At 64.7% G+C, this 114,057-nt stretch overlaps 8 protein-coding genes across 12 annotated transcripts; 7 read left to right on the plus strand and 1 right to left on the minus strand.

Annotated features, from left to right (window-relative positions):
* Positions 1-718: 718 nt before the first annotated feature.
* ITPKC (inositol-trisphosphate 3-kinase C) lies at positions 719-15,765 on the plus strand. The gene is made up of 7 exons (XM_044989103.1): positions 719-895; positions 10,190-10,289; positions 10,435-10,648; positions 11,364-11,568; positions 12,241-12,342; positions 13,066-13,137; positions 13,321-15,765. The coding sequence occupies exons 1-7, from the start codon at positions 719-721 to the stop codon at positions 13,522-13,524; spliced, it is 1,074 nt and encodes a 357-aa protein (XP_044845038.1). The 3' UTR covers positions 13,525-15,765.
* A 176-nt stretch (positions 15,766-15,941) lies between these two features.
* Positions 15,942-21,339, minus strand: C15H19orf54 (chromosome 15 C19orf54 homolog). 3 transcript variants are annotated; one of them, XM_044988659.1, is made up of 6 exons: positions 21,218-21,339; positions 20,488-20,556; positions 19,278-19,402; positions 17,924-18,053; positions 17,335-17,405; positions 15,942-16,975 (listed from the first exon to the last, which is right to left on the minus strand). In XM_044988659.1, exons 3-6 carry the CDS (start codon positions 19,378-19,380, stop codon positions 16,608-16,610), a joined length of 672 nt encoding a protein of 223 aa, XP_044844594.1. In that variant the 5' UTR covers positions 19,381-19,402; positions 20,488-20,556; positions 21,218-21,339; the 3' UTR covers positions 15,942-16,607. The 3 variants fall into 3 exon arrangements, with proteins under 3 accessions (XP_044844594.1, XP_044844593.1, XP_044844592.1); XM_044988658.1 differs by having other exon boundaries at positions 15,942-16,832; positions 21,218-21,281; XM_044988657.1 differs by lacking the exons at positions 20,488-20,556; positions 21,218-21,339 and adding an exon at positions 19,995-20,313.
* A 781-nt stretch (positions 21,340-22,120) lies between these two features.
* On the plus strand, positions 22,121-25,555 carry SNRPA (small nuclear ribonucleoprotein polypeptide A). The gene is made up of 7 exons (XM_044988654.1): positions 22,121-22,216; positions 22,934-23,035; positions 23,336-23,508; positions 23,621-23,797; positions 24,097-24,270; positions 24,704-24,792; positions 24,952-25,555. The coding sequence occupies exons 2-7, from the start codon at positions 22,963-22,965 to the stop codon at positions 25,109-25,111; spliced, it is 846 nt and encodes a 281-aa protein (XP_044844589.1). The 5' UTR covers positions 22,121-22,216; positions 22,934-22,962; the 3' UTR covers positions 25,112-25,555.
* A 1,462-nt stretch (positions 25,556-27,017) lies between these two features.
* MIA (MIA SH3 domain containing) lies at positions 27,018-28,746 on the plus strand. Its single transcript, XM_044988656.1, has 4 exons — positions 27,018-27,193; positions 27,525-27,658; positions 28,017-28,127; positions 28,492-28,746. Exons 1-4 carry the CDS (start codon positions 27,070-27,072, stop codon positions 28,513-28,515), a joined length of 393 nt encoding a protein of 130 aa, XP_044844591.1. The 5' UTR covers positions 27,018-27,069; the 3' UTR covers positions 28,516-28,746.
* Positions 28,747-30,566: 1,820 nt separating this feature from the next.
* On the plus strand, positions 30,567-34,061 carry LOC123350301 (rho-related GTP-binding protein RhoU-like). The gene is made up of 3 exons (XM_044988806.1): positions 30,567-30,860; positions 31,679-31,737; positions 32,469-34,061. Exons 1-3 carry the CDS (start codon positions 30,638-30,640, stop codon positions 32,913-32,915), a joined length of 729 nt encoding a protein of 242 aa, XP_044844741.1. The 5' UTR covers positions 30,567-30,637; the 3' UTR covers positions 32,916-34,061.
* A 3,825-nt stretch (positions 34,062-37,886) lies between these two features.
* Positions 37,887-55,217, plus strand: RAB4B (RAB4B, member RAS oncogene family). Its single transcript, XM_044988778.1, has 8 exons — positions 37,887-37,995; positions 43,279-43,359; positions 44,865-44,979; positions 46,215-46,277; positions 46,633-46,787; positions 50,050-50,145; positions 50,683-50,827; positions 51,114-55,217. Exons 1-7 carry the CDS (start codon positions 37,980-37,982, stop codon positions 50,796-50,798), a joined length of 642 nt encoding a protein of 213 aa, XP_044844713.1. The 5' UTR covers positions 37,887-37,979; the 3' UTR covers positions 50,799-50,827; positions 51,114-55,217.
* A 19,362-nt stretch (positions 55,218-74,579) lies between these two features.
* On the plus strand, positions 74,580-92,743 carry LOC123350271 (cytochrome P450 2F3-like). The gene is made up of 9 exons (XM_044988764.1): positions 74,580-74,759; positions 76,960-77,122; positions 79,249-79,398; positions 82,074-82,234; positions 82,880-83,056; positions 84,845-84,986; positions 85,187-85,374; positions 91,346-91,487; positions 92,313-92,743. Exons 1-9 carry the CDS (start codon positions 74,580-74,582, stop codon positions 92,492-92,494), a joined length of 1,485 nt encoding a protein of 494 aa, XP_044844699.1. The 3' UTR covers positions 92,495-92,743.
* A 5,863-nt stretch (positions 92,744-98,606) lies between these two features.
* Positions 98,607-113,263, plus strand: LOC123350062 (cytochrome P450 2F3-like). 3 transcript variants are annotated; one of them, XM_044988407.1, is made up of 9 exons: positions 98,607-98,862; positions 102,719-102,881; positions 103,589-103,738; positions 105,546-105,706; positions 106,611-106,787; positions 108,403-108,544; positions 108,745-108,932; positions 111,143-111,284; positions 112,113-113,263. In XM_044988407.1, exons 1-9 carry the CDS (start codon positions 98,683-98,685, stop codon positions 112,457-112,459), a joined length of 1,650 nt encoding a protein of 549 aa, XP_044844342.1. In that variant the 5' UTR covers positions 98,607-98,682; the 3' UTR covers positions 112,460-113,263. The 3 variants fall into 3 exon arrangements, with proteins under 3 accessions (XP_044844342.1, XP_044844343.1, XP_044844345.1); XM_044988408.1 differs by having other exon boundaries at positions 112,146-113,263; XM_044988410.1 differs by having other exon boundaries at positions 112,042-112,366.
* Positions 113,264-114,057: the final 794 nt, after the last annotated feature.

The raw sequence follows: 114,057 nt of genomic DNA on the forward strand, positions 1-114,057 counted from the left end.
TGAGAGCAGGACTCCTGGGTTGCAGCCGGCTGTCTCACGGTGTCTCGCTGGTGCCCCGTGCCTTGTGTTGCTGCTGGTATTTACTGCCCTGGCCTTGGTTTGAGGACAAACAGGGCGTGTTTGTGTCCATGTCTCCCGGGCCGATGCAGGACAGGAACCCGGCCGGGGTAAATGCCCTGCGTTGGCTGGTTTGCTGTCTGCCCCGGGGCAGAGGGGAGCTCGCGGGGGGGCTGACTTGTGCCATGGGGGAACAGATGATGTAACCAGTCCCCGCCACACCCACTCCTACGTGAACCCACAGCCACTGGCACCCACGTGTGGGCTTTAAAAATACACTGCAGCAAAAATCCCCATGTGGGGGGGGGGGGTGAACCCTGCCCCCGCGCTGGGGCATTTAAATGGACCTCAGGGCGGTCGGGTCCCTGTGGGCTGGGGCCTGCACCGACCCCAGTGGAAACCAGCCCCCCTGCCCCCTCGACACAGCGAGACAGTCCCTGGCCCGAAGGGCCCCCGCTCTGGCCAGACACTAGATGGGGAAACTGAGTCTGGCTGCAGGGACCGGGGCCAGGGCCGAGCCAGGGCTTGAACCCAGGTGTCCTGTATCCCTGCCCTGCCCCCGCCCCCCCCACCCCATGGGTGGGCAGAGCACCCCCGGCGGCTGCCTCCTGCCTGCGCCAGGGCCTGTCTCCCGTCGCTGTCATGGAAAATTCTCTGCCAGATGGCCTGGCTGCTTGGCAACCGCCTGGCGTCGCCCCCCCCGGCCCCCCCGCCAGGCTTGGATGCCAGCCAGAGGGGAGGGCTCAGCCTGCGTCGGCAGAGGGAGCGGGCGCAGAGGGGAAGTGTGGGGCCGTGGGGCTGGCAGGCCATGAAGCAGCGGGACAGGAGCCCCCACCGGGTAAGTACCTGGGGCGCTGGGGGCAGGGGACTGGACAGCAGGTGTGACAACGCGGGACACTTTGCGGGGAGACAGAACCCAGGCGTCCGGGCTCTAACCTCTAACTCCCCCCACCCCTCCCCCCGGGGACAGAACCCAGGCGTCCGGGCTCTAACCTCTAACTCCCCCCACTCCTCCCCCCGGGGACAGAACCCAGGCGTCCGGGCTCTAACCTCTAACTCCCCCCACCCTCCCCCCGTGGACAGAACCCAGGCGTCCGGGCTCCCAGCTCTAACCTCTAACTCCCCCCACCCCTCCCCCCGGGGACAGAACCCAGGCGTCCGAGCTCTAACCTCTAACTCCACCCACCCCTCCCCCCAGGGGATAGAACCCAGGTGTCCAGGCTCCCAGCTCTAACCACTAACTCCCCCCATCCCTCCCCCCAGGGATAGAGCCCAGGTGTCCGGGCTCCCTGCTCTAACCACTAACGCCCCCCCCCCCGCCCCCCGGGGACAGAACCCAGGCATCCGGGCTCTAACCTCTAACTCCCCCCTCCCTCCCCCCGTGGACAGAACCCAGGCGTCCGGGCTCCCAGCTCTAACCTCTAACTCCCCCCACCCCTCCCCCCGGGGACAGAACCCAGGCGTCCGGGCTCTAACCTCTAACTCCTCCCACCCCTCCCCCAGGGGATAGAACCCAGGTGTCAGGGCTCTAACCTCTAACTCCCCCCACCCCTCCCCCCAGGGATGGAACCCAGGCATCTGGGCTCTAACCTCTAACTCCTCCCACCCCTCCCCCCGGGGACAGAACCCAGGCGTCCGGGCTCTAACCACTAACTCCCCCCACCCCTCCCCCCGGGGACAGAACCCAGGCGTCTGTGCTCTAACCTCTAACTCCCCCCACCCCTCCCCCCGGGGACAGAACCCAGGCGTCCGGGCTCCCAGCTCTAACCACTAACTCCCTCAACCCGCCCACCCCTCCCCCCAGGGGATAGAACCCAGGCGTCCGGGCTCCCTGCTCTAACCACTAACTCCCCCCATCCCTCCCCCCAGGGATAGAACCCCGGTGTCCGGGCTCCCTGCTCTAACCACTAACTCCCCCCACCCCTCCCCCCGGGGACAGAACCCAGGCGTCCGGGCTCCCAGCTCTAACCTCTAACTCCCCCCACCCCTCCCCCTGGGGACAGAACCCAGGCGTCCGGGCTCCCAGCTCTAACCTCTAACTCCCCCCACCACTCCCCCCAGGGATGGAACCCAGGCATCTGGGCTCTAACCTCTAACTCCTCCCACCCCTCCCCCAGGGGATAGAACCCAGGCGTCCGGGCTCCCAGCTCCCCCCCAGGCATCCTGCCCTTTTATCCAGAGGACAATGGCTCCCCTGCGCGTTGCCATAGTGATTCATCCCGGGCGCTGGCTTTGTCTGTCTGTGGGATGGGAGGGGGGGACTCCAGAGCCCCCCCCCGTTGGCTGCCTGCCCAGGGGCCAGGCCAGGGGGGGCTCTTTGCAGATGCCCCGGGTGGCTCAGCTCTGCCCCCCCAGATGGGAGGAGCAGAGGGGGGGTTACACAGCCAGGGACCCCCCCAGCAGCAACTGCCCCACTGCCCCTCCCTGGCAAGCTGGGGGGCTCTGCCCCATGAAGGCAGAGAGAGGGGTCGTGCCAGAGCCAGGGAGAGAACCCAGGAGTCCTGGCCCCAGACCCCCTGCTCTAACCACCAGACCCCACTCCCCTCCCAGAGCTGAGGAGAGAACCCAGGAGTTCTGGCCCCCAGCTCCCCTGCTCTAACCACTAGACCCCACTCCCCTCCCAGAGCTGAGGAGAGAACCCAGGCGTCCTGGCCCCCAGCCCCTGCTCTAACCACCAGACCCCACTCCCCTCCCAGAGCTGAGGAGAGAACCCAGGCGTCCTGGCCCCCAGCCCCTGCTCTAACCACCAGACCCCACTCCCCTCCCAGAGCTGAGGAGAGAACCCAGGCGTCCTGGCCCCCAGCCCCTGCTCTAACCACCAGACCCCACTCCCCTCCCAGAGCTGGGGAGAGAACCCAGGCGTCCTGGCCCCTGGGATGAGCGGAAGTTCTCGAGCGCTGTTACCCAATGGTGCCCTTTGCCCGGGTGTGACCCTTGGCCCCGGGCTGACCAGGGATTCACTTGCAGCCCTCAGGGGCCGTTTGAGCTGAAAGCTGCCAACTGGTCGCCCCGAGCCAGGCCCCCGAGCCCTGCCCAGCCCCCGGCCTGGCTCCCAGCCTTTGGGATGGGGGTGGCGGGAGCCCACGGGCCCCTCGTGGAGTGAATGCACCTGGCCTGGTTTCCCTGGGGAGGCTGGGAGCTGCAGGAGGGGGGGCCGCCGGGGAGCTGGGAGCCGATCGGGTCGGCCCCTCTAGCCCTCTGTGCTCCGCCAGCGTGGGACAAATCACCCCCCTGCCCCTGCGTCTGGCCACTGCCCCGGCTGGGCGCGCAGCGGCGGGCTCAGCGGGTGCCCCATGGCCTGTGTGCCGAGCCCCCAGGGCCCCGGCTGTTGGGAATGAGCCGCGGTTTTCCGAGCCTGAAAGGGGCTCTCGGAACCGCCTGAAAATGGGGCGTCTCAGGTCGGGTGAGAAGGGGGGAAGGAGCCTGGGGCCTTCAGAGCTGGACTCCTGGGTTCTATTCCCAGACCCTTCGGGGGCCTCGGTCGCCCACTCTGAGCCTCGCAGCCGTCTGGGCGTCCGCCCTGGTGCCGTCTCTCTGCGGCGGGGCGATGCCGGTGCCAGGGTGTTTGCAGCTAGCTAGTTAGCAGTGTTACCCCTGCCTCGCAGGGCGGCAGCGACTCAGGGCAGACCCAGGTCTCCTGGGTTCCAGCCTGGGGCCTCCACAAGGCCGGCCTCCCTGGCCCACGGGTTCTGTCTACGGCTGCTTGTGGAAGGTTGGCCCTGCTCCGTGCCTCAGTTCCCCCCCCCCGTAGCCCCCGGCTGATGCTCCCTGCGGCGCGGGTGGCGTTACGGTGCTTTGGAAGGGGAACAGGAAAGGGGCCGGGATGCTGAGCACCGATCACACCTGCCCCCCCCGCCCGTCACGTGCAGAGCAGACAAACCTGTCGGGATGGAAACCCTGACGTGCCCCAGCCTCTGCTTTCCCATGAGAAGGCTCTGACTCCCTGCCCTGCCCCCCGACGCCACCCAGGTACAGGCTGCCAGGGCTGGGGCTGTGGAATTACCGGATGGGGCAGCTTGGGACGGGGATTTGAGATCCAGCGAAAACTGGCTTCCCGAGAGGGGGGATCCTTTCCAAGCTGCTTTCCTGGGTAAGTGAGGCCCAGCCAGGTAGCTGTTAGCAGGGGAGCCTTGATGTCCTGACCAAGATGGGGCCCCATCGGGCCGGGCGCCGCCCAGACCCCGGCCGAGATCAGGGCCCCATCGGGCCGGGCGCCGCCCAGACCCCAGCCGAGATCGGGGCCCCGTCGGGCCGGGCGCCGCCCAGACCCCGGCCGAGATCAAGGCCCCGTCGGGCCGGGCGCCGCCCAGACCCCGGCCGAGATCAGGGCCCCGTCAGGCCGGGCGCCGCCCAGACCCCGGCCGAGATCAGGGCCCCGTCAGGCCGGGCGCCGCCCAGACCCCAGCCGAGATCAGGGCCCCGTCGGGCCGGGCGCTGCCCAGACCCCGACCGAGATCAGGGCCCCATCGGGCCGGGCGCCGCCCAGACCCCGGCCAAGATCAGGGCCCCGTCGGGCCGGGCGCCGCCCAGACCCCGACCGAGATCAGGGGCCCATCGGGCCGGGCGCCGCCCAGACCCCAGCCGAGATCGGGGCCCCGTCGGGCCGGGCGCTGCCCAGACCCCGACCGAGATCAGGGCCCCATCGGGCCGGGCGCCGCCCAGACCCCAGCCGAGATCAGGGCCCCATCGGGCCGGGCGCCGCCTGACCCGGGCTGGGTGCTCTGCCCAGCCAGCACAACAAAGGGCAGGTTGCTCTCCCCATGTCACTGCCGGGGGACTGAGGCCTGGGGAGATGCATGGAGGTGCCCAGGGCCGCCCCCTACATCAGTGGCAGAGCCAGGGGACCTCGTACAAACCCTTGGTTCTGCCCCCCACCCCGCCCGGGCCTTGCTGTGCTCGGCCCTGATCCCGCCAGCAGGGCTCTGCTCGGAGCTCCCAGCCGCCTCGCAGAGTCAGCAAGAAACCGCCAGGCGCTGGTCATGGAAAATGTGCGTCAGGCCGGGGCCGGGGGAAGTTCTCTGGGTGAGACGCTGAGCGGGGCAGGGGGAGTGTCACGGAGTGTGGGGGAGTCAGGTCCTGCACCCCCGGACTCCCTGCAGATTCATCAGGACTCTCAGCCAGCCAGTAAAGCAGAAGGTTTATTTAGACGACAGGAACACAGTCCAACACAGGTCTTGCAGGCACAGATAACCGGATCCCCCGGATAGGTCCATCTTGGGGGGCCCCACAGCCCCCCCCTGGGGATCAGAGCTCGGTCTCCCTGCCTCCCCTCTGTTCTCCAGCCAGCACTCATCTGCCCATTCCCTCCGGCCCCTCCTCTTTCCTCAGCTCCTTTCCTTTGTCTCCCCTGGCCAGAGGTGTCATCTCCCCTCCCCCAGGCCAAGCTCAGCTCACAGTTGAATTCCTGCATCTTCACCTAAACCTCTGGCTCTCCCCTCCCCCGCACAGACAGTCTGTGCTTCCTACTCCTTCACACCTCTCCCCCCTCCGAGACTGAACTGAGCGGGGTCACTCCAGCCAGTGACCCGGGGAAGTTCGGACCCACCTACAACCTTATGCCGCCCGCGCCCTCTCCCCACCCCAGTACCCCTGGGGTGCACACGGGGCTGGGGCCTTCCCCCCACGTTCCAGTCTGGGGGGCTGTGATTCAGGCTCTCTCGGTTCAGAGCCCCCCTCCTGACCCTGGCCCCCCTCCGGACAGGCTCCTCGGGGTGGGGCCCGGGCCTTACAGCCATCTCCCCCCTGTCCCGGGCCTTCCTCCCCCTCTGGCAGACGTCACAGGAGCGGCAGTGCTGCCGGACATGGGCAAAGACCCCAGGCCAGTAATAGTTCTGCAGCAGCCGCTGCTGGGTACGCCAGGCTCCCTGGTGCCCTGAGGGGGACATGTCATGGGCCTGGCACAGCAGCTGGTGGCGATACTCCTGGGGTACCACCAGCTGCCTCCTGATCCCTCCTGACTCCATCTTCCCTGGGGGAGCCCATTCTCGGTACAGGAGCCCCTTCTCCCACAGGAACCTTTTCCGGCCACCTCGTCCCATGGTCTGTCCCCCCCCGAGGTTGGCCAGGTCCCTTATCCTCCGCAAGGAGGGGTCTTCCCGCACCGCGGCCTGGTACTCAGCCGCTGGGGCAGGGGCGGGGATCTGCTCTCCCTCACCGGCTGGGTATGGGGCCACAGCCTCTCTGAGCCCCGTCCCTGGGCGTTCCCTCCCTACCGGGTCAGGGTCCGGTGTCTCGGCCAAAGTACTTTCCCCGGGGTCAGGGTGCAGAGCCCTGCGTCGACCCTGACTACGGTTCACGGACAGGGTACCCTGGGTGTTACTTGGCCAGTCCTCGAGGTCCCCCCCCATTAACACCTCCGTGGGCAAATGTGGGTGCACCCCCACGTCCTTGAGGCCCTCCTTGTCCCCCCACTTTAGGTGCACCCTCGCTACAGGCACCTTGAATGGGGTCCCGATCACACCCCTCAGGTTCAGGTAGGTGTTGGGCACCATCCGATCTGGGCCCACCACCTGCGGCCGGGCCAGCGTCACCTCTGCGCCCGTATCCCAGTACCCAGTGACCTCCTTCCCGTCTACCTCCAGGGGAACAAGGCACTCGCTCCGGAGGGGTAGTCCCGTGCCCACCCTGTAAACCCCAAACTCAGGGCTGGGAGCATCCAGCCCCTCGGAGGGGTCAACCCGGGGCCCCCCTCCCTCCTTCGCAGGGGGTACGCGGCCCACCCCCCTTTCGTGCGAACGCTGCCCCTCATCCGGCTGGGTCTCTACCAAGTTGATCCGGTGTGGGGTTGGTCTGCTCAGTTTGTCCCGGAGCTTGGGGCACTGGCCCCGTATGTGGCCCGGTTGGCCACATTGATAGCAGCCCATGTCTCGTGGGTCCCCTCGAGTGGGACGGCTGGACCTGACGCCAGATGCTTCCCTTTGGTGGGGGCTCTCCCTCGGCCCCTTCTGGGAGGTCCCATGGTGACTCTCTCTCTGCGTTGAGGCAGACCTGCTCCTTCGAGACGCCTCCCTGCCATCCCCCGCCCGACTGTCCATGTATTGGTCGGCCAGCCGGCCTGCATGCTGCGGGTTCTCCGGCTTCCGGTCCATCAGCCACTGCTTCAGGTCAGACGGGCACTGCGCATACAGGTGCTCCAGTACAACTAGGTCAAGCAGGTCCTCTCTAGTTTGGGCCCCGGCTGTCCACTTGCGGGCATACCCCTGCGCCCGGTTGACCAGTTGCAGGTATGTGACCTCCCGGGTCTTACGTTGACTCCGGAACCTCTTCCGGTACATCTCCGGGGTCAGCCCAAACTCGCGGAGCAAGGCCTCTTTGAACAGGTTGTAGTCCCCCGCCTCCTCCCCTCTCATTCGGCTGTACACCTCCACGGCGGTGGAGTCCAGTAAGGGGGTGAGGCGCCGGATCCTGTCTGCAGGGTCCACCTGGTGCAGCTCGCAGGCGTTCTCAAAGGCCGTCAGGAAGGTGTCTATGTCCTCCCCCTCCTTACGCGGGGCCAGGAAGCTCTTACCGAAGCTCTTTGTAGACTTGGGCCCCCCCTCACTCACCGCAGCCGGGGCCTCCCTGTTGTTCAGTTGGGCCATGGCCAGCTCATGTCTGCGCTGCTCCTCCTTCTCTCTCGCCTCGTATCCGCGTTGCTTCTCCTTCTCCTCCAGCTCACGCTGGCTTTGTCTTTCCTCATATGCCCTCAGCTCCTTACGCTCCTCCATCTCCATCTCCATCCGTTTGATCTCTCTCTCCAAGTCCAGCCGCCTGCGCTCTACGGAGGCCGAGCGTCGCCGGGACGATCCCCTGCTGGCCGGGGGGGTCACGGTGCCCTCCGTAGCTGGGCTCCTCCTCCCCCTCCCCCTAGGCCTAGGGGTGGGGGGTCTCGGGACGCCCTCAGCGGCCGGCTGACCACTCCCAGCGGGGACAGACACTGGTGCCTGCGCTGCATCTGCCCGGCTGCTTCCCTCAGAGACAGGGACCGGTTCATTCCTGCGATCTCTCTCCTCCAGCCGGGCAATCAGCTGGGCCTTGGTGAGCTTCCCACAGTGCAGCCCCCTCTGCTTGCACAGCTCCACCAGCTCACACTTGCGCTTCTGGGAATACATCTTCCTGCTGGCCACTCGCAGGCTGGGGTGCTCGCCGCTCCCCACGGGTTCCAGGGGGACCCCTAGTGTGCCAGTCCTTGAGCTCACCACCTCTCTGCCAGGGTCGAGCTGCAGACTCCTCCGCCCCTGGGATCGCTCGCTGTGATCCCCCGGGGGACCCTGTTACTGCAAAGTCCTGCTCTCTGGCCACACTCGCCCAGGGGGGACTCGCCCCTTCGTTTTACTGCTCCCCAGTCACTTACGGCAGGAAGCGCCGTCCACGGGGTGCCGCCGATCCCACCGCTGCCACCAGTTGTCACGGAGTGTGGGGGAGTCAGGTCCTGCACCCCCGGACTCCCTGCAGATTCATCAGGACTCTCAGCCAGCCAGTAAAGCAGAAGGTTTATTTAGACGACAGGAACACAGTCCAACACAGGTCTTGCAGGCACAGATAACCGGATCCCCCGGATAGGTCCATCTTGGGGGGCCCCACAGCCCCCCCCTGGGGATCAGAGCTCGGTCTCCCTGCCTCCCCTCTGTTCTCCAGCCAGCACTCATCTGCCCATTCCCTCCGGCCCCTCCTCTTTCCTCAGCTCCTTTCCTTTGTCTCCCCTGGCCAGAGGTGTCATCTCCCCTCCCCCAGGCCAAGCTCAGCTCACAGTTGAATTCCTGCATCTTCACCTAAACCTCTGGCTCTCCCCTCCCCCGCACAGACAGTCTGTGCTTCCTACTCCTTCACAGGGAGGGAGCGTCTGCTGGAAGGGTGAAGCTGGTGCAGCCGTGAGCTGGTTTGGTAACAATGGCTGAGGCTCCTGGCTGTGTTGTGCTCTTGAGAAACCCCTAGAACCCAGGAGTCCTGGCTCCCAGCCCCCTGCTCTAACTACTAGACCCCACTCCCCTCCGAGAACTGGAGAGCGAACCCCGGAGTCCTGGCTCCCAGCCCCCTGCTCTAACTACTAGACCCCACTCCCCTCCGAGAACTGGAGAGCAAACCCAGGAGTCCTGGCTCCCAGCCCCCCCTCGCTCTAACCACTAGACCCCCCTCCCCTCCCAGAGCCGGGAAGAGAACCCAGGAGTCCTGGCTCCCAGACACGAGGCCCACATGGGCTTGTCCCTCAGACAGACCCCCGGAGCTGCCGGTGGCTGAGTCCCCTCTGCAGGGGCCATATGGGGGTGGGGGTGGCCTTGACCTGGCCCTCCCGACTCCTGTCCCTGGTCAGAGGGGGCAGCGCGGGGGCCGTTCTCCGCGGCTCCATGACTAGCTGGTGCCAGCAGCCGTAGGGATCCCGCCCCCGCACCGTGTGGCAGCGACCTGTGCCCTGGGTGAAAGTCCAGGCGGGGGCGGGGATGGGGCTCTGATCCGCGCCAAGCGGAGGTGACAAGCCAGCGTCTCTCCGTGGGGCAGCGCCTGCACTGACCTGGGCCCCTCGGCCCCCCACCCGCGACCGGCTCCGGGCCCCCGGCGGGTAGCGGGGACCAGACACCAGCGGCACTGGGCCCATGCAGGAGGGGGCAGAGCCGCAGGTCGGAGGGGAGCTGCCCACGGGCTGGGGGAGGGCGCAGTGTCTGGGTGCCTGCAGGCGGGGGTCGAGGGCCTGGGTGGGCGACAGGCGCACCTGGGCGGGAACCCCCCCATAACCAATGGGTGGGCCCGGCCGAGCTTCCGAACTAGCCATGTACATGGGCTCAGATTGGCCCCACTTGTAGGACATGTGGGGGGCTGGGAGCCAGGACTCCTGGGTTCTATCCCCAGCTCTGGGAGAGGAGCAGGGTCTAGTGGTTAAAGCAGCGGTTGGGGGAGGAGTCCCTCCCTTTTTGTTCTTTTTCCAGCTCTGCCGCAGATATTCTGGGCCTCAGTTTCCCCACCTGTAACATGGGGAGAACAATCCTTCCCGTGAGCTGTGCGGGGCAGGGACGGGCTCTCACTCGGGGTCTGTGCAGCACCTGGCACACTGGGGCCGGGGGGGTGATCTCAGCTGGGACCCTCCTACAGTACGGGGGGCACTGCCAGGTCTCCCTGCTCGCAGCCCGGGCGCTGACCCCCTCCCTGCCTTTCTCTGTAGAACAAGCCGTGGAAGAAACTCAAGAGCATGGTCCACTGGTCGCCTTTCGTCGTGTCCTTCAAGAGGCGCTACCCATGGGTGCAGCTGGCCGGCCATGCGGGTGAGAGGGGCACGGCGAGCCAGTGCGGGAGGGGTGCAGCCAGCCCCGATGGGGGCTGGCGAAGGCAGCGCCGTGTGCCCAGCGGGCACGGGCCGGGGTGCGTCCGGGCTGCCCTGACACCAGCCGTCCCCTCTCTCCCCCGCAGGGAATTTCAAAGCCGGGGACTACGGGCGGATCCTGAAGAAGTTCTGCCCGCGGGAGCAGCAGTGCCTGGAGCGCCTCATGCGGGACTCGCTGCGCCCCCACGTGCCCGCCTACTTCGGGCTGGCGCAGCGGGACGGCGAGTGCTACAACCAGATGGAGGATCTGCTGGCCGCCTTCGAGACGCCCTCCATCATGGACTGTAAGATGGGGGTCAGGTGAGAGCCCGGCTGCGGGGCACAGGCGAGCCGACTCAGCGAGAACCCAGGAGTCCTGGCTCCCAGGCCCCCGCTCTAACCATCAGACCCCACTCCCCTCCCAGAGCCGGGACAGAACCCAGGAGTCCTGGCTCCCAGCCCCCCGCTCTAACCACTAGACCCCACTCCCCACCCAGAGCCGGGGAGAGAACCCAGGAGTCCTGGCTCCCAGCTCCCCGCTCTAACCACCAGACCCCACTCCCCTCCCAGAGCCGGGGAGAGAACCCAGGAGTCCTGGCTCCCAGCCCCCCGCTCTAACCACTAGACCCCACTCCCCTCCCAGAGCCGGGACAGAACCCAGGAGTCCTGGCTCCCAGCCCCCCCTGCTCTAACCACTAGACCCCACTCCCCTCCCAGAGCCGGGGAGAGAACCCAGGAGTCCTGGCTCCCAGCCCCCCGCTCTAACCACTAGACCCCACTCCCCTCCCAGAGCCGGGACAGAACCCAGGAGTCCTGGCTCCCAGCCCCCCGCTCTAACCACTAGACCCCACTCCCCTCCCAGAGCCAGGGAGAGAACCCAGGAGTCCTGGCTCCCTGCCCCCTGCTCTAACCACTAGACCCCACAGCCAGGGTAGAACCCAGGAGCCCTGCGCTGGGAGTACCAGACCCCAGGGCCGGCCGAGGCGCGGGCCGTGGGGTGAGCGCCCCCCGCTGATCCCCGCTCTGCCCCCCGCAGGACGTACCTGGAGGAGGAGCTGGAGCAGGCCCGGCTGAAGCCCCGGCTGCGCCGCGACATGTACGAGAAGATGGTGGCGGTGGAGCCGGGGGCGCCCACGCCCGAGGAGCGGGCCCAGCGCGCCGTGCTCAAGCCCCGCTACATGCAGTGGAGGGAGTCGCTGAGCTCCAGCGCCACGCTGGGCTTCCGCATCGAGGGCATCAAGGTGGGGGCCACGGGCTGGGGGGGGAGCAGGCCTGGCTGGGGGGGTCCCATCGGGCTGGGGCGGAGCAGGCCTGGCTGGGGGGGGTCCCATCGGGCTGGGGGGGAGCAGGCCTGGCTGGGGGGGGTCCCATCGGGCTGGGGCGGAGCAGGCCTGGCTGGGGGGGTCCCATCGGGCTGGGGGGGAGCAGGCCTGGCTGGGGGGGTCCCATCGGGCTGGGGGGGAGCAGGCCTGGCTTGGGGGGGTCCCATCGCGCTGGGGCGGAGCAGGCCTGGCGGGGGGGGGTCCCATCGGGCTGGGGCGGAGCAGGCCTGGCTGGGGGGGGTCCCATCGGGCTGGGGGGGAGCAGGCCTGGCTGGGGGGGGTCCCATCGGGCTGGGGCGGAGCAGGCCTGGCTGGGGGGGGTCCCAGCGGGCTGGGGGGGAGCAGGCCTGGCTGGGGGGGGTCCCATCGGGCTGGGGGGGAGCAGGCCTGGCTGGGGGGGGTCCCATCGGGCTGGGGGGGAGCAGGCCTGGCTGGGGAGGTCCCATCGCGCTGGGGTGGAGCAGGCCTGGCTGGAGCAGGGTATCTGGCTCTGGGGAGGGGAGCTCACGTCTGTGGGGAGCGGGTCTGACGGGGGCACGTGCGTCCCGCTCGGCCTCCCAGGCCCGGCCTGACGGGTCTCTGTGTCCCCAGAAAGCCGACGGCACCTGCAGCACCAACTTCAAGAAGACGCGGCTGCCCGAGCAGGTGGTGCAGGCGCTGGGCGACTTCGTGGACGGCGACAGAACCATCCTGGTGAGGGGCTGGGCTCCCCGGTGGTGCCGCTGGCCGTGGCCGGGGGGAATCGCCCAGGGCTTGGGCTTTTCGCTGCCGACATGCAGCCACCTCTGGGGCACGGCCCAGCGGCTGCTAGTATCTGTGAGACTTTCGTTTCAACTAGCGTGCGGCAGCACAGCGCCCCCTAGTGCTGTCCTAGCCCCGCCTCCTGCCCCACAGCGCCCCCCTGGGGCCAGCACCAACTTCCAGGGGAGAGCGCCCCCTACTGAGCGCCCGCCCCACAGCGCCCCCTAGCGCCAGCCCTGGGGCCAGCACCAACTGCCAGGGGAGAGCGCCCCCTGCTGAGCCCCGGCTCCCTGCCCCACAGCACCCCCTAGCACCAGCCCTGCTGGCCAGGGGAGAGCGCCCCTTGCTGAGCCCCGGCTCCCTGCCACCCAGCACCACCATGGGGCTAGCCCTGCCTGCCAGGGGAGCGCGCCCCCCCTGCTGCCCCCTGGCTCCCTGCCCCACAGCGCCCCCTAGCGCCAGCCCTGCCTGCCAGGGGAGGACGCCCCCTGTTGAATCGCTGGGGCCAGTACTTGCAGATCGGGGCAGCCGCGTTCCCCTCCCTGCCAGGGCCCAGACGGGCTGGGCCTGGCTAGTGCTCGGGGCAGCTGGGCGGGTCCCGCCGCGCCATCGCCCCCTGCTGGCCTCCCGCCGCGCCCTCGCCCTCACCTGCCCCCCTCCCCTCTTCCTCCCCAGACACACTACCTGGGCCGCTTGAAGGAGCTGCGGGCGGCGCTGGAGCAGTCCGAGTTCTTCACGACCCACGAGGTAGGTTCTGGGCGTGGGGCTGGGGGAGGCGCTCCCTGCCGAGTGCCCCTCACCCTGGGGATCTGGGCACACGCGCCCGGATGCAGGGTCTGTTCTCCTGCCCACTGGCAGCCCCAGGGAAGGAACCCAGGAGTCCTGGCTCCCAGCCCCGCCCCGCTCTGAGCTCCGTTTGCCCCCCAACAGGTGGTGGGGAGCTCTCTGCTTTTCGTCCATGACCGGACGGGGCTGGCCAAGGTCTGGATGATCGACTTCGGCAAGACGGTGCCGCTGGCCGGGGGGCAGACACTGACGCATCGGCTGCCGTGGGTGGAGGGGAACCGGGAGGACGGCTACCTCTGGGGGCTGGACAATCTCATCGCCCTCTTCAGCACCATGGCGCAGGACTGAGCCGGGACCCCCAGCCCCGGCTCTGGGCAATAGCCGGGCACTGCCGTGCGGTGCCCTCCCTGCCTCTTATTTATACAGCCAGATATGCTACAGCCCGTCCGCCCGGGCCGGCTTCCAGCGGCTCGCACGGCCCCGCGCCGGGGCCAGGATGGGGCAGCGCCTGGCCCGTCACACAGACGTCAGGGCACCCGGTTTACACCAGCTAACGGGAAGGGGCGAGAACTGGTCCCGTCTCGGAGCGGAGCCACTTCCCGCTCAGCTGTTCGTTCCCCGGCCCAGCCCGAGGGAGAGCGAGGCCGGGGGAACCCTGGGAAGGCCGAGATTGGCCCCCGGCGCTGGAGCTTCGGGGCGCTCGACGGGAGACCCCAGCGTTTCGGGGGGCACTGGCTCAGCGATCCTGCACTCCAGGCCCTGGCAGTGACGCCGGCTGGAACCGAACGGGGCCCGGATCCTCTGGGCCCCTCTCCTGTTCACGGCCCATTTTCCTTCAGCTGGGTCGGGGGGGGGGAGGCCTCCCAGCCCCACTTCCTGCCCCTGCTGGTATCAGAGCCAGCCCCACCAGCGGGCTGCTCCAGAGGACCTGGTCTGCAGGAAGCTGCCCGTGGGCGGAGCAGCAGCTCCACGTTACCGATTCATGGGATGGTAAATTCAAGACACTTGCAAAGACTTTTTGGCAATAGCGACTGGGCCCTGGTGTGGTGGGCGGCTGTGGGCTCTGGCGCGACCCTCCCGGGCGGCAGGTCGCCCCCCAGCTGCAGGGTTCTCGGCCCTTCCCCTGAAGCATCTGTGGCCCTGCTGGAGGGGCGGATGCGGCCGGCGATTTCCACCCCCTGCACTTTCTTCTGCTGTGGCAAGGAGCCTCCGCCGGCCCGTGGCCGGGAAATGAGAACCCCGAGTTACTGCGAAGCTTGCACCCGCCGCGGGGAGCTCAGGGGTTGCCTGTGGCTGAGTCTATCCTCACCCGGGGGTGGTTTTCCTGGCGGCTGGAGAGCTGGAAAGCTCGGCCCGTCTTTACAGGGGTCTCGGCCCTTTGAGAACCAACCGGGACGCCACCTCCCCTGCCAGCTTTGTGTGGTTCTCCTAGCCCAGCCTTGGGCTCGCCCCGGGCTCTCGCCAGCCGCGGGCCACCTCTGTGCCAGGCTCCCGGCCCAGGGCGCGGGACGCACGCGCCGCACCTGAGTGACAAGGGCCCGCGTGAGGGGCCTGGTTTCCCCTGGCTCTGCCGCGCTCTCAGTGCCTCGTCTGCGTGAGCATCTCACGGGCAGAACCAAGCCCCCAGGAGCCGCTTCCACCGGCGCCAGCTCCAAGCCTGGCCACTCTGGGGAGCGGTTTCCAAGGCAGGATTCAGGAGCCCCGGCTCCATTAGGCCCGACCCAGGGCACTGCCAGTAGCTGCCTGAGCCGCTCAGATCTGCCGCCCCTGCCGGGTTCAGCTCGGGCTGAGCACAGACTCCCTGCACGTAGGAGCTCATGGGGAGGGGGGCAGGCGGGTGCGGGTCAGGGGCCCATCCTGCTCCCCACTGGCTCGGGCCCAGGAGCGCAGCGGGTAGCCAGCCAGGCGTTCGCTCCAGGCCCTCGAGTGCTGCACAGGAACCAGGGGGGACGGGCCCTTCCAAATCCAGCCGCCTGGGGCTCTGGCTGCTCTCAATAGCGCTGGGTCACACGGGCAGGGCGCTGGAAATGCGGCTGCCCCGGCTGAGCCACCGGCTCCGAGCCTTTGGTTCCAAACTCGGAGAACAGCTGCCATGGGTGCTAGTCCCTGCCGGCTATTCCCGCAGCGGAACTGACAGCCGAGATCTGGGCCCTGTGGGGCCGGGCGCTGCACGCACCCCGGGAGAGACAGTCCCTGCACCAAAGAGCTCACAGTCCAAAGGGCGGGAGGGGAAACCGAGGCACAGAGCGGGGCAGAGGCTTGCCCGGGGTCAGTGGCAGAGCTGGGACTGGAACCCAGGAGGCAGCACCCAACCCACACGACCTTGCTGCCCGAGGCTGTGAGCGGGTCAGCTCCTGGGGGGAGGGGGGTTCTGAACAGGTCCCCCAGTGGCAGTGCAGCCCTTGCAGCCAGTGGAGCGAGGGATGCTCCTGCCCCCTGCACGCAGGCAGGGCGTTCTCGGGACCGAGCGTTGTCCCCGGCCCATTCCTCTGTGTGGGGCTCTGCCGCCCGTCTGGAGCTGGGCACACGGCCAGGCCTCTGGGGCCGGAACCGTCACAATAAACAGAACCTGCCGGTGTGGAAACCAAACAGCCTTTGTCTTTAATGCACGTTGCTGGCGTGGGGCAAAGTTCCCAAGCTCGCTGTATGACAGCAACTCGAGAGAGCCGAGACCATCGCGCCGGGCGCTGCCCAGACCCCAGCTGAGATCGGGGCCCTGTCGCGCCGGGCGCTGCCCAGACCCTGGCCGAGATTGGGGCCCCGTCGGGCCGGGCGCCGCCCAGACCCTGGCCGAGATCGGGGCCCCGTCGTGCCGGATGCTGCCCACTGACCCTGGCCAAGATCGGGGCCCCCTCGGGCTGGGCGCCACCCAGACCCCGACTGAGAGCCAGTCCCTGCTCTCAAGAGCTAACAGTGGCGGGTGGCAGACAGGAAGCGTGAAGTTATTTTCAGAGCCGGCCACAAGTACCTGCCGTTTCCTGGCACCGTGGCCTCAAAGCAGGAATCTGGGTCAGTCTGAAAAGCGTCAGTGGGTGGAAGAGCGGCAGCTCCTCTGGAGAGGCCTGGAATAGCTGCGTCTCCCCCCCGGCCGCAGCCCGGCGGGCATCAGGGCTTCCTGCGGCACAGGAGAAAGGGGCCGGGGCCGCACCTGGCACTTAAACCCCAGCGGCTCTCTCCTCAGTGGGTCTGAGTATGATGCACCCTGCCCCTCCCCGGGCACTGCTCCGCCTCCAAGCGCTCTGCAAACGAGGGCTGGATCATCGGCCCCATTTTGCAGCGGGGAAACTGAGGCACAGAGAGGGGAAGAGAGGCAGAGCCAGGCCCCCCGAGTCCCAGATCAGTGCTCTACCCACTAGGCCCCGCTGTCCCTCGTAGCATGGGTGGGCCCAAGGGCTGCAGGGCGTCTCCTCCGCCCGGTGCTCTAGTGGCTCCTAGCGCTCGGCAGCAGGGGGTGGCCCGGCTGGCTGGGGCAGGGCGCTCTGTGCGGTCCGTGGGCGCAGCAGCAGGGTCTTGCCGCAGAGCCCTGCCCTCACGCCTCCCGCGGGCACCACGTAGGCCTTGCCGTCGCCTGCCCGCTTGGGGCAGAAGTCGGTCAGCTGGGCGTTGCTCTCGTGCGCCTGCCGGTAGCTCCACAGCTGGGGGCGCCAGCTCTTGCCCTGCTTGGAGAGCAGGTAGATCTCCAGCACGTCCTCCGGGGCGGGCGGGGGGCAGGCCGGGCCGGGGCGGAAGAGGCCGGAGATCTCCCCGTCCTCCTGGCAGGCCGGGCTGAGGGCGCCGCCCCTGAGGCCCAGCAGGACTCCTGCAGGGGGAGAGGAGCCAGCCAGTCTCCATCCTGTCCCAGCAGCCCCGCCACGCCCCTGGGATCACGGCCCGTGCGGGGGGCAGCCCCCCGGATGGGTCTCCGTGCCTGGCCAGCTGCCGCCCCCTTGTGGCGAGCCTGGGAAATGCAGCCAGGCCAACGCCCTCCTGTGCCAAGGGGGGGCGCAGGAAGCCCGGCTCTGACCGGGGCACCCCAGCCTTAGGGTGCTGGGAGCCCCAAGCCCTTCCGTGGGGAAGTTTGGGGGTGGACCGGGGCAGGTCGCAGCGGCTGCAGGGAGCTGCCCGGGAACAGGGCAAACGGCCTGGGCAGGAGGGGGCCGAGCTGCTGCTGGGACGTACCTGAGACGACGGCCCAGTGGGCTTTGTAGCCGCGTCGCCTGCAGGGCTCATGGTTGGAGTCCTCGTCGTAGCTGGGACGCCCGTTAAGGTTTGCCAAGGGGGCTGGGGCGGGCCGGCTGGCGAGGAAGGGGCTCGGGGGGAGAGCAGGCTGCCCCGGCTCTGGGCACCCGGCTCCTGCCCCTGGAGAGGTGCCCTCCCCACCAGGCGCTGACTGGGCACACGGGGTCGCTAAACCTCTCCAACCAGAGAGGGGCTGGAGCACGAAATCTGCTGCTGCCCGAATCTGCGGGCTCTGGAAGCCACCGCAGCGGCTGCCTCAGACGGGCGGGACACAGGGGGGTAGACGTGCGTGGGGCATTTAAGCACTGGGAGGGAGAAGGCACCTGCCCCACATTCATCTCCCCCCACTGCAGCCAGGAAGAGGAGACATGAGAGATGTGGCCACGTCCCACCCCAGAAGTGGCCGCATCTGCCTCTAAAATGACACCCCCAGGCCCACTCTACAGGGGTGTCAGAACGGCCCCAGCCCCGCCCGAGCGTGTAGGCTGCGGCGCGGACCCCATGGGGTCGCCGCGCACGGGAAGGATACGGCAGTAGCAGGGGGCAGCCAGCGGTCAGATGGCGAAGGATCTTGCCCCGGTTCTCTCCCTCCAGACCTCCGGAGAGCAGCTCGGCCCGGCACTGGAACAGCTCCTCGGCCAGCCGGGCCATAGCAGCCGCTGGGATGGACAGGGACAGGAATTCAAGCTGCCCGAGGGCCACCCCCAGCAGCGCAGCCCGAGCTCGGGCCATGGCCCGGCTTCCTGCTCCCCACAGCAGCGCTCCGAAAACACCCTGCCGGGGGGACGTGAGCCGCATGGGGATAACCGAGGGCTCTGCAGCCTGGCAAGGGGCTGACGCGACCCAGCAGCTGGGAGGTGAAGCTGGACACATTCAGGCAGGTTTGTAACAGGGAGGGGAAGGAACCGTTGGGACGATTTCCCCAGGGCAGCGGCGGGTTCTCCAGCACTGGAGCTGGTCAGAGCAAGATGGGGGTTTTTCGCAAAGCTCCTGTTCACACGGGGGCGAATTCAGGGAAGGCCCATGTCCTACGGGAGGTCGGACCAGCTGCTCCCAACGGTCCCTGCCCGCCTGAGACTCGATGAATCAGAGAGAACACACAACGCTGGCCCCTGGCCCCATGGCATTTATACAGGCCGGGCTCACTGGGGCCTGCACTCAGGATTTTATCAGCAGCCCAACGATAGCTGGTGTTTTTCCTGACAAAGCTCCACCACCTGGAGTCCTGGGATTCCACAAAATCCTCAACTTTCATTGGAAATGCAAGTGTCCAGCCCTGCTGGCCGTGGAGAAAAGCTGGGAAGGCTCCAAAGGTGAATTCCCAGCCCCAAGTGCTCGGCACACGCTCATGATCTCTGACTACTCAGGGCCGGCATTAGCGAGGCTCCCGCTGCCAGACCCGGCTTCCAGAGGAATCTTCCGCCTCGGACAGAAACCTCCAAGCGCTCGCTCCTCGTGGCACATTAACAGCCCCGCTGCGGGGTTTTCCCCTAAATCAAGGAGCTTGCAAGTTTTCGAGCAAACTAATCCCGCTGGGGGCACAGAGGCGGGAGCTGCTGCCGTGCAGAGAGCAGGGTTCAGAGAATAAGGCTGGAAGGGACAATTAGACCATCTAGTCTGACCTCCTGTCCCGCCCGGGCTGTTCCACGGCACCCCGCTCCCCCTGCGTCGAGCCCTTCCGGGAAGGGGTCCGGTCCCCAGCAACTCTCTAGGGGCAAAGCCCTCGTGCCCTGCGCTATGTACCACCTCTGGGCGCTGCCTCACGCAGCCGCAACGCAGACCAGGGTCTGGAGGTTCCCCCTGGTGCCCAGCCCAGCGCCTGGGGCCTAGCGCGAGGAGGGAGTTTTTAACCCCCAACGTGCCACGGGCGACCAGCCACCAACCTGAGAACATTTCCCCTTGGGCGGTGTAGCCTCTCTCCAGCGCCACCTGCACGATCCTCTCCAGGGAGACGTCCTGGGACAGGCCGAGGAGGGAGCCCGCCATCCACAGCGCCACCAGCCCGCACCTAGCGGGGGAGAGAGAAGAGACATTGCAGGGAGCCTGGGTCCCCCGGGCTGAGCTCGGCCAGACCCCCTCCCAGGGCGCTGGGTTCGGAGACGGGTATTTCTCTGCAAGCCTGGGAACGCTTCCCTGGGTTCCCGTGTCCTTAGGCCTCTTCCCCCTGCAGCCGGGGGCGCGGGTCACCGGCTGGGCTCATCTGGGCATGTCTCACTGCGTCGATTCCCTGCCATCACAGGGGCCTGGGGCAGCGGTGGCACCTCAGTCTCAACCCCTGAGGACTGAAATGCTTTGCTCCAACGCAACTCGCTGGGCTCAGCACATCGGTAACCGGGTGAGACCGAAGGGCCTGGCCACCCAGGAGATCAGGCTAGCGAACGGGCCGTCTGGCCCCAGATGCTAGCTCCAGCAAGGCCTTCATTCCTCCAGGGGAGGGTGCGGCTCGCTGGGGTGCCCCCCCCAGCTGGGGTTCAGGGGAGCTCCCGCTTTGCCTGGGGGCACCCGTTTGAGATGGAAAAGGCCAAGTGTGGGGTTTTTAAAGGCAGATCGCGAGTTGGGTGCTAGGTTTAGACCAACCAACCCATCCGCCCTTGTGCTACCTGCTGACGATCCCTTTCCCGCTGCTTGGGCAGCGCTCTCCGTAAACATCCGCATGGCTCCCTCCTCGGCCTCCTGCCCCCGCCGGGAAACGCTCCAACAGACTTCCCAGTGGTTAGGCCCCCGGTGGGCGTGGTACGGCCTCCTTGATTCCCGTGCTCCCTGTCCATCTGCATTGGCCAGCTCTTCTCTTCGACCTAGACTGCGGGGCTGTGGGGCAGGGCCTGTCTTTTGGGAGGTTTATACAGGACCCGGCCCCACGGCAACTGGCTCCCTGCTCAGACCCAGGCTGGCCATGTCTACGCTCCCGAGGCCCAGGCACAGAAGAGCTCTTGGCAACTGCTTGGGAGGGACCAAGCAGGGGAGGCTGTAGATCCATGGGACTGAGACCTCTGCCCCTGCCCCTGCCCCTGCCCCTGGGTGGGTCCAGCCCCCGGGGAAAGCCGCCTCGGCCTGCGTTTGCCCTGATAGAGAGGAAGCGGTTGCAATACTCACTGAGGCCCCTCTTGGATTAAGGAAGGCACCGGCCTGTTGTAGAGGAGCCACTTGAACTGCCCGCTAAAGCTGGAAGACAGAACCAGGCAAACACTTACTGGCCATTTGCTGTCCAGCCCCCACTCACCAGCACTTCCTCCTCTGCGTAATTCATGAGACGCTCTCGTCTCCTCGCCGAGCGCTTTGGGAGAACGAAGCAGAGGGCTGACCTCAGCTGCCGCTGGGATTGCGGCTACCTCTGGGCTGTGTGATGGCCACACGGCACTGCCCCACTATGGGGCAGGAAGTGGCCCAAGGTCCTGTACCCAGTTGGCCCTGCATAGGGAATTTAGGGAGGCAAAACGGAATTAGCTCATTAGGGCCTGGCCGGGACACCAGGGTTCACCACACCTGGACTTTGAGGCAAAGAGCAGAGACTAGGAACTAAGTTTTATGTCTCTTTTGAATTATGGGCACCTCCAGCAACACAGAGACCTCCACTGCCACCCTGAGGATTAGGGTCAGGGCTGACTGCTGTGAGGGGAGAGAACCCCCTGCTGAGCCCCCAGCCCCATAGCACAGCACCCCCTAGTGCTGCCCTGGGGAGAGCGCCCCCTGCTGCCCCATCCCGCTCCCTGCAGCATGGGCCCCCTGGCACCTGGGTTCTGCCTGGTGGGTCGCCCACCCGGCCCCAGCACCAGCCCCGCTCAGCAGGCGAGACCAGCCCGGGGATCCCGGCCCGGGGCCCGACCTGGATTTCCTGCGGCTCAGCAGCTCCCGGACGTCGTCCCCGCTGCCGGGCGCTGGGGCTGCTCGCTCCAGGGCCGCCTTGAAGAACTTGGCCTTGTCCAGCCCGTAGGTGGGCAGCAGACTGGGAGGGGGAGGGGGAGGGGGAGGGGGAGGAGGTGGGGCAGGGCCCTGCTGGAGGTTGGGTGGGGGAGGGGCAGAGCCCTGCTGGAGGGCGGGTGGGGGCGGGGGAGGGGCAGAGCCCTGCTGGGGGACAGGTGGGGACAGGGGTGGGGGAGGGGCAGGGCCGTGCTGGGGGGTGGGTGGGGGTGGGGCCATCCCCACCCTGGCTTTGGGGGAGGGGCAGCAGGAGGTGAAAGGGCGCAGACTAGAACCAAGGTCACTGGGGTATGGGTCAGGGGTCAGGGGTCACCGAGGGGTCATGGGGCGGGGGCGTGGCCCGGCGGGGTCGGAGGTCATGGGGCCGGGGTCGCCGCTGGGGGCGCTCTCAGGGCCCCGCCCGCCTGGCGTCCCGCTCGTGCCCCTCCTAAAATGGCGGCCGCCGGCTGAGCAGGCAGCGGCGGGGTGAATCCGATCACGTGATTGGATACCAGCCACCAGCTACTCGCCTCTCAGCCGCCCCTTCCGGGTCGCGTGACAAATACCGCCAATCAAATGTGATAACAGCGGTTACTGACACCTCCAATCAGCCAATGGCCGGCTCTTGCGCGCAAGGCGGGATTGCCGAGCCGAACACCAAATCCCCGTCTTAGGGGGGCGGGATAACGATTGAGAACCGCCTTTTGATTGGTCATGTTACAGGCCGTGACACTGCTTTGATTGGCCTGCCACACGCGAGGCCTTAGACCTTTCATTGGCCGGGGCCGGCGAGACGCCCTTTTATAGGCTCATGAGGCCGCCGCTGCTTCCTCGTGATTGGCTCGCGCGGACCGTGGGCGGGGTCGTGTCTCTCGGCGGGCTCCTGTGGCGGCGGCGGGCGGCGCTGGGCCTGCGGACTCCATCGGTGAGCGGCCGCGGCGGGGCGGCGCCATCGGGCCGCGGGGCCGGGGGGGATCGGGCCGGGGGGCAGCGCCCGGCCCGTGTGACCCAGTATGGCCGGGCGGGGGGGGGCGGCGGGGCCGCAGCCACCGGAGCCTTTCTGGGGGCGGGGCTTGTCCGGGGCCCCGCCCCCGAGCGCCCACATCCGGGTCCTACGGGGGGGTTCACTGGGGGCGGGGCCTGGCCCTGGGGGCGGGGCCTGGCGCCCCTTGAGGGCTCCCCTGGGGGCGGGGCGGGGGCCGTTCTCTGCCCCCTGGGGGGGCGCCATGGCCAGGCTGGGAGCCCGTGGCAGGAGCTGGGGGGCCCGGCTGGGGGGCTCCCGGGGGCTGGGGGGGGTCTGTGCCCTAGAGCCCAGGCTGCTGCCCCCCCCCATAGGGTCATGGCCCCAGACCCTCCCCACAAGCTGCCGCCCCTGGACGTGGCGTCGCGTTGCTGGCTCCTGAGGCCCCGCGTGGGCCCGTCTGGAGGTGGGGTGGGGTTAACCCCCGCGCCTGGAGCAGCCCTGGGCCCGTGGGGTCGCTGCCTCCAGCTCCTCGTGCGGGTCTGGCCCCGGGGGAGCAGGCTGGGGATCGTCTGCGGCCGCGCCCCCGGGTCACCTGGCTGCTGTGGCATTGGGAGCCTGCAGCCGGTTTCCCCCTTGCGCGCTCGCCTCGATTGACCGTCTCCCGTCTCGGCTCCTCAGACCCCGCTGGTGCGTAAGTGCCGAGGACGATGGCCGTCCCGGAAACCCGCCCCAATCACACCATCTACATCAACAACCTCAACGAGAAGATCAAGAAGGATGGTGAGCGAGTTCCTGTCTGGCGCTGGCGATGTGGGGGGCTGGGCTAAGGGGCTTTGGGGGGAAGCCGGGGGGTGTCTGGAGGACTCGCTCTCCCAGCCCCGCTCCTGCTCCCCTGTTGCTGTCTGGCCAGGGAGGACTGGGGGCTTTGGAGGGATAAAAGCGACTCCCACTCTCTGGCGCGGGGGGTGAGTGTCTCTGTCCGAGGCCGCAGGAGTCGCCCGGTCTGCGTCCAGCTCCTCGTAGTGCAGAGCTCCGTGTCTGTCTGCTCCGTGTACCTAACGCTCCGACTCTCTCCCCTAGAGCTGAAGAAATCTCTCTACGCCATCTTCTCCCAGTTCGGCCAGATCCTGGATATCCTGGTGTCCCAGAGCCTGAAGATGAGGGGACAAGCCTTTGTCATCTTCAAGGAGATCAGCAGCGCCACCAACGCCTTGAGGTCCATGCAGGGGTTCCCCTTCTACGACAAGCCGATGGTGAGTGCTGGGTGCCGCCCCGGGCTGGCGGTGGCCGTCTGGCGGGTGCTGTTGGAACTGCCTGAGCTGCTGCTCGGCCGTGCTCCCCCTGACGCGCTCTCTCCGCCCCCAGAGGATCCAGTACGCCAAGTCGGACTCCGACATCATCTCGAAAATGAAAGGCACCTACGTGGAGCGGGACCGCAAGCGGGAGAAGAGGAAGCCTAAGGGCCCGGAGACGCCCGTCGTCAAGAAACAGATGCCTGGGGCAGCTGCTCCGGTGGGAGCCGCAGTGCAAGGAGCTGTCCCTGTGAGTAACGTGAGCAGCGTCTCTGCCTGGGCCGCTGCCCCAGAGCAGGGGCCGGTTGGCAGCCGGAGCTCGGGGCCTGAGGGAGCCTTTCCTAGCGCAGCCGGCATGGTCTGTCTCGGGAGTCGGCCTGAGTCTGCGGGCCCCAGCCGGCTGTGGTTAGCTTCTGCGGCCAGCGGCGGGCTCTGATGTGAGTGCCAGGCCTGGGCTCAGGCAGCCCCCGAGGGCTCCGGGGCAGGTCAGCGCCCAGGATCTTGCTGTGAAGCTGGGCTCTCTCTCGCTCTCCCCCCCCCCCCCCATAGGGAATGCCGCCAATGAACCAGGCCCCCCGCATGATGCACCACATGGCAGGCCAGCCTCCGTACATGCCCCCTCCGGGTATGATCCCCCCACCTGGCATGACGCCCGGAGGAATCGCACCAGGGGCCATGGCTCCTCAGCAGATGATGCCTGGCCAGATGCCGCCTACCCAGCCGGTGAGTATGACAGAGCTTGGCCTGGCTCCGGCTCCTTTCCGGCAGCAGGTAGCAGTGGCCGTGTCCGATTGGGGCAAACCTCCCTCTGGGGGTGGGGCTTGGGGAACGGGGCTTTTCCCCTCCAAGGTACTGGCTCCAGTGGGGAGCGGAAGAGAACTCGCGAGCTGCTGTGGGACGCCTCCCTGAGGGGTAAGTCCTCCCCCCCCCCCCCCCCGGGCTCGCTGCTCGCCTCAGCCGAGAAGCCAGAGATGCTGAGTCCCAGGGGACTCCTCTGCGTGCAGAGCAGGGGCACTCGCCCTGGCAGGGGAGGGAGGGAGGGTGGCCTCGCCTGGCGCTGCCTCCGCTGTGTGCGTCTGGCCGGAGCCGCCCTGCGGGGTTCTGAGCCCTCCCAGCCAGGCTCCAGCCTGACCCCTGCTCGCTCTCTCCCTCGCAGCTCTCTGAGAACCCTCCCAATCACATCCTCTTCCTCACCAACCTGCCCGAGGAGACCAACGAGCTGATGCTGTCCATGCTCTTCAATCAGTGAGTGCGGGTCCTGGGGGGGGTGGGGGGGGCCAAACCTTGGTGCAAGTGGGCGCTCTGGGAGAGCGGGGAGCATGGTGCTTGGGAGGCCAATGGAGGGGGGCGGGTGCCAGTGATCTGGGGGCCTGTCCCCTCTAACAGCCGGGTCCTGCCCCCCAGGTTCCCGGGGTTCAAGGAGGTGCGGCTGGTGCCCGGGCGGCATGACATCGCTTTTGTGGAGTTCGATAACGAGGTGCAGGCTGGAGCCGCCCGCGACGCCCTCCAGGGCTTCAAGATCACACAGAGCAACGCCATGAAGATTTCCTTCGCCAAGAAGTGAAGCCCCCCAAGCCAGGCCCAGAACTGCCCCTCCCCACTCCCCCCAGTCAGTCTGTTCTGAACCTGGTTCCCCCCTGTTTTTACCAGTTCCCTGGAAGGTAAGTCTGTCCTCAGGGCCACCGGATTTCCAGCCCCAAACTCCCCCCGTTCCCCACAGCCTTGTGAACTGCTGGGGGGGAAGCGTCCGACCTGCGTCCCCCCTGCACACCACGCTGCCTTGCTCAGAGTGGGTAGGTGACTCTGGAGCGCCGCCAGCTGGTGATCCCTGCGTCTGCGACGAGCCTGGAGCTGGTGCGTGGTGGGATGGTTGGTACAGGGGGTGGGGGCGGCTAGAGGCAGCTAAAACCCTTCTGAAGCATTGTACCCAGAGTCTGCTGCTCAGACATTGCACCTGGCGCTCTCTGTTCTGTAATAAAAGCTCCCTTTGTGACCTCCCTGTGCCGTGGCTGGCCCGTTCCTCACGGGGATCCCCGGTGGGGTGGGGTGAAATCGACTGGGCGGATTCTCCACGGGGGAGTCTCATTCCCTTAAACGTGTGTCCTGAGAGATGGCTCTGAGCCATGCCCCCGGCAGGGGCATTGGCGGAAGCTGAAGGGAATTATTCCCAGCCCAGTGATTGTGAAAGTGGTGAATTCTGGGCTTACTCCACCAATATCCCAGAAGCCTTGGGGGGGGGAGGGGCTGTCTGTCCCTGCCTCCTTTAACACACAGCCTAGAGCTCCCAGGATGCACTGCTGGATGGAGCATTGCATGCTGGGAGAGAACACCGTGAACCGGGTGCCTGGGAGGGGTTGTGCCCCCAGCCTGGCAGAAGAATCACCAGTGGCTGGGGGTTGACTACCACGGTGCCCCCTCTGCCCCCCAGAGGTGGCTGCCTACCTCCTCCATTGGCTTCAGAGCTAGTCTGTTCACCCCCTGGCTGGCTGAGAGGAGCCCTGCAGGTGCTGGGGGGGTCGGGTGCTTCCCAGCAGCCCCCCGTGGGTGGGACGCATCCCCGGCAGGGGTGGGCTAGTGTGTTGAGTCGCAGAGCATGAGCTCAGAGCCCAGGACGCTGGCGCTGGCAGGAGCTAGTACTTGTGCCCTGTAGTGACCTGGTGCCAGCTGGCTCAGTGGGATCCCACTGCTGCCACAAGGAGCTTCTGAACTGGGGGGGGCTTCAGGGGGCTCCCCTCTGACCCGGGGCTGGTGGGAGGGCTTTGCCAGTGCCCCTCTCTCAACCCCTTCTCTGGGGGGGTCCTGCCCCTTCTGTGGGCCTCCGCTGGAGAGAGACGTGGACAATGGGCCCAGTATGTTACCCGAGAGCCGGCCCCTGCGTCAGCAGCCGGCCCCCCTCGCCCTCGCTCCTGGCTTGTGTTTGTGGCGCTGGATTATTTAAAAAGCGGCGCGGAAGGGGTCAGAGAATTCAAAGCTGGTGACTTGGCCCTGCCCCACGGCCTGGGGATGGGATTCTGTCTCCTCTCGCTCTCTGTGTGGCCTGGCCTGAAGGCGCCTTGTCTGTTGTGGACATGCAGCCACCTCTGGGGTGGGCCGTGCAGCAGCAGCACTGCGCAGTCGGCAGCAACCAGCCCAATCCTGGGAGAGCCATAAGGCCAGAGCATGGCATTGCCCCGGCTGATGTCTGGGCTGGGGGCCGGGGACACGGGCGACGTTCTGTCCAGAACCTGGTACCTGCAGCAGCACCATCCCCCCGACAGGTGTCAGGGTCACCCAGCGGCAGCATGCCCCCCCCGCGCTGCCCGGGGGTCAGCCCCACTGGGGGAAGGGCGCCCCCTAGTGCCAGGCAAGGCCCAGCACTGCCGAAGGGCCCCCTGCCGAATGAATCGGCACCTGCTCTGCCCAGTGGGGTGGCTGCTCCGGGATCTCCGAAAATGGCTCAGGGCGGGGACTAGAAACACAGCTGGGCCAAGCTGCGCTCCCTGCGTGGGCAGCCGGAGCCCGGGGCGGCTGCATTTCCCCACCATGGCTAACGCCCGGCTCTGGGCCCGGGCCGCTCTGCTGGGCGCCCTGCTGGGGCTGCTGCAGGGGGGCCGGCCGCTGGGCGAGCTGGCGGAGAAGAAGCTGTGTGCGGACGCCGACTGCAGCCGTAAGTGTGCCGGGGGGTGGGGGGGAGGCTGGGGCAGTGCCAAGGCCGAGGGGCTGCATGGGGGGCAGGGCTGTACCCTGAGGGGTGGCACGGGGCAGGCGTGGGGGGTGGGGCTGCGGGGCAGGGCTGTGCCCTGAGGGGTGGCACGGGGCAGGCGTGGGGGGTGGGGCTGGGGGGCAGGGCTGTGCCCTGAGGGGTGGCACGGGGCAGGCGTGGGGGGTGGGGCTGGGGGGCAGGGCTGTGCCCTGAGGGGTGGCACGGGGCAGGGCAGGTCCCCTCTGGGGGCAGTGCCCGGGCCTAGGGAATGACCCTCTGTCTCCCCCCCCCCCAGATCCGATCTCCATCGCGGTGGCCCTGCAGGATTACGCCGCCCCCGACTGCCGCTTCATCCCCATCCAGCGCGGGCAGGTCGTCTACGTCTTCTCCAAGCTGAGGGGCCGGGGCCGGCTGTTCTGGGGCGGCAGCGTGAGTGGCTGGAGGCGGGCGCTGGAGCTCGGGAAGCGGCTCCCTCGGCTCTGCTGGGGCATCAGCCCCCGCCCTGGCAGCGTGCCCCCGGTGGAGCGGGAGCCAGGGCCACGCCGAGGGCTGGGCCTGACCCCCGCACCCCCCAATCACCAGTCCCAGCCCCGGGTCCCATCTCAGCCCGGGGCCCCTCTGCAGGCTGGTGGGTTGCTGGGTCTCAGGTCCTGGGGGGCTGGTCCCAGCAGGGCAGGGGGCTCCCTGGAGAGGGGGGTTTGCCCTGCCCAGGCTGCAGTTCTGTGGGGGAGGGCTGATGTCGGGGGTCTTGGCACCCCAGCTTAACCCCCCAATCTCCTCCCCGCAGGTGCAGGGGGATTATTACGGGGAGCAGCCCGCCCGCCTGGGCTTCTTTCCCCGCAGCGTGGTCCAGGAGAGCCAGAACCTCAGGCCGGGGAAGGTGCAGGTCAAAACCGATGTGAGTAGCCGAACTGCAGCAGGTGGGCAGCCGAGTGGGGTGGGGGGTGGGGGGAGGCTCCCCGCACCATGGGGGCTGCCACCACCCGGAGACCGCGGCCCGCGGAGCGACTGGCCCTGGGGTCGGCTGGCATCTTCGCTCCATGCCTGGGGCACTGAGCCCCTGAGATGGGGGAGAGACTGCAGGGGTGGCAGATCTGGGGATAGAACCCAAGAGTCCTGGCCCCCCAGCTCTACCCACTAGTCCCCACTCCCCTCCCAGAGCTGGGGAGAGAACCCAGGAGTCCTGGCTCCCAGCCCCACCTCAGCTTGTCTTCTCCCCCCCTTGCCCGTGTCTGATCCCTGTACTCTCTCTTCCCTTCCAGCAATGGGATTTCTCCTGCCAGTGAGTCCTGCCGCGGCCCCCGCTGCCAGCGCTCGCGCAGCTCCCGGCACCCCCACCTGGGCACCGTGGCTCCAGCGCTTGGCCCAGGCCCTGCTGCTGTTCCAGAGCCCTGGGGGCAGGCGTGAATTTCCCTTTGCTGTAGCAATAACACTCCCCCCCTCACCCTGGGGCAGCTCCTTGTAGCTTCACCTCACCACCCCCCGCCTGCAGCCACTCCTAAATAAAGCCCCCCTGCAGCAACCTTGCTGGCCCCCGTCTTTCCCTGGGGAGGAAGCAGGAGCAGCGGATCCGGGGGGGGGGGGCTGTTTGCAGCTGCACTGGGGTCTTGCGGGTGCAGGCCGGCTGTTCACCTGACTGGCTTGAAAAGTGAGTCCCTGCTGGCTGGGGCGGGGGGCAGCCCCCAGGGGCACCCTGGGGGTGAAGGGGAGGTTCCCTCCAGTGTCCGGCTTGGTGGGGGCACTTGGGAATGTTCCCATCCCCTGTTTTCCCCCCTCCCCCACTGCTGCTCCCCCGTGGATGTGGGGGGCTGCTGCTGAGGCAGCGTCGTCCCCCTGGAGCAGCGGGCTGGAAATAGAAATCTCCTTCGTACGCCCTGCTCCAGATCTCTGACGCCCTGCTCCAGATCTCTGCCGCCCTGCCCTGCCTGTGCCACGCACTGTGCCCACCCCCCGGCGCGGGGCTGGGGGTGGCTTGGGGGGTGGGAAACGGGGATTTCTGATCCCTGCTTCCCCCCCCCCCGGGCTGAGGGGTGGGGCTGCGGGCCACAGGGCAGCTAGTTTCTCACCTGCCTGCTCAACGTGAAAGAAGACAAGCGGGTGCTGCCCTGAGGAGGCCGGGTAGCCGGCAGGCTCAGAAGAGGCGCTGCCTGAAGGGGGCAGGTCCCTTCTAGCTCCGGGCAGGGGCCATGTGGGGGGCTGCCCGGGCACTGGGGCCAGAGGCTGTCAGCCCCTGCCCTGCTCATTCCCTGGGGTTAGCGCACAGCGGAGCCCAGGGGCTGCCCCTGGAGCCCAGGCTGGCTGGGACTTTTCAGGTCTGTGCTGCCTGCAGCCGCCAGGAGCTCCGGCCCTCGAGCGAAGCTGCAACCAGCAGCAAAGCCGGCAGCTCCCCACTTCGGGTCCTGGCCCGGAGGCTGAGAGCAGGCTGGAGACCTGGGGCGAAGGGGGGGGGGGCGAGCGCACCTTGCAAAATCTGGAAGGCAGCCAAGAAAACGGGGGGGAGGTTGTAGATTTATTGTGTGTATGACGGTAGCACCCAGCAACTCGACCAACAGCCGGGCCCCCCACCCCAAAATCAGCCCCCTGTCTTCCCCGCTGCCCTGACCGCGACCAGGGCCCCGTCGGGCTGGGTGCTGAGACCTCCCCCCACCCCCGTCCCCAGCTCTGGAGCTCGCTGGCTGCTAGGGCTGGTTGTGGGAACTGCAGAGCGGCTCAGCAGCTCGCTGAAGCCAGGGCCCTGCAATCGGCCTGGCACCGTGTCCTCTTTCCAATAACAGGTGCCGCTCTCTGCACACGCGCCCGGCTTCTTCCTGCGTGTGCTGCTGGTGCGCGGAGGCGGCGCGAAGGCCCATAGACCCGCCCTGCGGCGGTGTCCCAAACACACGGGCAGGGGGCTCAGGGCAGACCCCAGCAGAGAGGGACCGTTTTCTATTAGTGCGCGACAGGGTGGTGGGTGGCCCCGGGCCGGGCTGGGCCGCAGTGACAAATGGTCTCTCCCAGGGGAATCAGCCAGGTGGGGCAGGCCCCAGAGCCGGGGGGAGGGGGGAGTATGGGGGCTCATGCCCCAGAGCTGGGGGCGGAGTTTCAGGGCTCAGGCTGAGACAGGTACCCGGTGCCCAGGATGTGCCCGGCTCAGCCAGGGTCCCTGGAGTGCCTGGGCAGGGGGAGCTGGATTCCCACGGTCTGGGCAGGGACACCCCCACCCCCCGCGCCTTGTGCCCCTCCCCCCCCGGCGTGCAGGGCGTGTCCCCCCCGCTGGGGGCGGGGCTATGGAAATGAGCCGGGCTATAAAGGCCCGCGCGGGGCAGGGCGCAGCGGCTTGGAGCGCAGGGCGCACGGGGGCGCAGCCGGCTCTGGACACCCCCTGACTCCCGCCTCCACCCCCTTCCCGCAAGGGGCCCGGCCCGGACCATGGCCCCCCAGGCGCTGCTGGCCGGGTACCCGCCTGCGCCCCCGGTGCCCCCGCACCGGCCCGCGCCCGGCCTGGGGCAGGAGCTGGAGCTGGAGCGGGCGCTGGAGCTGCAGTGCGTCCTGCTGGGGGACGGCGCCGTGGGCAAGACGAGCCTGGCGCTGAGCTACAGCGCCAACGGGTACCCGGCCCGCTACGTGCCCACGGCGCTGGACCGCTTCTCGGGTAGGGCCCGCGGGCGGGCTCCAGCCGCGCCGCCACCCCCCGGCCCGGCCCCGGCACCTGCCAAGGGCTTTCCCGCTCCCTGGGGCGCACGGTCCTTCCCCTCGCATCCCCCCGGAGGTCCCGCTGCCGGGGGCGGGGTGCTGTGCCCGCCCCGCTGCCCTGAATGGGACCCCCCCTTATTCCCCCTGCAGCCCAGTGTCAGGGGCTGGGAGCCAGGACTCCTGGGTTCTCTCCCTGGCTTGGGGGGGGGAGGGGAGGCTAGTGGTTAGAGCAGGGGGGAGGGGAGCCAGGACTCCTGGGTCCTCTCCCCGGCTCGGGGGGGCTAGTAGTGGTTAGAGCGGGGGTGGGGAGGCTGGGAGCCAGGACTCCTGGGTTCTGTCCCTGGCTTGGGGGGGAGGGGAGGCTAGTGGTTAGAGCAGGGGGGATGGGAGCCAGGACTCCTGGGTTCTATCCCTGGCTTGGGGGGGGGGAGGGGAGGCTAGTGGTTAGAGCAGGGGGGATGGGAGCCAGGACTCCTGGGTTCTATCCCTGGCTTGGGGGGGGAGGGGAGGCTAGTGGTTAGAGCAGGGGGGATGGGAGCCAGGACTCCTGGGTTCTGTCCCTGGCTTGGGGGGGAGGGGAGGCTAGTGGTTAGAGCAGAGGGGATGGGAGCCAAGACTCCTGGGTTCTGTCCCAGCACTGGAAGCGGCGGTAGCGGTTGGGGGAGGGGGGAAGGGAGCTCTGCCACTGACCTGCTTTTGAGAAGCGTAATGTCCCTGGGGTCGCGGGGGGGGGGGGGAGCATCTGGCTACAGGGGTAACAGTCTCTCCCCCTTGCAGCCGTGGTGCAGGTGGACAGCGCCCCCGTGAGGCTGCACCTCTGTGACACAGCGGGGCAGGTAAGAGGCCAGCTGGGAGCTCCCTTTAACCCGTTCCCAGCAGCTGTTCAAACCCCGGGCACGTCGGAGCACGTCAGCCGGGAGGTGCTGGGCAGCTCTGCCCCTGCGGCCCCCTGCGCACTGGGGCTCTGCCCCGGCTCTGGGAGGGGAGTGGGGGCTAGTGGTTAGAGCGGGGGCTGGGAGCCAGGACTCCTGGGTTCTCTGGAGGGGAGTGGGGGCTAGTGGTTAGAGCAGGGGGCTGGGATCCAGGACTCCTGGGTTCTCTCCCCAGCTCTGGGAGGGGAGTGGGGGCTGGTGGGTTAGAGCAGGGGGGCTGGGATCCAGGACTCCTGGGTTCGCTCCCCAGCTTTGGGTGGGGAATGGGGGCTAGTGGTTAGAGCGGGGGCTGGGAGCCAGGACTCCTGGGTTCTCTCCCCAGCTCTGGGAGGGGAGTGGGGGCTAGTGGTTAGAGTGGGGGCTGGGATCCAGGACTCCTGGGTTCTCTGGAGGGGAGTGGGGGCTAGTGGTTAGAGCAGGGGGCTGGGAGCCAGGACTCCTGGGTTCTATTTCCAGATCCACCTCTGTCTCCAGGTGTGGCCCTGAGGAAGTTGGTTCTCTCCTTGGGCCCCAGCCCCCGTATCAGGGACACCGGGACAACCCCTCCCCCCAGGCTGGGGGCTGGGCGGGTCCGGGGGTCCCGCTGAGGGTGGCTGGAGGCACTCACTGGGGGCTCTCCCTCCCCTTCCCCCCAGGACGAGTTTGACACGCTGCGGCGGCTCTGCTACGCCAAGGCGGACGTCTTCCTCCTCTGCTTCAGCGTGGTGGCCCCCACCTCCTTCCAGAACGTGGGGGAGAAGTGGGTGCCGGAGCTGTGCCGGCTCTGCCCAGCTGCCCCCCTGCTGCTGGTGGGCACCCAGTGCGACCTGCGCCAGGACGTCCAGGTGCTCATCCAGCTGGCCCGGCGCCGGGAGAAGCCGGTGGCCGAGCCGGCGGCCCGGGCGCTGGCCCAGAAAGTGGGGGCCGTGGGCTACGTGGAGTGCTCGGCGCTGACCCAGCAGAACCTCAAGGAGGTGTTCGACACGGCCATCCTGGCGGGGCTGCGGCATGCCGAGGCCCGGAGCCGGCGGGCGCGGAGCACAGCCAGCCAGGTGCGGACGCTCTCCAAGGCCTGGTGGAAGAAGTACGTCTGTGTGCGGTAGCCGCCCTCCCCCCACCCCGTGTCCCTGGGGGCCACCCTCCAGCTGGGGGGTGAAGGGGGCTGGGCTGAGAACGGACAACTCAACCCAGGTGTGGATTCAAGAGCCTCCGGGCAGCTGCTGAACTGGGTGTTTGCCCGCGGGATGGAGACAGGCCCCGTGCCGTGCGGAGGGCTGTGCCGGGCTGCAGACTCCCCCACCCATGCCCATGTGGGCTGTGCTCCTGGGCTGCCGGTCTGCATGGCCCCCCCAATCCGGGGGGTCCGAATTCAAAGCAGGGGCTGGTTCCCTGCTGTGGAGAGAGCCAGAATCTCATCCCCTCAAGCTGCCTCCCTGCAGGACAGTCTGTCTTGGCCAGGGGTGGGGGAGGATCCCCCCCAGCACAGCCCCTTTGGCAGAGGATTTTGGTTTGCATGGGGCAGGGAGTGAACCGCTGCAGGAGGGTCGCCCCGCTGGACTGGGGAGGGGCAGAACCAGCCCCCCCAAACTGGCCCAGCCCCATGGCTGGGTTTAAATCCTCCCCCTCGCTGGGCACTTTGTGGAAGGGAATGGCCGGGGCACGGGGGGTGTCCGTACCGTGGGGGGCTCAGCCGGGCACTCCCTCCCCCAGCAGTCTCTAGGCGGGGTCAGAGCCAGCTGCAGCCACGGACTGGAGCTTCCCACGTGTGGGGCAGGCTGCGGGGGCTGGTCTCTGGAGGGCTGCATCCGCTCGTGGCCCTCCCCCACCCACTGCTATGTTTGCACTAGTATAAAAACATCCCTGGCCGAATGGGGGTTTGGCCAGGGGTTCCCTCTCACCCCGTGGAACGGGGACCCCATGACAAATCCCCCTTTCACCCCCTCCCAAGGCCTTAACCCCTTCCAAGCCAGCCGTGCTTGTCCTGTGCTGTCCCACTGGGAGCGGGGTGGGGGGGCTGCGGGCTCTGCAGGCCGCCGGCAAAGGGGGGGGGGTCAGGGGGTGTGCTGCTGAACTGCCCCGAGCTCTGCCCCAGGGGTGCTGGTTTCTGATCCCAGCGGCGGGTGTGTGTGGGGGGGTGGCGGTTTGTCAGCTGCTGTTGTGATAACCCTGGGCAAAGCCAGGGGTCCGTCCGTCCGTCCGTCCCTCTGACCTTTCTTTTTTTTAAATGTCTTGAATCAATAAAGTTTCTTTCCCTGGTGCAAACGTTGTGGGAGCTCCCCTGGGAGCTGCTTGGTGGGGGCGGGGGGGAAGCCGAGCACTGGGGGGTCGATCAGTGCTTTGAAGGGGGGATTACAGCCCCCTCCCCCGAGCCTAGTGCCCCATGTCGCTGGGCACAGCCTCAGCCCAGCTCAGTTCAGGGGCTCGGGACGGGTCTGGGGATCCACTGCTGCCCTAGGCCGTGCGGCGGCTGGCTCAGGCCCAAGGTTTGCAAAGAGTTGGGGGGGGCCGGGGCTCTCGGCGCCACCTCCTGCCCCGCCCCTGGGGAAGGCCCCCAGGGTGAGAGCCGGCAGGTCCCCGATAACCAGCTGCCCCTGTTTGCCCAGGGTGGGTGAGCGGTTCGAGCAGGAAGGGAGGGCAGTGCCCCAGGCTCTTGTGCGCCGGGGTGGGGGGGAGGGAGCCAGCGACGTCAGGGCCAGGAAGGGAGAGAACCCAGGAGTCCTGGCTCCGAGCCCCCCCGCGTCTCACCACTGCCAGATGCCTCTCTCAGTTCACTTCTGTTCCCAGGAGCCCGCAGCCAGGGGGGCCCGGGGCCCCGCGCCCGGCTGAGCGGGACCTGGTGGGGTTCCCTGATGAGGAGACACCGAGCTCTGTATCGGGCTCCAGGAGACCATGACAGTCAGTCCCCACCTACTGCCAGCAGCCCCTAGGGGAGGAGGGGCAGGTCTAGTGGTTAGAGCAGGGACTGGGCGCCAGGACTCCTGGGTTCTGGGGCTCGGGGAGGGGGGTGGGCAGGGCAGGGCAGAGGCTGCCCCCTGGGGAGGAGGGAGGGTTGGTCAGGTTCCTTTTACTGCCCTTCCCTTGCTGTGGTCCCTGCTCGAAGCTGTTCCTGGCTGGAGACTGCAGCTGGCTCTGGCCTTATCAGCGGCTCCTGCTGCCCTGCCATAAAACTCAGGAGGGGAGCAGAGCCGACGGGAGCCTGGGCAAAGGGCGCTGGGGCCTCTTCTGCCCCAAGGACGGGGGTGGGGGACTCTGCAAAGAGCTGCGCTTTGCCTGACATGCCCCACCCCAGAGCTGGCTGCTTCCCTCTGCCAGAGCCGCTTCAGACCCTGAAAGTGGGGGAGAGAGACACGGTGCGGGGGCTGGGGTCGCTGGGGGACATGCCCCACCCCAGAGCTGGCTGCATCTTGCTGCAGGTTTGGGCCATGGCCCTTGGCATGTAACAATCAGCCTCACAGCAGCGGGGCACCAGCCTGCCCCCCTGGGCTAGGGGGCTGGGGATTCCTGGCGGGGGGGAAGAATCGGGAACAGGGAATCCCTGGCAGAGAATTACCCTGTGTGGGGATTCCCCAGGGCTTTACACCCCCAGTGGTGCTCAGCACCCCCCACCCCCACCCCACGGCTGTCAGGCCCGGGCAGCCTTTCCTGGAACCTGGACGATCTGATTCCTCGGGGCAAACCCCACTTCCCTTGCGGAAATCAGGAATCTGGGACGCGACGCTGGAAAACCCCGCCTGGCGGGAACGCGGCCGCCTGCGGGGGCAGCGGGTTAGGGGTCGGGATCTCAGTGGAGCAGGGCCAGCGGCCACTAACCAGGGATCCGGCCCCAGACCCTTAACCAACAGCATCAACTGGGAAAAGCCTGGGGCCTGGCTCCCACCCTCCCTGCTTCTAGCCACCAGCCTCCACTGCCCTCCCAGAGCTGGGGAGAGAACTCAGGAGTCCTGGCTCCCGGCCCCCCTGCTCTGACCCACCAGCCTCCACTCCCCTGCCAGAGTTGAGGAGAGAACCCAGGAGTCCTGGCCCCCAGCCCCCTCTCTGCTCTAACTACCAGGCAACTCGGATGCCCCCTGGCTTTTATTTCCTGGGCTGGAGGGAGGCAATATGGGGGTTTGGCAGGGGGTTGGGAGCCTCCATTTCTTCAGCCCCATTAACCGCCCCCCCCACGATCTGAGCCCTGCCCCGCCCCCCAGCTGCTGTTCCCGGAACTGGCTGGCAGAGGTGGGGCTGCCCACAGGCACGGGCAGGGCGTGTTCGCCTGGCAGGTACAGGGAGTCCATGGTACAGTCGCCCGCTACCTGCCGCGCCCAGGCGGCCTGCGCCTCCCCCCGCCCCCCGCCCCGGGTCAGGGCTTGCTGGGGCCTGTGGATGAGAGCACAGGGCTCCGGGGTGTGTCTCAGCGTGGTGCCCACGCAGTGCTGGAGGGCAGAGGGGAAACAGGACGCCTGGGTCCCATTCCCGGCTCTGGGGGGAGTGGAGTCCAGTGGTTAGTGCGGGGGGGGGAGGGGGCTGGGAGCCAGGACTCCTGGGTTCTATCCCTGGCTCTGGGGGGGAGTGGAGTCCAGTGGTTAGAGCGGGGGGGGAGGGGGCTGGGAGCCAGGACTCCTGGGTTTTCTCCCAGCTTGGGGCTAAGCTGGTCTCTCTGAGGGGGGGGCCTGGGAGCCCCCACTCAACTCCCAGACTACAACATGGCCACTCACTTGGGGGCTGGGATCCCAAGGGGCTGCTGGTGAGGGGCACCGGCAGAGCTGGGGGGCAGTGGGGGGAGCCCAGGGCTGCTTAGATCCAGCTCCTGTCACCCTGGGGGAAGCCGCTCACACAGCAGCCTCCCTCCCCTCCCTGCTCCTGGGGCTCTTAGCTCCCCAAACCCCCCTTCCCTCAGCAGCAAATCCAGGGGTGGGGGCGGAGGGGGAAGCTCCTGGAGCAGAATCGCTGGGCGCAGGCCCTGGGTGCGGGGGGTCAATCCAGGGCAGGGGGCAGATTTCAGCCCTGGGCACATGCCCCCCACCATGGTGCCACCTGCCCCATGCCTCCCCCACGGTGCCACCCGGCCCTGCACCCGAGGGTGAGCCGCAGGCTGGGCTGAGCTCGGGCGAGGAAAGGAAGGAAGGAGCCGGTGGAGGGTGGGGCTGGAACACAGCTGTGAATAACAGGAGTGGTGTGGGGGGGGGGGCGAGCAGTGAGACCCCATCCCAGCCCAGGCTGTGGGGAGGCGTCTGGGATCTGAGCCAGGCCTGCCTGGGGGCCCCCCAGCTGCCTGGCGAGGGGGACACAGGCGGTGCCGGGGCTGAGATGAAAGAGCCGGGGGCAGCCGGCCCTGGGCTCCCTCTGCAGCTGGTGCCCCCGGAGCCCAGAACACAGGTGGGGGGGGGGCTATGGGGCCCTGCTGAGCCCCCGGGCTGGTTCCACCAGTCTGGAACCCCATCACTGGCCCTTTCCTACAGCGACCCCCCTGCCCGCTGCGGAGCTGCCTCTGCCCCGTGCCCCCTCCCCGCCTGGCCCTTCACGCCAAGGGCCCTGGGGTCCGGCCGAGGCAGCTGCTTCTCCCGGAGACGCTCCAGCCCCGCGTCCTTAGCCCTACGGCTCACAGACAAAGCTGGGCGAGAACCCAGGAGTCCGGGCTCCAGCCCCACCCCCGCTCTAACCACTAGACCCCACTCCCCTCACTGAGCCGGGCGAGAACCCAGGAGTCCGGGCTCCAGCCCCCCCCCCCGCTCTAACCAATAGACACCGGTCCCCTCACTGAGCCGGGCGAGAACCCAGGAGTCCGGGCTCCCAGCCCCCCCCGCTCTAACCACTAGACCCCACTCCCCTCACTGAGCCGGGCGAGAACCCAGGAGTCCGGGCTCCAGCCCCCCCCCCCGCTCTAACCACTAGACCCCACTCCCCTCACTGAGCCGGGAGAGAACCCAGGAGTCCGGGCTCCAGCCCCCCCCTGCTCTAACCACTAGACCCCCCTTCCCTCCCAGTGCCAGAGATAGAACCCAGGAGTCCGGGCTCCCAGCCCCGCCTTTCCCGCTAAGCCCCGCCCCTGTAACCCCCGTGACGTCAGACGCACGCCGGCGCGCGCGCAGACCCGGAAGTGCCTCCCCCGGCCGGGTCGCTGGGCGCCGCCATATCGCGCCCGCTCCGCTCGGCAGCTCCCGGCCCCGCCCCGCCCCGGCCCAGCCATGTCCGAGAGCTACGGTCAGCGGGGTGGGGGGGGGGGACTCTGTGCGGGGGGGTGCAGAGTGGGGGAGGGGCGAGCTCCGTGCGGGGGGGGGTGCAGTGGGGGAGGGGGGAGTTCTGTGCAGTGGGGGTGGGGGGGGGGCTGTGCGGGCGGGGGTGGAGGGGGGGAGGGGCGAGGGCTGGGGGGGGGGGGGTGCAGGGGGTGTGGGGCGAGCGGTGTGCGGGGGGGGGCGCAGAGTGGGGGAGGGAGGAGCTCCGTGCGGGGGGGGTGCAGTGGGGGGAGGGGGGAGCTCCGTGCGGGGGGGGTGCAGAGTGGGGGAGGGGCGAGCTCCGTGCGGGGGGGGGTGCAGTGGGGGGAGGGGCGAGCTCCTGCGGGGGGGTGCAGTGGGGGGAGGGGCGAGCTCTGTGCGGGGGGGGTGTGCAGTGGGGGAGGGGCGAGCTGAGTGCAGGGGCTGGGGCCGGAGGCGGGGGGGTTCTGTGCGGGGGGGGCGGTTGGCCCATCTGGGTGAGTGTGAAGCAGGGTGGGGGTGCGTGGCAGGCAGTGGGGGTGCACTGAGGGGGAGGTCAGGCGTTGGGGTGTGGCTGGGGGCAATGGGAGAGGGGGTGGCACTGGGAGGAGTCGGGGGTGCCAGGAGGGGTGGGCGAGACGGGTGCCGCTGGGCCAAAGGTGACCCCCTGCGACCCCCCACCCCCCCATTCTCCAGCAGGCTGTGGCAGGCGACAGCCGGGGGATTGGCTCAGGCCTGGCAACGCTGCCCTGGCCCCAGAAATCCTCCCGAAGTAGCGTCCTTGGCCCGGTTTGGCCCCTGTGCGTGGTGCCCGGGGGGGGCTGGGAAAGTCCCGGGGGCGGAGAGACCCTGCCCTGGGAACGAACCGCGTTTCAGTGGCCCTGTGTGCACCCGGGGGTGCTTCGGGACAGCAGGGCTGGGCGCTGACGGAGGAACAGAGACGTGACTTTTTCACCTCCTCCGCCCGTGCGCAAAGCCCGACAGTTCCGCCCCTCGGGTTGTCTGCACGGGGAGCTCTTGCTCCGTAACGCCCCGGGCGAGCGTCCTTCTCCGCACGAAGCCTCTGGTTCGGAATCAGGCTCCCGTGGGTTACAGTGCTTTGGAGGAAGGCCTGGGGACGTCACCTTTCAGTACAGCCCCGGCCCGCATGGGAGTCAGCAGCTCCTAGGAGCACGTGCCGGGTCATGGGGCCTGTCTCTCAGAGGCTGCTGCTAGCTCGAGGCCTGGTCTGTGCAGCCAACGGGCGTGTTCAGCTGTACCGGGAGAGCCAAAGGGATTAGTGAACTGGTGTCCACACTGGGGCTTGGGCTGGTGTCACTCTGCCGGTAAATAAATAGAAAATCACCCCCCTTCCCCCAGCCAACATGCTGCTGGGCAGGTCAAGAGGCCAAAGAGTTTGTTTCAAACCACCTTTGTCGGAATCTCGCTGGCTGTTCGTCCGGCCTGACTCCCGGGGGAGCAGGGGAATCTCTTTTCGCTTGTTTTACTTTGTGCCTTTGCATGTCGTCAGGGTCACTGGTGGCACGGTTTCCTCGGTACCTGCGCTCGTGTTTGTGTTGTGTTCCGCACGAGCACGGACGGCGCCACGTGAAAAATGTGATCATAAAACCGCAGTTGGCAGAGAGGCAGGTGCCATGGCTGAGCTGACTTTGAACTCACTCACAGCCTAGATATCAAGATAACTGAGTTCCCTTTAAACCTGGCAAAGGCTTTGTTTGCTGGGCCCGGGTTTGTCTTGGAGGTGTAGGCCGGGGTTTTAAGATTGGGAGATAGCAGCCAGTGCTTGGGAAAGCAGCATCCCAAATATTTCCCTTGTAAACACGGTAATCATGGGACCTAAATCATTGAAGGGAGGTGGTTTTGCTTAATGGGAGAAGCCTTTCTCTCAGAGCTAGCATTGATTTTTAGCTTAGGATTCTCCATCACTGGCCATTTTAAAATCACGCTGGGCTCTTTTTGTAAAGGCTCTGCTCTGGTTCAGAGAGGAATTACTGATGCAGGGGAGTGCTGTGGCCTGGGTCAGGTGAAATTACTTAGCCTGGCCTCAGAGCGGGGCACAGGACTACGTGACTTACGAGATCCCTTTGAGTCCCATAGGTCTGTGATCCAGCGGTTCCTTCTGGCCGTGGAGTCTCTGAACCGGTGAAGGGGAAGCAGGAGAACACTCCTGCTTTCATCGTGAGGGCGTTTGTGACTCAAACGCCGCGAGGTTCTGCCGAAGACCAGGCATTTATCTGGGTACGGTAGCTGAGCCTACGGCTCATCATGGCCTGTTAGTTCCTGGTACCTCCCCATGGCTGCAGCTGCCTGTTGTCTCCTGGCCTATGGTGCCTAACACCACTGTCTCCGGTGCGCTCGGCAGCGTCCGTAGGGTCACTGCTAGGAAGCTGTTCTACGAGAGGATTGTAAATCAGGGCGTTTCAAGGAGCACCCCCCTCCAGTACGTTATTCCATCGTTGTTCCCTGCGGGGTTTCTCGCACCTTCCTATGGGCGTCGGGAGCTGGGCCTTTGTGGACACAGGCGATGGGCTTGGTCAGAGCTGACGTAGCCGTGCCCAGTGCTCTTATGCCAGAGAGGGAATGGGGCACAAAACTGCCTGCTGAGCTGAGAGTAAACAAACAGCCTGACTTGGGAACGGTGACAAGAGGGAGGGACACGAAGTGAGCCCCTGCCTCAGTTTCCCCATGTGTAAAATGCTTTCCCGCCAGTGGGCGAGTGGTACAGATCGAGGTGCTCGGGTACCAGTCGTGGGGCCATATACGTACCGTGCCTCCCCCCATGTGTTCTTAATGGAGCGGTTTCCCAGTGAGGAGTAGAATTGCTGTCTCCAGATCCAAATGGATGAATACCTGGGCAGGTGGTAATTTGGCGCGGGAGCAGGGAATGCTCCATGTATCGTATGGAGCCTGCTCCGCTTGGCAATCCCTTATCTGATGCCAAAAATCCACTGATGAGAAGAAGTCTCTGTCGTCCTGAGGGTGAAGACTTGCCCTGGAAGGGGAGAGGTGTGTGGGGACGGGCGGAGAGAGGGCTTTGTGGCTTTACATTGGCCCAGAACTGTCAATGCCTTATGCCCCCCGGCTGCCTTCGGTTGCAACCCACCAGTCGAGTAGCATTGATGTGGGCTTCAATGCAGTGACTCTTGCTTGCAAATTCTTCCAAATGTGCCTCTGGTAAATGAAAGAAGACGTTAGATTCCTAAGCGAAGCGCCAGTGAGTGGGACTTAAAACCAGCTTCCGCCCATGGGAGTCTGCGGGCTGGCCTACGCTGGGCGCGAACGTCGGCATCGTGTGAAAAATCCACCCCCGAGAGACAGTTAAGCCAACCTGACCCCCATGTGGACAGGGCTAGAATTTCTGTCGACCTCGCTACCGCCTCTCGGAAGTGGGTTACCCAGGCCGACGGGAGAACCAGCCGGCAGCATGAGCTTGAGTACGGCTACGGGGATCGCCACTCGGGTAGTGGTGCCATTCTCCCTTCAGTCTGGCTAGCGTGGCCGAAATAGCCAGGGCAGCTTGACTGTCCGCGTGGGCCGTGCCAGCCGGCCCAGAACTAGTGTCAACCGGGGCAGCTCGTTCTCCTTCCCAGGCGGAGCACGTCCCGCGGGGTGACGGCCCACGCTAGGACTGGGTTGTTCCCCCATCACCAGACTGGCATAGGTGAAGTGGCCCGGCTTTTGCTGTCTCTGTGTGGGGGGCACCCTGCAGAGGGGGGTCTCTAGGCTTTACTGTCGTGCCACCGGGGACAGGTCAGAATCTGAGCCGGAGATCATGCCTCGCGCCGCAGCCAGCAGGAACTGGGGGGAGCGTGTGGGACTTCAGCCCAAGAGATCTCCCTGGAGGCTGTTGTAATGGGAGGCTCTCGGGGGCGGGGGGAATACGCTACGGTTCTGTCCGGTGCCCACCCGCGGGAGGGCGGACGGCGCCGAGCACTCTGGGAAATCTGTTGGTCTCATTCGAACTCGTGTTTTGTTTCTGGCCTTCCCTTCTGACGGTGGCGAGAACTGCCCCTAAGGTCTCTGCACACTGCATTTAGCCCGGGAGAAAGGCCGAGGGCTGGATTCCCCTGCCCGTGCTGCCGTGCCAGGGATCCACCCCACGGTGCCGGGCAGCCTGGCTCCAGCTGGCCGAAGCAGGTGCTTATGGAGCAGCCCTGAGGCCTGTCTCAGCCTGTGTTCTGGCTCTGACAGTGGTTGGTGCTAGATGCTTCAAGGACAGCGGCAGCCATGGGATAATCTGCCCCCGCGTTATGTCCCATGCTGGTTTCTAATAGTTCGCTTGCTTAAGCCCTGAGTAGGAGGAGGGTTAATGACCCTTCTAAAACTGTTCATTGACTAGAATGACTCTGGCTCTTCTGGTTATGCTTATAAATGTCCAGGCCCTTCTTGTATCTTCCTTAGTTCTTGGTCTCCAACAACTTCATGTGGCAGCGAGTTCCACAGTCTAACCATGGTGTGTGGGAAAAGTCTGTCCTTTGGCCAGCTGTGCATTTCCCACCGGTGAATCACATTGGGGTCCCGTTGTGTGTGAGTGACCAGCCAAGGCGAACGGAAGCTCCTGGTCTCCCTTCTCTAGACCGGCTATTTTATCAAACACCCCCAGCCCGCCCCCGCGCTCGTCTCCTTTCTGAGGTAACCAGTCCCACTGTCTTCACAGGACTGTTGGTCCAGGCCGTTGATTGTTCTGACTGGCCTCCTGTGAACGCCTTCTAATTCGGTAATAGCCTCACCTCCTGCCAGTAGGGGATTTGAACCTGCGACCTCACACGCTCTGGACTGGAGTGAGACCGGTGCCTAGCTTAATAGCTGGGAGGCTCAAGCCCCTAACCCCTGGAGGCCTCTCTCTGGGCTGAGCAGCGTCGTGTCTCTGCTCCTCGTGTGCACACCTGGCTGCTGGCGATGGCCGCGGTGTCCGTGCCCCGGTGCGAGCGGAAGGGAGCTGGCTAGCGCCCAGTGGGGTGTAAATAATGCCAAGTTAACAGCGGTGCCAAAAGACGCCAAGCTGAGATCAGGCCCCCGTTGCGCCGGGCGCTGTCCGTACACCTAGGATGAGACCTCAGCGCGCTTTGTCTAACGAGCCTCACTGTCCCTTGTAGTGAGGTGCGGGGACCTGAGGTCACACGGGGAGTTTGACGCAGGGGAGCGCTGCACGTGCCTGTTTCTAAAGTCTGGTTAAGAAGATGCTCTGCTTTTCGTAAACCTCCCCAGCCCCTTTAAACAGAACATGCTGCCCCCTCCTCACGGCCCCCGCCCCCCACTCCAGTGTTACAACTGTGCTTGTTTTGTTCTTCAGATTTCCTCTTCAAGTTCCTGGTGATAGGAAGTGCCGGTACCGGGAAGTCGTGTCTCCTGCATCAGTTTATAGAGAATAAATGTAAGTAGCCCTGTTACTGTGGCCAGTGCTGTGTTTAGTTGAACTGATTTCTGTTCTGCTCCGGTGTTTCCTGAGACCCGAGACCCTCGGAGCTCATCCGAAGGGGGAGATTCTGCTGCACACTTGTTGCCAGAAAGACAATTGAATTTGCCTCCCGGTCTGTCCTTCAGCTCCAGAACTTGCCTTTTACAAAAGAAGCTGACGAAAGAGTGGGAGTTTTCACATCCAAATGTGCGGTGGTGATTTTTTTTATCACGACATTTTAAAACTTCAGCCTTCTTGAAAACCTTCTTCCTATTTTTTTTAATGGGAAAACTGAAACGGCTCGACTAGACTAACAGGAAATCCAACGTGAAACCCCTCCTGCTCTGTGGTTTTCGTTGCAAATGTCTTTGCACAACCCTGGCTTCCTCCATGTGTTCAGCAAATTACAAAATTGTATCCCAAAGGGGCTTCCCGTGTTGGTAACGAATCCGCCCGGCGCTTGATTTTCACACACTGTGGGTAGTGGGTTAACCGTGCCAAGGAAATGAAAAGGGCACGTTGTGGGGGGCACGCGCACACCGCACACACACACTCACACCCCTGCTAGTTATTGACACGTCATCTCTGCTGGCTCCCCGTGTGAGCAGATTTGTGCTGGGGTCTGACCGCTGCCTGCGTTCGCGTTTGACGCTCCCGCAGTGGGGTGCTGGGGCGTTCCTGGCTTTCTGTTCAGGTGACGTGACTCCCGGGGGCTGGGCGATCGCATGGCAGCGCTGGGTCAGGATCCTTCATGCTGCTGCGCCGCCGAATCGTGTTTTCACGGCTGGACCAAAACCGCAAAGTTGGCTCAATCTGGCAAATTTCCCAACAGTGGGAAGGCAAAAGCAGGCGTCTGTGTGTGCTGGTCCCCTGCTCGTGACAGCACTGTATTGGACCAGCAGTTTTTGGGGGGCGGCTATGGGGGGCAGGGCTGGGCTGGCAGGGGCTGTGGGTCGGGAGTGAGGGGCACCGGCAGGGCTGGAGGGGTGCGTTGGGCTAGTAGGGACTGCAGGTCGGGAGTGAGGGGCACTGGCAGGGCTGTGGGGGGCTGGGCTGGCAGGGGCTGCGGGTCGGGAGTGGGGGCACCGACAGAGCTGGGGGGGGTGGGTTGGGCTGGCAGGGGCTGTGGGTCGGGAGTGAGGGGCACCGGCAGGGCTGGGGGGGGCTGGGCTGGCAGGGGCTGCGGGTCGGGAGTGAGGGGCACCGGCAGAGCTGGGGGGGGGGAAGCTTGTCTGCCCTGTGCGTCTCCTGCTCACACTGTGTCGCTGCAGGAGGCCCTAACAATAACGTGACTCACTCCCGTCGCTCTGCAGCAGCTGCAGCCTCCGTCTGCGCGGGAATCGGACTGGAGCAGTCGCAGGTCGCTCGGGGCTGCCGGGGATCAGCTCCTGGTCCCGCAGCGGCTCCGCTTTGTAGCTGACCCTTAAGCGACCGGGGGCCTTCTCGGCCCGTCACTGACCTGGGGTCTCTCCCTTCTCCAGTCAAGCAGGATTCCAACCACACCATTGGGGTGGAGTTCGGGTCCAAGGTGGTGAACGTCGGTGGGAAAACGGTGAAACTGCAGATCTGGGACACGGCAGGACAGGAGCGGTTCAGGTAAAACCCCCTTGTCCAGCGACGTCTGCAGCCGGGTGCCGCAGCCGCCAGCCTTCCAGGCTCAGTCTGGAGACGGGGGATGGTCCCAGGAGCCTGCGAAAGGGGCGGCTGCGGGAGTTGAGCGGAATCGGAGATTGACAGGGGTCGCTTTTCCCATAGCCATGGAGGTGCAGCCACCTCTGGGGCGGGACGTGGCAGGTGCTTACCAGCACAGCACAACGCTCTGTGCCGGTGGAACAGGACAGGCCTGTGTGCAGACAGCGGGATGCTGGACCCTGGCCCATATTGCAGCTCTGCGTTACAGCAGCACTCAGAGGGCCCCGACCGAGACCGGGGACCTCCATTGTGCCCGGGCCCTTCTCTACAAACGGGCGAGACCCAGAAAGGGCGGGAGGGAAACCGAGGCACGGATGGGTGGGGACTTGTCCAAGGTCACGTGGCAGGTCAGTGGCCGAGCTGTCCTGACTCCCAGCCCAGTGTCCTGCCCACTAGGCCATGCTGCCACCCAGCCACCTAACGCTTGGCTGCTGGTAGCGTTCCCTGTTGTGGCGCCGCCTCCGTGTGCGATTTGAAAAGCCTTGAGTCCCTGCGCCTGCTCGCTCGGGGGGCTGCGGCGTGGGGCCAGGGGCGCGGCAGCAGGGTCTCCCCAGAGCTCGAGGGGTACGGACGATGGCCACGTCTCTGATGGGGACCCCCCTTCCCAAGGGCAGTGCAGAGAGACACCGTCCTTCCCATTGCTCTTGGGGTGTGGGGCCGTTCCCCGCTAGGATGCTGGGTCCGATCCGCCCTGGGCGGGGGTGGAATGCAGGAACCTCCCCCTGGGGGCACCGGCTCTGCTCCATCCCTGGAGGGAGGGGCCTTCCCTTCCCGGGGCCATTGGCAGGCTCAAGGATCTCGTTCCAGTTTGGCTCCAGTCTGAGACGGATCCGTGGGGCAGGGGCCACAGGACAGAACCCCACCGGGGGAGCCCCCCTCCCCCCCCCGAGAATCCAAGGCTTGTGTGGTCGAGCCCCCGTCTCAGCCCTGGGGCAGGTTGGCCGGCGTCTGTGTCCGCTGTGGGGCGGCCGCCAGAAACCCACCTCGTGCCTTCGGCTCCTCCATTACCCAGCGGCCCGACGCCTTCCCCCGCTCCCTTTCCACGGGGCCGTGCTCCCAGCTGACCCGAAATCGCCCCGCGGCTCCCAGCGAGCTCCTGGCCCTGCCGGTCGCTCCGAGTCTCTCTCCTCCCCCTCTAGGTCGGTGACGCGGAGCTACTACCGCGGAGCAGCCGGGGCTCTGCTGGCGTACGACATCACCAGGTGGGTGTTCAGCGCCGCGGGGGGGACTCCCGGCTGGGGGTCGGAGCGATGCCCTGGGCCCCCCCCACCCAGCTCCCTGGGCAGGTGTCCAGACAGAACTAGATTAAAGCCACAGAAACGGAACCCGAACAGGCCCCCCCCGTTCCGGGCCGGGGAGCCGGGCCGGTCCCACCCCAGCGGCCGAGCCGAACCGGTTCTGTTCGGCTCCTCGACTTGGCCACGTAGGAACGCGCGTCCCCCCGGTCCGTGCAGCCCGCGCCCGAGGTCAGCGCCTGCAGCGGGCGCCGCACAGGGACCCTGGGGGGCAGCCCCCGATCCGGGACCCCCCCGCTGCCCCCTCCGTCCTGTGTTGCAGCCGGGAGACCTACAACGCGCTGACCCACTGGCTGACGGACGCCCGGACCCTCGCCAGCCCCAGCATCGTCATCATCCTCTGCGGGAACAAGAAGGACCTGGATGCGGACCGGGAAGTGACCTTCCTGGAAGCCTCCCGCTTCGCGCAAGAGAACGGTACCGAGCCGGGTGCTGCTCTGGGGGCTCGGTAGCCCCTGCCTGGCCCGTTCCATGGGGGGGGGGGGGGGGGGGGTTTCCTTGGGGGTGTCCCCTGTCTGCTTTGTCATGGCACCCGGCCTCATTGGTGTGCGAGTGTCCTGCCATCTCCCCGCAGCCAGGACGGGTCCAGCAGGGGACGGAGCTATGGAAAGTGGTGTGGGGGCAGGCAGGGCTGGCCCCAGGGCGGTGTTAGGGGGTGGGGAGCTTGGCGGGGGGGTGCTGTCCCTCGGCTGGCAGGGCTGGCCCCAGGGCGGTGTTGGGGGGCGGGGGGCTCGGCGGGGAGTGCTCTCCCCCGGTGGGCAGGGCTGGCCCCAGGGCGGTGTTAGGGGGTGGGGGGCTCGGCAGGGGGGCACTCTCCCCCGGCGGGCAGGGCTGGCCCCAGGGCGGTGTTGGGGGGCGGGGGGCTCGGCGGGGAGTGCTCTCCCCCGGTGGGCAGGGCTGGCCCCAGGGCGGTGTTAGGGGGTGGGGGGCTCGGCAGGGGGGCACTCTCCCCCGGCGGGCAGGGCGGGCCCCAGGGCGGTGTTAGGGGGTGGGGGGTTTGGCGGGGGGGTGCTGTCCCTCGGCAGGCAGGGCTGGCCCCAGGGCGGTGTTGGGGGGGGGGGGGCTCGGCGGGGAGTGCTCTCCCCCGGTGGGCAGGGCTGGCCCCAGGGCGGTGTTAGGGGGTGGGGGGCTCGGCAGGGGGGCACTCTCCCCCGGCGGGCAGGGCTGGCCCCAGGGCGGTGTTAGGGGGTGGGGGGTTTGGCGGGGGGGTGCTGTCCCTCGGCGGGCAGGGCTGGCCCCAGGGCGGTGTTAGGGGGTGGGGGGATAGGCGGGGTGGTGCTGTCCCTCGGCAGGCAGGGCTGGCCCCAGGGCGGTGTGGGGGGGCGGGGGGCTCGGCGGGGAGTGCTCTCCCCCGGCGGGCAGGGCTGGCCCCAGGGCGGTGTTAGGGGGTGGGGGGCTTGGCGGGGGAGTGCTCTCCCCCGGCGGGCAGGGCTGGCCCCAGGGCGGTGTTGGGGGGCGGGGGGCTCAGCGGGGAGTGCTCTCCCCCGGCGGGCAGGGCTGGCCCCAGGGCGGTGTTGGGGGGTGGGGGGCTCAGCGAGGGGGTGCTCTCCCCCGGCGGGCAGGGCTGGCCCCAGGGCGGTGTTAGGGGGTGGGGGGCTTGGTGGGGGGTGCTGTCCCTCGGCAGGCAGGGCTGGTCACGGAGCGGGTGCTGGGGGGTGGGGGGCTCGGCAGGGGGGCACTCTCCCCCGGCGGGCAGGGCTGGCCCCAGGGCGGTGTTAGGGGGTGGGGGGCTCGGCAGGGGGGCACTCTCCCCCGGCGGGCAGGGCTGGCCCCAGGGCGGTGTTGGGGGGTGGGGGGCTCGGCAGGGGGGCACTCTCCCCCGGCGGGCAGGGCTGGCCCCAGGGCGGTGTTAGGGGGTGGGGGGCTCAGCAGGGGGGTGCTGTCCCTCGGCAGGCAGGGCTGGTCCCGGAGCGGGTGCTGGGGGGTGGGGGGCTCGGCAGGGGGGTGCTGTCCCCCGGCGGGCAGGGCTGGCCCCAGGGCGGTGTTAGGGGGTGGGGGGCTCGGCAGGGGGCACTCTCCCCCGGCGGGCAGGGCTGGCCCCAGGGCGGTGTTAGGGGGTGGGGGGCTCGGCCGGGGGGCCCACACCCCCGGCGGGCAGGGCTGGCCCCACGGCGGGGTTAGGGGGTGGGGGGCTCGGCAGGGGGGCACTCTCCCCCGGCGGGCAGGGCTGGCCCCGGGGCGGTGTTGGGGGGCGGGGGGCTCAGCGGGGAGTGCTCTCCCCCGGCGGGCAGGGCTGGCCCCAGGGCGGTGTTAGGGGGTGGGGGGCTCAGCGGGGGGTGCTCTCCCCCGGCGGGCAGGGCTGGCCCCAGGGACCGGTGTTAGGGGGTGGGGGGGCTCAGCGGGGGGTGCTCTCCCCCGGAGGGCAGGGCTGGCCCCAGGGCGGTGTTAGGGGGTGGGGGGCTCGGCAGGGGGGCACTCTCCCCCGGCGGGCAGGGCTGGTCCCGGAGCGGGTGCTGGGGGGCGCGGTGCTGCTAGGAGGCGCCGTCTTTGCGGTGCTACCGCTCACGGGAGTTCTGGCCACGCCAGCATTAAAAGCCCGTGGCCCCCAGAAGGGCTCATGGGCCCTGGGCTGCTGCTCCAGCCCCGGAGGCAGGTGGCTCCTTTGAGCGCTCGGGGGAGGGCGGCAGCTGCGCTTGGCCCCTGGGGGCGGGCGGGGGAGCTCTGCAGACCTGCTAGGAGTGGCAGCCTGGCACCGGTGCTGTGTGGCCAGGAGGGGGAGCTCGGACTCCATGGCTGGAACCCTGCCTCAGACTGGCCGCGCCGGATCGGGCCCCGCTCCCAGCTGACGAGCAGCGGCTCCGTTCTGTGTGTGTAGCGGTGGCGCTGGATCGGGCCCTGTTGTACGCAGGTCCCGCTCCCCGGCTCGGTTCTGTGTGTCAGCCGGGCGGGATCCCGAGCGAGGGGCGGCTCCATTGTGTGTGTGTGTGTGTGTGTGTCGGTGGGGCAGGATCCTGAGCGAGGGGCGGCTCCGTTGTGTGTGTGGGGCAGGATCCTGAGCGAGGGGGGTTCCGGTGTGTGTGTGTGGGGGGGGGGGGGGGGGGAAGGGGGCAGGAACCTTAGCGTGGGGCGGCTCCGTTGTGTGGGTGGGGCAGGATCCTGAGCAAGGGGGTTTCCGGTGTGTGTGTGTGTCAGTCAGTCAGTCAGTCAGTCAGTGGGGCGGGATCCCGCGCGAGGGGCGGCTCCGGTGTGCGTGTGTGTCGGCCGGGCGGGATCCCGCGCGAGGGGCGGCTCCGGTGTGCGTGTGTGTCGGCCGGGCGGGATCCCGCGCGAGGGGCGGCTCTGGTGTGCGTGTGCGCCGGTCGGCGGGGATCCCGCGCGAGGGACGCTCCGTTGTGCGTGTGCCAGTGTCAGTCAGTGGGGCGGGATCCCGCGCAAGGGGCGGCTCCGGTGTGCGTGTGTGTCGGCCGGGTGGGATCCCGCGCGAGGGGCGGCTCCGGTGTGCGTGTCTGTCGGCCGGGTGGGGATCCCACGCGAGGGGCGGCTCCGGTGTGCGTGTGTGTCGGCCGGGCGGGATCCCGCGCGAGGGGCGGCTCCGGTGTGCGTGCCGGCCGGGCGAGAGGCAGCGTTGTCTCGCGATACCCAGCTGGGGCTGTCCCGGGCTTAGCGGGGCGCTGCGGCGAATCGGGCTGGGAACCGCCCCCCGGTTACCTTCCTGCTGTTTCTCTCTCCGCCTCGGCAGAGCTCATGTTCCTGGAGACCAGCGCGCTGACCGGGGAGAACGTGGAAGAAGCTTTCTTAAAATGTGCCAGGACCATACTGAACAAAATTGAATCAGGTACGAGGCTGGAGCTGGCGGGGGACCCTGGGGGGGCGACACAGCCCCACGCTTCCCCCTGGAGTGTTTCCAGCCTGAGCGTCCCAACCGGGAAGGGAAACGGGTTTCCAGTAATAAGAAGAATGATGGAGACAGAGGATGGTCTGGGCTCTGGCTGAGCCCGGGGGCCCAGGCGGGTTCTGAAGCAGGGCAGAGGCGGGGGTCTGGCCCAGTTCTCCCGGGGCGCGGCGCTGCCCCACGCCCCCTGCGCTCCGTGGCAGCGGTTCCCTGGCGCCCGCAGGGGGTTCGCTCTCCCAGCCCGCCGTGGCGGCCGCTCCCGGATCGATCTCGGCGACGGTAGAAAGGCTGGAGTCTGTTAGCAAGTGACTGCGGCCCGGAGTTGCCCGGCTGCTGCTGGTGCGAACCCAGGGCTGGGCCCCGCCTGTCCTGGCAGGGTCCTGGTGAAGATTCCTCCCTCCCTCCCAGCCCCACGCAGTCTGGGTGGGGGGGGGGGGGGTCGTGCGTCCCACCCTGCTGAGCGCTGCTCTGTCTGCCCAGGTGAGCTGGACCCCGAGAGGATGGGCTCAGGCATCCAGTATGGAGACACCTCCTTGCGCCACCTGCGACAGCCCCGCGGGACTCAGCCACAGAGCAAGCAGCCGTGCGGGTGCTAAGCGCCAAGGCCCCAGGAGTCTGTCTGCACGTAAGCTGGGGGGGGGGGGGGGGAGCCGCGTGCGCGCGGGCTCGGCCATGGGGGGCGGGTTGTCCAGACCCCAACGACTGACGGTCTGTGGAGCCGGCTCCCTCCGCAGCCCCCGGCACTGGGGCAGGCCTGGGGGGGTGGAGAGGGGGGAGCTCATGTCTCTCTGCCGGACTCCCCCAGCCCCGACTCCCTCCGGCCCCCCCCCCCAGGCAGCTGTCTGTCAAATCCCCTAGACCCCGGCGGGAGCTGCCCCCGAGCTCTGACTGACTCTCTCTTCTCTCCCCAGCGCTGTGCCGTGGCCAGCCGGGCCCCCGGGCTGAAGCACCTTCTCTTCTCTTCTCTTCCCAGGACCGCGCGCTGAGCCCCCTGCTTGCCGAGCCGTGCGGCCCGCGAGCCCTGGGCCTCTGGCAAGCTGCCCGTTTGATTGTCTGCAGCCCCGGCGGCGTCTGCCGGCCGCTCCCTGCCCGCTGCTTGGCCCCCGCGACCCGAGGCTGGCGCGGGCCTGGCTCAGCGATGCCTCCCGGAGCTAACTGCTGCTCTGGGTAGGAGAGTCCCCTGGGTTAGCGCCAGGACGAGGGGGGAGCGGCTTCTCCTTGGGCGATGGCTCGGTGGGGTCGTCTCCTGCTGCCCCGTTGCTCGGAGCTAGGCAGGTGGGGGGTGTCAGCCTGGGGGCTGCCTGTCACGCGTGGGAGCAGGGCAGCGGTTCCCTGCAGCGTGCGGCTTGCCGGGTGCTCTAGGCTGGGCTGGGGTTTCTGTTACACTGGTTTTGCTTTGGAAGCTGGGGTCTGGCTCCGCCAGCTCCGCCTCGTCTCGCTGCTTTTCGGCCAGCCGGGCATTGCGCTTGTGAGCACTGTGCTTGCGACGTCTGCCCTGCCCCGGGCGGCGTGACGTTCCGGGGTGACAGAGGGACACTCGGGGCTGGGCGGACTGCGCTTCCCCTTTGAAATACTGGAGCTGAACACTGGACCACTGGCGGGTGGGGCCCTCCTGTCTCCGGGACTCTGACTTCGCCGGCAGCTGCTCTCGGAGGGTTGAGTCTGGTGCAGTGCCCGTGGCAGGAGCCGTTGGGTTTAGTCCCAGCTCCTGCGGGAGGTTCCCTCGGGCTCCGCGGCTCGGGCGCTGAATCCCTTGGGCGGGCGCGGGGATCTGGGTTTGAAAACCCCACGGCAGATGTAACAGCACAGCCGCATCTCAAACCAAGCCGCCTACCGGGCAGGAAAGTCCAGGTCTCCTGAGCCGGGGTAACGTGCTGGCAGCACCTTCCCCTCGGGGGGGCCGGTTCGAATCCGGCCCCGCTGGGGCCAGACCTACAGTCAAATTCTCAAGAGTGCCGAAGCGACACGCTCCAAAGGCCTGTTGAAAGCCAATAGGATCTGGGCTCCTAACTCACCTAGTGCTCTGAATGTTAACCGCCTCTGGCTCAGCCGGCTGAGCGGGGCTTGCCCTGGGCAGAGTCTGGCTGCAGCCATTGCTGACTCTGGCCCACGGCTGCAGGGTTGGATTTGAGGTGGTGACAGCGGCGTAAAGTCTCCCTGAGCAGCCAGAGCCTGTCTGCTTTGTCCTCATGCAGCCCCTTGCCTGCGCCCCTTCCCCATCCCTCTCGCCGCCTCCGGCAGCAGTGATCCCTGGCCCCCTCGGCTGGGCTACGGCCCTGCGGTCTCTCTCCTGATCCTTGGCCCAGAACATCGCACGACCCACACAGCCCTCCTGTGACACTCAATGGGCTGCCCGCTGGCCACCTGTGGCCCTTCCTGGGGGCCGCCAGCTCCCCTCACGAAACGTGTGAGATTCAGTTCAGTCCGTGACGCGCTGAAGTTCTGGCGAGAGCGTCACCTCCGCCCGTTTTCTCGTTAGTGACGGAAACGGAGCCACAAACGAATGCGCCTGGGTGTAAACGTCACCAAGTCGGCAGCAGAAACCGAGCTTTTAACCTGAACTGGCCAGCGGGTTTTCTCTGTCACGCCGGCTTGTCTAAACCCCAAGCCCGTGTGTGGAGTGCGCCAAACGGCCGTATCCGTCCCGAAGGTCGCCATGGTCCTCCTGGCAGTGTTGCAAGACGTGACAAAATGGAAAATCGGCAGCCTCTGTATTGCACTTCAAATGTCCTTCTCACCCCATCAGCGACTGCAGGGAAAAGCAGCAGCTGCTTCTCTTCGGCGAATGCTCGTGCAAAAGAAACGGCCCTTCCTGGCTGCTGAGCTGGGACAGGCGGGCACGGTGGACGTGCGGGGGGAGCTTTTTGCCGGAGGTAAAAACAAAGGTGACACTGAGCCGTAAGAAGCAAGTTCCCCTGTCTGATTCCACGGGAGGTAATTTGAGGGTTGGTTGCCAGCACTGCTTTCCGAGTTACAAAACGCCAAACACGTCTCTGGCTGTGGACGAATCGAGCCACTGACGGGACACTGCCCAGCTGTCGCTGTTTGCTAGTATTTATGATGGTGAAATTTTCAAGGAAGAATTTTTGTGCTGAAATCTACCCCTAGGAGAGCATTTTTGGAAAGGTAAAAGGCTTTTTTCGTGTGTGTGTGGGGGGGACAACTTTCTGCGGAGCTAAACCAGCGGGTCCTGTTACAGACGGGGGCCCTCCGTGACAGGGAGAGAAGGGCTTTGCTCCACCTTTGACAGCGACACGGGCGTCACTTCACTGCATCGTTCACCAGACTCTCCTGTGCGGGGAGTTGGACAAAACCGAATTACAGAGGAACCTCCGAGTTACGAACTGAGCAGTCAGCCGCACGCCTCGTTGGGAACCGGGAATCTGCCATCAGGCAGCGGCAGCGACCCAAAAAACCCGAAATACAGGACAGTGTGTGTGAAACGTAAACTAGTAAAAGGAAGGGAAGGCAGCGTTTTCCTTCTGCACAGGAGCGTTTCAAAGCTCTGTTAAGTTGATGTTCAGCTGTACATTTCTGAAAGGACCCCAACGTCTTGTTCAGCCTTGCGAACAGCCTCTGTTCCCGGGGGGTTCGTAACTCCGAGGTTCTTCTGTATTGTGACGAGATCAGCGAACTCCACACGCTCAACGTCCCGCTTGGAACGTCGTCTTTGCCAAGCTCTTAGCAGCCCACCGGTGACCGGTGCAGTCCGGCGACATTCCCTAGTTACGTAGAAGGCGCCTGCGAGAGGTTTTGTGCATTTCAGAAAGAATCAACTTCCTTTCAGACCGCGAGGCCCTGGAATTTACGATTGCTGCCCCGCTCTGTGCTAGGGAGCTTTTCTGTGCGATATGACTGGTCACTTGAATTCCCTCAGCGTGCCGCTCCGAGGCCGGGGATCTGTGCCTTTCAGAGCAGGCTCGAAACCGTTCAGAGCGACTTAGCAGGATGGTTCATTTCCCCACGTTGCGTGTTGTTGCGGCAGGTGACAGATGAAGACGAGGCAAGAATTCCTAAACCACCTGAGAATTTGAAAACTCCAGAGAATTTGCATTTATTTGCATTTATTCGCCATCTGTTTGTCTGTGCCCGAGGGACCTCGCCCTTCTCAAGCAAAGAAGGTCTTTCAATTTCCAGCGCTCAGATGTCTTGGCAAAACTCAGAGCTGTGGGTCCAGGTGTGGGTCCCTGCCGGGTCAGACCAAAGGTCCGTGTAGCCCAGGATCCTGTTCTCTGACAGCGGCCAGTGCCAGGTGCCCCAGAGGGAGTGAACAGACCAGGGAATCAGCCAGTGACCCACGCGCGGGGGTAATGTCCGTTTCAAAACTTCATTAGAAGATAGAAACGCTCATCCTGCCGTTGTCAATCACAGTCTTTACTTACAGGTAGCTGAAATTTTTCTTTCATTTTATTTGGTCGGCCGTGCGTGACCCCCGCCCGCCTCTTGTCCTGAAATTCTCAGCTAGGCCCTGGGGTAGATCGAATCGAGTAGCCAGTGTCCTGCCTGGGCTGGGGCCAGTGCTGTGTGTGGTGGGGGGACGGGGAGCCCGGCAAGTCGCCTTCACCCCCCTTCAGAGCCTTGGGGGTCTCTGCGCCCCGTCGAAAGGCTCCTGCGGGGGCGGGGCGGGGAGCAGTGAGTGGGCTGCTGTTCGGAGAGGTGGGGCGACCCCCGGCCGCGTGGCTGCGAGCTCTGGTGGGTTCGTCTGTTGTGTTCTTACGCTTAAGCTGCTGTTATTTATTGCGGGGGGGGGGGGGGGGGGGACAGGACAGGAGGCTGCTGCCTTTGTGGCTTTCCTCACACTCGGCTCTTGCCTGGCCCATCCCAGGGCGCTGGTGGGAGGATACAAGTGCGGCTCCGTCCGAATCCTCCTGAAGCTGGGGCGGGTTGGGGAGAGATGGCTGGATCCAACCCGGTTTATAATTCACACCCTGTGAAATTTCTTCTCTTTAAAAGAAAAAGCCCCCCAAGTCCAGGCTGTGAAAATGTGACTGTTCATAAAGTATTAATGTTTTCCACCCCCGGCCTCCTGGCGTCTTATTGCTGCTGACCAGGCTCCCGGCCGGTGCTCGGCGCTGTACGGAGCCCTCACCGCAAGGAGCCGGCGGGCCAGGCCGCAGAGCTGGGGCGGGGAAGCAGAGACAGCCAGGGCCTCGCCCGTGATCCCACAGCCCCTGAGGGGCAGAGCTCCTGCGGCTCGGCCGGCACCTTTTAGTGCTTGCAAAGCTCCGGTGCGCTCGGAGCTGGCCAGCCCGAGCCGCCCGGCCGCCCATCTCCCAGGCAGAGGGGCTGGCCCCGGCCCTGCGGCATCTCGGCACCTCCTGGGGCCTTCCCAGGAGAACGCGGCGGGAACGCTCCCGGACTCGCTGGAGGAATGGGGCGGGGGGGGGACTCTTCCCTGCAGGGGAGGTTTCCTGGGCGAAATGAGTCTGGCCTTTGGTTCGGGGGGGCTTCTTACCTCTGGTGGCAGCAAGTTCCAAAGTGCCCGGCCGGTTCGAATCCCGTCTCCCTGCAGTGTAACCAGCCCCGCCCCCGAGGTGGCTGCATCCCCGTGTAACCAGCCCCCACGTCCCTCCCCAGAGGTGGCTGCATCCCAGCACTGCTAGTTTGGGGGTGCTGGGGACAGGGCCCAGAGGGAAGCTCCTAGCCCCCTTGGGTGGCTCCCGGGCGGTCTGGCTCGGATGCTGCCCCTGGAGTGGGGCCCTGTGTGTGTGGGGGGGCCTCGTGGGCTTGGGGCAATGCCCCTCAGGGGCAGACAGTGCGCGGGGGGAGGGGGAGGGGTGCAGCTGGCACCGGGGAGGCGGGGTGATGGGTGACCAGTCAGGCCCCTCCCCCTGGTGAGTGCTGGTGGGAGAGGGCAGAGCTCCGACCCCTGCAATCTCCAGCCACGGGGGCAGCCGCCGGCTGGCACCATGTCCATGACCCAGCTGCCATGGAGAAACTGCGTCACCGGCCGCCCCTAGAGCCTGGGTGCCCCGAGCCGGCCCTGTGCCCCGCTGTGCCCACTGCAGAGCCAGAGGGCGCCATCCTGCCGGCCAAAGGGCTGCTGGAGGGGGGGGCCGGGCGGGCACAGGGCGCCCAAGTGATGGCGGCTGGAGAACGGGGGCGCGGCGGCGGGCGAGCCGGCCAGGCGGCGCCGGGAGGACGAGGTGCCGGGCGGTCGGCTGGCACTGCCTGCACGGCTACGGGATCCGCGTGACGGACGGGTTCCTGGGCGAGGTGCAGGGCCTGGGCCGCAGCAGGAAGTGCCGGGACGGGCAGCTGGCGAGCCAGCGCGGCCTCCCCTCCCACAGCATCCACGGGGACCAGCTCGCCTGGGTGGAGGGGCGCAAGCCCGGCTGCCAGGCTGTCGGGGCCCTCGTGGGAGCAGCGACCAGCTGGGCGGGTACCTCATCAACAGCAGGACTAAGGTGAGCCCTGCGCCGGCCTCTCGGACTCCTGGGTTCTCTCCTTGGCTCTGGGAGGGGAGTGGGGTCTAGTGGTGAGAGCAGGGGGCACTGGGACCCAGGACTCCTGGGTTCTCCTCCTGGCTTTTCCACAGACCCATTGCAAGTCTGTGCTGGGTGCTGCCTCAGTTTCCCCATCCCGACCGGGTGCTGGGCTGCGTGGGCGGCAGGGCTGCGAGTGGGGAGCAGCCGGGGCGCAGATTGAGCCCCCAGGTCAGTAAGCTCCCTGCCCTTTGGCTGGCAGAGCTCCCCTGCTCTGGCTGCCACCAGCCCCTCCCTGGCTGTGGCTCACACGCTGGCTTCATAGTTTCTCCGGCCGGGCGGGGGGTGGGGGCGGCTGAATGCCACCCTCGCGGGGCTTCGGGAGCCCTGGGGCTGGGCAAACTCGGGTCCGAATCTTATCCTTGCCCAGCCCAGCGTCTCTTCCGGCCCAGACCCTCGGGCACCTAACGCCGAGTGGGAGTTAGCTGGCTCCCAGCCCCCACTCCCCTGCCAAAGGCGGGAAGAGAACCCAGGAGTCCTGGCTCCCAGCCCCCCCGTTCTAACCCACCAGCCCCCACTCCCCTCCCAGAGCCGGGGAGAGAACCCAGGAGGCCTGGCTCCCAGCCTCCCTTTGCTCTCGCCACCAGCCCCGAGAGAACCCAGGAGTCCTGGCTCCATCTCTGCCCTCACCCCAGAAGTGGCTGCAGCGCCAGGGCTGCCGGGCGCTGGTCTAGGTGCAGGGAGACTGGGTGGGGGCTGCCAGCGTCGACATAACCCCCGTCCGCACAGGTGGGTTTGCCCTGGCGGGGGCAGAGCTTTGCCCGGGAGGTGCTGTGGCTCTGGGGCGTGTCCCAGGCTCCTGGGCCGAGCCGCCCTCTGATGTCTCTCCCGGGGCGCTGTGGGGAGACGTTGGTAGCGCGCTGAGGGGTGCAGCTCACCCCAGCCCTCGCCTGGACCCCTTTGCTGAGCCCGCCGGCTCGCGGGGGCGGCTGAACAGTCAGGAAATGGATTGGTAAAGCGGAGGAGTGAAACCGCTTTAACCCCCACCCCCGTGTGGACGCTCCTGTGCCAGTCGGGCGTGGGGAGGGAAGGCCGCGGGATTGAACGGAGGCTGCTTGGATTCGGGGGCAGAGCGTCCCCCTGGCGCTTTCACGCGGTTGAAATTTGCACCTTTTCTTCCTTCAGCTTCGCTCTGCGTGTGCCCGGTGGGAGCCCCCGGCCCGTGACAGGGGTTTGAAGGTGGGGGGCAGAGCCGGCCCTGCCCAGGGCTCCGTGTTGCCCAGCACTTGTGAATTAACCTTTCTAAAGGCAACGGCCACCCCCTGCCCCCCAGCTCTAGGGGGAGCCGGCGACTCAGGCCTTTCGCTGCCCGATGAGACGTCTGCGTGGGTGCTGGAGACCCTGCGGGGCCGTGCTGGGCTGCGTTGTTCCCCCTCAAACCTCGGCGCTGCTGTGACCCACCCCAGAGGTGGCTGCATTTCGGCTCTGGGGCATGGAGGGAGGGACCCTGGACTGGGTGTGCTGGTGGGCGAGTAAGGTCCCCAGAGAAGGAATCTCCCAGTGGGGTCCCTGGTGTGAATTACGCCGGCCTGGAGGCCGCTCGTCCCAGCGCGGGGACAGGCACGGAGCCACGGGACAGGGAAAGGATGTGGCCAAGGTCACAGCTTGAGTCGGTAGCAGAGGTAGGAATGGGGGGTTGGGCTGGGAGCCAGGACGCCTGGGTTCTCTCCCAGCTCTGGGAGGGGAGTGGGGGCTGGTGGTTAGAGCAGGGGGAGCTGGGAGCCAGGACTCCTGGGTTCTCTCCCAGCTCTGGAAGGGGAGTGGGGGGCTGGTGGTTAGAGCAGGGGGGGCTGGGAGCCAGGACTCCTGGGTTCTCTCCCAGCTCTGGGAGGGGAGTGGGGTCTAGGTATGGGGGGCTGGGGTTGGGGCAGGGCCGGCTCTAGGCACCAGCAAAGCTGGCAGGTGCTTGGGGCGGCACATTTCCAGGGGCGGCACGTCCGGCCACGTCTTCAAAAATTCCAACATCAAGCCCCAGCTCCCCTCGGGCAACAACGTGCCCAGCCCCTGCCTGGACGTGGCCGGCAGCGGCCCTCTGGGCTACTGCTACCCCGTCTGCCTGAGCCCGGAGTCCGCCCAGGAGCCTTCATGTTCCTACAGCCCGAGTCCCCCGAGGACTCACCGGGGCCGGGCGGGAAGCCCCGAGCGGCCAAACACCGTCAGTGCCGCCAGCCCGGTCCCCCTGCGCTGCCCTACAGCCGGGGGGCTCCGGGAGACGCACCGGGAGCGCGCCATGACCCCCCCCAAGGGTTAGCCCGGCTTCCCCCCCGCCCCCTCGGCCTTTCATTCAGGCACCACTTTCTAAAGCCAACGAGCCGCCCCTTCGAGCGCGCGCAGGGTCGGAATAGCCCCGGTCGGCAGCCGGCTCCGCTCCAGCGGCTCCGCCCCGGGGCAGGGACCAGCTGGGCGACGTCCGGCTCCGGCTCACGGGAAATGCGCCAAAGCAGCAGAAAGCTCCTGGTGGGCCGGTGTGTGCCCAGGAAAGCCGAGGGCCGGCTCCCAGCGCGGCTGCACCAGCCCGGCGCCACCCAGGCGCCAGGCCGGGCGGGGCTGGTCCCCGCAGGTCGGGGGCCCGAGTTTCTCACCCGCTCCGGCGGCCCAAGGGGCTTTTCAGCTCCTCCGGCGGCTGCCCCCGGGCCCGGCTCAAGCAGCTTCGGCTGCGTCGTCAGCCCCGCACCCAGGCGAACCAAACACCCCAGCAACACTGCAAAGCGCAAAGGTGGAAAAGCCAAAAAACGGGGGGTGGGGGGGCAGAAACCCTAGAGCCGGCAGGAGGCTGCTCGGCCCCCCCAGCCCCAGTTCTGTCTCACGTCCCCCGGCCGGGGGCTGGGAACCCCGGCTTGCTGCGGGGGGGGGGGGGCGGTGAATTAGAGACACAGGGCCGGCTCCAGACCCCAGCGCGCCAAGCGCGCGCTTGGGGCGGCATTTTGCCGGCAGGGCGGCAGGCGGCTTTGGCGGACCCTCCGCAGTCATGCCTGCGGGAGCTCCCCCGGCGCCGCCTGCCGCCCTCCCAGCGCACCCTCCGCAGGCGCGTCTGCAAGAGGCCCCCCGGAGCCGCGGGACCGGCAGCGCCCCCCCTGCGGCGCCGCCCTGCCTGGGGGGGCCAAGTTCCTAGAGCCGCCCCTGTAGAGACAGAAGCTCCCCCCCAGCACACACTTCCCCCGATGCCAGGGCGGCCTCTGGGCTGCATCATGGGCTGGAGCAGCCCAGAGTCCCTGGTGACGGGCGTCTACTGCACCCCCCTCTGGCCAGTGACTGGGAAGGGGGGCAAAGGGGGGCTACTTCCAGTGACCCCCCCGCCTGCCTTTGTGGCCCCTCGACTCAGCTGCAGGGGCCCGTGGGACAGATGCAGCTGGGGGCTGCCCCGGGGGCTGGGGGGGCTCCAGGCTGTCCCACTGTGGCTGTGCTCTCCCCTGGGGGGGGCTGGGGGGGCTCCAGGCTGTCCCACCGTGGCTGTGCTCTCCCCTGGGGGGTGGGGGGTCCTGCCCCGGGGGCTGGGGGGGCTCCAGGCTGTCCCACCGTGGCTGTGCTCTCCCCTGGGGGGGTGGGGGGTCCTGCCCTGGGGGTGCAGAGCATCGAGGCTCCAAGGTCTCCTGCCTGCGCTAGTCCCCCCCCAAAACACTGCAGCAGGTGCTGGCGCACGAAGGGTTAAGGGGTGCTGACACCCCCCCCAGGTGCTGATACCCCCAGCGGGTACTCGGGGGGGCGGGAGTCAGCCCTTTGACAAGCGACAGGGCTCAACAACCTCGTCCACCCACCCCCAACTCTGGCACTAGGACTCCTGGGTTCTCTCCCCAGCACTGGGAGGGGAGTGGGGTCTCTGGGAGCCAGGACTCCTGGGTTCTCTCCCCAGCACTGGGAGGGGAGTGGGGTCTCTGGGAGCCAGGACTCCTGGGTTCCCTCTCCAGCCCTGGGAGGAGAGCAGGACCTGGTGGTTAGAGCAGGGGGGGCTGAGAGCCAGGACTCCTGGGTTCCCTCCCCAGCTCTGGGAAGGGAGTGGGGGCTGGTGGTTAGAGCAGGGGAGGCTGAGAGCCAGGACTCCTGGGTTCCCTCCCCAGCGCTGGGCGGGGAGCTGGGTATAGTGGTTGGAGCTGGGGGGGGTGCTGCATACCAATCCACTGACTCAGTATGTCAGTGCCTCTCTGTGCGCCTCAGTTTCCCTGGTGTGCCTGTCTCCTGCGTCAGCCCAGCCCACATGGCCTGGGGGCCCAGGGAACATCCACCAGCCCAGTGTGCTCTGGTCCCACCCCCACATCTCTCCCCCTGCCCTGGAGCTGGGATCAGGGCCCTTGTGTCAGCCCCAGACGCTGGGGAGACCCCTTGGGCGGGGGGGGGGGGGCTCTCTCAAAGGGAAGATCCTGCCCCAGAGGGACCCACACGGGGCTGAGGACTGTTTCTCTCAGCCCCTGGGGGGCAGGGATGGAGCGAGGGGGAATCATTGCCCAGTTATCCACACCCCCCCCGAGTCCCCTCCCTCCATGGGGTGCGCAGGGTTTAACCCCTCGGGCGCCGGCAGGGCACGTGCCCAGGGGCTGGGAACCAGGCTGGCTGGTGGCTGAGGTGTCCCTGTGGTTGTCCCCCCCCAGGTTCGGGGGGGGGGCCCTGCAGATCTACCCCGAGGGGCGCCCCGTGGTGGCCAATATCGAGCCCCTCTTTGACCGGCTGCTGATTTTCTGGTTGGACCGACGCAACCCCCACAAGGTGCAGCCGGCCTAGGCCACGAGGCACCTGCCCCCGCTGGGGGGGGCTGGCTCAGGCACAGCACCATCCGGGGCAGGCCTGTGCTATGGGGGTGTGACGAAGTGGGACTGTTCTTAATGTTTCCTCTGAATACCGTGTGGGTGCCTCAGTTTCCCCTGTGCATTTCTTAAGTCTCTAGGGGCTGAGATTGTTGCAGAGCAAAGGGTCAGTGCCCGTAAATCACCGACCCTCTGTCTCCTGGCAGCTAATGGCCAGCCCCTTCCCCCTGCAAGGGAATAGCTAAAGGGGAACAAAGGGATCAGGTGACCTCCTGGCCCGGGAAAGAGACACAGCCCAGAGAGGAGGGGCTGGGGGGGTCAGTCTGGAGCTGGCTGGGGACGAGGAGTGAGGGCAGCCGTGGGGGTCTGGCTCACTGCCCCCCAGAATGGACCCGGCCGAGGGGTCCGGTTCGCGGTACCTACAAGCTCTGTGTTAGACCCTGTTCCTGTCATCGAATAAACCTCTGTGTCCCCGGCTGGCTGAGAGTCACGTCTGACTGCGACGTGGGGGGGCAGGACCCTGTGGCCCCCCAGGACCCCGCCTGGGCGGACTCGCTGGGGGAAGCGCACGGAGGGGCAGAGGAGGCTGAATGCTCCAAGGAGAGACCCAGGAGGTGAAGCCGTGGGAGCGTCTTGCCCTGCAGCCAGGCTGCTCCGAGGGAGAGGAGGCTCCCGAGTCCTGCCTGGCTTGGTGGGACCAGCTCCAGAGCAGCGCCCGGGGACCCCGTGACGGGGGGGTGGGGATGGCAGTGGCTGATTTGCATACAATTTGCATACCTCCAATGTTCGTCCAATCCCTGCATCTGATCGATTGGGCTTGTCTTAGCCCTGCTCTACACGACGCGTTTAGGTCGAATTTTGCAGCGTTTGATCGATTTAACCTGCCCCCGTCCACACGGCGAAGCCGTTGGGGGATTAGCCCTGAAGGCGACAGCGCCGGGTCGCATGTGGGGTAGTGTGGACGCAATTCGACGGTATTGGCCTCCGGGGGCTCTCCCAGAGTGCTCCATGGGGACCGCTCTAGGCCAGTGCTTCTCCAAGTGGTGCTGCCGGGCCACGAGCCAGCGGCTGCCGGGCCACGAGCCAGCGGCTGCCGGGCCACGAGCCCTCGGCTGCCGGGCCACGAGCCCTCGGCTGCCGGGCCACGAGCCCTCGGCTGCCGGGCCACAAGCCAGCAGCTGCCGGGCCGCGGCGAGGTTCCTCATAAGAGCGTCGAATAGGATGATAACATGGCACCAGGCCCTGACACACTGGAAAAAGCCTTGCCGGTCCCGCACATCAGCTCTCGTGAGAAGCACTGGGCTAGACAGCTTCTCTCAACTCCGATGCCCTGGCCAGGCAGACAGGAAATCTCATTTCCTGTTTGGCCAGCGCAGCGAGGGGCAGGTGAGTGCCGCTCCCATCAGCAGAGGTGACCCGATGGAGTCCCAGGATCGCCAGAGAGCCCCAGCACGGGCCGACCGGGAGGTACGGGATCTGCTCGCCGGATGGGGAGACGAGTCTGCGCCAGCCGAACTCCGTTCCAAAAGACGAAATGCCGGAATAGTTGAACAACTCTCCAAGGGCATGAAGGCCAGAGGCCATAGCGGTGCCCCGCAGCAGTGCCGGGTGAATTTAAGGAGCTCAGGCAAGCCTACCAGAGAGGCAAACGGCCGCTCCGGGGCAGAGCCCCAGGGTACCCACCGGATCGGAGGGTAGCGATCGCTCTCCCGTCGACTGCTGAACTCCAGCTCGGCGGGAGGCGGAAGCGGAGTCGACGGGGGAGCGGCGGCCGTCGATCCCGCGCCGCGAGGACGCCAGGTAAGTGATTCTAAGTCGAGCTAAGATACGTCGACTTCAGCTGTGCGATTCTCGTATCTGAGATCGATTTCCCCCCCCCCCCAGTGTAGACTCCGGCAAGCGGGGAGTCTCGCGCAACGGGGAGGCAGATTTGGGGGACGAGGAGGAGGGTAGCGCACAGCAGGCAAGCGGAGAAACCATTCTCCCCGACAGCCGGGAACTGTTTATCGCCCTGCAGCCAGTAACCCCCCCAGCCCTCGCAAGGCGGCTCCCGGACCTTGAAGGCGGGGAAGGCCCCTCTGGTGCGTGCACCTTTGTAAATATTGTACATGGTTCAAAGGCAAGTGTGTGTCATGATTACTTTGCCCTGAAGACTTGGGATGCCCCAGCCAGCACAGCTACTGGAATGCAGTCAAGCAGCAGCCGTTCTTTACCGCTCTGGGTTATCCTCAGGAGAGTGAGATCAGTCAGGGTCACCTGGCTGAAACAGGGGAATTTTATTAAGGGGACATTCGGAGGTGGCCGTTCCTGCTGGGCTGTTTGCCTGTGGCTGAACAGAAACCATCCCCGCTGTGCGCCACGCGGAGGGGGCAGGGGTGACGCGATCATCCCAGAGAATTGGGTGTGTGTGTGGGGGGGGTTGTGCTGCACGTTAACCCGAAAACCACAGCCCCGCCTCCTTTTAAAGGGCCAGCCCAACGGGTGCTTGGTACGGGACATGGGGGCGCTGCTGTTTGAAACCATCCCCACGTGTTATGAAGGCTAAAGAAGCCAAAAGACTGTGGCTTACCACGGCTGCCTGCAAGCCGAACTCTGCTGCCCGGCCCTGCGGGAGTGACCTCTCTCACCACACCGGCAGGCCCTCAGTAGGAGAGGCAAAATGTGACCTTGTACCGAAAGCACATGGGCTGTGTGATGTGAACCGCTTGGTTCACCGGGGAAGAGTCTGTCCGTTGTTCTCTAAAATGTGTCTTTTTAAATCCCACTCGCCCTTTTTTCCTCTCGCGCAGCCGCAAATGTTTCAACGCTCCCCCATCATCTCCACCCAGAGGCTAGCGCAGATCAGAAGACAAAAAAAACCGCACTTGGGATGAAATGTTCTCTGAGCTCCTGCAGTCCTGGCAGACACTGTCCGAGTGCAGGAAAGCACAAAACGAGCGCGAGGACAGGAGGGACGCACGAGAGGACAGGTGGTGGGATAAAGAGGAGCGGTGGCGGGAGCAAGAGGAGCGGTGGCGGCAGTGTGATGAGAGGAGGCAGGAGGCAATGCTGAGGCTACTGGAGGATCAAACTGATATGCTCTGGCATATGGTTGAGGTGCAGGAAAGGCAGCAGGAGCACAGACCGCCGCTGCAGCCCCTGTTTAACCAACCACCCTCCTCCCCAAGTCCCATAGCCTCCTCACCCAGACGCCCAAGAATGCAGTGGGGGGGCCTCCGGGCACCCAACCACTCCACCCCAGAGGACTGCCCAAGCAACAGAACAACACACTGTTCCGGGGGTGCCCATATGAGTCAAAAAACTCTCCACAGTTACGTTCTGCCAGACACAGGGCGAGCCAGTGTTCGCCCGGTTGGTAGTGTGGCTGCGTGTTCACCACCAAAGCTAGGGGTCTCTGGGGCAGCTTTGCTCCACGGAGCCAGTCGCAAGGGAACACATCTAAGAAATTCTTTTTCGTGGAAGGGTCCGTTGATAAGACACGTGAAAGCTGCACGGTGTCCATGTTCACATACAGTCAAACTGCACGTTTCTCCTCTGATTTATCACTATGACATTGTCAACCCACCCCCCCATCATATTGATGGTGACCGTTAAAGCCTTCCCAAAACGTATTTCTGCTCTCAGGTTCCTGGTTTTAATTAGGGGATAGTGACCGGTTCATTCCTGGTCGGGAGACAGGGCAAAGGCAAACATGGTGTAACCCTGTGCAAACTGCTCACGGTCGATTAACAGAGAACGATCTTTCATGTGTTTACCAGCCGTCTGTACCAAATTCATGTATTCTCTCACGCGGCGTCCTGCCTCGAAGTCCGGTTGCAGAGGCTTGGTCGGTATCTGTTCACCAGCCACATACAAGGCCACAAAATTAATATCATAATGTTTAAAATGAAAGGGATTTTTAGCGTAACTTCTGCTAAAGGCATCATTATCCACAAACCCTGGGACAAGCATTTGGGGTAACAGGTTCTCCTGGTCACTGACCCTGCTGCCTGACTGACCGGTAGCTGTCAGGCGTTGCAAGCTTCCAGAGGGCTATTGCCACTCGCTTGTGAACTGCGAGGGCTGCTCTCATCTTGGTTTCCTGGCGCGTCAGGGCAGGGGACAGCAAGTCACGCAGTTCCATGGAAGTGGAAAGTTTCGCAGCCACTGGGAATTGTCCCAGACCTGCAGCACTACGCGGTACCACCAGTCTGTGCTTGTTTCCCGGGCCCAGAATCGGCGTTCCACGGCATGAACCTGCCCCATTACCACCATGATGTCCATATTGCCAGGGCCTGTACATTGAGAGACGTCTGTGTCCATGTCCTCATCGCTCTCGTCACCGCGCTGCCGGCGCCTCCTCGCCTGGTTGTGCAGGTTCTGGTTCTGCACGTACTGCAGGATAATGCGCGTGGTGTTTACAATGCTCAGAACTGCTGCGGTGAGCTGAGTGGGCTCCATGCTTGCCGTGCTATGGCGTCTGCAGGCGAGCAGAGTGGCAGCGGAAGTGGTGGATGACGATGGTCATATAGAGGACCTGCGAGGTGGCTTCATGGCACCAGGAGAGCAGAGTGGCAGCGGAAGCGGTGGTTGGAGGATGACGGTTAGCAGTCCTACTGCACCGTCTGCTGAACGCAGTATGGCGCCTGCACGGAAAAAAGGCACGAAACGATTGTCTGCCATTGCAGGGAGGGGTGACTGATGGCATGTTCCCAAAACCACCTGCGACAATGTGTTTGCCCCATCAGGCATTGGGAGTGTAGTAAGAGGAGGCCCTAAGATATAAACCTTGGTATCAGAGGCCTGGTATGAGGCCTGAGGCCTGAACTAAAGTAATAGTCATGACTTTGCTCACATAAAGCAAAGTTAAGCCGTGAGCCAGAGGCAGGCCCTGCTCACAGATGCTGGCAAGGAAAGGGCTGATGCTGCAAGAAGATACTGTATTGTCCCGAGTATAGGCCGCACTTTTTTCCCCTAATTTAAGTCTTTAAACTAGGGGTGCGGCCTATAAGCGGGATCTTGCCAAAAAAAAACCAATAAAAATACTTTCAATCCCAGCCGCGGCGGGCAGCCCGGAGCCCTCTGATTCCCCGCCGCGGCTGGGATTGAAAGAGCTCTGGGCTCCCCGCCGCAGCGGGCAGCCCAGAGCGCTCTGAGTCCCGGCCGCGGCTGGGATTTAAAGGGCTCTGGGCTCCCCGCCGCGGCGGGCAGCCCGGAGCCCTCTGATTCCCCGCCGCGGCTGGGATTTAAAGAGCTCTGGGCTCCCCGCCGCGGCGGGCAGCCCGGAGCGCTCTGATTCCCCGCCGCGGCTGGGATTTAAAGGGCTCTGGGCTCCCCGCCGCGGCGGGCAGCCCAGAGCGCTCTGATTCCCCGCCGCGGCTGGGATTTAAAGGGCTCTGGGCTCCCCGCCGCGGCAGACAGCCCAGAGCCCTCTGAGTCCCGGCCGCGGCTGAGATTTTCTTTAAGTTAAAAAAAGTTAAAAATTTAATTTTTTTAAAATAGCACCAAACTTTAAGGGTGCGGCTTATAATCAGGAGCGGCCTATACTCGGGACAATACGGTACGTACCTAAAAGGTCCTGGACACCAGAGATCAGAACATTCACACACTTGTACATTCCACACAAATAACAAGGAACAGGCCGACCCATCCCGATGACAGGGCCAAAAGGGGAATATGATGGATAGAGTTGTTATAATTGGAGCTATACCAATCTCCTAGAGCTGGAAGGGACCTTGAAAGGTCATGGAGTCCAGCCCCTGCCTTCACTAGCAGGACCAATTTTTGCCCCAGATCCCTAAGTGGCCCCCTCAAGGATTGAACTCACAACCCTGGGGTTTAGCAGGCCAATGCTCAAACCACTGAGCTGAGTTTTGTTCAAACCAGCATGTGCAAGGTGAGAGGCAGCACCTTACTACGTAGAGGGGTTGTACCTTGCTACGTGGAAGGGTTGCACCTCGATATGTCAGGTGTGATGTGTAACTTGTTTGTACCTGTGTATAAGAATGCACCCCTGGGGCGGTGTCTTTGTCCGGCCGAGGGGGCAGTGGAAAGTCCCGCCACTGACTGAGCCGAGTCCATTGACCGTGGGCGCATATTCGTAGTGTGCCCTGAATTAGGCTAAGAAACCTACAGGGAACTGTAATTGTGTCCAATACGGCAATGAACCTGGTCGACGTGGCTTCGTACCTTACTGGACTCTGTGGTCATTGGGGGTTCTCGTCGGGTCTGCTGTCAGCTATCTGCAGAGCTGGGACAGCACACAGAGGGAACACACGCACGCAGCCGAGTGATATCAACACTGGAGAGAGCAGAGCACCACACCGGTACCACTCTGACAACACTGGTGACCCCGACCGCTGATCTGGTGAGTAAGTGAACCTGCCGTGGTAAGAATCGCAATCCAACATGGCAGCAAACCTCGAGCTAGGGAACCCCCTGATCCCCTCCCTTATGATCCCCATGGAGTTTGATAACTCCTGGACCCGCTGGATTGCCAGTAAGGGGGGTCCGTATGAATTTAAAAAAGAGAGTGGGGAAACATGGACTGGCCTATGTAGAGCGATGGTGGAAACCGAGGCTCTAAAAAATAAGAGTAAAAAAGCAAGAATTCTGCAAGTAACAGTAACAAAGAAAGAGTTAAAGGAATCAAAAGAAGCTACACAGCCCTGGAACGCTCCCTGGCTACCAGCCCAGAGACAACCAGCACAGCAACAGAGTGAAACACTGGAAACAGCTGTAAGGAACCTACAAAAAATACATGTGCCGTCCCCTGTTATAAATATTGCTGGTAAACAGCAGGCTTCAGGTAGCTACGCTGTGCCTGAAGAATGGGGACAGAAGTGGCAAAAGGTGGCCCTAGTAAAATTAAAAGATGAAATAGGGTCCACTGCATTGCAACCGTCACCTTATGAGAAAAGCCGGGTTCCAGTTAAACTTAAACCGGAACCTAGACTGGTGCCTGTCAGAACGGGACAAGTAAGTGCACCAGGGCCGGCTTTAGGAAGTGCGGGGCCCAATTCGAACAGTTTCGACGGGGCCTCGGCAGGGATGACTATTAAAAACAAAATGTAAAAAAACCACATGGGGCTTGTACTCACTGGGCGGCGCTCCGACTCTTCGGCAGCACTTCAGCGGCGGGTCCTTCACTCGTTCCAGGTGTGTTCGGTGGCACTGAAGGACCCACCGCTGAAGACCCAGAGCAAGCGAAGGACTCAGCGCCGAAGTGCCGACAAAGACCCGGAGCGCCGCCAGGTGAGTAAAAATTAAAAAGGCGACTCTAGCCAGGGAAAGGATTCTCACTGGGCGCGGGGCCCTCTTAGGCGTGGGGCCCGATTCGGGGGAATTGGTGGAATTGGCCTAAAGCCGGCCCTGAAGTGCACGGCAGGAAAGAGGCGCACACAATGCTCTCACTGAATTGGTAAATCAAATGAAGGAACAAATGGGACAGTTCACAGAGCACATTAGGAGACAGGAGCTGCGACTCGCTCGCAGGGGAGTGAATAAAAAAGAATTTCAAAGTAAAAAACTGAAGTTAAGCGGGTTGACACCTAGAATTGATGCATTAACACATGGAGCTGCCCAGAAACAGTTAACTGCAGCAAAAAAGGGCACTCCCACTATCCATTTGGCAGGCACACAAAAGCAACAGACACTGGGGGAACAAATTCAGGTTTTACAAGAGCAGGTAACTACCCCCAATCTCCTCTCAGAGCCAGGATAAAAACCAGGGGTGCAATTCCCAACTGTGCAGGTTCCCGATTGCTGTGACCCACGGAACCACACTCCGCGCTCAGATCTGAAAATAGAACCTTCTTTCTCAAATATTTTTACATATCGGTTAAGTTTTGTCCTTTATATGTTTTCTCAGTTTTCTAAACTTGCTGCTGCTGCTTGTACTTTCAAATACCTTGATGGAGTTAATCTCTCTTGGCTCAGGTCTCGCTACCTGCCTAGGTTGCTCTTCACCCCCCCTTCCGCCCCCGCCTCTCCTCACTTCGGCTCTCTCTTTGTTTTAAAAGTTAAGAGTTATAGTTTTTACAGAAACCTCCAAAAGATGAAGCAATTGAAAACAGAACAAAACAAGAAACAAAAAGAAAACAAGGTAAAAACTTTAAATCCAGTAAATTAATTATTTTATCACGTCAGGGTCACCAGGGTTGTCAGAGTGCTACCGGTGTGGTGCTCTGCTGGACTCCATGACCTTTCAAGGTCCCTTCCAGCTCTAGGAGATTGGTATAGCTCCAATTATTATTATAACTCTATCCATCATATTCCCCTTTTGGCCCTGTCATCGGGATGGGTCGGCCTGTTCCTTGTTATTTGTGTGGAATGTACAAGTGTGTGAATGTTCTGGTCTCTGGTGTTCAGCACCTTTCAGGTATGTCTCTGTTTGCAGCATCAGCCCTTTCCTTGCCAGCTCCTGTGAGCAGGGCCTGCCTCTGGCTCACGGCTTAACTTTGCTTTATGTGAGCAAAGTCTTGACCATTACTTTAGCTCAGGCCTCAGGCCTCAGACCAGGCCTCTGATACCAAGGTTTATATCTTAGGGCCTCCTCTTACTACAGGGAGCTCAAGCCAGAATTCCAAGGGGCAGGGGAGACCGCGGGAACTGCGGGACAGCTACCCACAGTGCCCCGCTCCGGAAGTCAACGCTAGACTCAGTATGTGGACGCACTCCGCCGACTTGCTACCCTGAGTGGGGACACGCACAATCCACTGTATCAAATTGATTTCTAAAAAATCGACTTCTATTAAATCGACCTAATTTCATAGTGTAGACATACCCTAAGGGTGAGAGCTTGGGTGGGGGGAGGACTCCTGGGTTCTAGCCCAGCTCCGTGAGGGGAGTGGGAGCTAGTGGTTAGAGTAGGGGAGCCTGGGAGCCAGGACTCCTGGGTTCTTTCCCTGACTGTGGGAGGGGAGTGGGGTCTGGTGGTTAGAGCGGAGACAGGGGTGGGGAGGAGCTGGGTGCCAGTTCTTTTCCTGGCTCTGGGCCAACCATGGCTTTGGGGTTCAGGCTGTGGGGGTGATATGGGGCTGTTTGCTGCCCCAGGTAGAACAGCCCCACCCCCGGGGGTCTCTGCCGCAGCCCCTAACAGGATACCTCCGTCTGCGTCTCTGTGTCCGTCCGCCCAGCTCCGCCATCACCGTCTGGGATTTCAACGCCAAGGAGCCAAAGGCAAATACCGGCTGGGTAAGCGGGTTACAGCGCAGCTCATCCTGTCCCCCATCCCTGACCCCCCCGAGCCAGCCCCTTGCCCTGGGGCAGATCAGGTCTGGCGCCCCCTAGAAGAGACAGCCCCCCCCGAATCCCTGAGCCAGCCCGTCCCTCGTTGTGGGGCTGGATCGGGGCTGGCAGCCCCTAGAGGGGACAGGCCCCTGCCCCATTCCCACCCCCCTGAGCTGGGGGCTGGCCCGTGCCCCATTCCCTGAGCCCGTCTCTCTCTTTCAGCCTCGGGGCAGAAGGGGGGGCAGGTGTCCATGTCCCAGGTGAGTGGCACCAGCTGACGGCCTGCCGGACGCCGGAGCCCAGCCGGACGCCGGAGCCCAGCCGGATGCCGGAGCCCAGCTGGACACGGAGCCGGCGGGGGGGCCTGGCCCGGAGCTATTTTGTGCTGCTGGCCGCCTGTGTTTGGTTTGCCCATTTCACACCCGCTGCTGCCCCCCGCGATGCCTCCCAACGCTGCCAGCGGACTGGGGAGCTGCCCGGGCAGACCCCCAACACCCTGCCCCCCAGGCTGGGCACCGGAGGGGGGACATTGCACTAGGGGGGGATGCCAGTGCCCCCGGGCGGGGCTGGGGGGGTGAGTTGGGAGGGCTGGCAGATCGGGCACACTGGGACTGTCTGTGGTTCTAGGTGTGGGCCTGGGGGTGGTGGCTGGCAGAGGGGACATGCAGCCCGGAGGGGTGGGGGTGGGGCGCATGAGACAGCAAAGGATAGCGAGACGCCCGGCCTGCCTCATGGTGGTGGAGAGAGACCCCCGGACCCTCCCTCATGCAGAATGGATGTGCAGAAGGTATCTAATTAAAAGCACTAAACTTGGGAATAAAAATGTCAGGCACAGGTTTTTTGATCTGCCCTGAAGTTTGTCAGAGATTTATTTGCAAAAACTTGGTACTAAGGGTGAGTCAGCTGCAGGGGCGGCTCCAGGCCCCAGCACGCCAAGCATGTGCTTGGGGCGGCATGCCGCGGGGGGCGCTCTGCCAGCACCGCGAGGGCGGCAGGCAGGCTGCCTACGGCGGCTTGCCTGCGGAGGGTCCGCCGAAGCCGCGGGACCAGCGGACCCTCAGCAGGTGTGCCGCCAAAGGCAGCCTGCCTGCCGTGCTTGGGTCGGCAAAGTGCCTAGAGCCGCCCCTGGTCAGCCGTCCTGCTGAATACAACATGAAATATTCTGGAATACATGATGCAGCTGGGGGGACACTAAGACCCAGGGGGGCCCCAAATTTTCCGGTGCCCGACGCAGCCGGGTATTCTGCCTCTGCCTACGGACGGCCCTGCCACCTACCTGCGTCCAGCAGCCCCTTGACTGCAGTGCCGCACAATGATCCTGCTCCCTGCACGGCACCGAGAAGTGAGGCAAGTCTCTGGTTCTGTCGGTGGAGAGCGGCCCGGAGTCTGCGGGCAGTACCAAGCTGGGAGGGTTGCAAGTGCTTTGGCGGAGAGGATTAAAACTCCGAACGCTCTGGGCAGACTGGAGAGCTGGGCTGAAGTGAACAGGCTGCAATTCAATCATGGGTCCACGTAGGCAGGACCCATCAGTGGCACACGCCCAATGGGCAGTGGCTGCCTGGAAAGGGAGCCGGGGGCCGAGTGGCTGGACCCCAGGCTAAATCGGAGTGAACCGTGTGACGCTGGTGCAGAAAACGCGAACATCAGCCCGGGCTGGATCGGCAGGAGTGTGTAGGAAGAGGAGGCCCTGAAACATAAACCCTTGTCAGAGGCCCGGCATGAGGCCTGAGGCCTGGGCTAAAGTCACGGTCAGGACTTTGCGAACATAAAGCGAAGTGAAGCTGTGAGCCAGAGGCAGGCCCTGCTCCCAGGAGCTGGCGAGGGAAGGGCTGATGCTGCAAGAAGAGACACACCTGAACGGCGCTGGACACCAGAGAGCAGAACACTCCAGTACTGGCACATGCCACACACACAACAACAAGGAACAGGCCGACCCAGCCCAGTGCCAGGGAATATGATGGATCGAGGGGGAATATGATGGATAGGGTTGTTTTGTTCGAACCAACACGTACACGGTGAGAGGCGGCACCTTGCTCCGTGGAGGGGCTGCACCCCAATACGTCAGGAGTGATGTGTAACGTGTTTGTCCCTGTGGATAAGAATTCACCCCTGGGCGGTGTCTTTGTCCAGCTGAGGGGGCCGTGGAAAGTCCCGCCACTGACTGAGCTGAGTCCATTGCCGGGGGCACAGAAGTACTGGCTGGCTGCACCTCAGCGGCACCTTGGACTTTGTTTGCCAGGGAGCTGGAGACTGTGTTTCTCTTCGACAATAACCCTGGCCAGGTGCCTTCATACCTTACTAGAGTCTGTGGTCACTGGGGGTTCTCGCAGGGTCTGCTGGGTCAGCGATCTGCAGAGCCGGGGCAGCACCCAGCGGGAACACGCACGCGGCCGAGTGATCTCACCAGTGAACCGAGCAGAGCACCACCCCGGTAGCATCTGACAACAGAGTGTTGTGAGCAAGACCCGAGCAGTAATTCTTCCGCTCTGCTCCGCGCGGGTTAGGCCTCAGCGGGAGTCTTGTGTCCAGTTCTGGGCACCGCATGTCAGGAAAGATGTGGACAAATTGGAGACAGTCCAGAGAAGGGCAATAGAAATGACTAAAGGCCTAGAAAACATGAGCTACGAGGGAAGATTGAGAAAACTGGCTTTGGTTAGGCTGGAGAAGAGACGGCTGAGAGGGGCCAGGATCACAGTTTTCAAGCACATAAATGGTTGTTACAAGGAGGTGGAAGGTAAATTGTTCTTTTTATCCTCTGAGGATCGGACAAGGAGCAATGGGCTTAAATTGCAGCCAGGGCAGTTTCGGTTGGACATTAGGAAAAACGTCCTGACCGTCAGGGTGGTGAAGCCCTGGAATAAACGGCCCAGCGATTGTGGAATGTCCGTCACTGGCCGTTGACAGGAGCAGGTCAGACAAACGCCTGGCAGGGACGGTCTAGGCCACCAGCTCGCCGCCTTTCCACACTCCTGTCCCCCTTTCAGGAGTCGGATTCGTCTTGCTACCCCCAGGATTCACCTCTCCGAAAACTACTTGCCTAAAAGCCAGCCGCAACAATACAGGTGGTGGCCCAGCGCTCTGCTGCTGGCCGGGGCTGACTCTCCCTGCTACCGTAGCACTGCCTTGGGCTAGCGGTTCTGGGGATGGCACACGCAGCAGTGGAAACAAGTCGTCGTCTGCATGACAGTTTCACGTGCACTGACTTCACTAGTGCTTCGTATGTGGCCTGTTGCAAAGCCAGGCCAGTATCTAGCTGAGCTGATGTACCCGCTGGATGAGCTCTGCGTACCATGGGGGGGAGAACCGCTGGGCTAGGTAAGACTGAGTCCTGTCCTGTGATTAGGAAACACTATTTCCCTAGGAGGGGGTGCAGCACTGGACTGGGTTACTAGGGAGGGGGTGGAACCTCCTTCCTTAGAGGTTTTTAAGGTCAGGCTTGACACAGCCCTGGCTGGGATGGTTTAGTTGGGGTTCGTCCTGCTCTGAGCAGGGGGTGGGACTAGAACCTCCCGAGGTCCCTGCCAGCCCTGAGACTCTGTGGTTCTGTGATTCTAGGACCCCGGGGCTGTACACCTGCCTGTGGGAGGGCGCCTGGCCAAGCAGCTAGCGCGGGGAGCCAGGACTCCTGGGTTCTACCCCTGGCTCTCAGAGGTGGGCACGTACGTGCCACAGAGCTGCCAAGCGGGTACGGCGCCGGGCCAAGCCACCCCCGCGGGACGCCCTGCGAAATCCCCGTCCCGCCGTGTCCAGAGCGCACCTGGCCAGGGACGCCCGTTCCACTTGGCAGCAGCTGGCACAAAGCCCTGGCCCTGCCCGCCGGGCGAGCCAGTCGGCTCCGAATCCCGCCCCTTTCCCTCCCGAAGAGCCTGTCGTCAGGGCACCCGAAAAGTCAGTCAGTGCCAGTGCAGCCAGGAGCACCCGGTCCCCCTGCGCCCGGGCGAGAGCCATGGAGCTCACTGCGGCCACGCTGCTTCTGCTGCTCCTCGGCCTCGCCTGCCTGGGCGTCTGCCTCCACAGGAAGGGCCAGCAGAAGAGGGGGGAGTGGCCCCCGGGCCCGCGCCCGCTGCCCCTGCTGGGGAACCTGCTGCAGCTCGATCCCAAGGACATGGCCAAATCTCTTCTCACGGTAGGGGGAGTTTGGGGGCTGCGTGGGAACAGGCTGGGAATCCCTGCAGCGGGCCGGGGAATTTCTGGCTCCCTGTTGTCACTAAGGGGGGGCAGGTCCCCGGCCCTGCTAGCAGAAGCCGTGAGAGCGCAGCTAGCGAAGCCTCAGATTGAATGTAGCCAGGACCTCATCCCGCTATGTTCACGCGCTGGGCTGCCTCGCTGACTTATGTACTTGTGCAAACACCAGCACAAGTACTGGGCACTCAGCCCCATCCCCGTGCAAACACCAGCACTAGTACTGGGCACTCATCTCTCCCCCGTGCAAACACCAGCACTAGTACTGGGCACTCGGACCCATCCCCGTGCACACACCAGTACTAGTACTGGGCACTCATCTCTCCCCCGTGCAAACACCAGCACCAGTACTGGGCACTCAGCCCCATCCCCGTGCAAACACCAGCACTAGTACTGGGCACTCAACCCCATCCCCGTGCAAACACCAGCACTAGTACTGGGCACTCAGCCCCATCCCCGTGCAAACACCAGCAGTAGTACTGGGCACTCATCTCTCCCCCGTGCAAACACCAGCACTAGTACTGGGCACTCAGCCCCATCCCCGTGCAAACACCAGCACTAGTACTGGGCACTCAACCCCATCCCCGTGCAAACACCAGCACTAGTACTGGGCACTCAGCCCCGTCCCCGTGCAAACACCAGCACTAGTACTGGGCACTGAGCCCCGTCCCTGTGCAAACACCAGCACTACTACTGGGCACTCAGCCCCATCCCCGTGCAAACACCAGCACTAGTACTGGGCACTGAGCCCCGTCCCCGTGCAAACACCAGCACTAGTACTGGGCACTCATCTCTCCCCCGTGCAAACACCAGCACTAGTACTGGGCACTGAGCCCCATCTCCGTGCAAACACCAGCACTAGTACTGGGCACTCAGCCCCATCCCCGTGCAAACACCAGCCCCCTGGGGTCAGAGCAGCTCAATGCGCTTTTACAGATGGGGAAACTGAGGCACAGGTGCAGCAGTGACCTGCCCCAGGTCATGCAGGGAGCTTGTTGGAAGAGCCCAGAATGGAGCCCAGGAGTCCCGATGCCCAGTTAACCCCCCCCCCCCCCCGCTAACTAGAACTGGCCGAAACTTGGAATTTCTGCTTCCTGGGAAGTTTTGCTATTTTGGTTTTGTTCCAAAGGGAATTTCCAAGAAGGTTTGTTTCGGAAACGGTTTGGGGGTTGGTTTGGTTTTTTCGCTGCCCGTTTAAATCGAGATGGGCCGTTGTGCTGAGAGCTCTGCGCCAGGAATCTCGCTGCCCGGGGGGGCCGACTCCAGGGTCACTTCTTGCCTCCGCGTCTCTACAACTGTGGCACCAAACCTGCGATGGGCAGCGCATGAAATGGACGTGATTCTTGTCAGTTTCAGCCTGACGCCCCTGAATAGCAGCAGAGAAACTGAGGCCAGCCACGTGCCTTTCAGCGCAGGGCCAGGGCCAGCAGCTCCTCCGACTGCCCCAGGCCGGGGCCCCCAGGGCTGCCAGGGGCTGGGGCCAGCTGGCTTCCTGGGCTGCTCGGCTAGTGGGGCAGCGCCGGGCTCAGTTGGCTGCCGAGCTCGGGAGTCTGGGGCCGGGGAGTCCTGCCCTGGAGCTGGGGAGCCCGTACGCTCAGCCCCGGCCTCGCTGTCTGCTAGGAAACCGGGCGGATTTCGTCAGAACCGTGTCACAGGTCGGCATGTCCCATGAGCCCCCCGAGCAGCTCGAGTGTTAACAGCCACTTGGTCACATCCAGTCCGGACTCCTGGGTTCTCTCCCCAGCTCTGGGAGGGGAGGGTGGCTAGAGCAGGGGGAGCTGGGAGCCAGGACTCCTGGGTTCTCTCCCCGGCTCTGGGAGGGGAGGGTGGCTAGAGCAGGGGGAGCTGGGAGCCAGGACTCCTGGGTTCTCTCCCCGGCTCTGGGAGGGGAGTGGGGGCTAGTGGTTAGAGCAGTGGGGGCTGGTGGGTTAGAGCAGGGGGGGCTGGGAACCAGGACTCCTGGGTTCTCTCCCCGGCTCTGGGAGGGGCGGGTGGCTAGAGCAGGGGGAGCTGGGAACCAGGACTCCTGGGTTCTCTCCCCGGCTCTGGGAGGGGAGTGGGGACTAGTGGCTGGAGCAAGATGATGTGATTGTGTTTGGTTCGAGGCCCCATATTCTGACCCCTGGGTCGCTCTGTGTTTGCAGCTAAGCGAGCGCTACGGGCCCGTCTACACCCTGCACCTGGGCCTCCAGCGAGTGGTGGTGCTGTGCGGCTACCAGGCGGTGAAGGAGGCCCTGGTGGACCAGGCCGAGGAGTTCAGCGGGCGCGGGGATGTGCCCCTGGTCTTCCGCTTAACCCAAGGGAACGGTAAGGAACCCCCCCCCCCGGCCCCTTCCCGGCTTTCAGCCACTCAGCCCTTCTGCAGACACGGGGAAGTGGGGCAGGACCCACAGGGGGGCCGGCTGGCTTTGCGGCTTAGGCACTGGACTGGGAGCCAAGACACCTGGGTTCTCCAGTAACCTGCTGGATGACCCTTCCCCCAACTCTGACCAGTCATTTCCCCGCTCTCTGCCTCACTTTCCCCTCCCACCCTTTGTCTGTTTAGATTGTAAGAAGCTTTGGTGGGATCTGGCTTCAATTCCCAGCTCTGCCACCGACATCCTGCGCAACGGTGGGCAAGTGGCTGCATCTCGCTGGGCCTCAGTTTGTCCACCTGTAAAATGGGGATAATCATTCATTTCCCCCGCAGAGCACTTTAGAGCAAGTCAGTGTCACAGGCCATCTCTGGGGGACCTGGATTCCTAGTTTCCCTCAGTCCTGGGGTGTGTGTTTGTGTGTGAGAGAGAGACCAAACTAAGGTTTGTAACCTATCCTTTAAATCGGCTTTGGTACCCAATGACTGGACGTTAGCTAATGTAACGCCAATATTTAAAAAGGGCTCTAGGGGTGATCCCGGCAATTACAGACCGGTAAGTCTAACGTCGGTACCGGGCAAATTAGTTGAAACAATAGTAAAGAATAAAATTGTCAGACACATAGAAAAACATAAATTATTGAGCAATAGTCAACATGGTTTCTGTAAAGGGAAATCGTGTCTTACTAATATTTTAGAGTTCTTTGAAGGGGTCAACAAACATGTGGACAAGGGGGATCCGGTGGACATAGTGTACTTAGATTTCCAGAAAGCCTTTGACAAGGTCCCTCACCAAAGGCTCTTACGTAAATTAAGCTGTCATGGGATAAAAGGAAAGGTCCTTTCATGGACTGAGAACTGGTTAAAGGACAGGGAACAAAGGGTAGGAATTAATGGTAAATTCTCAGAATGGAGAGGGGTAACTAGTGGTGTTCCCCAAGGGGCAGTCCTAGGACCAATCCTATTCAATTTATTCATAAATGATCTGGAGAAAGGGGTAAACAGTGAGGTGGCAAAGTTTGCAGATGATACTAAACTTCTCAAGATAGTTAAGACCAAAGCAGATTGTGAAGAACTTCAAAAAGATCTCACAAAACTAAGTGATTGGGCAACAAAATGGCAAATGAAATGTAATGTGGATAAATGTAAAGTAATGCACATTGGAAAAAATAACCCCAACTATACATACAACATGATGGGGGCTAATTTAGCTACAACGAGTCAGGAAAAAGATCTTGGAGTTATCGTGGATAGTTCTCTGAAGATGTCCACGCAGTGTGCAGAGGCGGTCAAAAAAGCAAACAGGATGTTAGGAATCATTAAAAAGGGGATAGAGAATAAGACTGAGAATATATTATTGCCCTTATATAAATCCATGGTACGCCCACATCTCGAATACTGTGTACAGATGTGGTCTCCTCACCTCAAAAAAGATATTCTAGCACTAGAAAAGGTTCAGAAAAGGGCAACTAAAATGATTAGGGGGTTAGAGAGGGTCCCATACGAGGAAAGATTCAAGAGGCTAGGACTATAACAGTGTTTAAAAGGGAACTGGATAAATTCATGGTGGCTAAGCCCATAAATGGCTATTAGCCAGGATGGGTAAGAATGGTGTCCCTAGCCTCTGTTCGTCAGAGGATGGAGATGGATGGCAGGAGAGAGATCACTTGACCATTGCCTGTTAGGTTCACTCCCTCTGGGGCACCTGGCATTGGCCACTGTCGGTAGACAGATACCGGGCTAGATGGACCTTTGGTCTGACCCAGTACGGCCGTTCTTATGTTCTTAATTTAAGGGGCAGTGAGGGATAGTGGTCAGAGCAGGGGATTGGGAGCCAGGACTCCTGGGTTCTCTCCTTGGCTCTGGGAGGGGAGTGGTGTCTAGTGGTTAGAGCAGGGGGGTGGGAGCCAGGACTCCTGGGTTCTCTCCCAGCTCTGGGAGGGCAGTGGGGGCAGGTCTCTTGGCAGCCGATGAGCGGGGCTGGGTTATCGTCAGTCGTTCCAAGCGTGGGGCTGGCGTCGGTGTGGGGAGCCGGGCTCCCTGGTGCCCTCCCTTCACTGCTCTGTGCCCCCCGCCCCAGGCATCGCCCTGAGCAACGGGGAGAAGTGGAAAGTCCTGCGGAGATTCGCCCTGCAGACGCTGCGCAACCTCGGCATGGGCAGGCGCAGCCTGGAGGAGCGGATCCAGCAGGAGGCGCGGTGCCTGGTGCAGGAACTCGCCCAAACGCAAGGTGGGGGCCCGGGGGCCGTGCGCGGCCAGGCTGCCAATTCCCCCTGCCGCCCCCGCCGCCCCCTGCCCCACAGCGCCCCCTGCTGCTCCCGCCGCGCTCTGCCCCACAGCGCCCCCTGCTGCCCCCGCCGCACCCTGCCCCGCAGCGCCCCCTGCCGCTCCCGCCGCACCCTGCCCCGCAGCGCCCCCCGCCGCCCCCGCCGCTCCCTGCCCCGCAGCGCCCCCTGCTGCCCCCGCCGCGCCCTGCCCCACAGCGCCCCCTGCTGCCCCCGCCGCGCCCTGCCCCGCAGCGCCCCCTGCCGCCCCCGCCGCGCCCTGCCCCGCAGCGCCCCTGCTGCCCCCGCCGCTCCCTGCCCCACAGCGCCCCCTGCCGCTCCCGCCGCCCCCCGCCCCACAGTGCCCCCTGCCGCCCCCGCCGCTCCCTGCCCCGCAGCACCCCCTGCTGCTCTCGCCGCTCCCTGCCGCCCCCGCCCCGCCCTGCCCCGCAGTGCCCCCTGCTGCTCCCGCCGCGCTCTGCCCCACTGCGCCCCCTGCTGCCCCCGCCGCACCCTGCCCCGCAGCGCCCCCTGCCGCTCCCGCCGCACCCTGCCCCGCAGCGCCCCCCGCCGCCCCCGCCGCTCCCTGCCCCGCAGCGCCCCCTGCTGCCCCCGCCGCGCCCTGCCCCACAGCGCCCCCTGCTGCCCCCGCCGCGCCCTGCCCCGCAGCGCCCCCTCCCGCCCCCTCCTCGCCCTTCCCCGCAGCGCCGCTGCTGCCCCCGCAGAACCCAGCCCAACAGCTCCCCCTGCCGCTCCCGCCGCACCCTGCCCCACAGTGCCCCCTGCCGCCCCCGCCGCGCCCTGCCCCACAGCACCCCCTGCTGCTCTCGCCGCTCCCTGCCGCCCCGCCCCGCCCTGCCCCGCAGTGCCCCCTGCTGCTCTCGCCGCTCCCTGCCGCCCCCGCCGCTCCCTGCCCCACCGCGCCCCCTGCCGCCCCCGCCACGCCCTGCCCCACAGCGCCCCCTGCCGCCCCCGCCGCTCCCTGCACCACAGCGCCCCCTGCCGCCCCGCCACTACCTGCCCCCCAGCGCCCCCTGCCGCCCCCGCCGCGCCCTGCCCCACAGCGCCCCCTGCCGCCCCCGCCGCGCCCTGCCCCACAGCGCCCCCTGCTGCCCCCGCAGCGCCCTGCCCCACAGCGCCCCTGCCGCCCCCGCCGCTCTCTGCCCCGCAGCGCCCCTGCCGCTCTCGCCGCTCCCTGCCCCATAGCGCCCCCTGCCGCCCCCGCCGCGCCCTGCCCCACAGCGCCCCCTGCCGCCCCCGCCACGCCCTGCCCCACAGCGCCCCCTGCCGGCCCCACCGCTCCCTGCCCCACAGCGCCCCCTGCCGCCCCCACCCCGCCCGGCCCCACAGCGCCCCCTGCTGCTCCCGCCACACCCTGCCCCACAGCGCCCCCTGCCGCCCCCGCCGCTCCCTGCCCCGCAGCGCCCCCTGCTGCTCCCGCCGTGCCCTGCCCCACAGCGCCCCCTGCTGCCCCCGCGGCTCTCTGCCCCACAGCGCCCCCTGCTGCCCCCGCCGCGCCGTGCCCCACAACGCCCCCTGCCGCCCCCGTGCCGCTCCCTGCCCCACAGCGCCCCCAGCCGCCCCTGCCGCGCCCTGCCCCACAGCGCCCCCTGCTGCTCCCGCCCCTCCCTGCCCCACCTCGCCCCCTGCTGAACCCGCCGCTCCCTGCCCCACAGCGCCCCCTGCTGCTCCCGCCGCTCCCTGCCCCACAGCGCCCCCTGCTGCTCCCGCCGCGCCCTGCCCCACAGCGCCCCCTGCTGCTCCCGCCGCGCCCTGCCCCACAGCGCCCCCTGCTGCTCCCGCCGCGCCCTGCCCCACAGCGCCCCCTGCTGCCCCCGCCGCTCCCTGCCCCACAGCGCCCCCTGCGGCCCCCGCCTCGCCCTGCCCCACAGCGCCCCCTGCAGCCCCCGCCGCTCTCTGCCCCACAGCGCCCCCTGCCGCCCCTGCCCCACAGCGCCCCCTGCTGCTCCCGCCGCTCCCTGCCCCGCAGCGCCCCCTGCTGCCCCCGCCACTCCCTGCCCCACAGCGCCCCCTGCTGCCCCCGCCGTGCCCTGCCCCACAGCGCCCCCTGTCGCCCCTACCGCTCCCTGCCCCACAGCGCCCCCTGCCGCCCCCGCCGCTCTCTGCCCCACAGTGCCCCCTGCTGCTCTCGCCGCACCCTGCCCCACAGCGCCCCCTGCCGCCCCTGCCGCGCCCTGCCCCACAGCGCCCCCTGCTGCTCTCGCCGCACCCTGCCCCACAGCGCCCCCTGCTGCCCCCGCCGCACCCTGCCCCACAGCGCCCTCTGCTGCCCCTGCGCCACTCCCTGCCCCACAGCGCCCCCTGCTGCACCTGCCGCTCCCTGCCCCACAGCGCCCCCTGCTGCCCCCACCACTCCCTGCCCCCTAGCGCCGCTCTGGGGCCAGCTCTGCCTGCCAGGGGAGAGCGCCCCCTGCTGCCCCCGCCACGCCCTGCCCCACGGCGCCCCCTAGTGCCCGGCTGGGGCACTGGGGTCAGCACTGAGAGAAGAGCGCGACCCCAGCACTGCACTGACACCAAGGGGAACCCCTGCCCCCTCTCCTGAGTCCCCCCCAGTTTCCCAGCCCAGCAATGACAGAGCCAGACTTCCCGCCGCTCACAGCCGGTTCCCTCCCCTCGCTAGCCGCGCCCTTCGACCCCACCTTCCTCATCAGCCGGGCCGTCTCCAACGTCATCTGCTCCGTCGTCTTCGGGGACCGGTTCGAGTACCAGGACGGGAGCTTCCTCACCTTGGTCGGCCTCATCAACCAGAACTTCCAGCTGCTCAGCTCCCCGTGGGGGCAGGTAGGTGCTGCTGGGGGGGGGGAGACTGCGTCTGGGGGGGCCTCCTTGCACCTGGGGGTGGGGTCCCCCCGTGATCTCCCCCAAGTGTCCCCCTGGGCGGACGTGGAGAGCAAGTGGTCACCATCCCCTTGCTCCCTGCCCAGCCGTCTCTTCACTCGACCAAAGCCTCCGTCCGACAGGCGGAGCGATGCCACGTCCCCGGAGCGTGTGCGCACGGGTCGTTACGGCAACGGACCCACTCCCGTGCACGGTTCGTGTGGGTAACACGTTTGCACCCTGCACGGCGCATCACGATAACGTGCCAGGCGTGGGCACAATTCCTTATGGTGGCCTGGCCTGCGCCCGCCCGCACTGTGTTGGTCGTTAAAGTAATGTGCATACACTGCACTGCCTCCCTGCTGTCCTGTTTGTTATGGTAATGCACACGCAGAGCTCACCACAGTAATGCACGCATAGAGCTCACGATGGTAATGCATGCGCAGAGTTCACTATGGAAACGCAGATGCACTGCTGCTCTGTTCACTAAGTTTTTGCACGCACAGAGCTCACGACGGTAATGCACGTCCACTGCTGCCCCGTGTGTTACGGTAACACATGCATCGAGTTCACGCGCTGCCGTGGGGTGACCTGTGTCCCTTTCCCCAGCTGTACAACATCTTCCCCGGCCTCATGTCCTGCGTGCCGGGGCCTCACAACAGGATCTTCGAGAACTTCGAGCAGCTGCAGGTCTTTGTGCTGGAGCAGGTGAAGATGCACCAGGAATCCTTTGACCCCAACTGTCCCCGTGACTTCATCGACTGCTTCCTCCTCAAGATGGAGCAGGTGAACGGGCTGTGGGCGTGGGGCGGGGTGGGGCAGGGCCCGCACGACCAATTCCTTCACCTTTAAAGTGGCTTAAGAAAGCCCCAGGACTCTCGCCCAAACCCTACCCCTGCCGCTGAGCTGGCTGGCCCTGCGCCTGCCGGAGCAGATTGGCTTTGTTAGAAGGGACGGGCGCATGGCCCGGCCTGCAGAGCCGCATGCCACGCAGGCCAGTGGCTCGTGACCAGCCCCGAATCGCTCCCCACACTTGTAGGGAGGGGAGTCTCTCTGGAGACCCTCCCTGCTCCATCACCAGCCATACTGGTTTCTGCCTTTGCTGCTGCTTGGAGATAATCTCCAGGGCCTCTTAATCTGTTGTGGGACGCCGAGCTGTAACCCAAGCTCCGGTGAATAAGAACATAACATAAGAACATAAGAGCGGCCAGACTGGGTCAGACCAAAGGTCCATCCAGCCCAGTGTCCTGTCTGCTGACAGTGGCCAGTGCCAGGTGCCCCAGACGGAGTGAACCTAACAGGCAATGGTCAAGTGATCTCTCTCCTGCCATCCATCTCCATCCTCTGACAGACAGAGGCTAGGGACACCATTCTTACCCATCCTGGCTAATAGCCATTTATGGGCTTAGCCACCATGAATTTATCCAGTTTTCTTTTAAACCCTGGTATAGTCCTGGCCTTCACAACCTCCTCAGGCAAGGAGTTCCACAAGTTGACTGTGCGCTGTGTGAAGAAGAACTTCCTTTGATTTGTTTTAAACCTGCTGCCCATTAATTTCATTTGGTGACCCCTCGTTCTTGTATTATGGGAACAAGTAAATAACTTTTCCTTATGCACTTTCTCAACATCACTCATGATTTTATATACCTCTATCATATCCCCTCTTAGTCTCCTCTTTTCCAGGCTGAAGAGTCCTAGCCTCTTTAATCCTTCCTCATATGGGACCCTCTCCAAACCTCTAATCATTTTAGTTGCTCTTTTCTGAACCTTTTCTAGTGCTAGAATATCTTTTTTGAGGTGAGGAGACCACATCTGTACACAGTATTCGAGATGTGGGCGTACCATGGATTTATATAAGGGCAATAAGATATTCTCAGTCTTATTCTCTATCCCCCTTTTAATGATTCCTAACATCCTGTTTGCTTTTTTGACCGCCTCTGCACACTGCGTGGACATCTTCAGAGCACTATCCACGATGACTCCATGATCTCTCTCCTGATTCGTTGTAGCTAAATTAGCCCCCATCATATTTTATTTTGGTGAGGGACCTTGTTAAAGGCTTTCTGGAATCACGTTCTCACAGCCCTGACCTCGACGCGGGACAGTTTAGAGTGGGGGAAACTGAGGCATGGGAGGGACGGGGAAGTGACTTGCCCAAGGTCACTCAGCAGGTCAGGACTAGAACCCAGGAGTCCTGACTCTGTCCCCCTCCACCACTCGACCCCACTCCCCTCCCAGGGCTGGAGATAGATCCCCAGGAGTCCTGAAGGCCAGCTTTGTGCTCTAACCACTAGTCCCCAGCCCCCGTGCTAACGAGACGTGCACGCTGCCTCTGCTGAATATAGCAGAGGTCCTGAAAGTCCGGTTTACTGGCCCCCTGGCTGTTTAGAGCGGCTGTCACCAGCCGTGGGCTTTGAACCGGGGAGATACGGGGCTAACAGCGTCTGGCTCGGTGCCCCCTCGCCCGGCAGCAGCAGTAGACCCAGAAACTGCATCCGTGGAGCAGCCACTAGGGGGAGACGGTGGGAGATACCCGAGCGCTGCGGGTTCGAATTCTGGGCGATTCCCCTGCAGGAAAACCAGGACCCACTGAGCTACTTCCACACGGAGACCCTGGTGATGACCACGCACAACCTGTTCTTTGCGGGCACGGAGACCGTCAGCACCACCCTGCGCTACGGCTTCCTCCTCCTCATGAAGTACCCGGAGATCCAGGGTGAGCTGCGGGGCGGGGGAGCTGAGACCGGGATCCAGCCACGGTCTATATTTTAAAAGGCAGGTGTAGAAATCGCCAGCCGGGTCTCAGACGTCACCAGCTGCAGACCTAGCGTGTCCTTGCTGCCTGCGTGACCAGCCGGGAGGTCAGGCTGCCCCACCCCACCAGAAACCGCTTCCCATCCGCTTGTTTCTCCGCAGCCAAAGTCCACGCTGAGATCGACCAGGTGATCGGGCGGCACCGCAGCCCGTCGGTGGAGGACCGGAGCCGCATGCCCTACACCGACGCCGTGATCCACGAGGTGCAGCGCTTCGGCGACGTGATCCCCGTGGGGTTCCTGAACGCGGTGACCCGGGACACCCGCTTCAGGGGTTTCCTGCTTCCAGAGGTAATGGGATTTCCCTCCTCCCCGCGTTCGAGCAAGACAACACGTTTCTCCCCCTGGGCTGGAACCTCCCCTCTTGTCAGCTCCCAAAGGGTGTTCGGAGAGGGACAGACGGCTGGAACCATGGCTGGGTAGACTGGCAAATGGGTTGGATGGATGGATGGATGGATGGTTGGTGAGCGGGTGGCCAGAGAGAGGTGCCGTTGGGATGGGTAGATAGGACGGATGGATGGATGGGTGGTGAGCGGGTGGCCAGAGAGGGGTGGCGTTGGGATGGGTAGATAGGACGGGTGGTTAGATGGGTGGTGAGCGGGTGGCCAGAGAGGGGTGGCGTTGGGATGGGTAAATAGGACAGGTGGTTAGATGGGTGGTGAGCGGCTGGCCAGAGAGAGGTGGCGTTGGGATGGGTAGATAGGACGGGTGGATAGATGGGTGGGGAGCGGGAGGCCAGAGAGGGGTGGCGTTGGGATGGGTAGATAGGACGGATGGATGGATGGGTGGTGAGCGGGTGGCCAGAGAGGGGTGGCGTTGGGATGGGTAGATAGGACGGATGGATGGATGGGTGGTGAGCGGGTGGCCAGAGAGAGGTGGCGTTGGGATGGGTAGATAGGACGGGTGGATGGATGGGTGGTGAGCGGGTGGCCAGAGAGGGGCGGTGTTGGGATGGGTAGATAGGACGGGTGGATGGATGGGTGGTGAGCGGGTGGCCAGAGAGAGGTGGTGTTGGGATGGGTAGATAGGACGGATGGATGGATGGGTGGTGAGCGGGTGGCCAGAGAGCGGCGGTGTTGGGATGGGTAAATAGGACGGGTGGATGGATGGGTGGTGAGCGGGTGGCCAGAGAGAGGTGGTGTTGGGATGGGTAGATAGGACGGGTGGATGGATGGGTGGTGAGCGGGTGGCCAGAGAGAGGTGGCGTTGGGATGGGTAGATAGGACGGATGGATGGATGGGGGGTGAGCGGGTGGCCAGAGAGGGGTGGTGTTGGGATGGGTAGATAGGACGGGTGGATAGATGGGTGGGGAGCGGGTGGCCAGAGAGGGGTGGCGTTGGGATGGGTAGATAGGACGGATGGATGGATGGATGGGTGGTGAGCGGGTGGGCAGAGAGAGGTGGCGTTGGGATGGGTAGATAGGACGGATGGATGGATGGGTGGTGAGCGGGTGGCCAGAGAGGGTGGCGTTGGGATGGGTAGATAGGACGGATGGATGGATGGGTGGTGAGCGGGTGGCCAGAGAGGGGTGGCGTTGGGATGGGTAAATAGGACGGTTGGATGGATGGGTGGTGTGCGGGTGGGCAGAGAGGGGTGGCGTTGGGATGGGTAGATAGGACGGGTGGATAGATGGGTGGTGAGCGGGTGGCCAGAGAGGGGTGGTGTTGGGATGGGTAGATAGGACGGGTGGTTAGATGGGTGGTGAGCGGGTGGCCAGAGAGAGGTGGCGTTGGGATGGGTAGATAGGACGGATGGATGGATGGGTGGTGAGCGGGTGGCCAGAGAGGGGTGGCGTTGGGATGGGTAGATAGGACGGATGGATGGATGGGTGGTGAGCGGGTGGCCAGAGAGGGGTGGCGTTGGGATGGGTAGATAGGACGGATGGATAGATGGGTGGTGAGCGGGTGGCCAGAGAGGGGTGGCGTTGGGATGGGTAGATAGGACGGGTGGATAGATGGGTGGTGAGCGGGTGGCCAGAGAGGGGTGGCGTTGGGATGGGTAGATAGGACGGATGGATGGATGGGTGGTGAGCGGGTGGCCAGAGAGGGGTGGCGTTGGGATGGGTAGATAGGACGGGTGGTTTGATGGGTGGTGAGCGGGTGGCCAGAGGGGTGGCGGTGGGAGGGGTAGATAGGACGGGGGGATGGATGGGGGGTGAGCGGGTGGCCAGAGAGGGGTGGCGTTGGGATGGGTAGATAGGACGGATGGATGGATGGGTGGTGAGCGGGTGGCCAGAGAGGGGTGGTGTTGGGATGGGTAGATAGGACGGATGGATGGATGGGGTGTGAGCGGGTGGCCAGAGAGAGGTGGCGTTGGGATGGGTAGATAGGACGGATGGATGGATGGGTGGGGAGCGGGAGGCCAGAGAGAGGTGGCGTTGGGATGGGTAGATAGGACGGATGGATGGATGGGTGGGGAGCGGGAGGCCAGAGAGGGGTGGCGTTGGGATGGGTAGATAGGACGGGTGGATGGATGGGTGGTGAGCGGGTGGCCAGAGAGGGGTGGCGTTGGGATGGGTAGATAGGACGGATGGATGGATGGGTGGTGAGCGGGTGGCCAGAGAGAGGTGGCGTTGGGATGGGTAGATAGGACGGATGGATGGATGGGTGGTGAGCGGGTGGGCAGAGAGGGGTGCTGTTGGGATGGGTAGATAGGACGGGTGGATAGATGGGTGGTGAGCGGGTGGCCAGAGAGAGGTGGCGTTGGGATGGGTAGATAGGACGGATGGATGGATGGGTGGTGAGCGGGTGGCCAGAGAGGGGTGGCGTTGGGATGGGTAGATAGGACGAGTGGATGGATGGGTGGTGAGCGGGTGGCCAGAGAGGGGTGGCGTTGGGATGGGTAAATAGGACGGATGGATGGATGGGTGATGAGCGGGTGGCCAGAGAGGGGTGGCGTTGGGATGGGTAGATAGGACGGGTGGATGGATGGGTGGTGAGCGGGTGGCCAGAGAGGGGTGGCGTTGGGATGGGTAGATAGGACGGATGGATGGATGGGTGGTGAGCGGGTGGGCAGAGAGGGGTGCTGTTGGGATGGGTAGATAGGACGGGTGGATAGATGGGTGGTGAGCGGGTGGCCAGAGAGAGGTGGCGTTGGGATGGGTAGATAGGACGGATGGATGGATGGGTGGTGAGCGGGTGGCCAGAGAGGGGTGGTGTTGGGATGGGTAAATAGGACGGGTGGTTAGATGGGTGGTGAGCGGGTGGCCAGAGAGAGGTGGCGTTGGGATGGGTAGATAGGACGGGTGGATGGATGGGTGGTGAGCAGGTGGCCAGAGAGGGGTGGCGTTGGGATGGGTAGATAGGACGGGTGGATGGATGGGTGGTGAGCAGGTGGCCAGAGAGTGGTGGTGTTGGGATGGGTAGATAGGACGGGTGGATAGATGGGTGGTGAGCGGGTGGCCAGAGAGGGGTGGCGTTGGGATGGGTAGATAGGACGGGTGGATGGATGGGTGGTGAGCGGGTGGCCAGAGAGGGGTGGCGTTGGGATGGGTAGATAGGACGGGTGGATGGATGGGTGGTGAGCGGGTGGCCAGAGAGAGGTGGCGTTGGGATGGGTAGATAGGACGGATGGATGGATGGGGGGTGAGCGGCTGGCCAGAGAGGGGTGCTGTTGGGATGGGTAGATAGGACGGATGGATGGATGGGTGGTGAGCGGGTGGCCAGAGAGGGGTGGCGTTGGGATGGGTAGATAGGACGGGTGGATGGATGGGTGGTGAGCGGGTGGCCAGAGAGAGGTGGCGTTGGGATGGGTAGATAGGACGGATGGATGGATGGGTGGTGAGCGGGTGGCCAGAGAGGGGTGGCGTTGGGATGGGTAAATAGGACGGGTGGATGGATGGGTGGTGAGCAGGTGGCCAGAGAGGGGTGCTGTTGGGATGGGTAGATAGGACGGGTGGATAGATGGGTGGTGAGCGGGTGGCCAGAGAGAGGTGGCGTTGGGATGGGTAGATAGGACGGATGGATGGATGGGTGGTGAGCGGGTGGCCAGAGAGGGGTGGTGTTGGGATGGGTAGATAGGACGGGTGGTTAGATGGGTGGTGAGCGGGTGGCCAGAGAGGGGTGGCGTTGGGATGGGTAGATAGGACGGGTGGATGGATGGGTGGTGAGCGGGTGGCCAGAGAGGGGTGGCGTTGGGATGGGTAAATAGGACGGGTGGATAGATGGGTGGTGAGCGGGTGGCCAGAGAGGTGGCGTTGGGATGGGTAGATAGGACGGGTGGATGGATGGGTGGTGAGCGGGTGGCCAGAGAGTGGTGGTGTTGGGATGGGTAGATAGGACGGATGGATGGATGGGTGGTGAGCGGGTGGCCAGAGAGGGGTGGTGTTGGGATGGGTAGATAGGACGGGTGGTTAGATGGGTGGTGAGCGGGTGGCCAGAGAGGGGTGGCGTTGGGATGGGTAGATAGGACGGGTGGATGGATGGGTGGTGAGCGGGTGGCCAGAGAGGGGTGGCGTTGGGATGGGTAAATAGGACGGGTGGATAGATGGGTGGTGAGCGGGTGGCCAGAGAGAGGTGGCGTTGGGATGGGTAGATAGGACGGGTGGATAGATGGGTGGTTGCAAAGGCTGAGGGACGCGTCAGTAGATGGGTAGCTGGACGAGAGACGGACAGACAGATGGATGGACGGGGTGGAAGGACAGAAAATGATCCAGATGGCTAGAGGTTGGATCGTTGGCTAAGTGGACAGACAGGCTGAGGAGGACGGATGGACAGACAAGACGGACGGATGGCAGCACCGGTGCCAGCCAGTAGAACGAGTCAATGGATGGGCTGACAGGCAGATGTGTGGCTAGACCGGTGCGTGGGTGGAGAAGCCAAGTGGAGGGAGAATCCCAGACCCAGAGGGTTGAGACAATTTGTCTAAGCCCCGGCCGAGAGGCAGGATTTGGCGGCTCTAAACCAGCCGAGACAGACTCTCTCCAGCCGTGCCTGGGCAGAGATGGATGGACGGTCAAGCTGGATAGGATGGGTGGATAGACAGACAGAGAGAGGGATGGATTAACAGCCAGATGGACATCAAGCTGGCTGACTAAGCAGGGGATGGATGGACAGGCAGACGGACGGACGGAGGGACGGACGGACGGAGGGAGAGCTGGCTGGCTAAGCAGGGGATGGACGGACAGGCAGACGGACAGATGGACGGACGGAGGGACGGACGGACGGAGGCAGAGCTGGCTGGCTAAGCAGGGGACGGAGGGACGGAGGGACGGAGGGAGAGCTGGCTGGCTAAGCAGGGGACGGAGGGACGGAGGGACGGAGGCAGAGCTGGCTGGCTAAGTAGGGGACAGAGGGACGGAGGGACGGAGGCAGAGCTGGCTGGCTAAGCAGGGGACGGAGGGACGGATGGACGGAGGGAGGGAGGGATGGACGGACGGAGGCAGAGCTGGCTGGCTAAGCAGGGGACGGAGGGACGGAGGGACGGAGGGAGAGCTGGCTGGCTAAGCAGGGGACGGAGGGACGGACAGACGGAGGGACGGAGGCAGAGCTGGCTGGCTAAGCAGGGGACGGAGGGACGGAGGGACGGAGGCAGAGCTGGCTGGCTAAGGAGGGGACGGAGGGACGGAGGGACGGAGGCAGAGCTGGCTGGCTAAGCAGGGGACGGAGGGACGGATGGACGGAGGGAGGGAGGGATGGACGGACGGAGGCAGAGCTGGCTGGCTAAGCAGGGGACGGAGGGACGGAGGGACGGAGGGAGAGCTGGCTGGCTAAGCAGGGGACGGAGGGACGGACAGACGGAGGGACGGAGGCAGAGCTGGCTGGCTAAGCAGGGGACGGAGGGACGGAGGGACGGAGGCAGAGCTGGCTGGCTAAGCAGGGGACGGAGGGACGGAGGGACGGAGGCAGAGCTGGCTGGCTAAGCAGGGGACGGAGGGACGGAGGGACGGAGGCAGAGCTGGGTAGCTAAGCAGGGGACGGAGGGACGGAGGCAGAGCTGGGTGGCTAAGCAGGGGACGGAGGGACGGAGGCAGAGCTGGCTGGCTAAGCAGGGGACGGACAGACGGAGGGACGGAGGAAGAGCTGGCTGGCTAAGCAGGGGACGGAGGGACGGAGGGACGGAGGCAGAGCTGGGTGGCTAAGCAGGGGACGGAGGGACGGAGGGACGGAGGCAGAGCTGGCTGGCTAAGCAGGGGACGGAGGGACGGAGGCAGAGCTGGCTGGCTAAGCAGGGGACGGAGGGACGGAGGGACGGAGGCAGAGCTGGCTGGACGCAGGGATCCTCGGGATGGACGCGCTGGAGCTGTGTCTGTTCCCCTGCCCAGGGCACCAACGTGCTCCCGCTGCTGTTCTCTGTGCACAAGGACCCCACCCAGTTCAAAGACCCGGCCACATTCGACCCGGCCCATTTCCTGGACCCGAGCGGAGGCTTCCGGAAGCAGGACGCCTTCATGGCCTTCTCCACGGGTACGTGTGGCCTGGCCGGGCCGGGGCCGCGGAGCGGGAGGGGACAGGCTGAGTCGCCCCTAACGCGTCTGCTCCAGCCCCGGCCTGGGAGGATGCGACTGCCTGGAGCCGCCCCGAGCTCAGCTGGAGTAACTCAGCCTGGCCCCACGGCCTGGGGGTCGCTGCGAGGAGGGATCGGGCCCCTCTGTGTCGCTGTGGGGCAGAAATGACCCCGGAGAGTCCAGGGGCCTCCCCAGTGGAAGGGGCCAGCCCCAGGCCCAGCCACCGAGCCAAGGCAGAGCCCCGGGAACGGCCGGAGGGGCCTCCTGGGGGCGAAGCGGGGGTGGGGCCAGGCCAGGCACAGCCTCCCCCAGCCTAGGATCCCCACTGCCCATGGCACTGGGGCTGCTCTCTGCCCCCTGGGACCCATAGGGGGCGGACTGGGGCCGTGGCCGGAGCGCCCTGGGCTGGGGCTGCTCTCTGCCCCCTGGGACCCATAGGGGGCGGACTGGGGCTGTGGCCGGAGCGCCCTGCGCTGGGGCTGCTCTCTGCCCCCTGGGACCCATAGGGGGCGGACTGGGGCCGTGGCCGGAGCGCCCTGCGCTGGGGCTATTCTCCGCCCCCTCAGGGCCCAGAACGGGGACGGAGCATGAGCTAGAGCAGCCCCCAGGCTGCTGTACCTGACACTGGGGGCTGGTCCCCAGAATACAGGGAACAGGAAAGGGTCTGAAAGGCGCCTGAGCCCCAAGTGCAGGGAGAGGGAAACCGAGACTTGGGGCGTGATGGACCCTGAAACGCCCCTGCCCCCCGCGCACGGCCCGGACGTCACCGTGTTCCTTTCCCCAGGGAAGCGGGTCTGCCTGGGCGAGGGCCTGGCCCGCATGGAGCTCTTCCTCTTCTTCACCTCCACCCTGCAGCGCTTCGCCCTCTCGCCCCTCGCCCGCCTGCAGGATCTCGACGTCTCGCCTCTGGTGAGCGGCCTGGGGAACGTGCCGCACCCCTACGAGTTCCGGGCCGTCCCTCGCTGAGCGAGCCGCTGCCCATCCCGCCTCCGCTGCCCTGTCCCAGCCTCGCGTGCTGCAGCCTTTGCACGCCTGAGAGGAGCTCGCAGGCCTCGTCGCTTGCAGTGTCTGATCAGCCCAACGGCCGGGTCTCCTGCTCTCGAGATCTTACCGCGCTGCCTGGCAGGCTGCTCGCTTTTAACGTCCCGAGCTCCAGATTCGTGAGCTTCGTTCAGGTTTTCATTACAATCAACTACAAATAAAAATTCTCCAGCGCTGGGGGTGATAGAGAAACGTTTAGAAACTTGACTCGAGTAAAGAAACCAGAAGCAAATAAAACAAACTCAAATCTCAGGGGGGCCTTCCGTCCCAGGACGCGCCGCTGCGGGTCTTCGGGGCACTTCGGCGGCGGGTCCCGGAGCGGAAGGACCCCCCGCCGCCGAATTGCCGTGGAAGAAGCTCCAGCAGCCCGGGCCCCGCGAGAGTTTTCCAGGGCCCACGGAGACAGTGAAGGACCCCGCTCCAGGGGCCCCAAAAAACTCTCACGGGGGCCCCTGTGGGCCCTGGGGCAAATTGCCCCACCTGCCCCCCTCCCGGGCAGCCTTGCTTACGTATCTCAGTCTCTTTAGTTCATCGGGGTCTCGCCCGCAGCTTCTCAATCCATTCACCAGGCCTGACTGTGCCCTCAGTGTCTCTCAGCCCCTGGGGGGCAGGGATGGAGCGAGGGGGGATCATTGCCCAGTGACCCCCCCGAGTCCCCTCCCTCCATGGGGTGCGCAGGGTTTAACCCCTCGGGCGCCGGCAGGGCACGTGCCCAGGGGCTGGGAACCAGGCTGGCTGGTGGCTGAGGTGTCCCTGTGGTTGTCCCCCCCGGCCTAGGCCGCGAGGTACCTGCCCCCCCGCTGCGGGGAGCTGGGGGGGGCTGGCTCGCCCCATCCGGGGCAGGCCTGTGCTTTTCAGGGGAGGGCAGGGCTGTGGCTGATTTGCACACAATTTGCATACCTCCAATGTTCGTCCAATCCCTGCGTCCGATCAGTCGGGCCCTGGACTAAGGGTGAGAGTGGGGTGGAGGAGAGGCTCGGAGCCCGGATGCCTGGGTTCTGTCCCAGCTCTGGGAGGGCAGTGGGGTCTAGTGGTTAGAGCAGGGGGGGGACTGGGAGCCAGGACTCCTGGGTTCTGTCCCAGCTCTGGAAGGGGAGTGGGGTCTGGTGGTTAGAGCAGGGGGGGGACTGGGAGCCAGGACTCCTGGGTTCTGTCCCAGCTCTGGGAGGTGAGTGGGGTCTGGTGGTTAGAGCAGGGGGGGCTAGGAGCCAGGACTCCTGGGTTCTGTCCCAGCTCTGGGAGGTGAGTGGGGGCTGGTGGTTAGAGCAGGGGGGAGCTAGGAGCCTGGATTCCTGGGTTCTGTCCCAGCTCTGGGAGGAGAGTGGGGTCTGGTGGTTAGAGCAGGGGGGGGCTAGGAGCCTGGACTCCTGGGTTCTGTCCAAGCTCTGGAAGGGGAGTGGGGGCTGGTGGTTAGAGCAGGGGGGGGACTGGGAGCCTGGACTCCTGGGTTCTGTCCCAGCTCTAGGAGGGGAGTGGGGTCTGGTGGTTAGAGGAGGGGGGGGGCTAGGAGCCAGGACTCCTGGGTTCTATCCCAGCTCTGGGAGGTGAGTGGGGGCTCGTGGTTAGAGCAGGGGGGAGCTAGGAGCCTGGATTCCTGGGTTCTGTCCCAGCTCTGGGAGGAGAGTGGGGTCTGCTGGTTAGAGCAGGGGGGGCTAGGAGCCAGGACTCCTGGGTTCTATCCCAGCTCTGGGAGGGGAGTGGGGGCTGGTGGTTAGAGCAGGGGGGGCTAGGAGCCAGGACTCCTGGGTTCTATCCCAGCCCTGGGAGGGGAGTGGGGGCTGGTGGTTAGAGCAGCGGGGGCTGGGAGCCAGGACTCCTGGGTTCTATCCCAGCCCTGGGAGGGGAGTGGGGGCTGGTGGTTAGAGCAGCGGGGGCTGGGAGCCAGGACTCCTGGGTTCTATCCCAGCTCTGGGAGGTGAGTGGGGGCTGGTGGTTAGAGCAGCGGGGGCTGGGAGCCAGGACTCCTGGGTTCTATCCCAGCTCTGGGAGGGGAGTGGGGTCTGGTGGTTAGAGCATGGGGGGCTATTAGCCAGGACTCCTGGGTTCTGTCCCAGCTCTGGGAGGGGAGTGGGGTCTGGTGGTTAGAGCAGGGGGGCTGGGAGCCAGGACTCCTGGGTTCTGTCCCAGCTCTGGGAGGAGAGTGGGGTCTGGTGGTTAGAGCAGGGGGGCTGGGAGCCAGGACTCCTGGGTTCTGTCCCTAGGGGCTGGGTTGCTCCGGGGCCTGGCTGCTCCTGGCTGCTGGAGCCGGCCCGTGATGGGGCGCTGGCCGCAGGCTGCAGCTGCTGGGAAAGGCCGGGACGCCTGCAGCGAATCACAAGGCGCCGCCAGCTGCTGCCGGGCAGGGGTGAGATGCTGCCAGTGACCATGAGGTGTCACCGTTGTGCTGGGAACAGGCGCCCCCACCGACCGTGGCTCATCCCTGGGCAGTGCCAGCTTCCCCGCTTCGCCCTCCCTGGGGCCCAGAGACGCCCCCCGGCTCATGGCACAGCTCCAGAGCTGGATTTCTGCTCTCAGTTTCAGCGGCGTCAATCCGGATCAGCCTGGCCGCCTGAGTGGAGTCACTCCAGATTTCCATGTGGTGCAGGATGGGGGCCGGAGCCCCCTGCCACCTGGCGGGCGGGCAGGCAGGAGCCAATGTGTCTGCGGGAATAAAACAGCTCCGGGAGCGAAACCCGTTTGCTTCAGGGCAGGGAGCAGGTTATCCCCTCGCTTCAAACTTGTGATGCAGCAGGTGCCGGTCTCTGGGGCGATCCCCGTGTGTGTGACTGTGGCAACCACTGGGAGGTGCTCAGGGCTGGGAGCCAGCCAAGGGCCCTGGGGGAGTCTGATCTCAGGGTGGGGCGCTTGTTGGAAGAGGGGCAGGGAGTTTGCACCCCTGAGCACCTGGGTTTTGCAGACGGTATCAGAATGGGGGCCCAGCGGAGCTTAGCAGCGTGTGTGTGTGTGTGTGTGTGTGTGTGTGCGTGTTGGGGGGGGGGTGGAGCTCCCCTGGAAACGCCAGTATGGGAGTGACTCTCCATCCCCTGCCACTGCCCCTCAGCACCAGGCCTCGGAGCTGCAGGTTGATCCCTGGCAGATTAGCAGTCGCGATCAGGGCCCCGACCTCATCTAATGGCCACGGGCTGGGTAATGACAGTGACAGATGCCTGGCAGATGGGGTGGGGATGGAGGGTGACTTGGATGCCCAGATTCCTGGGTTATTTGGCTTCAGGATCCTGCAGAACAGGTAAGGCCAGGGCACATTTCCCAGGGCCGCTGTTTGAGATAGTGGGGAATCTCCTTTTTTATTAGCACTAGAGGGGCTATGAAACACACCACTGAATTGAAAAAAATCAACCTCAGCATTGCTATGATGCCTCAGTTTCAGCAGGGACTAGTTACCCAACAGGTGTCAATCCAGAGCATTTCTGTGGCTCAAGCAGTGGTTAATTATTAGCTACTTATGGCTTTGCCACCCAGCAGATTAAGCCAAGTATTATCTCAGCAGCCCAGACACTGTCAGGGGCTGATCCTCTGACCTCACCTAGCAGGGCCGTCCTCTAGGATTTATGGCGCCCTACACGGTATTATTAAACTGGTGCCCCTATGACCGATGGCAGCCCGGGCTCGCAGCCCGGCGGGGTGTGTGTGTGTGTGTGTGTGGGACGAAGCAGCAAAGAATAGCGAGACTCCTGGCCTGCCTCATAGGGGCAGAGAGTCACAGTTCCCTGCAGAGACCCCCGGACCCTCTCCCTCACGCAGAAGGGATGTGCAGAAGGTACCTAATTAAAAGCACTAAATTTGGGAATAAAAAATGTCAGGCACAGGTTCTTCGATCTGCCCTGAAGCTTGTCAGAGATTTATTTGCAAAAACTTGGTAGTAAGGGCGAGTCAGCCGCCCTGCTGAACACAGCGTGAAATATTCTGGAATACACGATGCAGCTCTTCTCTGTTTTACATTTTCTTAATCAGGATTTCTAAGGCGATTTTATCTTTTAAATGGACTCTTAAGCCTTCATAAAGTCCTCAGTCCAGGTTACTACCTATTTAACTCACTGAAACAGAGCCATGATTTTAAATGAGTCAGGCACAGAGGTTTAGTGTGTTCAGAACTGTTCACGGCTTTGGGAAAAAGGGAAACTGATTTACTGTGTGTGATCCCCATAACAACAGACGTGTTTATGATTTTAGGCATAACCAAGGATTTTTACTAAGGTGCGGCTGTTGCTGGAGGGTTCTCTTAAAACTAGTTCATCAGATAGTCAGAAGTAAAGAAAGGGAAAGTCTTTGTGCAGCTCTGGCAGGGAAGGGGTGTGGTCCCGTTACGGGCTCTGGTCAAGGGGCAGGGGAGGGGGCGAAGGGAGAAAGGGAGGCCAGAAAGGACAGGGAGACTTTGGAAGCAAGTTTTTTGTACTACAGTAACTACAATTAAAATGTGTATTTTAGATAAGGGGGGGTCGTTTGAAGGATTTATTTAAACTCTATCTGAGGATCCAAAGCTTTCCGGCTAAGACGCGATTGTGTTTCTATAAATGTGTGCAAGGAATTTTTAGAGATGTGATTTTATCATCTTCTGTAAAGCACATTTCAAACGCGGGTCCCGTAGGCTGCCATGTTGTGAGGAAAGGTGACTGGCACAGCTGGTTTTGTCAGGAAATTCAGAAACTGTCAGCACATCCCTGGGGGTGGCCAAGGCCTGGGAAGTGGCTTCATCCCCACTCGAATGGCTCTGTGACGGTTTCAGTGCTGAGCTAACAGGCCTGGCCGGCGGGAGGCTTTTAGTTACTTGGAGGAAGAGTCACCAGGCTGCAGCCCCAGCGGTGGGAGCCTGCAGGAAGGCTCAGAACGGGGATAGGAATAGGCGGACGGGGGGACACTAAGACCCAGGGGGGCCCCAAATTTTCCGGTGCCCGACGCAGCCGGGTATTCTGCCTCTGCCTACGGGCGGCCCTGCCACCTACCTGCGTCCAGCAGCCCCTTGACTGCAGTGCCGCACAATGAGCCTGCTCCCTGCACGGCACCGAGAAGTGAGGCAAGTCTCTGGTTCTGTCGGTGGAGAGTGGCCCGGAGTCTGCGGCCGGTACTGAGCTGGGAGGGTTGCAAGCAGTGATGAGCTGCCAAAATTTTAACAACCGGTTCCCTATAAAAAGTTCTGATTTAAGGGGGAGGGGAGTGGAGGAGGGGCCGGGGCAGGCGGAGACGTACTTGTGGGGCCAGGGGCCCCTGCAGGGCCTGGGGCAAATTGCCCCACTTGCCCCCCCAGCAGCCCTAGAGCTTGCAGCCCCCTCCCCCGTTACCTTGCTGGCAGCTCAAAGCAACTCCGGAGCTCAGCTGAGCTGCCCAGCTGGGGGGAAGCTGGGGAAGGGCCAGGGGAGCCTCAGCCTCTCCAGCTGGGAATCCTGGGAGCAACAGGATGGCCCGGCCCACAGGCCCTTTAACAGCCGGTTCTCCACGGAGGTCTAATTTTAGCAACCGCTTCTTGGGAACCTGTGGGAACCTGCTCCAGCTCAGCACTGGTTGCAAGTGCTTTGGCGGAGAGGATTAAAACTCCGAACGCTCTGGGCAGACTGGAGAGCTGGGCTGAAGTGAACAGGCTGCAAATCAATCAGCACAAATGCAAAGTGCCCCATGTAGGCAGGACCCATCAGTGGCACACGCCCAATGGGCAATGGCTGCCTGGAAAGGGAGCCGGGGGCCGAGTGACTGGACCCCAGGAGTGAACCGTGTGACGCTGGTGCAGAAAACGCGAACATCAGCCCGGGCTGGATCGGCAGGAGCGCTGTGAGCGAGACCCGAGCAGTGATTCTCCCGCTCTGCTCCGCGCTGATTAGCCCTCAGCTGGGCATGGACGTGCCACAGAGCTGCCAAGCGGGCACCGCGCCGGGCCAAGCCACCCCCGCGGGACGCCCTGCGAAATCCCCGTCCCGCCGTGTCCAGAGCGGCACCTGGCCAGGGACGCCCACTCCGCTTGGCAGCAGCTGGCACAAAGCCCTGGCCCTGCCCGCCGGGCGAGCCAGTCGGCTCCGAATCCCGCCCCTTTCCCTCCCGAAGAGCCTGTCGTCAGGGCACCCGAAAAGTCAGTCAGTGCCAGTGCAGCCAGGAGCACCCGGTCCCCCTGCGCCCGGGCGAGCGCCATGGAGCTCACCGCGGCCACGCTGCTTCTGCTGCTCCTCGGCCTCGCCTGCCTGGGCGTCTGCCTCCACAGGAAGGGCCAGCAGAAGAGGGGGGGGTTGCCCCCGGGCCCGCGCCCGCTGCCCCTGCTGGGGAACCTGCTGCAGCTCGATCCCAAGGACATGGCCAAATCTCTTCTCACGGTAGGGGGAGTTTGCGGGCTGCGTGGGAACAGGCTGGGAATCCCTGCAGCGGGCCGGGGAATTTCTGGCTCCCTGTTGTCACTAAGGGGGGGCATGTCCCCGGCCCTGCTAGCAGAAGCGGGGAGAGCGCAGCTAGCGAAGCCTCAGATTGAATGTAGCCAGGACCTCATCCCGCTATGTTCACGCGCTGGGCTGCCTCGCTGACTTATGTACTTGTGCAAACACCAGCACAAGTACTGGGCACTTGGTCCCATCCCCGTGCAAACACCAGCACAAGTACTGGGCACTCGGACCCATCCCCTGTGCAAACGCCAGCACTAGTACTGGGCACTCATCTCTCCCCCGTGCAAACACCAGCACTAGTACTGGGCACTCGGTCCCATCCCCGTGCAAACACCAGCACTAGTACTGGGCACTCGGTCCCATCCCCGTGCAAACACCAGCACTAGTACTGGGCACTGAGCCCCATCCCCGTGCAAACACCAGCACTAGTACTGGGCACTCAGCCCCATCCCCGTGCACACACCAGCACTAGTACTGGGCACTGAGCCCCATCCCGGTGCAAACACCGGCACTAGTACTGAGCACTGAGCCCCATCCCCATGCAAACACCAGCACTAGTACTGGGCACTCATCTCTCCCCCGTGCAAACACCAGCACTAGTACTGGGCACTCAGCCCCATCCCCGTGCAAACACCAGCACTAGTACTGGGCACTCATCTCTCCCCCCGTGCAAACACCAGCACTAGTACTGGGCACTCAGCCCCATCCCCGTGCAAACACCAGCACTAGTGCTGGGCACTCATCTCTCCCCCCGTGCAAACACCAGCACTAGTACTGAGCACTGAGCCCCATCCCCATGCAAACACCAGCACTAGTACTGGGCACTCATCTCTCCCCCGTGCAAACACCAGCACTAGTACTGGGCACTCATCTCTCCCCCCGTGCAAACACCAGCACTAGTACTGGGCACTCATCTCTCACCCCGTGCAAACACCAGCACTAGTACTGGGCACTCAGCCCCATCCCCGTGCAAACACCAGCACTAGTACTGGGCACTCAGCCCCATCCCCGTGCAAACACCAGCACTAGTACTGGGCACTCATCTCTCCCCCCGTGCAAACACCAGCACTAGTACTGGGCACTCATCTCTCCCCCGTGCAAACACCAGCACTAGTACTGGGCACTCATCTCTCCCCCCGTGCAAACACCAGCACTAGTAGTGGGCACTCAACCCCATCCCCGTGCAAACACCAGCACTAGTACTGGGCACTCAGCCCCATCCCCATGCAAACACCAGCACTAGTACTGGGCACTCAGCCCCATCCCCGTGCAAACACCAGCACTAGTACTGGGCACTCAGCCCCATCCCCGTGCAAACACCAGCACTAGTACTGGGCACTCATCTCTCCCCCGTGCAAACACCAGCACTAGTACTGGGCACTCAGCCCCATCCCCGTGCAAACACTAGCACTAGTACTGGGCACTCAGCCCCATCCCCGTGCAAACACCAGCACTAGTACTGGGCACTCATCTCTCCCCCGTGCAAACACCAGCACTAGTACTGGGCACTCATCTCTCCCCCCGTGCAAACACCAGCACTAGTACTGGGCACTCACACCCCCCCGTGCAAACACCAGCACAAGTACTGGGCACTCATCTCTCCCCCGTGCAAACACTAGCACTAGTACTGGGCACTCAGCCCCATCCCCGTGCACACACCAGCACTAGTAGTGGGCACTCGGTCCCATCCCCGTGCAAACACCAGCACTAGTACTGGGCACTCATCTCTCACCCCGTGCAAACACCAGCACTAATACTGGGCACTCACACCCCCCTGGGCAAACACCAGCACTAGTACTGGGCACTCAAAGCCCCCCCCCCCCCCTTAGTGTGTGTCTGCCAGTAGCCCCTGGAGAGCCCAGTCCAGACTGGGGCCCCCTTGTCTTGGATGCTGCAGCTTCCCCTCAGGTGACACAAGGAATCAGTGACGGGGGTAGAAGAACCCAGGCGTCCTGGCGCCCAGTCCTTGTTGTTCAAACTCACCCACTCCCCTCCCACCGCCGGGGATAGAACCCAGGAGTCCTGGCGCCCAGCCCCTCCCTGCAGCTACTGAAGTGCAGAGTGGCTCTAATGAAGAATGTGGAGTATCCAGCTGCACCAGGCAGAGGCTGGACTAAAGCGAAACATTCAGCGAGGCCCCATCGGGCACAGCTCCCTGCTGATGCCCTGTTCATGCCCGTGCGGACACGGCCGGCTTTGAGGGGCAGGTTGGCCCAGCCTTAAACCCCGGCTGGACACGCACGGGGCAAGTGAATCTATGCAAAGTCCTAACCATTAGTAGCTGGGTCCACAGGAGAGCGTGGGGGCCGCCCGGCTAGTGCCATGTTGGAACCACTTCAGTTTATAAAACATCCCAGGGTAGCAATCGGCCGCCCCGCTTTTACAGATGGGGAAACTGAGGCACAGGCGCAGCAGTGACCTGCCCCAGGTCATGCAGGGAGCTTGGTGGAAGAGCCCAGGAGTCCTGACGCCCAGTTACCCCTCCACCTCCCCCCCTGCTAACTAGAACTGGCCGAAACTTGGAATTTCTGCTTCCTGGGAAGTTTTGCTATTTTGGTTTTGTTCCAAAGGGAATTTCCAAGAAGGTTTGTTTCGGAAACGGTTTGGGGGTTGGTTTGGTTTTTTCGCTGCCCGTTTAAATCGAGATGGGCCGTTGTGCTGAGAGCTCTGCGCCAGGACTCTCGCTGCCCGGGGGGGCCGACTCCAGGGTCACTTCTTGCCTCAGCGTCTCTACAGCTGTGGCACCAAACCTGCGATGGGCAGCGCATGAAATGGACGTGATTCTTGTCAGTTTCAGCCTGACCCCCCCATGAACAGCAGCAGAGAAACTGAGGCCAGCCACGTGCCTTTCAGCACAGGGCCAGGACCAGGGCCAGCAGCTCCTCCGACTGCCCCAGGCCGGGGCCCCCAGGGCTGCCAGGGGCTGGGGCCAGCTGGCTTCCTGGGCTGCTCGGCTAGTGGGGCAGCGCCGGGCTCAGTTGGCTGCCGAGCTCGGGAGTCTGGGGCCGGGGAGTCCTGCCCTGGAGCTGGGGAGCCCGTACGCTCAGCCCCGGCCTCGCTGTCTGCTAGGAAACCGGGCGGATTTCGTCAGAACCGTGTCACAGGTCGGCATGTCCCATGAGCCCCCTGAGCAGCTCGAGTGTTAACAGCCACTTGGTCACATCCAGTCCGGACTCCTGGGTTCTCTCCCCAGCTTTGAGCGGAGAGTGGGGTTGAGTGGCTAGAGCAGGGAGCCAGGACTCCTGGGTTCTCTCCCCGGCTCTGGGAGGGGAGTGGGGGCTAGTGGGTTAGAGCAGGGGGGGCTGGGAGCCAGGACTCCTGGGTTCTCTCCCAGCTCTGGGAGGGGAGTGGGGGCTAGTGGTTAGAGCAGGGGGAGCTGGGAGCCAGGACTCCTGGGTTCTCTCCCCGGCTCTGGGAGGGGAGTGGGGGCTAGTGGCTAGAGCAGTGGGGGCTGGGAGCCAGGGCTCCTGGGTTCTCTCCCCGGCTCTGGGAGGGGAGTGGGGGCTGGTGGGTTAGAGCAGTGGGGGCTGGGAACCAGGACTCCTGGGTTCTCTCCCCAGCTCTGGGAGGGGAGGGTGGCTAGAGCAGGGGGCTGGGAGCCAGGACTCCTGGGTTCTCTCCCCGGCGCTGGGAGGGGAGGGTGGCTAGAGCAGGGGGGGCTGGGAGCCAGGACTCCTAGGTTCTCTCCCTGGCTCTGGGAGGGGAGTGGGGACTAGTGGCTGGAGCAAGATGATGTGATTGTGTTTGGTTCGAGGTCCCATATTCTGACCCCTGGGTCGCTCTGTGTTTGCAGCTAAGCGAGCGCTACGGACCCGTCTACACCCTGCACCTGGGCCTCCAGCGAGTGGTGGTGCTGTGTGGCTACCAGGCGGTGAAGGAGGCCCTGGTGGACCAGGCCGAGGAGTTCAGCGGGCGCGGGGATCTGCCCGTGGTCTTCCGCTTCACCCAAGGGAACGGTAAGGAACCCGCCCCCCCCGGCCCCTTCCTGGCTTTCAGCCACTCAGCCCTTCTGCAGACACGGGGAAGTGGGGCAGGACCCACAAGGGGGCCAGCTGGCTTTGCGGCTTAGGCACTGGACTGGGAGCCAAGACACCTGGGTTCTCCAGTAACCTGCTGGATGACCCTTCCCCCAACTCCGGCCAGTCATTTCCCCGCTCTCTGCCTCACTTTCCCCTCCCACCCTTTGTCTGTTTAGATTGTAAGAAGCTATGGTGGGATCTGGCTTCAATTCCCAGCTCTGCCACTGACATCCTGCGCAACGGTGGGCAAGTGGCTGCATCTCGCTGGGCCTCAGTTTGTGCGCCTGTTAAATGGGGATAATCATTCATTCCCCCGCAGAGCACTTTAGAGCAAGAGTCAGTGTCACAGGCCATCTCTGGGGGACCTGGATTCCTAGTTTCCCTCAGTCCTGGTGTGTGGGTGTGTGTGTCTGAGGGAGAGACCAACTTAAGGGGCAGTGAGCGATAGTGGTCAGAGCAGGGGGGTGGGAGCCAGGACTCCTGGGTTCTCTCCCAGCTCTGGGAGGGCAGTGGGGGCAGGTCTCTTGGCAGCCGATGAGCGGGGCTGGGTTATCGTCAGTGGTTCCAAGCGTGGGGCTGGCGTCGGTGTGGGGAGCCGGGCTCCCTGGTGCCCTCCCTTCACTGCTCTGTGCCCCCCGCCCCAGGCATCGCCCTGAGCAACGGGGAGAAGTGGAAAGTCCTGCGGAGATTCGCCCTGCAGACACTGCGCAACTTCGGCATGGGCAGGCGCAGCCTGGAGGAGCGGATCCAGCAGGAGGCGCGGTGCCTGGTGCAGGAACTCGCCCAAACGCAAGGTGGGGGTCCGGGGGCCGTGCGCGGCCAGGCTGCCGATTCCCCCTGCCGCCCCCGCCGCGCCCTGCCCCGCAGCGCCCCCTGCTGCCCCCGGCGCCCCCTGCCCCGCAGCGCCCCCTGCTGCCCCCGACGCCCCCTGCCCCGCAGCCCCCCCTGCTGCCCCCGCCGCCCCCTGCCCCGCAGCCCCCCCTGCCGCCCCCGCCGCGCCCTGCCCCGCAGCGCCCCCTGCTGCCCCCGCCGCTCCCTGCCCCTCCGCCCCCCCCGGAGCCCCCGCCGCTCCCTGCCCCTCAGCGCCCCCAGCTGCCCCCGCCGCCCCCTGCCCCCCAGCGCCCCCTGCTGCCCCCGCCGCACCCTGCCCCGCAGCGCCCCCTGCTGCCCCCGACGCCCCCTGCCCCGCAGCCCCCCCTGCTGCCCCCGCCGCCCCCTGCCCCGCAGCGCCCCCTGCTGCCCCCGCCGCCCCCTGCCCCGCAGCGCCCCCTGCCGCCCCTGCCCCACCGCGCCCCCTGCTGCCCCCGACGCTCGCTGCCCCACTGCGCCCCCTGCCGCCCCCGCCGCTCTCTGCCCCACAGCGCCCCCTGCCGCCCCCGCCACGCCCTGCCCCACAGCGCCCCCTGCTGCCCCCGCCGCTCTCTGCCCCACAGCGCCCCCTGCCGCCCCCGCCGCACACTGCCCCACAGCGCCCCCTGCCGCCCCCACCGCTCTCTTCCCCTCACCGCCCCCTGGCACCCACACAGCGCCCCCTGACGCCCCCGCCGCTCCCTGCCCTGCAGCGCCCCCTGCCGCCCCCGCCGCGCCCTGCCCCGCAGCGCCCCCTGCCACCCCCACAGCGCCCCCTGCTGCCCCCGCCGCTCCCTGCCCCACAGCGCCCCCTGCCGCCCCCGCCGCGCCCTGCCCCGCAGCGCCCCCTGCCACCCCCGCCGCGCCCTGCCCCACAGCGCCCCCTGCCGCCCCCACAGCGCCCCCTGCCGCCCCCGCCACGCCCGGCCCCACAGCGCCCTCTGCCGCCCCCGCCGCTCCCTGCCCCACAGCGCCCCCTGCCGCCCCCACCCCACTCCCTGCCCCATAGCGCCCCCTGCCGCCCCCGCAGCTCCCTGCCCCACAGCGCCCCCTGCTGCCCCCGCCGCGCCCTTCCCCACAGCGCCCCCTGCTGCCCCCGCCACGCCCTGCCCCACAGCGCCCCCTGCTGCTCTCGCCATGCCCTGCCCCACAGCGCCCACTGCTGCCCCCGCCGCTCCCTGCCCCGCAGCGCCCCCTGCTGCTCTCGCCGCACCCTGCCCCACAGCGCCCCCTGCCGCCCCCGCCACGCCCTGCCCCACAGCGCCCCCTGCCGCCCCGGCCGCGCCCTGCCCAACAGCGCCCCCTGCCGCCCCCACAGTGCCCCCTGCCGCCCCCGCCACGCCCTGCCCAACAGCGCCCCCTGCCGCCCCCGCCACACCCTGCCCCACAGCGCTCCCTGCCGCCCCCGCCGCTCCCTGCCCCGCAGTGCCCCCTGCTGCTCCCGCCGCGCCCTGCCCCACATCGCCCCCTGCTGCTCCCTGCCCCACAACGCCCCCTAGCGCCGCTCTGGGGCCAGCTCTGCCTGCCAGGAGAGAGCGCCCCCTGCTGCCCCCGCCACGCCCTGCCCCACGGCGCCCCCTAGTGCCCGGCTGGGGCACTGGGGTCAGCACTGAGAGAAGAGCGCGACCCCAGCACTGCACTGACACCAAGGGGAACCCCTGCCCCCTCTCCTGAGTCCCCCCCAGTTTCCCAGCCCAGCAATGACAGAGCCAGACTTCCCGCCGCTCACAGCCGGTTCCCTCCCCTCGCTAGCCGCGCCCTTCGACCCCACCTTCCTCATCAGCCGGGCCGTCTCCAACGTCATCTGCTCCGTCGTCTTCGGGGACCGGTTCGAGTACCAGGACGGGAGCTTCCTCACCTTGGTCGGCCTCATCAACCAGAACTTCCAGCTGCTCAGCTCCCCGTGGGGGCAGGTAGGTGCTGCTGGGGGGGGGGAGACTGCGTCTGGGGGGGCCTCCTTGCACCTGGGGGTGGGGTCCCCCCGTGATCTCCCCCAAGTGTCCCCCTGGGCGGACGTGGAGAGCAAGTGGTCACCATCCCCTTGTTCCCTGCCCGCGTCCCCGGAGCGTGTGCGCACGGGTCGTTACGGCAACGGACCCACTCCCGTGCACGGTTCCTGTGGGTAACACGTTTGCACCCTGCACGGTGCATCACGATAACGTGCCAGGCGTGGGCACAATTCCTTATGGTGGCCTGGCCGGCGCCCGCCCGCACTGCGTTGGTCGTTAAAGTAATGTGCATACACTGCACTGCCTCCCTGTTCATTACGCTAATGCACGTGCGGAGTTCACAGCTGCTCTGTTCACGATGGTATTGTACACACAGAGCTCACTATGGTAATGCACATGCACTGCTGCTCTGTTTACTAAGTTTTTGCATGCCCAGAGCTCACCATGGTAATGCATGCACACTGCTACTTCGTGCATTGTGGTAATGTGCACAGAGCTCAGCTCACCACAGTAATGCACGTGCTCTGCTGCCCTGTCCGTTACGGTAATGCACGCGCAGAGCTCACCACAGTAATGCACGTGCACTGCTGCCCTGTCCGTTACGGTAATGCACGCGCAGAGCTCACCACAGTAATGCACGTGCTCTGCTGCCCTGTCCGTTACGGTAATGCACGCGCAGAGCTCACCACAGTAATGCACGTGCACTGCTGCCCTGTCCGTTACGGTAATGCACGCGCAGAACTCACCACAGTAATGCACGCGCAGAGCTCACCACGGTAATGCACGTGCACTGCTGCCCCGTGCGTTACGGTAACACGTGCACCGAGCTCACGCGCTGCCGTGGGGTGACCTGTGGCCCTTTCCCCAGCTGTACAACATCTTCCCCGGCCTCATGTCCTACGTGCCGGGGCCTCACAACAGGATCTTCGAGAACTTCGAGCAGCTGCGGCTCTTTGTGCTGGAGCGGGTGAAGATGCACCAGGAATCCTTTGACCCCAACTGCCCCCGTGACTTCATCGACTGCTTCCTCCTCAAGATGGAGCAGGTGAACGGGCTGTGGGCGCGGGGCGGGGTGGGGCGGGGCGGGGCGGGGGGCCGACTGACTCTTTAAAACTGACCTGCATCCACGAAGTGGGTATTCACCCACGGCAGCTCATGCTCCAATTCGCCCGTTCGTCTGTCAGGTGCCACAGGACATGTTGTCGCTTTTTACAGAGCCAGGCTAACACGCCTACCCCCCCCCCCCCCCGAGCCTCTAAAACTGCGTCTGCTTCAGTGTGTCGTAGTGGCTGGAGCACGGGCCCGAGCCCGAGGAGACCTGGGTTCAGTTCCTGGCTTGGCTACTGGGTGACTGGCCCGTGCCTCGGTTTCCCCATCTGTGCAAAGGGGCTAATGGGCCTTCCTTTGCCTGGGCACTGTGAGCTCTCTGGGGCAGGGACTGGCCCTGGTTTTGGTTGGAGGAGGGGATTCTGGGTGCCACAGGGATTCGTGGTCTTGTGTCCATACAGCACCAGGCCCGGGGCTGGGGTGGTGCTACCGTAATGCACCTAATAGCTACAATGAGCAGCACCTGGCGCAGTGCGGGGCAAGCCCATGGCTGAGGTTCCTTGGTGCTCCTGTAATACAGGCATTGTTCGGGGTTGGCTTAAACCTTGTTGCTATGGGCCGGGTGCATTCTGTCCCCACTCAGCCTTCCTGGCTCCAGCCCGCACGACCAATTCCTTCCCCTTTAAAGTGGCTTAAGAAAGCCCCAGGACTCTCGCCCAAACCCTACCCCTGCCGCTGAGCTGGGCTGGCCCTGCACCTGCCGGAGCAGATTGGCTTTGTTAGAAGGGACGGGCGCATGGCCCAGCCTGCAGAGCCGCATGCCACGCAGGCCAGTGGCCCGTGACCAGCCCCGAATCGCTCCCCGCACTTGTAGGGAGGGGAGTCTCTCTGGAGACCCTCCCTGCTCCATCACCAGCCATACTGGTTTCTGCCTTTGTTGCTGCTTGGAGATAATCTTCAGGGCCTCTTAATCTGTTGTGGGATGCCGAGCTGTAACCCAAGCTCCGGTGAATCATGTTCTCACAGCCCTGCCCTTGACGCGGGCAGCGTTGCCAGAGAATCGCGGTTTGAGGGGAGCTCGGGAGCTCTTTGCAAACATTAACGGCTTAGTTCGCGTGACGCGCCAGCCTGGGAGGCAGGACAGTTTAGAGTGGGGGAAACTGAGGCATGGGAGGGACGGGGAAGTGACTTGCCCAAGGTCACTCAGCAGGTCAGGACTAGAACCCAGGAGTCCTGACTCTGTCCCCCTCCACCACTCGACCCCACTCCCCTCCCAGGGCTGGAGATAGACCCCCAGGAGTCCTGAAGGCCAGCTTTGTGCCCTAACCACTAGTCCCCAGCCCCCGTGCTAACGAGATGTGCACGCTGCCTCTGCTGAATATAGCAGAGGTCCTGAAAGTCCGGTTTACTGGCCCCCTGGCTGTTCAGAGCGGCTGTCACCAGCCATGGGCTTTGAACCGGGGAGATACGGGGCTAACAGCATCTGGCTCGGTGCCCCCTCGCCTGGCAGCAGCAGTAGACCCAGAAACTGCATCCGTGGAGCAGCCACTAGGGGGAGACGGTGGGAGATACCCGAGCGTTGTGGGTTCGAATTCTGGGCGATTCCCCTGCAGGAAAACCAGGACCCACTGAGCTACTTCCACACGGAGACCCTGGTGATGACCACGCACAACCTGTTCTTTGCGGGCACGGAGACCGTCAGCACCACCCTGCGCTACGGCTTCCTCCTCCTCATGAAGTACCCGGAGATCCAGGGTGAGCTGCGGGGCGGGGGAGCTGAGACCGGGATCCAGCCACGGTCTATATTTTAAAAGGCAGGTGTAGAAATCGCCAGCCGGGTCTCAGACGTCACCAGCTGCAGACCTAGCGTGTCCTTGCTGCCTGCGTGACCAGCCGGGAGGTCAGGCTGCCCCACCCCACCAGAAACCGCTTCCCATCCGCTTGTTTCTCCGCAGCCAAAGTCCACGCTGAGATCGACCAGGTGATCGGGCGGCACCGCAGCCCGTCGGTGGAGGACCGGAGCCGCATGCCCTACACCGACGCCGTGATCCACGAGGTGCAGCGCTTCGGCGACGTGATCCCCATGGGGGTCCCGCACGCGGTGACCCGGGACACCCGCTTCAGGGGTTTCCTGCTTCCAGAGGTAATGGGATTTCCCTCCTCCCCGTGTTCGAGCAAGACAACACATTTCTCCCCACTGGGCTGGAACCTCCCCTCTTGTCAGCTCCCAAAGGGTGTTCGGAGAGGGACAGACGGCTGGAACCATGGCTGGGTAGACTGGCAAATGGGTTGGATGGATGGATGGATGGGTGGTGAGCGGGTGGCCAGAGAGAGGTAGTGTTGGGATGGGTAAATAGGACGGGTGGATAGATGGGTGGTGAGCGGGTGGCCAGAGAGGGGTGGCGTTGGGATGGGTAGATAGGACGGATGAATGGATGGGTGGTGAGCGGGTGGCCAGAGAGGGGTGGCGTTGGGATGGGTAGATAGGACGGGTGGATAGATGGGTGGTGAGCGGGTGGCCAGAGAGAGGTGGCGTTGGGATGGGTAGATAGGACGGGTGGATAGATGGGTGGTGAGCGGGTGGCCAGAGAGGGGTGGTGTTGGGATGGGTAGATAGGACGGGTGGATAGATGGGTGGTGAGCGGGTGGCCAGAGAGGGGTGGTGTTGGGATGGGTAGATAGGACGGGTGGATGGATGGGTGGTGAGCGGGTGGCCAGAGAGGGGTGGTGTTGGGATGGGTAGATAGGACGGGTGGATAGATGGGTGGTGAGCGGGTGGCCAGAGAGAGGTGGCGTTGGGATGGGTAAATAGGACGGGTGGATAGATAGGTGGTTGCAAAGGCTGAGGGACGCGTCAGTAGATGGGTAGCTGGACGAGAGACGGACAGACAGATGGATGGACGGGGTGGAAGGACAGAAAATGATCCAGATGGCTAGAGGTTGGATCGTTGGCTAAGTGGACAGACAGGCTGAGGAGGACGGATGGACAGACAAGACGGACGGATGGCGGCACCGGTGCCAGCCAGTAGAACGAGTCAATGGATGGGCTGACAGGCAGATGTGTGGCTAGACCGGTGAGTGGGTGGAGAAGCCAGGTGGAGGGAGAATCCCAGACCCAGAGGGTTGGGACAATTTGTCTAAGCCCCGGCCGAGAGGCAGGATTTGGCGGCTCTAAACCAGCCAAGACAGACTCTCTCCAGCCGTGCCTGGGCAGAGATGGATGGACGGTCAAGCTAGATAGGATGGGTGGATAAACAGATAGAGAGAGGGATGGATTAACATCCCTATGGACATCAAGCTGGCTGGCTAAGCAGGGGACGGATGGACAGATGGACGGAGGGAGGGATGGAGGGACGGAGGGAGAGCTGGGTGGCTAAGCAGGGGACGGATGGACAGATGGACGGAGGGAGGGATGGAGGGACGGAGGGAGAGCTGGCTGGCTAAGCAGGGGACGGAGGGACGGACGGATGGAGGCAGAGCTGGCTGGCGAAGCAGGGGATGGATGGACAGACAGGCAGATGGACGGAGGGAGGGACAGAGGGACGGAGGGAGAGCTGGCTGGCTAAGCAGGGGACGGATGGACAGACAGACGGAGGGACGGAGGCAGAGCTGGCTGGCTCAGCAGGGGACGGAGGGACGGAGGGACGGAGGCAGAGCTGGCTGGCTAAGCAGGGGACGGAGGGACGGACAGACGGAGGGACGGAGGCAGAGCTGGCTGGCTAAGCAGGGGACGGAGGGACGGACGGACAGAGGCAGAGCTGGCTGGCTAAGCAGGGGACGGAGGGACGGAGGGACGGAGGCAGAGCTGGGTGGCTAAGCAGGGGACGGAGGGACGGAGGGACGGAGGCAGAGCTGGCTGGCTAAGCAGGGGACGGAGGGACGGAGGGACGGAGGCAGAGCTGGCTGGCTAAGCAGGGGACGGAGGGACGGAGGGACGGAGGGAGAGCTGGCTGGCTAAGCAGGGGACGGATGGACAGACAGACGGAGGGACGGAGGCAGAGCTGGCTGGCTAAGCAGGGGACGGAGGGACGGACGGATGGAGGCAGAGCTGGCTGGCGAAGCAGGGGAGGGATGGACAGACAGACGGAGGGACGGAGGCAGAGCTGGCTGGCTAAGCAGGGGACGGAGGGACGGAGGGACGGAGGCAGAGCTGGCTGGCTAAGCAGGGGACGGAGGGACGGAGGGACGGAGGCAGAGCTGGGTGGCTAAGCAGGGGACGGAGGGACGGAGGGACGGAGGCAGAGCTGGCTGGCTAAGCAGGGGACGGAGGGACGGAGGGACGGAGGCAGAGCTGGCTGGACGCAGGGATCCTCGGGATGGACGCGCTGGAGCTGTGTCTGTTCCCCTGCCCAGGGCACCAACGTGCTCCCGCTGCTGTTCTCTGTGCACAAGGACCCCACCCAGTTCAAAGACCCGGCCACATTCGACCCGGCCCATTTCCTGGACCCGAGCGGAGGCTTCCGGAAGCAGGACGCCTTCATGGCCTTCTCCACGGGTACGTGTGGCCTGGCCGGGCCGGGGCCGCGGAGCGGGAGGGGACAGGCTGAGTCGCCCCTAACGCGTCTGCTCCAGCCCCGGCCTGGGAGGATGCGACTGCCTGGAGCCGCCCCGAGCTCAGCTGGAGTAACTCAGCCTGGCCCCACGGCCTGGGGGTCGCTGTGAGGAGGGATCGGGCCCCTCTGTGTCGCTGTGGGGCAGAAATGACCCCGGAGAGTCCAGGGGCCTCCCCAGTGGAAGGGGCCAGCCCCAGGCCCAGCCACCGAGCCAAGGCAGAGCCCCGGGAACGGCCGGAGGGGCCTCCTGGGGGCGAAGCGGGGGTGGGGCCAGGCCAGGCACAGCCTCCCCCAGCCTAGGATCCCCACTGCCCATGGCACTGGGGCTGCTCTCTGCCCCCTGGGACCCATAGGGGGCGGACTGGGGCCGTGGCCGGAGCGCCCTGCGCTGGGGCTGCTCTCTGCCCCCTGGGACCCATAGGGGGCGGACTGGGGCTGTGGCCGGAGCGCCCTGCGCTGGGGCTATTCTCCGCCCCCTCAGGGCCCAGAACGGGGACGGAGCATGAGCTAGAGCAGCCCCCAGGCTGCTGTACCTGACACTGGGGGCCGGTCCCCAGGATACAGGGAACAGGAAAGGGTCTGAAAGGCGCCTGAGCCCCAAGTGCAGGGAGAGGGAAACCGAGACTTGGGGCGTGATGGACCCTGAAACGCCCCTGCCCCCCGCGCACGGCCCGGACGTCACCGTGTTCCTTTCCCCAGGGAAGCGGGTCTGCCTGGGCGAGGGCCTGGCCCGCATGGAGCTCTTCCTCTTCTTCACCTCCACCCTGCAGCGCTTCGCCCTCTCGCCCCTCGCCCGCCCGCAGGACCTCGACGTCTCGCCCCTGGTGAGCGGCCTGGGGAACGTGCCGCGCCCCTACGAGTTCCGGGCCGTCCCTCGCTGAGCGAGCCGCTGCCCATCCCGCCTCCGCTGCCCTGTCCCAGCCTCGCGTGCTGCAGCCTTTGCACGCCTGAGAGGAGCTCGCAGGCCTCGTCGCTTGCAGTGTCTGATCAGCCCAACGGCCGGGTCTCCTGCTCTCGAGATCTTACCGCGCTGCCTGGCGGGCTGCTCGCTTTTAACGTCCCGAGCTCCAGATTCGTGAGCTTCGTTCAGGTTTTCATTACAATCAACTACAAATAAAAATTGTCCAGCGCTGGGGGTGATAGAGAAACGTTTAGAAACTTGACTCGAGTAAAGAAACCAGAAGCAAATAAAACGAACCCAAATCTCAGCCAATCCCGTGATTTTTTTCAGTCCTGATCTGTTGAGCGCTCGGGGTTGGCCGGGTTGCTGCTGTTAACGGGACTGGGCACTGGTGGGGCAGAGCTGGCAAAGCTGCCACCAGTTCTGCTGTCTGCATTTTGAGCGCAGAGAAAAGCTGCAACAACCATCGGAGGGTTGGAAAATTGCCTTGCTGGGTGAGGCTTCCGGATCTCGGTCTGTTTAGTTCATCGGGGTCTCGGCCGCAGCTTCTCAATCCATTCACCAGGCCTAACGGGCCCGTGAAGCTAGAGCAGAGAGGCAGAACCAATTCCTGGAAGTTAAAGCCAGACAAATTCCCATTAGACATAAGGCAGACATTTAAAGCCCACACTCCCTGGGGAAGTGGTGGATTCTCCACCATTGACAACTTTTAAATCGAGAGGGGATGTTTCTCTGAATGATCTGCTCCAGGAATTATTGTGGGGCCGTTCTCTGACCGGATCACTTCATTAGACACAACTTAGTGGGCTCTGTAAAGGTCAAATTAACTGATTGTAACAGTCATTATTGGCCTTAAAATCTCTGAATCCCAGTTTTCCTGGGACAATCCCTGTTTGCCACAGGAGGACCCGGGAATTTCTTTCAGGCCACCTGAAAAGTCCAAGTTTTCCAATTCGTCCATTCACAAGGTTTAGCCTTTTTAATAACTACAAAAACCTCCTCTTGCTGCATGGGGGAGAATTTGCATATGGCTTTACTGGAAACAAAGGAGCATTCAGGGTAACGACCAGTGTTTGGGGCGAAGGCAGAATCCTAGTGCATCTCTTAGAGGAGCATTTGGTGGGTGTTTCTGGCTAGGTCTGAAATCCTCGGGGGCTTTCTCATGCTTCGTAGCGCATGGCCCAGGAGGGCAGCAAACCTAACCGGTGTCTTTCACCACGAGACACGACAGCCAGAAGGAAGGTGGCGAAAACGAACATTTCTCCTGCTCTGGTTGCTCTCAAACGGGCAGAATTTGGCCCAGTTTAGCTACCGCAAAGCCAGGCTGTTTATTTTTCCTCACCAGGCCTCTGTGGGAGAAGGTTTAAACCCCCCCCCCCCTGCCAAGCAGCCCACAGGTAAGCTGGTGAAAGGGGCTGTGTCTTTAACACCTTCCCTCCTGCTGTGAACTCATCTCAGGAGCGGTGAGGTTGCTGAAAGACCGTTTTGGGGACGATGGGCGTTTTCAGCTCCCACTGAGAGCGCTGGGGCCATGGCAGATCAGACGTCTGGCAGAGAAAATCACGTGTTCATTTAAGGGCCAACTCGATACCCCTTCAAGGGCCCGGATTTTCATAGGGTGGACGCGCCGCATTTTCCAAAAAGTCCCTTTAAAGTGTCTCAGGCGTTGATGCTTTGTTAGTTACTCTGAAAAACAAAGACTTCAGAGGTTAACAGGCCCAGTGCCAGATCCCTGGCGGGTGTGACTCGGCATGACCCCCCCGACTCTGGTTCACGGCCGATCTCGGGGGGTTCGCAGGGAGGCGTGTGCTGTC

The sequence above is a fragment of the Mauremys mutica genome, chromosome 15 (genome assembly GCF_020497125.1).
Source record: "Mauremys mutica isolate MM-2020 ecotype Southern chromosome 15, ASM2049712v1, whole genome shotgun sequence".
Classification (NCBI taxonomy): domain Eukaryota; kingdom Metazoa; phylum Chordata; order Testudines; family Geoemydidae; genus Mauremys; species Mauremys mutica.

Coding starts and splice junctions, on each gene's coding strand:
- ITPKC (XM_044989103.1), top strand. CDS start 719: ATGGCCTGGCTGCTTGGCAACCGCCTGGCGTCGCCCCCCCCGGCCCCC. Junction 896..10,189: donor GGGACAGGAGCCCCCACCGG/GTAAGTACCTGG, acceptor CTTTCTCTGTAG/AACAAGCCGTGGAAGAAACT. Junction 10,290..10,434: donor GCAGCTGGCCGGCCATGCGG/GTGAGAGGGGCA, acceptor TCTCCCCCGCAG/GGAATTTCAAAGCCGGGGAC.
- C15H19orf54 (XM_044988659.1), bottom strand. CDS start 19,380: ATGGCGGGCTCCCTCCTCGGCCTGTCCCAGGACGTCTCCCTGGAGAGG. Junction 18,054..19,277: donor CCAAGGGGAAATGTTCTCAG/GTTGGTGGCTGG, acceptor TGTCCATCCCAG/CGGCTGCTATGGCCCGGCTG. Junction 17,406..17,923: donor GGCTGCCCCCTGCTACTGCC/GTATCCTTCCCG, acceptor CGGGCGTCCCAG/CTACGACGAGGACTCCAACC.
- SNRPA (XM_044988654.1), top strand. CDS start 22,963: ATGGCCGTCCCGGAAACCCGCCCCAATCACACCATCTACATCAACAAC. Junction 23,798..24,096: donor CAGTGCAAGGAGCTGTCCCT/GTGAGTAACGTG, acceptor CCCCCCCCATAG/GGAATGCCGCCAATGAACCA. Junction 24,271..24,703: donor AGATGCCGCCTACCCAGCCG/GTGAGTATGACA, acceptor TCTCCCTCGCAG/CTCTCTGAGAACCCTCCCAA.
- MIA (XM_044988656.1), top strand. CDS start 27,070: ATGGCTAACGCCCGGCTCTGGGCCCGGGCCGCTCTGCTGGGCGCCCTG. Junction 27,194..27,524: donor TGCGGACGCCGACTGCAGCC/GTAAGTGTGCCG, acceptor CCCCCCCCCCAG/ATCCGATCTCCATCGCGGTG. Junction 27,659..28,016: donor GGCTGTTCTGGGGCGGCAGC/GTGAGTGGCTGG, acceptor TCCTCCCCGCAG/GTGCAGGGGGATTATTACGG.
- LOC123350301 (XM_044988806.1), top strand. CDS start 30,638: ATGGCCCCCCAGGCGCTGCTGGCCGGGTACCCGCCTGCGCCCCCGGTG. Junction 30,861..31,678: donor GGCGCTGGACCGCTTCTCGG/GTAGGGCCCGCG, acceptor TCCCCCTTGCAG/CCGTGGTGCAGGTGGACAGC. Junction 31,738..32,468: donor TCTGTGACACAGCGGGGCAG/GTAAGAGGCCAG, acceptor CCTTCCCCCCAG/GACGAGTTTGACACGCTGCG.
- RAB4B (XM_044988778.1), top strand. Junction 46,278..46,632: donor CTGGCGTACGACATCACCAG/GTGGGTGTTCAG, acceptor CCTGTGTTGCAG/CCGGGAGACCTACAACGCGC. Junction 50,146..50,682: donor ACTGAACAAAATTGAATCAG/GTACGAGGCTGG, acceptor CTGTCTGCCCAG/GTGAGCTGGACCCCGAGAGG.
- LOC123350271 (XM_044988764.1), top strand. CDS start 74,580: ATGGAGCTCACTGCGGCCACGCTGCTTCTGCTGCTCCTCGGCCTCGCC. Junction 77,123..79,248: donor CCGCTTAACCCAAGGGAACG/GTAAGGAACCCC, acceptor CCCCCGCCCCAG/GCATCGCCCTGAGCAACGGG. Junction 82,235..82,879: donor TCAGCTCCCCGTGGGGGCAG/GTAGGTGCTGCT, acceptor CCCTTTCCCCAG/CTGTACAACATCTTCCCCGG.
- LOC123350062 (XM_044988407.1), top strand. CDS start 98,683: ATGGAGCTCACCGCGGCCACGCTGCTTCTGCTGCTCCTCGGCCTCGCC. Junction 103,739..105,545: donor GGAACTCGCCCAAACGCAAG/GTGGGGGTCCGG, acceptor TCCCCTCGCTAG/CCGCGCCCTTCGACCCCACC. Junction 106,788..108,402: donor TCCTCCTCAAGATGGAGCAG/GTGAACGGGCTG, acceptor ATTCCCCTGCAG/GAAAACCAGGACCCACTGAG.